Below are 144,179 nucleotides of genomic sequence, written 5' to 3' on the forward strand. Positions count from 1 at the left end.
TTGCAAGAGAGAATTCTCCTCTTAAGCAGCATTGGTTTGTATGTTTGCGAGCAAGAATTTTATTGCAAAGCGACATTGGTTCTATTGGTGATTTATTGACTTTGCTCTACAAAGAAGGCAGTTTACAAAAATTAAATAATTGATCGCTACGTGAACAAGCAACCTTTTAATCTGGATTGAGACGCGATACCTTTGCACCCTGAGGTCTCGGATGAGTAGTATATTTGGAGGGGAGTTGTAGTTAAAATTTCTTTGACTGGCAGATTCGGAATGGAGGCCCTATTATCTGGGGAAATGTACCATCTGTCGATATCCCCTCGTCAGAACGTGCCTCCACCCGGCAGGTTAGGTGTATTGCAATGTGTAAAGTTCGAGCCCGGATAGCTCAGTCGGTAGAGCATCAGACTTTTAATCTGAGGGTCCAGGGTTCAAGTCCCTGTTTGGGCGTTTCTTTGGCATTTACATTCCTTTAAGAGCCATTCCATATATATCCAGGCATTTTCGGTGACTTTGCAGGGCATGTTCACCAGTGGAGATCACACTACCATAAACAAGGATGCTCACTCGGCAGAATATCAGACTTTTCATCTGAGGGTTCAAGTCCCTTTTTGGCCGTTGCTTTGACATTTTCCTTCCTTCAAGAGGCAGTCTTTTTGGCTAGGCTTTTTCTGTGACTTTCATGGACATTTTCACCAGTGTACAATGCACAGCCAGAGCCCAGATAGCTAATTCGGCAGAGCATCAGACTTTTAAGATGAGGCTCCAGGCTTAACCACCCTGTTTGGATGACCAATTTTAAACTGGCATGAACACAGCATCCTCTGACTAAGAAATGTTGCTGTATGCGATGCTTTTGCAAGAGAGAATTCTCCTCTTAAGCAGCATTGGTTTGTATGTTTGCGAGCAAGAATTGTACTGCAAAGCGACATTGGTTCTATTGGTGATTTATTGACTTTGCTGTACAAAGAAGGCAGTTTGCACAAATTAAATAATTGATCGCTACGTGAACAAGCAACCTTTTAATCTGGATTGAGACGCGATACCTTTGCACCCTGAGGTCTCGGATGAGTAGTATATTTGGAGGGGAGTTGTAGTTAAAATTTATTTGACTGGCAGATTCAGAATGGAGGCCCTATTATCTGGGGAAATGTACCATCTCTCGATATCCCCTCGTCAGAACGTGCCTCTACCCGGCAGGTTAGGTGTATTGCAATGTGTAAAGTTAGAGCCCGGATAGCTCAGTCGGTAGAGCATCAGACTTTTTGTCTGAGGGTCCAGGGTTCAAGTCCCTGTTTGGGCGTTTCTTTGGCATTTACATTTCTTTAAGAACCATTCCATATATATCCAGGCATTTTCGGTGAATTTGCAGGGCATGTTTACCAGTGGAGATCACACTACCATAAACAAGGATGCTCACTTGGCAGAATATCAGACTTTTCATCTGAGGGTTCAAGTCCCTTTTTGGCCGTTGCTTTGACATTTTCCTTCCTTCAAGAGGCAGTCTTTTTGGCCAGGCTTTTTCTGTGACTTTCATGGACATTTTCACCAGTGTACAATGCACAACCAGAGCTCAGATAGCTAATTCGGCAGAGCATCAGACTTTTAAGATGAGGCTCCAGGCTTAACCACCCTGTTTGGATGACCAATTTTAAACTGGCATGAACACAGCATCCTCTGACTAAGAAATGTTGCTGTATGCGATGCTTTTGCAAGAGAGAATTCTCCTCTTAAGCAGCATTGGTTTGTATGTTTGCGAGCAAGAATTGTACTGTAAAGCGACATTGGTTCTATTGGTGATTTATTGACTTTGCTGTACAAAGAAGGCAGTTTGCACAAATTAAATAATTGATCGCTACGTGAACACGCAACCTTTTAATCTGGATTGAGACGCGATACCTTTGCACCCTGAGGTCTCGGATGAGTAGTATATTTGGAGGGGAGGCCCTATTATCTGGGGAAATGTACCATCTGTCGATATCCCCTCGTCAGAACGTGCCTCTACCCGGCAGGTTAGGTGTATTGCAATGTGTAAAGTTAGAGCCCGGATAGCTCAGTCGGTAGAGCATCAGACTTTTAATCTGAGGGTCCAGGGTTCAAGTCCCTGTTTGGGCGTTTCTTTGGCATTTACATTTCTTTAAGAACCATTCCATATATATCAAGGCATTTTCGGTGAATTTGCAGGGCATGTTTACCAGTGGAGATCACACTACCATAAACAAGGATGCTCACTTGGCAGAATATCAGACTTTTCATCTGAGGGTTCAAGTCCCTTTTTGGCCGTTGCTTTGACATTTTCCTTCCTTCAAGAGGCAATCTTTTTGGCCAGGCTTTTTCTGTGACTTTCATGGACATTTTCACCAGTGTACAATGCACAGCCAGAGCCCAGATAACTAATTCGGCAGAGCATCAGACTTTTAAGATGAGGCTCCAGGCTTAACCACCCTGTTTGGATGACCAATTTTAAACTGGCATGAACACAGCATCCTCTGACTAAGAAATGTTGCTGTATGCGATGCTTTTGCAAGAGAGAATTCTCCTCTTAAGCAGCATTGGTTTGTATGTATGCGAGCAAGAATTGTACTGCAAAGCGACATTGGTTCTATTGGTGATTTATTGACTTTGCTGTACAAAGAAGGCAGTTTGCACAAATTAAATAATTGATCGCTACGTGAACAAGCAACCTTTTAATCTGGATTGAGACGCGATACCTTTGCACCCTGAGGTCTCGGATGAGTAGTATATTTGGAGGGGAGTTGTAGTTAAAATTTCTTTGACTGGCAGATTCGGAATGGAGGCCCTATTATCTGGGGAAATGTACCATCTGTCGATATCCCCTCGTCAGAACGTGCCTCCACCCGGCAGGTTAGGTGTATTGCAATGTGTAAAGTTCGAGCCCGGATAGCTCAGTCGGTAGAGCATCAGACTTTTAATCTGAGGGTCCAGGGTTCAAGTCCCTGTTTGGGCGTTTCTTTGGCATTTACATTCCTTTAAGAGCCATTCCATATATATCCAGGCATTTTCGGTGACTTTGCAGGGCATGTTCACCAGTGGAGATCACACTACCATAAACAAGGATGCTCACTCGGCAGAATATCAGACTTTTCATCTGAGGGTTCAAGTCCCTTTTTGGCCGTTGCTTTGACATTTTCCTTCCTTCAAGAGGCAGTCTTTTTGGCTAGGCTTTTTCTGTGACTTTCATGGACATTTTCACCAGTGTACAATGCACAGCCAGAGCCCAGATAGCTAATTCGGCAGAGCATCAGACTTTTAAGATGAGGCTCCAGGCTTAACCACCCTGTTTGGATGACCAATTTTAAACTGGCATGAACACAGCATCCTCTGACTAAGAAATGTTGCTGTATGCGATGCTTTTGCAAGAGAGAATTCTCCTCTTAAGCAGCATTGGTTTGTATGTTTGCGAGCAAGAATTGTACTGCAAAGCGACATTGGTTCTATTGGTGATTTATTGACTTTGCTGTACAAAGAAGGCAGTTTGCACAAATTAAATAATTGATCGCTACGTGAACAAGCAACCTTTTAATCTGGATTGAGACGCGATACCTTTGCACCCTGAGGTCTCGGATGAGTAGTATATTTGGAGGGGAGTTGTAGTTAAAATTTATTTGACTGGCAGATTCAGAATGGAGGCCCTATTATCTGGGGAAATGTACCATCTCTCGATATCCCCTCGTCAGAACGTGCCTCTACCCGGCAGGTTAGGTGTATTGCAATGTGTAAAGTTAGAGCCCGGATAGCTCAGTCGGTAGAGCATCAGACTTTTTGTCTGAGGGTCCAGGGTTCAAGTCCCTGTTTGGGCGTTTCTTTGGCATTTACATTTCTTTAAGAACCATTCCATATATATCCAGGCATTTTCGGTGAATTTGCAGGGCATGTTTACAAGTGGAGATCACACTACCATAAACAAGGATGCTCACTTGGCAGAATATCAGACTTTTCATCTGAGGGTTCAAGTCCCTTTTTGGCCGTTGCTTTGACATTTTCCTTCCTTCAAGAGGCAGTCTTTTTGGCCAGGCTTTTTCTGTGACTTTCATGGACATTTTCACCAGTGTACAATGCACAACCAGAGCCCAGATAGCTAATTCGGCAGAGCATCAGACTTTTAAGATGAGGCTCCAGGCTTAACCACCCTGTTTGGATGACCAATTTTAAACTGGCATGAACACAGCATCCTCTGACTAAGAAATGTTGCTGTATGCGATGCTTTTGCAAGAGAGAATTCTCCTCTTAAGCAGCATTGGTTTGTATGTTTGCGAGCAAGAATTGTACTGTAAAGCGACATTGGTTCTATTGGTGATTTATTGACTTTGCTGTACAAAGAAGGCAGTTTGCACAAATTAAATAATTGATCGCTACGTGAACACGCAACCTTTTAATCTGGATTGAGACGCGATATCTTTGCACCCTGAGGTCTCGGATGAGTAGTATATTTGGAGGGGAGGCCCTATTATCTGGGGAAATGTACCATCTGTCGATATCCCCTCGTCAGAACGTGCCTCTACCCGGCAGGTTAGGTGTATTGCAATGTGTAAAGTTAGAGCCCGGATAGCTCAGTCGGTAGAGCATCAGACTTTTAATCTGAGGGTCCAGGGTTCAAGTCCCTGTTTGGGCGTTTCTTTGGCATTTACATTTCTTTAAGAACCATTCCATATATATCAAGGCATTTTCGGTGAATTTGCAGGGCATGTTTACCAGTGGAGATCACACTACCATAAACAAGGATGCTCACTTGGCAGAATATCAGACTTTTCATCTGAGGGTTCAAGTCCCTTTTTGGCCGTTGCTTTGACATTTTCCTTCCTTCAAGAGGCAATCTTTTTGGCCAGGCTTTTTCTGTGACTTTCATGGACATTTTCACCAGTGTACAATGCACAGCCAGAGCCCAGATAACTAATTCGGCAGAGCATCAGACTTTTAAGATGAGGCTCCAGGCTTAACCACCCTGTTTGGATGACCAATTTTAAACTGGCATGAACACAGCATCCTCTGACTAAGAAATGTTGCTGTATGCGATGCTTTTGCAAGAGAGAATTCTCCTCTTAAGCAGCATTGGTTTGTATGTATGCGAGCAAGAATTGTACTGCAAAGCGACATTGGTTCTATTGGTGATTTATTGACTTTGCTGTACAAAGAAGGCAGTTTGCACAAATTAAATAATTGATCGCTACGTGAACAAGCAACCTTTTAATCTGGATTGAGACGCGATACCTTTGCACCCTGAGGTCTCGGATGAGTAGTATATTTGGAGGGGAGTTGTAGTTAAAATTTCGTTGACTGGCGGATTTGGAATGGAGGCCCTATTATCTGGGGAAATGTACCATCTGTCGATATCCCCTCGTCAGAACGTGCCTCTACCCGGCAGGTTAGGTGTATTGCAATGTGTAAAGTTAGAGCCCGGATAGCTCAGTCGGTAGAGCATCAGACTTTTAATCTGAGGGTCCAGGGTTCAAGTCCCTGTTTGGGCGTTTCTTTGGCATTTATATTTCTTTAAGAACCATTCCATATATATCAAGGCATTTTCGGTGAATTTGCAGGGCATGTTTACCAGTGGAGATCACACTACCATAAACAAGGATGCTCACTTGGCAGAATATCAGACTTTTCATCTGAGGGTTCAAGTCCCTTTTTGGCCGTTGCTTTGACATTTTCCTTCCTTCAAGAGGCAATCTTTTTGGCCAGGCTTTTTCTGTGACTTTCATGGACATTTTCACCAGTGTACAATGCACAGCCAGAGCCCAGATAACTAATTCGGCAGAGCATCAGACTTTTAAGATGAGGCTCCAGGCTTAACCACCCTGTTTGGATGACCAATTTTAAACTGGCATGAACACAGCATCCTCTGACTAAGAAATGTTGCTGTATGCGATGCTTTTGCAAGAGAGAATTCTCCTCTTAAGCAGCATTGGTTTTTATGTTTGCGAGCAAGAATTTTATTGCAAAGCGACATTGGTTCTATTGGTGATTTATTGACTTTGCTCTACAAAGAAGGCAGTTTACACAAATTAAATAATTGATCGCTACGTGAACAAGCAACCTTTTAATCTGGATTGAGACGCGATACCTTTGCACCCTGAGGTCTCGGATGAGTAGTATATTTGGAGGGGAGTTGTAGTTAAAATTTATTTGACTGGCAGATTCGGAATGGAGGCCCTATTATCTGGGGAAATGTACCATCTGTCGATATCCCCTCGTCAGAACGTGCCTCCACCCGGCAGGTTAGGTGTATTGCAATGTGTAAAGTTAGAGCCCGGATAGCTCAGTCGGTAGAGCATCAGACTTTTAATCTGAGGGTCCAGGGTTCAAGTCCCTGTTCGGGCGTTTCTTTGGCATTTATATTCCTTTCAGAGCCATTCCATATATATCCAGGCATTTTCGGTGACTTTGCAGGGCATGTTCACCAGTGGAGATCACACTACCATAAACAAGGATGCTCACTCGGCAGAATATCAGACTTTTCATCTGAGGGTTCAAGTCCCTTTTTGGCCGTTGCTTTGACATTTTCCTTCCTTTAAGAGGCAGTCTTTTTGGCCAGGCTTTTTCTGTGACTTTCATGGACATTTTCACCAGTGTACAATGCACAGCCAGAGCCCAGATAGCTAATTCGGCAGAGCATCAGACTTTTAAGATGAGGCTCCAGGCTTAACCTCCCTGTTTGGATGACCAATTTTAAACTGGCATGAACACAGCATCCTCTGACTAGGAAATGTTGCTGTATGCGATGCTTTTGCAAGAGAGAATTCTCCTCTTAAGCAGCATTGGTTTGTATGTTTGCGAGCAAGAATTGTACTGCAAAGCGACATTGGTTCTATTGGTGATTTATTGACTTTGCTGTACAAAGAAGGCAGTTTGCACAAATTAAATAATTGATCGCTACGTGAACACGCAACCTTTTAATCTGGATTGAGATGCGATACCTGTGCACCCTGAGGTCTCGGATGAGTAGTATATTTGGAGGGGAGTTGTAGTTAAAATTTCGTTGACTGGCGGATTTGGAATGGAGGCCCTATTATCTGGGGAAATGTACCATCTGTCGATATCCCCTCGTCAGAACGTGCCTCTACCCGGCAGGTTAGGTGTATTGCAATGTGTAAAGTTAGAGCCCGGATAGCTCAGTCGGTAGAGCATCAGACTTTTAATCTTAGGGTCCAGGGTTCAAGTCCCTGTTTGGGCGTTTCTTTGGCATTTACATTTCTTTAAGAACCATTCCATATATATCCAGGCATTTTCGGTGAATTTGCAGGGCATGTTTACCAGTGGAGATCACACTACCATAAACAAGGATGCTCACTTGGCAGAATATCAGACTTTTCATCTGAGGGTTCAAGTCCCTTTTTGGCCGTTGCTTTGACATTTTCCTTCCTTCAAGAGGCAGTCTTTTTGGCCAGGCTTTTTCTGTGACTTTCATGGACATTTTCACCAGTGTACAATGCACAGCCAGAGCCCAGATAACTAATTCGGCAGAGCATCAGACTTTTAAGATGAGGCTCCAGGCTTAACCACCCTGTTTGGATGACCAATTTTAAACTGGCATGAACACAGCATCCTCTGACTAAGAAATGTTGCTGTATGCGATGCTTTTGCAAGAGAGAATTCTCCTCTTAAGCAGCATTGGTTTGTATGTTTGCGAGCAAGAATTTTATTGCAAAGCGACATTGGTTCTATTGGTGATTTATTGACTTTGCTCTACAAAGAAGGCAGTTTACAAAAATTAAATAATTGATCGCTACGTGAACAAGCAACCTTTTAATCTGGATTGAGACGCGATACCTTTGCACCCTGAGGTCTCGGATGAGTAGTATATTTGGAGGGGAGTTGTAGTTAAAATTTCTTTGACTGGCAGATTCGGAATGGAGGCCCTATTATCTGGGGAAATGTACCATCTGTCGATATCCCCTCGTCAGAACGTGCCTCCACCCGGCAGGTTAGGTGTATTGCAATGTGTAAAGTTCGAGCCCGGATAGCTCAGTCGGTAGAGCATCAGACTTTTAATCTGAGGGTCCAGGGTTCAAGTCCCTGTTTGGGCGTTTCTTTGGCGTTTACATTCCTTTAAGAGCCATTCCATATATATCCAGGCATTTTCGGTGACTTTGCAGGGCATGTTCACCAGTGGAGATCACACTACCATAAACAAGGATGCTCACTCGGCAGAATATCAGACTTTTCATCTGAGGGTTCAAGTCCCTTTTTGGCCGTTGCTTTGACATTTTCCTTCCTTCAAGAGGCAGTCTTTTTGGCTAGGCTTTTTCTGTGACTTTCATGGACATTTTCACCAGTGTACAATGCACAGACAGAGCCCAGATAGCTAATTCGGCAGAGCATCAGACTTTTAAGATGAGGCTCCAGGCTTAACCACCCTGTTTGGATGACCAATTTTAAACTGGCATGAACACAGCATCCTCTGACTAAGAAATGTTGCTGTATGCGATGCTTTTGCAAGAGAGAATTCTCCTCTTAAGCAGCATTGGTTTGTATGTTTGCGAGCAAGAATTGTACTGCAAAGCGACATTGGTTCTATTGGTGATTTATTGACTTTGCTGTACAAAGAAGGCAGTTTGCACAAATTAAATAATTGATCGCTACGTGAACAAGCAACCTTTTAATCTGGATTGAGACGCGATACCTTTGCACCCTGAGGTCTCGGATGAGTAGTATATTTGGAGGGGAGTTGTAGTTAAAATTTATTTGACTGGCAGATTCAGAATGGAGGCCCTATTATCTGGGGAAATGTACCATCTCTCGATATCCCCTCGTCAGAACGTGCCTCTACCCGGCAGGTTAGGTGTATTGCAATGTGTAAAGTTAGAGCCCGGATAGCTCAGTCGGTAGAGCATCAGACTTTTAATCTGAGGGTCCAGGGTTCAAGTCCCTGTTTGGGCGTTTCTTTGGCATTTACATTTCTTTAAGAACCATTCCATATATATCAAGGCATTTTCGGTGAATTTGCAGGGCATGTTTACCAGTGGAGATCACACTACCATAAACAAGGATGCTCACTTGGCAGAATATCAGACTTTTCATCTGAGGGTTCAAGTCCCTTTTTGGCCGTTGCTTTGACATTTTCCTTCCTTCAAGAGGCAATCTTTTTGGCCAGGCTTTTTCTGTGACTTTCATGGACATTTTCACCAGTGTACAATGCACAGCCAGAGCCCAGATAACTAATTCGGCAGAGCATCAGACTTTTAAGATGAGGCTCCAGGCTTAACCACCCTGTTTGGATGACCAATTTTAAACTGGCATGAACACAGCATCCTCTGACTAAGAAATGTTGCTGTATGCGATGCTTTTGCAAGAGAGAATTCTCCTCTTAAGCAGCATTGGTTTGTATGTTTGCGAGCAAGAATTGTACTGCAAAGCGACATTGGTTCTATTGGTGATTTATTGACTTTGCTGTACAAAGAAGGCAGTTTGCACAAATTAAATAATTGATCGCTACGTGAACAAGCAACCTTTTAATCTGGATTGAGACGCGATACCTTTGCACCCTGAGGTCTCGGATGAGTAGTATATTTGGAGGGGAGTTGTAGTTAAAATTTATTTGACTGGCAAATTCAGAATGGAGGCCCTATTATCTGGGGAAATGTACCATCTCTCGATATCCCCTCGTCAGAACGTGCCTCTACCCGGCAGGTTAGGTGTATTGCAATGTGTAAAGTTAGAGCCCGGATAGCTCAGTCGGTAGAGCATCAGACTTTTAGTCTGAGGGTCCAGGGTTCAAGTCCCTGTTTGGGCGTTTCTTTGGCATTTACATTTCTTTAAGAACCATTCCATATATATCCAGGCATTTTCGGTGAATTTGCAGGGCATGTTTACCAGTGGAGATCACACTACCATAAACAAGGATGCTCACTTGGCAGAATATCAGACTTTTCATCTGAGGGTTCAAGTCCCTTTTTGGCCGTTGCTTTGACATTTTCCTTCCTTCAAGAGGCAGTCTTTTTGGCCAGGCTTTTTCTGTGACTTTCATGGACATTTTCACCAGTGTACAATGCACAACCAGAGCCCAGATAGCTAATTCGGCAGAGCATCAGACTTTTAAGATGAGGCTCCAGGCTTAACCACCCTGTTTGGATGACCAATTTTAAACTGGCATGAACACAGCATCCTCTGACTAAGAAATGTTGCTGTATGCGATGCTTTTGCAAGAGAGAATTCTCCTCTTAAGCAGCATTGGTTTGTATGTTTGCGAGCAAGAATTGTACTGTAAAGCGACATTGGTTCTATTGGTGATTTATTGACTTTGCTGTACAAAGAAGGCAGTTTGCACAAATTAAATAATTGATCGCTACGTGAACACGCAACCTTTTAATCTGGATTGAGACGCGATACCTTTGCACCCTGAGGTCTCGGATGAGTAGTATATTTGGAGGGGAGGCCCTATTATCTGGGGAAATGTACCATCTGTCGATATCCCCTCGTCAGAACGTGCCTCTACCCGGCAGGTTAGGTGTATTGCAATGTGTAAAGTTAGAGCCCGGATAGCTCAGTCGGTAGAGCATCAGACTTTTAATCTGAGGGTCCAGGGTTCAAGTCCCTGTTTGGGCGTTTCTTTGGCATTTACATTTCTTTAAGAACCATTCCATATATATCAAGGCATTTTCGGTGAATTTGCAGGGCATGTTTACCAGTGGAGATCACACTACCATAAACAAGGATGCTCACTTGGCAGAATATCAGACTTTTCATCTGAGGGTTCAAGTCCCTTTTTGGCCGTTGCTTTGACATTTTCCTTCCTTCAAGAGGCAATCTTTTTGGCCAGGCTTTTTCTGTGACTTTCATGGACATTTTCACCAGTGTACAATGCACAGCCAGAGCCCAGATAACTAATTCGGCAGAGCATCAGACTTTTAAGATGAGGCTCCAGGCTTAACCACCCTGTTTGGATGACCAATTTTAAACTGGCATGAACACAGCATCCTCTGACTAAGAAATGTTGCTGTATGCGATGCTTTTGCAAGAGAGAATTCTCCTCTTAAGCAGCATTGGTTTGTATGTTTGCGAGCAAGAATTGTACTGCAAAGCGACATTGGTTCTATTGGTGATTTATTGACTTTGCTGTACAAAGAAGGCAGTTTGCACAAATTAAATAATTGATCGCTACGTGAACAAGCAACCTTTTAATCTGGATTGAGACGCGATACCTTTGCACCCTGAGGTCTCGGATGAGTAGTATATTTGGAGGGGAGTTGTAGTTAAAATTTATTTGACTGGCAGATTCAGAATGGAGGCCCTATTATCTGGGGAAATGTACCATCTCTCGATATCCCCTCGTCAGAACGTGCCTCTACCCGGCAGGTTAGGTGTATTGCAATGTGTAAAGTTAGAGCCCGGATAGCTCAGTCGGTAGAGCATCAGACTTTTAGTCTGAGGGTCCAGGGTTCAAGTCCCTGTTTGGGCGTTTCTTTGGCATTTACATTTCTTTAAGAACCATTCCATATATATCCAGGCATTTTCGGTGAATTTGCAGGGCATGTTTACCAGTGGAGATCACACTACCATAAACAAGGATGCTCACTTGGCAGAATATCAGACTTTTCATCTGAGGGTTCAAGTCCCTTTTTGGCCGTTGCTTTGACATTTTCCTTCCTTCAAGAGGCAGTCTTTTTGGCCAGGCTTTTTCTGTGACTTTCATGGACATTTTCACCAGTGTACAATGCACAACCAGAGCCCAGATAGCTAATTCGGCAGAGCATCAGACTTTTAAGATGAGGCTCCAGGCTTAACCACCCTGTTTGGATGACCAATTTTAAACTGGCATGAACACAGCATCCTCTGACTAAGAAATGTTGCTGTATGCGATGCTTTTGCAAGAGAGAATTCTCCTCTTAAGCAGCATTGGTTTGTATGTTTGCGAGCAAGAATTGTACTGTAAAGCGACATTGGTTCTATTGGTGATTTATTGACTTTGCTGTACAAAGAAGGCAGTTTGCACAAATTAAATAATTGATCGCTACGTGAACACGCAACCTTTTAATCTGGATTGAGACGCGATACCTTTGCACCCTGAGGTCTCGGATGAGTAGTATATTTGGAGGGGAGGCCCTATTATCTGGGGAAATGTACCATCTGTCGATATCCCCTCGTCAGAACGTGCCTCCACCCGGCAGGTTAGGTGTATTGCAATGTGTAAAGTTAGAGCCCGGATAGCTCAGTCGGTAGAGCATCAGACTTTTAATCTGAGGGTCCAGGGTTCAAGTCCCTGTTCGGGCGTTTCTTTGGCATTTATATTCCTTTCAGAGCCATTCCATATATATCCAGGCATTTTCGGTGACTTTGCAGGGCATGTTCACCAGTGGAGATCACACTACCATAAACAAGGATGCTCACTCGGCAGAATATCAGACTTTTCATCTGAGGGTTCAAGTCCCTTTTTGGCCGTTGCTTTGACATTTTCCTTCCTTTAAGAGGCAGTCTTTTTGGCCAGGCTTTTTCTGTGACTTTCATGGACATTTTCACCAGTGTACAATGCACAGCCAGAGCCCAGATAGCTAATTCGGCAGAGCATCAGACTTTTAAGATGAGGCTCCAGGCTTAACCTCCCTGTTTGGATGACCAATTTTAAACTGGCATGAACACAGCATCCTCTGACTAGGAAATGTTGCTGTATGCGATGCTTTTGCAAGAGAGAATTCTCCTCTTAAGCAGCATTGGTTTGTATGTTTGCGAGCAAGAATTGTACTGCAAAGCGACATTGGTTCTATTGGTGATTTATTGACTTTGCTGTACAAAGAAGGCAGTTTGCACAAATTAAATAATTGATCGCTACGTGAACACGCAACCTTTTAATCTGGATTGAGATGCGATACCTGTGCACCCTGAGGTCTCGGATGAGTAGTATATTTGGAGGGGAGTTGTAGTTAACATTTCTTTGACTGGCAGATTCGGAATGGAGGCCCTATTATCTGGGGAAATGTACCATCTGTCGATATCCCCTCGTCAGAACGTGCCTCCACCCGGCAGGTTAGGTGTATTGCAATGTGTAAAGTTCGAGCCCGGATAGCTCAGTCGGTAGAGCATCAGACTTTTAGTCTGAGGGTCCAGGGTTCAAGTCCATGTTTGGGCGTTTCTTTGGCATTTACATTTCTTTAAGAACCATTCCATATATATCAAGGCATTTTCGGTGAATTTGCAGGGCATGTTTACCAGTGGAGATCACACTACCATAAACAAGGATGCTCACTTGGCAGAATATCAGACTTTTCATCTGAGGGTTCAAGTCCCTTTTTGGCCGTTGCTTTGACATTTTCCTTCCTTCAAGAGGCAGTCTTTTTGGCCAGGCTTTTTCTGTGACTTTCATGGACATTTTCACCAGTGTACAATGCACAGCCAGAGCCCAGATAACTAATTCGGCAGAGCATCAGACTTTTAAGATGAGGCTCCAGGCTTAACCACCCTGTTTGGATGACCAATTTTAAACTGGCATGAACACAGCATCCTCTGACTAAGAAATGTTGCTGTATGCGATGCTTTTGCAAGAGAGAATTCTCCTCTTAAGCAGCATTGGTTTTTATGTTTGCGAGCAAGAATTTTATTGCAAAGCGACATTGGTTCTATTGGTGATTTATTGACTTTGCTCTACAAAGAAGGCAGTTTACACAAATTAAATAATTGATCGCTACGTGAACAAGCAACCTTTTAATCTGGATTGAGACGCGATACCTTTGCACCCTGAGGTCTCGGATGAGTAGTATATTTGGAGGGGAGTTGTAGTTAAAATTTATTTGACTGGCAGATTCGGAATGGAGGCCCTATTATCTGGGGAAATGTACCATCTGTCGATATCCCCTCGTCAGAACGTGCCTCCACCCGGCAGGTTAGGTGTATTGCAATGTGTAAAGTTAGAGCCCGGATAGCTCAGTCGGTAGAGCATCAGACTTTTAATCTGAGGGTCCAGGGTTCAAGTCCCTGTTCGGGCGTTTCTTTGGCATTTATATTCCTTTCAGAGCCATTCCATATATATCCAGGCATTTTCGGTGACTTTGCAGGGCATGTTCACCAGTGGAGATCACACTACCATAAACAAGGATGCTCACTCGGCAGAATATCAGACTTTTCATCTGAGGGTTCAAGTCCCTTTTTGGCCGTTGCTTTGACATTTTCCTTCCTTTAAGAGGCAGTCTTTTTGGCCAGGCTTTTTCTGTGACTTTCATGGACATTTTCACCAGTGTACAATGCACAGCCAGAGCCCAGATAGCTAATTCGGCAGAGCATCAGACTTTTAAGATGAGGCTCCAGGCTTAACCTCCCTGTTTGGATGACCAATTTTAAACTGGCATGAACACAGCATCCTCTGACTAAGAAATGTTGCTGTATGCGATGCTTTTGCAAGAGAGAATTCTCCTCTTAAGCAGCATTGGTTTGTATGTTTGCGAGCAAGAATTGTACTGTAAAGCGACATTGGTTCTATTGGTGATTTATTGACTTTGCTGTACAAAGAAGGCAGTTTGCACAAATTAAATAATTGATCGCTACGTGAACACGCAACCTTTTAATCTGGATTGAGACGCGATACCTTTGCACCCTGAGGTCTCGGATGAGTAGTATATTTGGAGGGGAGTTGTAGTTAAAATTTCGTTGACTGGCGGATTTGGAATGGAGGCCCTATTATCTGGGGAAATGTACCATCTGTCGATATCCCCTCGTCAGAACGTGCCTCTACCCGGCAGGTTAGGTGTATTGCAATGTGTAAAGTTAGAGCCCGGATAGCTCAGTCGGTAGAGCATCAGACTTTTAATCTGAGGGTCCAGGGTTCAAGTCCCTGTTTGGGCGTTTCTTTGGCATTTACATTTCTTTAAGAACCATTCCATATATATCCAGGCATTTTCGGTGAATTTGCAGGGCATGTTTACCAGTGGAGATCACACTACCATAAACAAGGATGCTCACTTGGCAGAATATCAGACTTTTCATCTGAGGGTTCAAGTCCCTTTTTGGCCGTTGCTTTGACATTTTCCTTCCTTCAAGAGGCAGTCTTTTTGGCCAGGCTTTTTCTGTGACTTTCATGGACATTTTCACCAGTGTACAATGCACAGCCAGAGCCCAGATAACTAATTCGGCAGAGCATCAGACTTTTAAGATGAGGCTCCAGGCTTAACCACCCTGTTTGGATGACCAATTTTAAACTGGCATGAACACAGCATCCTCTGACTAAGAAATGTTGCTGTATGCGATGCTTTTGCAAGAGAGAATTCTCCTCTTAAGCAGCATTGGTTTGTATGTTTGCGAGCAAGAATTTTATTGCAAAGCGACATTGGTTCTATTGGTGATTTATTGACTTTGCTCTACAAAGAAGGCAGTTTACAAAAATTAAATAATTGATCGCTACGTGAACAAGCAACCTTTTAATCTGGATTGAGACGCGATACCTTTGCACCCTGAGGTCTCGGATGAGTAGTATATTTGGAGGGGAGTTGTAGTTAAAATTTATTTGACTGGCAGATTCGGAATGGAGGCCCTATTATCTGGGGAAATGTACCATCTGTCGATATCCCCTCATCAGAACGTGCCTCCACCCGGCAGGTTAGGTGTATTGCAATGTGTAAAGTTAGAGCCCGGATAGCTCAGTCGGTAGAGCATCAGACTTTGAATGTGAGGGTCCAGGGTTCAAGTCCCTGTTCGGGTGTTTTTTTGGCATTTACATTACTTTAAGAGCCATTCCATATATATCCAGGCATTTTCGGTGACTTTGCAGGGCATGTTCACCAGTGGAGATCACACTACCATAAACAAGGATGCTCACTCGGCAGAATATCAGACTTTTCATCTGAGGGTTCAAGTCCCTTTTTGGCCGTTGCTTTGACATTTTCCTTCCTTCAAGAGGCAGTCTTTTTGGCTAGGCTTTTTCTGTGACTTTCATGGACATTTTCACCAGTGTACAATGCACAGCCAGAGCCCAGATAGCTAATTCGGCAGAGCATCAGACTTTTAAGATGAGGCTCCAGGCTTAACCACCCTGTTTGGATGACCAATTTTAAACTGGCATGAACACAGCATCCTCTGACTAAGAAATGTTGCTGTATGCGATGCTTTTGCAAGAGAGAATTCTCCTCTTAAGCAGCATTGGTTTGTATGTTTGCGAGCAAGAATTGTACTGCAAAGCGACATTGGTTCTATTGGTGATTTATTGACTTTGCTGTACAAAGAAGGCAGTTTGCACAAATTAAATAATTGATCGCTACGTGAACAAGCAACCTTTTAATCTGGATTGAGACGCGATACCTTTGCACCCTGAGGTCTCGGATGAGTAGTATATTTGGAGGGGAGTTGTAGTTAAAATTGATTTGACTGGCAGATTCGGAATGGAGGCCCTATTATCTGGGGAAATGTACCATCTCTCGATATCCCCTCGTCAGAACGTGCCTCCACCCGGCAGGTTAGGTGTATTGCAATGTGCAAAGTTTGAGCCTGGATAGCTCAGTCGGTAGAGCATCAGACTTTTAATCTGAGGTTCCAGGGTTCAAGTCCCTGTTCGGGTGTTTCTTTGGAATTTACATTTCTTTAAGAGCCATTCCATATATATCCAGGCATTTTCAGTGACTTTGCAGGGCATGTTCACCAGTGGAGATCACACTACCATAAACAAGGATGCTCACTCGGCAGAGCATCAGACATTTCATCTGAGGGTTCAAGTCCCTTTTTGGGCATTGCTGAGACATTTTCCTTCCTTCAAGAGGCAGTCTTTTTGGCCAGGCTTTTTCTGTGACTTTCATGGACATTTTCACCAGTGTACAATGCACAGCCAGAGCCCAGATAGCTAATTCGGCAGAGCATCAGACTTTTAAGATGAGGCTCCAGGCTTAACCACCCTGTTTGGATGACCAATTTTAAACTGGCATGAACACAGCATCCTCTGACTAAGAAATGTTGCTGTATGCAATGCTTTTGCAACAGAGAATTCTCCTATTAAGCAGCATTGGTTTGTATGTTTGCGAGCAAGAATTGTACTGCAAAGCGACATTGGTTCTATTGGTGATTTATTGACTTTGCTGTACAAAGAAGGCAGTTTGCACAAATTAAATAATTGATCGCTACGTGAACACGCAACCTTTTAATCTGGATTGAGACGCAATACCTTTGCACCTGAGGTCTCGGATTAGTAGTATATTTGGATGGGAGTTGTAGTTAAAATTTATTTGACTGGCAGATTCGGAATGGAGGCCCTATTATCTGGGGAAATGTACCATCTGTCGATATCCCCTCGTCAGAACGTGCCTCCACCCGGCAAGTTAGGTGTATTGCAATGTGCAAAGTTAGAGCCCGGATAGCTCAGTCGGTAGAGCATCAGACTTTTAATCTGAGGGTCCAGGGTTCAAGTCCCTGTTCGGGTGTTTCTTTGGCATTTATATTCCTTTAAGAGCCATTCCATATATATCCAGGCATTTTCGGTGACTTTGCAGGGCATGTTCACCAGTGGAGATCACACTACCATAAACAAGGATGCTCACTCGGCAGAATATCAGACTTTTCATCTAAGGGTTCAAGTCCCTTTTTGGCCGTTGCTTTGACATTTTCCTTCCTTTAAGAGGCAGTCTTTTTGGCCAGGCTTTTTCTGTGACTTTCATGGACATTTTCACCAGTGTACAATGCACAGCCAGAGCCCAGATAGATAATTCGGCAGAGCATCAGACTTTTAAGATGAGGCTCCAGGCTTAACCTCCCTGTTTGGATGACCAATTTTAAACTGGCATGAACACAGCATCCTCTGACTAAGAAATGTTGCTGTATGCGATGCTTTTGCAAGAGAGAATTCTCCTCTTAAGCAGCATTGGTTTGTATGTTTGCGAGCAAGAATTGTACTGCAAAGCGACATTGGTTCTATTGGTGATTTATTGACTTTGCTGTACAAAGAAGGCAGTTTGCACAAATTAAATAATTGATCGCTACGTGAACACGCAACCTTTTAATCTGGATTGAGATGTGATACCTGTGCACCCTGAGGTCTCGGATGAGTAGTATATTTGGAGGGGAGTTGTAGTTAAAATTTCTTTGACTGGCAGATTCGGAATGGAGGCCCTATTATCTGGGGAAATGTACCATCTGTCGATATCCCCTCGTCAGAACGTGCCTCCACCCGGCAGGTTAGGTGTATTGCAATGTGTAAAGTTTGAGCCCGGATAGCTCAGTCGGTAGAGCATCAGACTTTTAATCTGAGGGTCCAGGGTTCAAGTCCCTGTTTGGGCGTTCCTTTGGCATTTACATTCCTTTAAGAGCCATTCCATATATATCCAGTCATTTTCGGTGACTTTGCAGGGCATGTTCACCAGTGGAGATCACACTACCATAAACAAGGATGCTCACTCGGCAGAATATCACACTTTTCATCTGAGGGTTCAAGTCCCTTTTTGGCCGTTGCTTTGACATTTTCCTTCCTTCAAGAGGCAGTCTTTTTGGCTAGGCTTTTTCTGTGACTTTCATGGACATTTTCACCAGTGTACAATGCACAGCCAGAGCCCAGATAGCTGATTCGGCAGAGCATCAGACTTTTAAGATGAGGCTCCAGGCTTAACCACCCTGTTTGGATGACCAATTTTAAACTGGCATGAACACAGCATCCTCTGACTAAGAAATGTTGCTGTATGCGATGCTTTTGCAAGAGAGAATTCTCCTCTTAAGCAGCATTGGTTTGTATGTTTGCGAGCAAGAATTGTACTGCAAAGCGACATTGGTTCTATTGGTGATTTATTGACTTTGCTGTACAAAGAAGGCAGTTTGCACAAATTAAATAATTGATCGCTACGTGAACAAGCAACCTTTTAATCTGGATTGAGACGCGATACCTTTGCACCCTGAGGTCTCGGATGAGTAGTATATTTGGAGGGGAGTTGTAGTTAAAATTGATTTGACTGGCAGATTCGGAATGGAGGCCCTATTATCTGGGGAAATGTACCATCTCTCGATATCCCCTCGTCAGAACGTGCCTCCACCCGGCAGGTTAGGTGTATTGCAATGTGCAAAGTTTGAACCTGGATAGCTCAGTCGGTAGAGCATCAGACTTTTAATCTGAGGTTCCAGGGTTCAAGTCCCTGTTCGGGTGTTTCTTTGGAATTTACATTTCTTTAAGAGCCATTCCATATATATCCAGGCATTTTCAGTGACTTTGCAGGGCATGTTCACCAGTGGAGATCACACTACCATAAACAAGGATGCTCACTCGGCAGAGCATCAGACATTTCATCTGAGGGTTCAAGTCCCTTTTTGGGCATTGCTGAGACATTTTCCTTCCTTCAAGAGGCAGTCTTTTTGGCCAGGCTTTTTCTGTGACTTTCATGGACATTTTCACCAGTGTACAATGCACAGCCAGAGCCCAGATAGCTAATTCGGCAGAGCATCAGACTTTTAAGATGAGGCTCCAGGCTTAACCACCCTGTTTGGATGACCAATTTTAAACTGGCATGAACACAGCATCCTCTGACTAAGAAATGTTGCTGTATGCGATGCTTTTGCAAGAGAGAATTCTCCTCTTAAGCAGCATTGGTTTGTATGTTTGCGAGCAAGAATTTTATTGCAAAGCGACATTGGTTCTATTGGTGATTTATTGACTTTGCTCTACAAAGAAGGCAGTTTACAAAAATTAAATAATTGATCGCTACGTGAACAAGCAACCTTTTAATCTGGATTGAGACGCGATACCTTTGCACCCTGAGGTCTCGGATGAGTAGTATATTTGGAGGGGAGTTGTAGTTAAAATTTCTTTGACTGGCAGATTCGGAATGGAGGCCCTATTATCTGGGGAAATGTACCATCTGTCGATATCCCCTCGTCAGAACGTGCCTCCACCCGGCAGGTTAGGTGTATTGCAATGTGTAAAGTTCGAGCCCGGATAGCTCAGTCGGTAGAGCATCAGACTTTTAATCTGAGGGTCCAGGGTTCAAGTCCCTGTTTGGGCGTTTCTTTGGCGTTTACATTCCTTTAAGAGCCATTCCATATATATCCAGGCATTTTCGGTGACTTTGCAGGGCATGTTCACCAGTGGAGATCACACTACCATAAACAAGGATGCTCACTCGGCAGAATATCAGACTTTTCATCTGAGGGTTCAAGTCCCTTTTTGGCCGTTGCTTTGACATTTTCCTTCCTTCAAGAGGCAGTCTTTTTGGCTAGGCTTTTTCTGTGACTTTCATGGACATTTTCACCAGTGTACAATGCACAGCCAGAGCCCAGATAGCTAATTCGGCAGAGCATCAGACTTTTAAGATGAGGCTCCAGGCTTAACCACCCTGTTTGGATGACCAATTTTAAACTGGCATGAACACAGCATCCTCTGACTAAGAAATGTTGCTGTATGCGATGCTTTTGCAAGAGAGAATTCTCCTCTTAAGCAGCATTGGTTTGTATGTTTGCGAGCAAGAATTGTACTGCAAAGCGACATTGGTTCTATTGGTGATTTATTGACTTTGCTGTACAAAGAAGGCAGTTTGCACAAATTAAATAATTGATCGCTACGTGAACAAGCAACCTTTTAATCTGGATTGAGACGCGATACCTTTGCACCCTGAGGTCTCGGATGAGTAGTATATTTGGAGGGGAGTTGTAGTTAAAATTTATTTGACTGGCAGATTCAGAATGGAGGCCCTATTATCTGGGGAAATGTACCATCTCTCGATATCCCCTCGTCAGAACGTGCCTCTACCCGGCAGGTTAGGTGTATTGCAATGTGTAAAGTTAGAGCCCGGATAGCTCAGTCGGTAGAGCATCAGACTTTTAATCTGAGGGTCCAGGGTTCAAGTCCCTGTTTGGGCGTTTCTTTGGCATTTACATTTCTTTAAGAACCATTCCATATATATCAAGGCATTTTCGGTGAATTTGCAGGGCATGTTTACCAGTGGAGATCACACTACCATAAACAAGGATGCTCACTTGGCAGAATATCAGACTTTTCATCTGAGGGTTCAAGTCCCTTTTTGGCCGTTGCTTTGACATTTTCCTTCCTTCAAGAGGCAATCTTTTTGGCCAGGCTTTTTCTGTGACTTTCATGGACATTTTCACCAGTGTACAATGCACAGCCAGAGCCCAGATAACTAATTCGGCAGAGCATCAGACTTTTAAGATGAGGCTCCAGGCTTAACCACCCTGTTTGGATGACCAATTTTAAACTGGCATGAACACAGCATCCTCTGACTAAGAAATGTTGCTGTATGCGATGCTTTTGCAAGAGAGAATTCTGCTCTTAAGCAGCATTGGTTTGTATGTTTGCGAGCAAGAATTGTACTGCAAAGCGACATTGGTTCTATTGGTGATTTATTGACTTTGCTGTACAAAGAAGGCAGTTTGCACAAATTAAATAATTGATCGCTACGTGAACAAGCAACCTTTTAATCTGGATTGAGACGCGATACCTTTGCACCCTGAGGTCTCGGATGAGTAGTATATTTGGAGGGGAGTTGTAGTTAAAATTTATTTGACTGGCAAATTCAGAATGGAGGCCCTATTATCTGGGGAAATGTACCATCTCTCGATATCCCCTCGTCAGAACGTGCCTCTACCCGGCAGGTTAGGTGTATTGCAATGTGTAAAGTTAGAGCACGGATAGCTCAGTCGGTAGAGCATCAGACTTTTAGTCTGAGGGTCCAGGGTTCAAGTCCCTGTTTGGGCGTTTCTTTGGCATTTACATTTCTTTAAGAACCATTCCATATATATCCAGGCATTTTCGGTGAATTTGCAGGGCATGTTTACCAGTGGAGATCACACTACCATAAACAAGGATGCTCACTTGGCAGAATATCAGACTTTTCATCTGAGGGTTCAAGTCCCTTTTTGGCCGTTGCTTTGACATTTTCCTTCCTTCAAGAGGCAGTCTTTTTGGCCAGGCTTTTTCTGTGACTTTCATGGACATTTTCACCAGTGTACAATGCACAACCAGAGCCCAGATAGCTAATTCGGCAGAGCATCAGACTTTTAAGATGAGGCTCCAGGCTTAACCACCCTGTTTGGATGACCAATTTTAAACTGGCATGAACACAGCATCCTCTGACTAAGAAATGTTGCTGTATGCGATGCTTTTGCAAGAGAGAATTCTCCTCTTAAGCAGCATTGGTTTGTATGTTTGCGAGCAAGAATTGTACTGTAAAGCGACATTGGTTCTATTGGTGATTTATTGACTTTGCTGTACAAAGAAGGCAGTTTGCACAAATTAAATAATTGATCGCTACGTGAACACGCAACCTTTTAATCTGGATTGAGACGCGATACCTTTGCACCCTGAGGTCTCGGATGAGTAGTATATTTGGAGGGGAGGCCCTATTATCTGGGGAAATGTACCATCTGTCGATATCCCCTCGTCAGAACGTGCCTCTACCCGGCAGGTTAGGTGTATTGCAATGTGTAAAGTTAGAGCCCGGATAGCTCAGTCGGTAGAGCATCAGACTTTTAATCTGAGGGTCCAGGGTTCAAGTCCCTGTTTGGGCGTTTCTTTGGCATTTACATTTCTTTAAGAACCATTCCATATATATCAAGGCATTTTCGGTGAATTTGCAGGGCATGTTTACCAGTGGAGATCACACTACCATAAACAAGGATGCTCACTTGGCAGAATATCAGACTTTTCATCTGAGGGTTCAAGTCCCTTTTTGGCCGTTGCTTTGACATTTTCCTTCCTTCAAGAGGCAATCTTTTTGGCCAGGCTTTTTCTGTGACTTTCATGGACATTTTCACCAGTGTACAATGCACAGCCAGAGCCCAGATAACTAATTCGGCAGAGCATCAGACTTTTAAGATGAGGCTCCAGGCTTAACCACCCTGTTTGGATGACCAATTTTAAACTGGCATGAACACAGCATCCTCTGACTAAGAAATGTTGCTGTATGCGATGCTTTTGCAAGAGAGAATTCTCCTCTTAAGCAGCATTGGTTTGTATGTTTGCGAGCAAGAATTGTACTGCAAAGCGACATTGGTTCTATTGGTGATTTATTGACTTTGCTGTACAAAGAAGGCAGTTTGCACAAATTAAATAATTGATCGCTACGTGAACAAGCAACCTTTTAATCTGGATTGAGACGCGATACCTTTGCACCCTGAGGTCTCGGATGAGTAGTATATTTGGAGGGGAGTTGTAGTTAAAATTTATTTGACTGGCAGATTCAGAATGGAGGCCCTATTATCTGGGGAAATGTACCATCTCTCGATATCCCCTCGTCAGAACGTGCCTCTACCCGGCAGGTTAGGTGTATTGCAATGTGTAAAGTTAGAGCCCGGATAGCTCAGTCGGTAGAGCATCAGACTTTTAGTCTGAGGGTCCAGGGTTCAAGTCCCTGTTTGGGCGTTTCTTTGGCATTTACATTTCTTTAAGAACCATTCCATATATATCCAGGCATTTTCGGTGAATTTGCAGGGCATGTTTACCAGTGGAGATCACACTACCATAAACAAGGATGCTCACTTGGCAGAATATCAGACTTTTCATCTGAGGGTTCAAGTCCCTTTTTGGCCGTTGCTTTGACATTTTCCTTCCTTCAAGAGGCAGTCTTTTTGGCCAGGCTTTTTCTGTGACTTTCATGGACATTTTCACCAGTGTACAATGCACAACCAGAGCCCAGATAGCTAATTCGGCAGAGCATCAGACTTTTAAGATGAGGCTCCAGGCTTAACCACCCTGTTTGGATGACCAATTTTAAACTGGCATGAACACAGCATCCTCTGACTAAGAAATGTTGCTGTATGCGATGCTTTTGCAAGAGAGAATTCTCCTCTTAAGCAGCATTGGTTTGTATGTTTGCGAGCAAGAATTGTACTGTAAAGCGACATTGGTTCTATTGGTGATTTATTGACTTTGCTGTACAAAGAAGGCAGTTTGCACAAATTAAATAATTGATCGCTACGTGAACACGCAACCTTTTAATCTGGATTGAGACGCGATACCTTTGCACCCTGAGGTCTCGGATGAGTAGTATATTTGGAGGGGAGGCCCTATTATCTGGGGAAATGTACCATCTGTCGATATCCCCTCGTCAGAACGTGCCTCTACCCGGCAGGTTAGGTGTATTGCAATGTGTAAAGTTAGAGCCCGGATAGCTCAGTCGGTAGAGCATCAGACTTTTAATCTGAGGGTCCAGGGTTCAAGTCCCTGTTTGGGCGTTTCTTTGGCATTTACATTTCTTTAAGAACCATTCCATATATATCAAGGCATTTTCGGTGAATTTGCAGGGCATGTTTACCAGTGGAGATCACACTACCATAAACAAGGATGCTCACTTGGCAGAATATCAGACTTTTCATCTGAGGGTTCAAGTCCCTTTTTGGCCGTTGCTTTGACATTTTCCTTCCTTCAAGAGGCAATCTTTTTGGCCAGGCTTTTTCTGTGACTTTCATGGACATTTTCACCAGTGTACAATGCACAGCCAGAGCCCAGATAACTAATTCGGCAGAGCATCAGACTTTTAAGATGAGGCTCCAGGCTTAACCACCCTGTTTGGATGACCAATTTTAAACTGGCATGAACACAGCATCCTCTGACTAAGAAATGTTGCTGTATGCGATGCTTTTGCAAGAGAGAATTCTCCTCTTAAGCAGCATTGGTTTTTATGTTTGCGAGCAAGAATTTTATTGCAAAGCGACATTGGTTCTATTGGTGATTTATTGACTTTGCTCTACAAAGAAGGCAGTTTACACAAATTAAATAATTGATCGCTACGTGAACAAGCAACCTTTTAATCTGGATTGAGACGCGATACCTTTGCACCCTGAGGTCTCGGATGAGTAGTATATTTGGAGGGGAGTTGTAGTTAAAATTTATTTGACTGGCAGATTCGGAATGGAGGCCCTATTATCTGGGGAAATGTACCATCTGTCGATATCCCCTCGTCAGAACGTGCCTCCACCCGGCAGGTTAGGTCTATTGCAATGTGTAAAGTTAGAGCCTGGATAGCTCAGTCGGTAGAGCATCAGACTTTTAATCTGAGGGTCCAGGGTTCAAGTCCCTGTTCGGGCGTTTCTTTGGCATTTATATTCCTTTCAGAGCCATTCCATATATATCCAGGCATTTTCGGTGACTTTGCAGGGCATGTTCACCAGTGGAGATCACACTACCATAAACAAGGATGCTCACTCGGCAGAATATCAGACTTTTCATCTGAGGGTTCAAGTCCCTTTTTGGCCGTTGCTTTGACATTTTCCTTCCTTTAAGAGGCAGTCTTTTTGGCCAGGCTTTTTCTGTGACTTTCATGGACATTTTCACCAGTGTACAATGCACAGCCAGAGCCCAGATAGCTAATTCGGCAGAGCATCAGACTTTTAAGATGAGGCTCCAGGCTTAACCTCCCTGTTTGGATGACCAATTTTAAACTGGCATGAACACAGCATCCTCTGACTAGGAAATGTTGCTGTATGCGATGCTTTTGCAAGAGAGAATTCTCCTCTTAAGCAGCATTGGTTTGTATGTTTGCGAGCAAGAATTGTACTGCAAAGCGACATTGGTTCTATTGGTGATTTATTGACTTTGCTGTACAAAGAAGGCAGTTTGCACAAATTAAATAATTGATCGCTACGTGAACACGCAACCTTTTAATCTGGATTGAGATGCGATACCTGTGCACCCTGAGGTCTCGGATGAGTAGTATATTTGGAGGGGAGTTGTAGTTAACATTTCTTTGACTGGCAGATTCGGAATGGAGGCCCTATTATCTGGGGAAATGTACCATCTGTCGATATCCCCTCGTCAGAACGTGCCTCCACCCGGCAGGTTAGGTGTATTGCAATGTGTAAAGTTCGAGCCCGGATAGCTCAGTCGGTAGAGCATCAGACTTTTAGTCTGAGGGTCCAGGGTTCAAGTCCATGTTTGGGCGTTTCTTTGGCATTTACATTTCTTTAAGAACCATTCCATATATATCAAGGCATTTTCGGTGAATTTGCAGGGCATGTTTACCAGTGGAGATCACACTACCATAAACAAGGATGCTCACTTGGCAGAATATCAGACTTTTCATCTGAGGGTTCAAGTCCCTTTTTGGCCGTTGCTTTGACATTTTCCTTCCTTCAAGAGGCAGTCTTTTTGGCCAGGCTTTTTCTGTGACTTTCATGGACATTTTCACCAGTGTACAATGCACAGCCAGAGCCCAGATAACTAATTCGGCAGAGCATCAGACTTTTAAGATGAGGCTCCAGGCTTAACCACCCTGTTTGGATGACCAATTTTAAACTGGCATGAACACAGCATCCTCTGACTAAGAAATGTTGCTGTATGCGATGCTTTTGCAAGAGAGAATTCTCCTCTTAAGCAGCATTGGTTTTTATGTTTGCGAGCAAGAATTTTATTGCAAAGCGACATTGGTTCTATTGGTGATTTATTGACTTTGCTCTACAAAGAAGGCAGTTTACACAAATTAAATAATTGATCGCTACGTGAACAAGCAACCTTTTAATCTGGATTGAGACGCGATACCTTTGCACCCTGAGGTCTCGGATGAGTAGTATATTTGGAGGGGAGTTGTAGTTAAAATTTATTTGACTGGCAGATTCGGAATGGAGGCCCTATTATCTGGGGAAATGTACCATCTGTCGATATCCCCTCGTCAGAACGTGCCTCCACCCGGCAGGTTAGGTGTATTGCAATGTGTAAAGTTAGAGCCCGGATAGCTCAGTCGGTAGAGCATCAGACTTTTAATCTGAGGGTCCAGGGTTCAAGTCCCTGTTCGGGCGTTTCTTTGGCATTTATATTCCTTTCAGAGCCATTCCATATATATCCAGGCATTTTCGGTGACTTTGCAGGGCATGTTCACCAGTGGAGATCACACTACCATAAACAAGGATGCTCACTCGGCAGAATATCAGACTTTTCATCTGAGGGTTCAAGTCCCTTTTTGGCCGTTGCTTTGACATTTTCCTTCCTTTAAGAGGCAGTCTTTTTGGCCAGGCTTTTTCTGTGACTTTCATGGACATTTTCACCAGTGTACAATGCACAGCCAGAGCCCAGATAGCTAATTCGGCAGAGCATCAGACTTTTAAGATGAGGCTCCAGGCTTAACCTCCCTGTTTGGATGACCAATTTTAAACTGGCATGAACACAGCATCCTCTGACTAGGAAATGTTGCTGTATGCGATGCTTTTGCAAGAGAGAATTCTCCTCTTAAGCAGCATTGGTTTGTATGTTTGCGAGCAAGAATTGTACTGCAAAGCGACATTGGTTCTATTGGTGATTTATTGACTTTGCTGTACAAAGAAGGCAGTTTGCACAAATTAAATAATTGATCGCTACGTGAACACGCAACCTTTTAATCTGGATTGAGATGCGATACCTGTGCACCCTGAGGTCTCGGATGAGTAGTATATTTGGAGGGGAGTTGTAGTTAACATTTCTTTGACTGGCAGATTCGGAATGGAGGCCCTATTATCTGGGGAAATGTACCATCTGTCGATATCCCCTCGTCAGAACGTGCCTCCACCCGGCAGGTTAGGTGTATTGCAATGTGTAAAGTTCGAGCCCGGATAGCTCAGTCGGTAGAGCATCAGACTTTTAGTCTGAGGGTCCAGGGTTCAAGTCCATGTTTGGGCGTTTCTTTGGCATTTACATTTCTTTAAGAACCATTCCATATATATCAAGGCATTTTAGGTGAATTTGCAGGGCATGTTTACCAGTGGAGATCACACTACCATAAACAAGGATGCTCACTTGGCAGAATATCAGACTTTTCATCTGAGGGTTCAAGTCCCTTTTTGGCCGTTGCTTTGACATTTTCCTTCCTTCAAGAGGCAGTCTTTTTGGCCAGGCTTTTTCTGTGACTTTCATGGACATTTTCACCAGTGTACAATGCACAGCCAGAGCCCAGATAACTAATTCGGCAGAGCATCAGACTTTTAAGATGAGGCTCCAGGCTTAACCACCCTGTTTGGATGACCAATTTTAAACTGGCATGAACACAGCATCCTCTGACTAAGAAATGTTGCTGTATGCGATGCTTTTGCAAGAGAGAATTCTCCTCTTAAGCAGCATTGGTTTGTATGTTTGCGAGCAAGAATTGTACTGTAAAGCGACATTGGTTCTATTGGTGATTTATTGACTTTGCTGTACAAAGAAGGCAGTTTGCACAAATTAAATAATTGATCGCTACGTGAACACGCAACCTTTTAATCTGGATTGAGACGCGATACCTTTGCACCCTGAGGTCTCGGATGAGTAGTATATTTGGAGGGGAGTTGTAGTTAAAATTTCGTTGACTGGCGGATTTGGAATGGAGGCCCTATTATCTGGGGAAATGTACCATCTGTCGATATCCCCTCGTCAGAACGTGCCTCTACCCGGCAGGTTAGGTGTATTGCAATGTGTAAAGTTAGAGCCCGGATAGCTCAGTCGGTAGAGCATCAGACTTTTAATCTGAGGGTCCAGGGTTCAAGTCCCTGTTTGGGCGTTTCTTTGGCATTTACATTTCTTTAAGAACCATTCCATATATATCCAGGCATTTTCGGTGAATTTGCAGGGCATGTTTACCAGTGGAGATCACACTACCATAAACAAGGATGCTCACTTGGCAGAATATCAGACTTTTCATCTGAGGGTTCAAGTCCCTTTTTGGCCGTTGCTTTGACATTTTCCTTCCTTCAAGAGGCAGTCTTTTTGGCCAGGCTTTTTCTGTGACTTTCATGGACATTTTCACCAGTGTACAATGCACAGCCAGAGCCCAGATAACTAATTCGGCAGAGCATCAGACTTTTAAGATGAGGCTCCAGGCTTAACCACCCTGTTTGGATGACCAATTTTAAACTGGCATGAACACAGCATCCTCTGACTAAGAAATGTTGCTGTATGCGATGCTTTTGCAAGAGAGAATTCTCCTCTTAAGCAGCATTGGTTTGTATGTTTGCGAGCAAGAATTGTACTGTAAAGCGACATTGGTTCTATTGGTGATTTATTGACTTTGCTGTACAAAGAAGGCAGTTTGCACAAATTAAATAATTGATCGCTACGTGAACACGCAACCTTTTAATCTGGATTGAGACGCGATACCTTTGCACCCTGAGGTCTCGGATGAGTAGTATATTTGGAGGGGAGTTGTAGTTAAAATTTCGTTGACTGGCGGATTTGGAATGGAGGCCCTATTATCTGGGGAAATGTACCATCTGTCGATATCCCCTCGTCAGAACGTGCCTCTACCCGGCAGGTTAGGTGTATTGCAATGTGTAAAGTTAGAGCCCGGATAGCTCAGTCGGTAGAGCATCAGACTTTTAATCTGAGGGTCCAGGGTTCAAGTCCCTGTTTGGGCGTTTCTTTGGCATTTACATTTCTTTAAGAACCATTCCATATATATCCAGGCATTTTCGGTGAATTTGCAGGGCATGTTTACCAGTGGAGATCACACTACCATAAACAAGGATGCTCACTTGGCAGAATATCAGACTTTTCATCTGAGGGTTCAAGTCCCTTTTTGGCCGTTGCTTTGACATTTTCCTTCCTTCAAGAGGCAGTCTTTTTGGCCAGGCTTTTTCTGTGACTTTCATGGACATTTTCACCAGTGTACAATGCACAGCCAGAGCCCAGATAACTAATTCGGCAGAGCATCAGACTTTTAAGATGAGGCTCCAGGCTTAACCACCCTGTTTGGATGACCAATTTTAAACTGGCATGAACACAGCATCCTCTGACTAAGAAATGTTGCTGTATGCGATGCTTTTGCAAGAGAGAATTCTCCTCTTAAGCAGCATTGGTTTGTATGTTTGCGAGCAAGAATTTTATTGCAAAGCGACATTGGTTCTATTGGTGATTTATTGACTTTGCTCTACAAAGAAGGCAGTTTACAAAAATTAAATAATTGATCGCTACGTGAACAAGCAACCTTTTAATCTGGATTGAGACGCGATACCTTTGCACCCTGAGGTCTCGGATGAGTAGTATATTTGGAGGGGAGTTGTAGTTAAAATTTATTTGACTGGCAGATTCGGAATGGAGGCCCTATTATCTGGGGAAATGTACCATCTGTCGATATCCCCTCATCAGAACGTGCCTCCACCCGGCAGGTTAGGTGTATTGCAATGTGTAAAGTTAGAGCCCGGATAGCTCAGTCGGTAGAGCATCAGACTTTGAATGTGAGGGTCCAGGGTTCAAGTCCCTGTTCGGGTGTTTTTTTGGCATTTACATTACTTTAAGAGCCATTCCATATATATCCAGGCATTTTCGGTGACTTTGCAGGGCATGTTCACCAGTGGAGATCACACTACCATAAACAAGGATGCTCACTCGGCAGAATATCAGACTTTTCATCTGAGGGTTCAAGTCCCTTTTTGGCCGTTGCTTTGACATTTTCCTTCCTTCAAGAGGCAGTCTTTTTGGCTAGGCTTTTTCTGTGACTTTCATGGACATTTTCACCAGTGTACAATGCACAGCCAGAGCCCAGATAGCTAATTCGGCAGAGCATCAGACTTTTAAGATGAGGCTCCAGGCTTAACCACCCTGTTTGGATGACCAATTTTAAACTGGCATGAACACAGCATCCTCTGACTAAGAAATGTTGCTGTATGCGATGCTTTTGCAAGAGAGAATTCTCCTCTTAAGCAGCATTGGTTTGTATGTTTGCGAGCAAGAATTGTACTGCAAAGCGACATTGGTTCTATTGGTGATTTATTGACTTTGCTGTACAAAGAAGGCAGTTTGCACAAATTAAATAATTGATCGCTACGTGAACAAGCAACCTTTTAATCTGGATTGAGACGCGATACCTTTGCACCCTGAGGTCTCGGATGAGTAGTATATTTGGAGGGGAGTTGTAGTTAAAATTGATTTGACTGGCAGATTCGGAATGGAGGCCCTATTATCTGGGGAAATGTACCATCTCTCGATATCCCCTCGTCAGAACGTGCCTCCACCCGGCAGGTTAGGTGTATTGCAATGTGCAAAGTTTGAGCCTGGATAGCTCAGTCGGTAGAGCATCAGACTTTTAATCTGAGGTTCCAGGGTTCAAGTCCCTGTTCGGGTGTTTCTTTGGAATTTACATTTCTTTAAGAGCCATTCCATATATATCCAGGCATTTTCAGTGACTTTGCAGGGCATGTTCACCAGTGGAGATCACACTACCATAAACAAGGATGCTCACTCGGCAGAGCATCAGACATTTCATCTGAGGGTTCAAGTCCCTTTTTGGGCATTGCTGAGACATTTTCCTTCCTTCAAGAGGCAGTCTTTTTGGCCAGGCTTTTTCTGTGACTTTCATGGACATTTTCACCAGTGTACAATGCACAGCCAGAGCCCAGATAGCTAATTCGGCAGAGCATCAGACTTTTAAGATGAGGCTCCAGGCTTAACCACCCTGTTTGGATGACCAATTTTAAACTGGCATGAACACAGCATCCTCTGACTAAGAAATGTTGCTGTATGCAATGCTTTTGCAACAGAGAATTCTCCTATTAAGCAGCATTGGTTTGTATGTTTGCGAGCAAGAATTGTACTGCAAAGCGACATTGGTTCTATTGGTGATTTATTGACTTTGCTGTACAAAGAAGGCAGTTTGCACAAATTAAATAATTGATCGCTACGTGAACACGCAACCTTTTAATCTGGATTGAGACGCAATACCTTTGCACCTGAGGTCTCGGATTAGTAGTATATTTGGATGGGAGTTGTAGTTAAAATTTATTTGACTGGCAGATTCGGAATGGAGGCCCTATTATCTGGGGAAATGTACCATCTGTCGATATCCCCTCGTCAGAACGTGCCTCCACCCGGCAAGTTAGGTGTATTGCAATGTGCAAAGTTAGAGCCCGGATAGCTCAGTCGGTAGAGCATCAGACTTTTAATCTGAGGGTCCAGGGTTCAAGTCCCTGTTCGGGTGTTTCTTTGGCATTTATATTCCTTTAAGAGCCATTCCATATATATCCAGGCATTTTCGGTGACTTTGCAGGGCATGTTCACCAGTGGAGATCACACTACCATAAACAAGGATGCTCACTCGGCAGAATATCAGACTTTTCATCTAAGGGTTCAAGTCCCTTTTTGGCCGTTGCTTTGACATTTTCCTTCCTTTAAGAGGCAGTCTTTTTGGCCAGGCTTTTTCTGTGACTTTCATGGACATTTTCACCAGTGTACAATGCACAGCCAGAGCCCAGATAGATAATTCGGCAGAGCATCAGACTTTTAAGATGAGGCTCCAGGCTTAACCTCCCTGTTTGGATGACCAATTTTAAACTGGCATGAACACAGCATCCTCTGACTAAGAAATGTTGCTGTATGCGATGCTTTTGCAAGAGAGAATTCTCCTCTTAAGCAGCATTGGTTTGTATGTTTGCGAGCAAGAATTGTACTGCAAAGCGACATTGGTTCTATTGGTGATTTATTGACTTTGCTGTACAAAGAAGGCAGTTTGCACAAATTAAATAATTGATCGCTACGTGAACACGCAACCTTTTAATCTGGATTGAGATGTGATACCTGTGCACCCTGAGGTCTCGGATGAGTAGTATATTTGGAGGGGAGTTGTAGTTAAAATTTCTTTGACTGGCAGATTCGGAATGGAGGCCCTATTATCTGGGGAAATGTACCATCTGTCGATATCCCCTCGTCAGAACGTGCCTCCACCCGGCAGGTTAGGTGTATTGCAATGTGTAAAGTTTGAGCCCGGATAGCTCAGTCGGTAGAGCATCAGACTTTTAATCTGAGGGTCCAGGGTTCAAGTCCCTGTTTGGGCGTTCCTTTGGCATTTACATTCCTTTAAGAGCCATTCCATATATATCCAGTCATTTTCGGTGACTTTGCAGGGCATGTTCACCAGTGGAGATCACACTACCATAAACAAGGATGCTCACTCGGCAGAATATCACACTTTTCATCTGAGGGTTCAAGTCCCTTTTTGGCCGTTGCTTTGACATTTTCCTTCCTTCAAGAGGCAGTCTTTTTGGCTAGGCTTTTTCTGTGACTTTCATGGACATTTTCACCAGTGTACAATGCACAGCCAGAGCCCAGATAGCTGATTCGGCAGAGCATCAGACTTTTAAGATGAGGCTCCAGGCTTAACCACCCTGTTTGGATGACCAATTTTAAACTGGCATGAACACAGCATCCTCTGACTAAGAAATGTTGCTGTATGCGATGCTTTTGCAAGAGAGAATTCTCCTCTTAAGCAGCATTGGTTTGTATGTTTGCGAGCAAGAATTGTACTGCAAAGCGACATTGGTTCTATTGGTGATTTATTGACTTTGCTGTACAAAGAAGGCAGTTTGCACAAATTAAATAATTGATCGCTACGTGAACAAGCAACCTTTTAATCTGGATTGAGACGCGATACCTTTGCACCCTGAGGTCTCGGATGAGTAGTATATTTGGAGGGGAGTTGTAGTTAAAATTGATTTGACTGGCAGATTCGGAATGGAGGCCCTATTATCTGGGGAAATGTACCATCTCTCGATATCCCCTCGTCAGAACGTGCCTCCACCCGGCAAGTTAGGTGTATTGCAATGTGCAAAGTTAGAGCCCGGATAGCTCAGTCGGTAGAGCATCAGACTTTTAATCTGAGGGTCCAGGGTTCAAGTCCCTGTTCGGGTGTTTCTTTGGCATTTATATTCCTTTAAGAGCCATTCCATATATATCCAGGCATTTTCGGTGACTTTGCAGGGCATGTTCACCAGTGGAGATCACACTACCATAAACAAGGATGCTCACTCGGCAGAATATCAGACTTTTCATCTAAGGGTTCAAGTCCCTTTTTGGCCGTTGCTTTGACATTTTCCTTCCTTTAAGAGGCAGTCTTTTTGGCCAGGCTTTTTCTGTGACTTTCATGGACATTTTCACCAGTGTACAATGCACAGCCAGAGCCCAGATAGATAATTCGGCAGAGCATCAGACTTTTAAGATGAGGCTCCAGGCTTAACCTCCCTGTTTGGATGACCAATTTTAAACTGGCATGAACACAGCATCCTCTGACTAAGAAATGTTGCTGTATGCGATGCTTTTGCAAGAGAGAATTCTCCTCTTAAGCAGCATTGGTTTGTATGTTTGCGAGCAAGAATTGTACTGCAAAGCGACATTGGTTCTATTGGTGATTTATTGACTTTGCTGTACAAAGAAGGCAGTTTGCACAAATTAAATAATTGATCGCTACGTGAACACGCAACCTTTTAATCTGGATTGAGATGTGATACCTGTGCACCCTGAGGTCTCGGATGAGTAGTATATTTGGAGGGGAGTTGTAGTTAAAATTGATTTGACTGGCAGATTCGGAATGGAGGCCCTATTATCTGGGGAAATGTACCATCTGTCGATATCCCCTCGTCAGAACGTGCCTCCACCCGGCAGGTTAGGTGTATTGCAATGTGTAAAGTTTGAGCCTGGATAGCTCAGTCGGTAGAGCATCAGACTTTTAATCTGAGGGTCCAGGGTTCAAGTCCCTGTTCGGGTGTTTCTTTGGCATTTACATTCCTTTAAGAGCCATTCCATATATATCCAGTCATTTTCGGTGACTTTGCAGGGCATGTTCACCAGTGGAGATCGCACTACCATAAACAAGGATGCTCACTCGGCAGAATATCACACTTTTCATCTGAGGGTTCAAGTCCCTTTTTGGCCGTTGCTTTGACATTTTCCTTCCTTCAAGAGGCAGTCTTTTTGGCCAGGCTTTTTCTGTGACTTTCATGGACATTTTCACCAGTGTACAATGCACAGCCAGAGCCCAGATAGCTAATTTGGCAGAGCATCAGACTTTTAAGATGAGGCTCCAGGCTTAACCACCCTGTTTGGATGACCAATTTTAAACTGGCATGAACACAGCATCCTCTGACTAAAAAATGTTGCTGTATGCGATGCTTTTGCAAGAGATAATTCTCCTCTTAAGCAGCATTGGTTTGTATGTTTGCGAGCAAGAATTGTACTGCAAAGCGACATTGGTTCTATTGGTGATTTATTGACTTTGCTGTACAAAGAAGGCAGTTTGCACAAATTAAATAATTGATCGCTACGTGAACAAGCAACCTTTTAATCTGGATTGAGACGCGATACCTTTGCACCCTGAGGTCTCGGATGAGTAGTATATTTGGAGTGGAGTTGTAGTTAAAATTTATTTGACTGGCAGATTCGGAATGGAGGCCCTATTATCTGGGGAAATGTACCATCTCTCGATATCCCCTCGTCAGAACGTGCCTCCACCCGGTAGGTTAGGTGTATTGCAATAGGCAAAGTTAGAGCCTGGATAGCTCAGTCGGTAGAGCATCAAACTTTTTATCTGAGGGTCCAGGGTTCAAGTCCCTGTTCGGGCGTTTCTTTGGCATTTACATTTCTTTAAGAGCCATTCCATATATATCCAGGCATTTTCGGTGACTTTGCAGGGCATGTTCACCAGTGGAGATCACACTATCATAAACAAGGATGCTCACTTGGCAGAGCATCAGACATTTCATCTGAGGGTTCAAGTCCCTTTTTGGGCATTGCTTTGACATTTTCCTTCCTTCAAGAGGCAGTCTTTTTGGCCAGGCTTTTTCTGTGACTTTCATGGACATTTTCACCAGTGTACAATGCACAACCAGAGCCCAGATAGCTAATTCGGCAGAGCATCAGACTTTTAAGATGAGGCTCCAGGCTTAACCACCCTGTTTGGATGACCAATTTTAAACTGGCATGAACACAGCATCCTCTGACTAAGAAATGTTGCTGTATGCGATGCTTTTGCAAGAGAGAATTCTCCTCTTAAGCAGCATTGGTTTGTATGTTTGCGAGCAAGAATTGTACTGTAAAGCGACATTGGTTCTATTGGTGATTTATTGACTTTGCTGTACAAAGAAGGCAGTTTGCACAAATTAAATAATTGATCGCTACGTGAACACGCAACTTTTTAATCTGGATTGAGACGCGATACCTGTGCACCCTGAGGTCTCGGATGAGTAGTATATTTGGAGGGGAGTTGTAGTTAAAATTTATTTGACTGACAGATTCGGAATGGAGGCCCTATTATCTGGGGAAATGTACCATCTGTCGATATCCCCTCGTCAGAACGTGCCTCCACCCGGCAGGTTAGGTGTATTGCAATGTGTAAAGTTAGAGCCCGGATAGCTCAGTCGGTAGAGCATCAGACCTTTAATCTGAGGGTCCAGGGTTCAAGTCCCTGTTCGGGCGTTTCTTTGGCATTTACATTCCTTTAAGAGCCATTCCATATATATCCAGGCATTTTCGGTGACTTTGCAGGGCATGTTCACCAGTGGAGATCACACTATCATAAACAAGGATGCTCACTTGGCAGAGCATCAGACATTTCATCTGAGGGTTCAAGTCCCTTTTTGGGCATTGCTTTGACATTTTCCTTCCTTCAAGAGGCAGTCTTTTTGGCCAGGCTTTTTCTGTGACTTTCATGGACATTTTCACCAGTGGACAATGCACAACCAGAGCCCAGATAGCTAATTCGGCAGAGCATCAGACTTTTAAGATGAGGCTCCAGGCTTAACCACCCTGTTTGGATGACCAATTTTAAACTGGCATGAACACAGCATCCTCTGACTAAGAAATGTTGCTGTATGCGATGCTTTTGCAAGAGAGAATTCTCCTCTTAAGCAGCATTGGTTTGTATGTTTGCGAGCAAGAATTGTACTGTAAAGCGACATTGGTTCTATTGGTGATTTATTGACTTTGCTGTACAAAGAAGGCAGTTTGCACAAATTAAATAATTGATCGCTACGTGAACACGCAACTTTTTAATCTGGATTGAGACGCGATACCTGTGCACCCTGAGGTCTCGGATGAGTAGTATATTTGGAGGGGAGTTGTAGTTAAAATGTATTTGACTGACAGATTCGGAATGGAGGCCCTATTATCTGGGGAAATGTACCATCTGTCGATATCCCCTCGTCAGAACGTGCCTCCACCCGGCAGGTTAGGTGTATTGCAATGTGTAAAGGTAGAGCCCGGATAGCTCAGTCGGTAGAGCATCAGACTTTTAATCTGAGGGTCCAGGGTTCAAGTCCCTGTTTGGGTGTTTCTTTGGCATTTACATTCCTTTAAGAGCCATTCCATATATATCCAGGCATTTTCGGTGACTTTGCAGGGCATGTTCACCAGTGGAGATCACACTACCATAAACAAGGATGCTCACTCGGCAGAATATCAGACTTTTCATCTGAGGGTTCAAGTCCCTTTTTGGCCGTTGCTTTGACATTTTCCTTCCTTCAAGAGGCAGTCTTTTTGGCCAGGCTTTTTCTGTGACTTTCATGGACATTTTCACCAGTGTACAATGCACAGCCAGAGCCCAGATAGCTAATTCGGCAGAGCATCAGACTTTTAAGATGAGGCTCCAGGCTTAACCACCCTGTTTGGATGACCAATTTTAAACTGGCATGAACACAGCATCCTCTGACTAAGAAATGTTGCTGTATGCAATGCTTTTGCAACAGAGAATTCTCCTATTAAGCAGCATTGGTTTGTATGTTTGCGAGCAAGAATTGTACTGCAAAGCGACATTGGTTCTATTGGTGATTTATTGACTTTGCTGTACAAAGAAGGCAGTTTGCACAAATTAAATAATTGATCGCTACGTGAACAAGCAACCTTTTAATCTGGATTGAGATGCGATACCTTTGCACCCTGAGGTCTCGGATGAGTAGTATATTTGGAGGGGAGTTGTAGTTAAAATTTATTTGACTGGCAGATTCGGAATGGAGGCCCTATTATCTGGGGAAATGTACCATCTCTCGATATCCCTTCGTCAGAACGTGCCTCCACCCGGTAGGTTAGGTGTATTGCAATAGGCAAAGTTAGAGCCTGGATAGCTCAGTCGGTAGAGCATCAGACTTTTTATCTGAGGGTCCAGGGTTCAAGTCCCTGTTCGGGCGTTTCTTTGGCATTTACATTTCTTTAAGAGCCATTCCATATATATCCAGGCATTTTCGGTGACTTTGCAGGGCATGTTCACCAGTGGAGATCACACTATCATAAACAAGGATGCTCACTTGGCAGAGCATCAGACATTTCATCTGAGGGTTCAAGTCCCTTTTTGGGCATTGCTTTGACATTTTCCTTCCTTCAAGAGGCAGTCTTTTTGGCCAGGCTTTTTCTGTGACTTTCATGGACATTTTCACCAGTGTACAATGCACAACCAGAGCCCAGATAGCTAATTCGGCAGAGCATCAGACTTTTAAGATGAGGCTCCAGGATTAACCACCCTGTTTGGATGACCAATTTTAAACTGGCATGAACACAGCATCCTCTGACTAAGAAATGTTGCTGTATGCGATGCTTTTGCAAGAGAGAATTCTCCTCTTAAGCAGCATTGGTTTGTATGTTTGCGAGCAAGAATTGTACTGTAAAGCGACATTGGTTCTATTGGTGATTTATTGACTTTGCTGTACAAAGAAGGCAGTTTGCACAAATTAAATAATTGATCGCTACGTGAACACGCAACCTTTTAATCTGGATTGAGACGCGATACCTTTGCACCCTGAGGTCTCGGATGAGTAGTATATTTGGAGGGGAGTTGTAGTTAAAATTTCGTTGACTGGCGGATTTGGAATGGAGGCCCTATTTTCTGGGGAAATGTACGATCTGTCGATATCCCCTCGTCAGAACGTGCCTCCACCCGGCAGGTTAGGTGTATTGCAATGTGCAAAGTTTGAGCCTGGATAGCTCAGTCGGTAGAGCATCAGACTTTTAATCTGAGGGTCCAGGGTTCAAGTCCCTGTTTGGGTGTTTCTTTGGAATTTACATTTCTTTAAGAGCCATTCCATATATATCCAGGCATTTTCGGTGACTTTGCAGGGCATGTTTACCAGTGGAGATCACACAACCATAAACAAGGATGCTCACTCGGCAGAATATCAGACTTTTCATCTGAGGGTTCAAGTCCCTTTTTGGCCATTGCTTTGACATTTTCCTTCCTTCAAGAGGCAGTCTTTTTGGCCAGGCTTTTTCTGTGACTTTCATGGACATTTTCAACAGTGGACAATGCACACCCAGAGCCCAGATAGCTAATTCGGCAGATCATCAGACTTTTAAGCTGAGGCTCCAGGCTTAACCTCCCTGTTTGGATGACCAATTTTAAACTGGCATGAACACAGCATCCTCTGACAAAGAAATGTTGCTGTATGCAATGCTTTTGCAAGAGAGAATTCTCCTCTTAAGCAGCATTGGTTTGTATGTTTGCGAGCGAGAATTGTACTGTAAAGCGACATTGGTTATTTTGCTGATTTATTGACTTTGCTGTACAAAGAAGGCAGTTTGCACAAATTAAATAATTGATCGCTACGTGAACACGCAACTTTTTAATCTGGATTGAGACGCGATACCTGTGCACCCTGAGGTCTCGGATGAGTAGTATATTTGGAGGGGAGTTGTAGTTAAAATTTATTTGACTGACAGATTCGGAATGGAGGCCCTATTATCTGGGGAAATGTACCATCTGTCGATATCCCCTCGTCAGAACGTGCCTCCACCCGGCAGGTTAGGTGTATTGCAATGTGTAAAGTTAGAGCCCGGATAGCTCAGTCGGTAGAGCATCAGACTTTTAATCTGAGGGTCCAGGGTTCAAGTCCCTGTTTGGGCGTTTCTTTGGCATTTACATTCCTTTAAGAGCCATTCCATATATATCCAGGCATTTTCGGTGACTTTGCAGGGCATGTTCACCAGTGGAGATCACACTACCATAAACAAGGATGCTCACTCGGCAGAATATCAGACTTTTCATCTGAGGGTTCAAGTCCCTTTTTGGCCGTTGCTTTGACATTTTCCTTCCTTCAAGAGGCAGTCTTTTTGGCTAGGCTTTTTCTGTGACTTTCATGGACATTTTCACCAGTGTACAATGCACAGCCAGAGCCCAGATAGCTAATTCGGCAGAGCATCAGACTTTTAAGATGAGGCTCCAGGCTTAACCTCCCTGTTTGGATGACCAATTTTAAACTGGCATGAACACAGCATCCTCTGACTAAGAAATGTTGCTGTATGCAATGCTTTTGCAAGAGAGAATTCTCCTCTTAAGCAGCATTGGTTTGTATGTTTGCGAGCGAGAATTGTACTGTAAAGCGACATTGGTTATTTTGCTGATTTATTGACTTTGCTGTACAAAGAAGGCAGTTTGCACAAATTAAATAATTGATCGCTACGTGAACACGCAACTTTTTAATCTGGATTGAGACGCGATACCTGTGCACCCTGAGGTCTCGGATGAGTAGTATATTTGGAGGGGAGTTGTAGTTAAAATTTATTTGACTGACAGATTCGGAATGGAGGCCCTATTATCTGGGGAAATGTACCATCTGTCGATATCCCCTCGTCAGAACGTGCCTCCACCCGGCAGGTTAGGTGTATTGCAATGTGTAAAGTTAGAGCCCGGATAGCTCAGTCGGTAGAGCATCAGACTTTTAATCTGAGGGTCCAGGGTTCAAGTCCCTGTTCGGGCGTTTCTTTGGCATTTACATTCCTTTAAGGGCCATTCCATATATATCCAGGCATTTTCGGTGACTTTGCAGGGCATGTTCACCAGTGGAGATCACACTACCATAAACAAGGATGCTCACTCGGCAGAATATCAGACTTTTCATCTGAGGGTTCAAGTCCCTTTTTGGCCGTTGCTTTGACATTTTCCTTCCTTCAAGAGGCAGTCTTTTTGGCTAGGCTTTTTCTGTGACTTTCATGGACATTTTCACCAGTGTACAATGCACAGCCAGAGCCCAGATAGCTAATTCGGCAGAGCATCAGACTTTTAAGATGAGGCTCCAGGCTTAACCACCCTGTTTGGATGGCCAATTTTAAACTGGCATCAACACAGCATCCTCTGACTAAGAAATGTTGCTGTATGCGATGCTTTTGCAAGAGAGAATTCTCCTCTTAAGCAGCATTGGTTTGTATGTTTGCGAGCAAGAATTGTACTGCAAAGCGACATTGGTTCTATTGGTGATTTATTGACTTTGCTGTACAAAGAAGGCAGTTTGCACAAATTAAATAATTGATCGCTACGTGAACAAGCAACCTTTTAATCTGGATTGAGACGCGATACCTTTGCACCCTGAGGTCTCGGATGAGTAGTATATTTGGAGGGGAGTTGTAGTTAAAATTTATTTGACTGGCAGATTCGGAATGGAGGCCCTATTATCTGGGGAAATGTACCATCTCTCGATATCCCCTCGTCAGAACGTGCCTCCACCCGGCAGGTTAGGTGTATTGCAATGTGCAAAGTTTGAGCCTGGATAGCTCAGTCGGTAGAGCATCAGACTTTTAATCTGAGGGTCCAGGGTTCAAGTCCCTGTTTGGGTGTTTCTTTGGAATTTACATTTCTTTAAGAGCCATTCCATATATATCCAGGCATTTTCGGTGACTTTGCAGGGCATGTTCACCAGTGGAGATCACACAACCATAAACAAGGATGCTCACTCGGCAGAATATCAGACTTTTCATCTGAGGGTTCAAGTCCCTTTTTGGCCGTTGCTTTGACATTTTCCTTCCTTCAAGAGGCAGTCTTTTTGGCCAGGCTTTTTCTGTGACTTTCATGGACATTTTCAACAGTGGACAATGCACACCCAGAGCCCAGATAGCTAATTCGGCAGATCATCAGACTTTTAAGCTGAGGCTCCAGGCTTAACCTCCCTGTTTGGATGACCAATTTTAAACTGGCATGAACACAGCATCCTCTGACTAAGAAATGTTGCTGTATGCAATGCTTTTGCAAGAGAGAATTCTCCTCTTAAGCAGCATTGGTTTGTATGTTTGCGAGCGAGAATTGTACTGTAAAGCGACATTGGTTATTTTGCTGATTTATTGACTTTGCTGTACAAAGAAGGCAGTTTGCACAAATTAAATAATTGATCGCTACGTGAACACGCAACTTTTTAATCTGGATTGAGACGCGATACCTGTGCACCCTGAGGTCTCGGATGAGTAGTATATTTGGAGGGGAGTTGTAGTTAAAATTTATTTGACTGACAGATTCGGAATGGAGGCCCTATTATCTGGGGAAATGTACCATCTGTCGATATCCCCTCGTCAGAACGTGCCTCCACCCGGCAGGTTAGGTGTATTGCAATGTGTAAAGTTAGAGCCCGGATAGCTCAGTCGGTAGAGCATCAGACTTTTAATCTGAGGGTCCAGGGTTCAAGTCCCTGTTCGGGCATTTCTTTGGCATTTACATTCCTTTAAGAGCCATTCCATATATATCCAGGCATTTTCGGTGACTTTGCAGGGCATGTTCACCAGTGGAGATCACACTACCATAAACAAGGATGCTCACTCGGCAGAATATCAGACTTTTCATCTGAGGGTTCAAGTCCCTTTTTGGCCGTTGCTTTGACATTTTCCTTCCTTCAAGAGGCAGTCTTTTTGGCTAGGCTTTTTCTGTGACTTTCATGGACATTTTCACCAGTGTACAATGCACAGCCAGAGCCCAGATAGCTAATTCGGCAGAGCATCAGACTTTTAAGATGAGGCTCCAGGCTTAACCACCCTGTTTGGATGGCCAATTTTAAACTGGCATCAACACAGCATCCTCTGACTAAGAAATGTTGCTGTATGCGATGCTTTTGCAAGAGAGAATTCTCCTCTTAAGCAGCATTGGTTTGTATGTTTGCGAGCAAGAATTGTACTGCAAAGCGACATTGGTTCTATTGGTGATTTATTGACTTTGCTGTACAAAGAAGGCAGTTTGCACAAATTAAATAATTGATCGCTACGTGAACAAGCAACCTTTTAATCTGGATTGAGACGCGATACCTTTGCACCCTGAGGTCTCGGATGAGTAGTATATTTGGAGGGGAGTTGTAGTTAAAATTTATTTGACTGGCAGATTCGGAATGGAGGCCCTATTATCTGGGGAAATGTACCATCTCTCGATATCCCCTCGTCAGAACGTGCCTCCACCCGGCAGGTTAGGTGTATTGCAATGTGCAAAGTTTGAGCCTGGATAGCTCAGTCGGTAGAGCATCAGACTTTTAATCTGAGGGTCCAGGGTTCAAGTCCCTGTTTGGGTGTTTCTTTGGAATTTACATTTCTTTAAGAGCCATTCCATATATATCCAGGCATTTTCGGTGACTTTGCAGGGCATGTTCACCAGTGGAGATCACACAACCATAAACAAGGATGCTCACTCGGCAGAATATCAGACTTTTCATCTGAGGGTTCAAGTCCCTTTTTGGCCGTTGCTTTGACATTTTCCTTCCTTCAAGAGGCAGTCTTTTTGGCCAGGCTTTTTCTGTGACTTTCATGGACATTTTCAACAGTGGACAATGCACAGCCAGAGCCCAGATAGCTAATTCGGCAGAGCATCAGACTTTTAAGATGAGGCTCCAGGCTTAACCACCCTGTTTGGATGGCCAATTTTAAACTGGCATCAACACAGCATCCTCTGACTAAGAAATGTTGCTGTATGCGATGCTTTTGCAAGAGAGAATTCTCCTCTTAAGCAGCATTGGTTTGTATGTTTGCGAGCAAGAATTGTACTGCAAAGCGACATTGGTTCTATTGGTGATTTATTGACTTTGCTGTACAAAGAAGGCAGTTTGCACAAATTAAATAATTGATCGCTACGTGAACAAGCAACCTTTTAATCTGGATTGAGACGCGATACCTTTGCACCCTGAGGTCTCGGATGAGTAGTATATTTGGAGGGGAGTTGTAGTTAAAATTTATTTGACTGGCAGATTCGGAATGGAGGCCCTATTATCTGGGGAAATGTACCATCTCTCGATATCCCCTCGTCAGAACGTGCCTCCACCCGGCAGGTTAGGTGTATTGCAATGTGCAAAGTTTGAGCCTGGATAGCTCAATCGGTAGAGCATCAGACTTTTAATCTGAGGGTCCAGGGTTCAAGTCCCTGTTTGGGTGTTTCTTTGGAATTTACATTTCTTTAAGAGCCATTCCATATATATCCAGGCATTTTCGGTGACTTTGCAGGGCATGTTCACCAGTGGAGATCACACAACCATAAACAAGGATGCTCACTCGGCAGAATATCAGACTTTTCATCTGAGGGTTCAAGTCCCTTTTTGGCCGTTGCTTTGACATTTTCCTTCCTTCAAGAGGCAGTCTTTTTGGCCAGGCTTTTTCTGTGACTTTCATGGACATTTTCAACAGTGGACAATGCACACCCAGAGCCCAGATAGCTAATTCGGCAGATCATCAGACTTTTAAGCTGAGGCTCCAGGCTTAACCTCCCTGTTTGGATGACCAATTTTAAACTGGCATGAACACAGCATCCTCTGACTAAGAAATGTTGCTGTATGCAATGCTTTTGCAAGAGAGAATTCTCCTCTTAAGCAGCATTGGTTTGTATGTTTGCGAGCGAGAATTGTACTGTAAAGCGACATTGGTTATTTTGCTGATTTATTGACTTTGCTGTACAAAGAAGGCAGTTTGCAAAAATTAAATAATTGATCGCTACGTGAACACGCAACTTTTTAATCTGGATTGAGACGCGATACCTGTGCACCCTGAGGTCTCGGATGAGTAGTATATTTGGAGGGGAGTTGTAGTTAAAATTTATTTGACTGACAGATTCGGAATGGAGGCCCTATTATCTGGGGAAATGTACCATCTGTCGATATCCCCTCGTCAGAACGTGCCTCCACCCGGCAGGTTAGGTGTATTGCAATGTGTAAAGTCAGAGCCCGGATAGCTCAGTCGGTAGAGCATCAGACTTTTAATCTGAGGGTCCAGGGTTCAAGTCCCTGTTCGGGCATTTCTTTGGCATTTACATTCCTTTAAGAGCCATTCCATATATATCCAGGCATTTTCGGTGACTTTGCAGGGCATGTTCACCAGTGGAGATCACACTACCATAAACAAGGATGCTCACTCGGCAGAATATCAGACTTTTCATTGAGGGTTCAAGTCCCTTTTTGGCCGTTGCTTTGACATTTTCCTTCCTTCAAGAGGCAGTCTTTTTGGCTAGGCTTTTTCTGTGACTTTCATGGACATTTTCACCAGTGTACAATGCACAGCCAGAGCCCAGATAGCTAATTCGGCAGAGCATCAGACTTTTAAGATGAGGCTCCAGGCTTAACCACCCTGTTTGGATGGCCAATTTTAAACTTGCATCAACACAGCATCCTCTGACTAAGAAATGTTGCTGTATGCGATGCTTTTGCAAGAGAGAATTCTCCTCTTAAGCAGCATTGGTTTGTATGTTTGCGAGCAAGAATTGTACTGCAAAGCGACATTGGTTCTATTGGTGATTTATTGACTTTGCTGTACAAAGAAGGCAGTTTGCACAAATTAAATAATTGATCGCTACGTGAACACGCAACCTTTTAATCTGGATTGAGATGCGATACCTTTGCACCCTGAGGTCTCGGATGAGTAGTATATTTGGAGGGGAGTTGTAGTTAAAATTTATTTGACTGGCAGATTCGGAATGGAGGCCCTATTATATGGGGAAATGTACCATCTCTTGATATCCCCTCGTCAGAACGTGCTTCCACCCGGTAGGTTAGGTGTATTGCAATGGGCAAAGTTAGAGCCCGGATAGCTCAGTCGGTAGAGCATCAGACTTTTAATCTGAGGGTCCAGGGTTCAAGTCCTTGTTTGGGCGTTTCTTTGGCATTTACATTACTTTAAGAGCCATTCCATATATATCCAGGCATTTTCGGTGACTTTGCAGGGCATGTTCACCAGTGGAGATCACACTACCATAAACAAGGATGCTCACTCGGCAGAATATCAGACTTTTCATATGAGGGTTCAAGTCCCTTTTTGGCCGTTGCTTTGACATTTTCCTTCCTTCAAGAGGCAGACTTTTTGGCCAGGCTTTTTCTGTGACTTTCATGGACATTTTCAACAGTGGACAATGCACACCCAGAGCCCAGATAGCTAATTCGGCAGATCATCAGACTTTTAAGCTGAGGCTCCAGGCTTAACCTCCCTGTTTGGATGACCAATTTTAAACTGGCATGAACACAGCATCCTCTGACTAAGAAATGTTGCTGTATGCAATGCTTTTGCAAGAGAGAATTCTCCTCTTAAGCAGCATTGGTTTGTATGTTTGCGAGCAAGAATTGTACTGTAAAGCGACATTGGTTATTTTGCTGATTTATTGACTTTGCTGTACAAAGAAGGCAGTTTGCACAAATTAAATAATTGATCGCTACGTGAACACGCAACCTTTTAATCTGGATTGAGACGCGATACCTTTGCACCCTGAGGTCTCGGATGAGTAGTATATTTGGAGGGGAGTTGTAGTTAAAATTTCGTTGACTGGCGGATTTGGAATGGAGGCCCTATTATCTGGGGAAATGTACCATCTGTCGATATACCCTCGTCAGAACGTGCCTCTACCCGGCAGGTTAGGTGTATTGCAATGTGTCAAGTTAGAGCCCGGATAGCTCAGTCGGTAGAGCATCAGACTTTTAATCTGAGGGTCCAGGGTTCAAGTCCCTGTTTGGGCGTTTCTTTGGCATTTACATTACTTTAAGAGCCATTCCATATATATCCAGGCATTTTCGGTGACTTTGCAGGGCATGTTCACCAGTGGAGATCACACTACCATAAACAAGGATGCTTACTCGGCAGAATATCAGACTTTTCATCTGAGGGTTCAAGTCCCTTTTTGGCGGTTGCTTTGACATTTTCCTTCCTTCAAGAGGCAGTCTTTTTGGCCAGGCTTTTTCTGTGACTTTCATGGACATTTTCAACAGTGGACAATGCACACCCAGAGCCCAGATAGCTAATTCGGCAGATCATCAGACTTTTAAGCTGAGGCTCCAGGCTTAACCTCCCTGTTTGGATGACCAATTTTAAACTGGCATGAACACAGCATCCTCTGACTAAGAAATGTTGCTGTATGCAATGCTTTTGCAAGAGAGAATTCTCCTCTTAAGCAGCATTGGTTTGTATGTTTGCGAGCGAGAATTGTACTGTAAAGCGACATTGGTTATTTTGCTGATTTATTGACTTTGCTGTACAAAGAAGGCAGTTTGCACAAATTAAATAATTGATCGCTACGTGAACACGCAACTTTTTAATCTGGATTGAGACGCGATACCTGTGCACCCTGAGGACTCGGATGAGTAGTATATTTGGAGGGGAGTTGTAGTTAAAATGTATTTGACTGGCAGATTCCGAATGGAGGCCCTATTATCTGGGGAAATGTACCATCTCTCGATATCCCCTCGTCAGAACGTGCCTCCACCCGGCAGGTTAGGTGTATTGCAATGTGCAAAGTTTGAGCCTGGATAGCTCAGTCGGTAGAGCATCAGACTTTTAATCTGAGGTTCCAGGGTTCAAGTCCCTGTTCGGGTGTTTCTTTGGAATTTACATTTCTTTAAGAGCCATTCCATATATATCCAGGCATTTTCAGTGACTTTGCAGGGCATGTTCACCAGTGGAGATCACACTACCATAAACAAGGATGCTCACTCAGCAGAGCATCAGACATTTCATCTGAGGGTTCAAGTCCCTTTTTGGGCATTGCTGAGACATTTTCCTTCCTTCAAGAGGCAGTCTTTTTGGCCAGGCTTTTTCTGTGACTTTCATGGACATTTTCACCAGTGTACAATGCACAGCCAGAGCCCAGATAGCTAATTCGGCAGAGCATCAGACTTTTAAGATGAGGCTCCAGGCTTAACCACGCTGTTTGGATGACCAATTTTAAACTGGCATGAACACAGCATCCTCTGACTAAGAAATGTTGCTGTATGCAATGCTTTTGCAACAGAGAATTCTCCTATTAAGCAGCATTGGTTTGTATGTTTGCGAGCAAGAATTGTACTGCAAAGCGACATTGGTTCTATTGGTGATTTATTGACTTTGCTGTACAAAGAAGGCAGTTTGCACAAATTAAATAATTGATCGCTACGTGAACACGCAACCTTTTAATCTGGATTGAGACGCGATACCTTTGCACCTGAGGTCTCGGATTAGTAGTATATTTGGATGGGAGTTGTAGTTAAAATTTATTTGACTGGCAGATTCGGAATGGAGGCCCTATTATCTGGGGAAATGTACCATCTGTCGATATCCCCTCGTCAGAACGTGCCTCCACCCGGCAAGTTAAGTGTATTGCAATGTGCAAAGTTAGAGCCTGGATAGCTCAGTCGGTAGAGCATCAGACTTTTAATCTGAGGGTCCAGGGTTCAAGTCCCTTTTCGGGCGTTTCTTTGGCATTTACATTCCTTTAAGAGCCATTCCATATATATCCAGGCATTTTCGGTGACTTTGCAGGGCGTGTTCACCAGTGGAGATCACACTACCATAAACAAGGATGCTCACTCGGCAGAATATCAGACTTTTCATCTGAGGGTTCAAGTCCCTTTTTGGCCGTTGCTTTGACATTTTCCTTCCTTTAAGAGGCAGTCTTTTTGGCCAGGCTTTTTCTGTGACTTTCATGGACATTTTCACCAGTGTACAATGCACAGCCAGAGCCCAGATAGATAATTCGGCAGAGCATCAGACTTTTAAGATGAGGCTCCAGGCTTAACCTCCCTGTTTGGATGACCAATTTTAAACTGGCATGAACACAGCATCCTCTGACTAAGAAATGTTGCTGTATGCGATGCTTTTGCAAGAGAGAATTCTCCTCTTAAGCAGCATTGGTTTGTATGTTTGCGAGCAAGAATTGTACTGCAAAGCGACATTGGTTCTATTGGTGATTTATTGACTTTGCTGTACAAAGAAGGCAGTTTGCACAAATTAAATAATTGATCGCTACGTGAACACGCAACCTTTTAATCTGGATTGAGATGCGATACCTGTGCACCCTGAGGTCTCGGATGAGTAGTATATTTGTAGGGGAGTTGTACTTAAAATTTCTTTGACTGGCAGATTCCGAATGGAGGCCCTATTATCTGGGGAAATGTACCATCTCTCGATATCCCCTCGTCAGAACGTGCCTCCACCCGGCAGGTTAGGTGTATTGCAAGGTGCAAAGTTTGAGCCTGGATAGCTCAGTTGGTAGAGCATCAGACTTTTAATCTGAGGGTCCAGGGTTCAAGTCCCTGTTTGGGTGTTTCTTTGGCATTTACATTTCTTTAAGAGCCATTCCATATATATCCAGGCATTTTCGGTGACTTTGCAGGGCATGTTCACCAGTGAAGATCACACTATCATAAACAAGGATGCTCACTTGGCAGAGCATCAGACATTTCATCTGAGGGTTCAAGTCCCTTTTTGGGCATTGCTTTGACATTTTCCTTCCTTCAAGAGGCAGTCTTTTTGGCCAGGCTTTTTCTGTGACTTTCATGGACATTTTCACCAGTGTACAATGCACAACCAGAGCCCAGATAGCTAATTCGGCAGAGCATCAGACTTTTAAGATGAGGCTCCAGGCTTAACCACCCTGTTTGGATGACCAATTTTAAACTGGCATGAACACAGCATCCTCTGACTAAGAAATGTTGCTGTATGCGATGCTTTTGCAAGAGAGAATTCTCCTCTTAAGCAGCATTGGTTTGTATGTTTGCGAGCAAGAATTGTACTGTAAAGCGACATTGGTTCTATTGGTGATTTATTGACTTTGCTGTACAAAGAAGGCAGTTTGCACAAATAAAATAATTGATCGCTACGTGAACACGCAACCTTTTAATCTGGATTGAGACGCGATACCTTTGCACCCTGAGGTCTCGGATGAGTAGTATATTTGGAGGGGAGTTGTAGTTAAAATTTCGTTGACTGGCGGATTTGGAATGGAGGCCCTATTATCTGGGGAAATGTACCATCTGTCGATATACCCTCGTCAGAACGTGCCTCTACCTGGCAGGTTAGGTGTATTGCAATGTGTCAAGTTAGAGCCCGGATAGCTCAGTCGGTAGAGCATCAGACTTTTAATCTGAGGGTCCAGGGTTCAAGTCCCTGTTTGGGCGTTTCTTTGGCATTTACATTACTTTAAGAGCCATTCCATATATATCCAGGCATTTTCGGTGACTTTGCAGGGCATGTTCACCAGTGGAGATCACACTACCATAAACAAGGATGCTCACTCGGCAGAATATCAGACTTTTCATCTGAGGGTTCAAGTCCCTTTTTGGGCATTGCTTTGACATTTTCCTTCCTTCAAGAGGCAGTCTTTTTGGCCAGGCTTTTTCTGTGACTTTCATGGACATTTTCACCAGTGTACAATGCACAACCAGAGCCCAGATAGCTAATTCGGCAGAGCATCAGACTTTTAAGATGAGGCTCCAGGCTTAACCACCCTGTTTGGATGACCAATTTTAAACTGGCATGAACACAGCATCCTCTGACTAAGAAATGTTGCTGTATGCGATGCTTTTGCAAGAGAGAATTCTCCTCTTAAGCAGCATTGGTTTGTATGTTTGCGAGCAAGAATTGTACTGTAAAGCGACATTGGTTCTATTGGTGATTTATTGACTTTGCTGTACAAAGAAGGCAGTTTGCACAAATTAAATAATTGATCGCTACGTGAACACGCAACCTTTTAATCTGGATTGAGACGCGATACCTTTGCACCCTGATTTCTCGGATGAGTAGTATATTTGGAGGGGAGTTGTAGTTAAAATTTCGTTGACTGGCGGATTTGGAATGGAGGCCCTATTATCTGGGGAAATGTACCATCTGTCGATATACCCTCGTCAGAACGTGCCTCTACCCGGCAGGTTAGGTGTATTGCAATGTGTCAAGATAGAGCCCGGATAGCTCAGTCGGTAGAGCATCAGACTTTTAATCTGAGGGTCCAGGGATCAAGTCCCTGTTTGGGCGTTTCTTTGGCATTTACATTACTTTAAGAGCCATTCCATATATATCCAGGCATTTTCGGTGACTTTGCAGGGCATGTTCACCAGTGGAGATCACACTACCATAAACAAGGATGCTCACTCGGCAGAATATCAGACTTTTCATCTGAGGGTTCAAGTCCCTTTTTGGCCGTTGCTTTGACATTTTCCTTCCTTCAAGAGGCAGTCTTTTTGGCCAGGCTTTTTCTGTGACTTTCATGGACATTTTCAACAGTGGACAATGCACACCCAGAGCCCAGATAGCTAATTCGGCAGATCATCAGACTTTTAAGCTGAGGCTCCAGGCTTAACCTCCCTGTTTGGATGACCAATTTTAAACTGGCATGAACACAGCATCCTCTGACTAAGAAATGTTGCTGTATGCAATGCTTTTGCAAGAGAGAATTCTCCTCTTAAGCAGCATTGGTTTGTATGTTTGCGAGCGAGAATTGTACTGTAAAGCGACATTGGTTATTTTGCTGATTTATTGACTTTGCTGTACAAAGAAGGCAGTTTGCACAAATTAAATAATTGATCGCTACGTGAACACGCAACTTTTTAATCTGGATTGAGACGCGATACCTGTGCACCCTGAGGTCTCGGATGAGTAGTATATTTGGAGGGGAGTTGTAGTTAAAATTTCTTTGACTGACAGATTCGGAATGGAGGCCCTATTATCTGGGGAAATGTACCATCTGTCGATATCCCCTCGTCAGAACGTGCCTCCACCCGGCAGGTTAGGTGTATTGCAATGTGTAAAGTTAGAGCCAGGATAGCTCAGTTGGTAGAGCATCAGACTTTTAATCTGAGGGTCCAGGGTTCAAGTCCCTGTTCGGGCGTTTCTTTGGCATTTACATTCCTTTAAGAGCCATTCCATATATATCCAGGCATTTTCGGTGACTTTGCAGGGCATGTTCACCAGTGGAGATCACACTACCATAAACAAGGATGCTCACTCGGCAGAATATCAGACTTTTCATCTGAGGGTTCAAGTCCCTTTTTGGCCGTTGCTTTGACATTTTCCTTCCTTCAAGAGGCAGTCTTTTTGGCTAGGCTTTTTCTGTGACTTTCATGGACATTTTCACCAGTGTACAATGCACAGCCAGAGCCCAGATAGCTAATTCGGCAGATCATCAGACTTTTAAGCTGAGGCTCCAGGCTTAACCTCCCTGTTTGGATGACCAATTTTAAACTGGCATGAACACAGCATCCTCTGACTAAGAAATGTTGCTGTATGCAATGCTTTTGCAAAAGAGAATTCTCCTCTTAAGCAGCATTGGTTTGTATGTTTGCGAGCGAGAATTGTACTGTAAAGCGACATTGGTTATTTTGCTGATTTATTGACTTTGCTGTACAAAGAAGGCACTTTGCACAAATTAAATAATTGATCGCTACGTGAACACGCAACCTTTTAATCTGGATTGAGACGCGATACCTGTGCACCCTGAGGTCTCGGATGAGTAGTATATTTGGAGGGGAGTTGTAGTTAAAATTTCTTTGACTGGCAGATTCGGAATGGAGGCCCTATTATCTGGGGAAATGTACCATCTGTCGATATCCCCTCGTCAGAACGTGCCTCCACCCGGCAGGTTAGGTGTATTGCAATGTGTAAATTTAGATCCCGGATAGCTCAGTCGGTAGAGCATCAGACTTTTAATCTGTGGGTCCAGGGTTCAAGTCCCTGTTTGGGCGTTTCATTGGCATTTACATTGCTTTAAGAGCCTATCCATATATATCCAGGCATTTTCGGTGACTTTGCAGGGCATGTTCACCAGTGGAGATCACACTACCATAAACAAGGATGCTCACTCGGCAGAGCATCAGACATTTCATCTGAGGGTTCAAGTCCCTTTTTGGGCATTGCTGAGACATTTTCCTTCCTTCAAGAGGCAGTCTTTTTGGCCAGGCTTTTTCTGTGACTTTCATGGACATTTTCAACAGTGGACAATGCACACCCAGAGCCCAGATAGCTAATTCGGCAGAGCATCAGACTTTTAAGATGAGGCTCCAGGCTTAACCACCCTGTTTGGATGACCAATTTTAAACTGGCATGAACACAGCATCCTCTGACTAAGAAATGTTGCTGTATGCGATGCTTTTGCAAGAGAGAATTCTCCTCTTAAGCAGCATTGGTTTGTATGTTTGCGAGCAAGAATTGTACTGCAAAGCGACATTGGTTCTATTGGTGATTGATTGACTTTGCTGTACAAAGAAGGCAGTTTGCACAAATTAAATAATTGATCGCTACGTGAACAAGCAACCTTTTAATCTGGATTGAGACGCGATACCTTTGCACCCTGAGGTCTCGGATGAGTAGTATATTTGGAGGGGAGTTGTAGTTAAAATTTATTTGACTGGCAGATTCGGAATGGAGGCCCTATTATCTGGGGAAATGTACCATCTCTCGATATCCCCTTGTCAGAACGTGCCTCCACCCGGCAGGTTAGGTGTATTGCAATGTGCAAAGTTAGAGCCTGGATAGCTCAGTCGGTAGAGCATCAGACTTTTAATCTGAGGGTCCAGGGTTCAAGTCCCTGTTTGGGTGTTTATTTGGCATTTACATTTCTTTAAGAGCCATTCCATATATATCCAGGCATTTTCAGTGACTTTGCAGGGCATGTTCACCAGTGGAGATCACACTATCATAAACAAGGATGCTCACTTGGCAGAGCATCAGACATTTCATCTGAGGGTTCAAGTCCCTTTTTGGGCATTGCTTTGACATTTTCCTTCCTTCAAGAGGCAGTCTTTTTGGCCAGGCTTTTTCTGTGACTTTCATGGACATTTTCACCAGTGTACAATGCACAACCTAGAGCCCAGATAGCTAATTCGGCAGAGCATCAGACTTTTAAGATGAGGCTCCAGGCTTAACCACCCTGTTTGGATGACCAATTTTAAACTGGCATGAACACAGCATCCTCTGACTAAGAAATGTTGCTGTATGCGATGCTTTTGCAAGAGAGAATTCTCCTCTTAAGCAGCATTGGTTTGTATGTTTGCGAGCAAGAATTGTACTGTAAAGCGACATTGGTTCTATTGGTGATTTATTGACTTTGCTGTACAAAGAAGGCAGTTTGCACAAATTAAATAATTGATCGCTACGTGAACACGCAACCTTTTAATCTGGATTGAGACGCGATACCTTTGCACCCTGAGGTCTCGGATGAGTAGTATATTTGGAGGGTAGTTGTATTTAAAATTTCGTTGACTGGCGGATTTGGAATGGAGGCCCTATTATCTGGGGAAATGTACCATCTGTCGATATACCCTCGTCATAACGTGCCTCTACCCGGCAGGTTAGGTGTATTGCAATGTGTAAAGTTAGAGCCCGGATAGCTCAGTCGGTAGAGCATCAGACTTTTAATCTGAGGGTCCAGGGTTCAAGTCCCTGTTCATGCGTTTCTTTGGCATTTACATTCCTTTAAGAGCCATTCCATATATATCCAGGCATTTTCGGTGACTTTGCAGGGCATGTTCACCAGTGGAGATCACACTACCATAAACAAGGATGCTCACTCGGCAGAATATCAGACTTTTCATCTGAGGGTTCAAGTCCCTTTTTGGCCGTTGCTTTGACATTTTCCTTCCTTCAAGAGGCAGTCTTTTTGGCCAGGCTTTTTCTGTGACTTTCATGGACATTTTCAACAGTGGACAATGCACACCCAGAGCCCAGATAGCTAATTCGGCAGATCATCAGACTTTTAAGCTGAGGCTCCAGGCTTAACCTCCCTGTTTGGATGACCAATTTTAAACTGGCATGAACACAGCATCCTCTGACTAAGAAATGTTGCTGTATGCAATGCTTTTGCAAGAGAGAATTCTCCTCTTAAGCAGCATTGGTTTGTATGTTTGCGAGCGAGAATTGTACTGTAAAGCGACATTGGTTATTTTGCTGATTTATTGACTTTGCTGTACAAAGAAGGCAGTTTGCACAAATTAAATAATTGATCGCTACGTGAACACGCAACTTTTTAATCTGGATTGAGACGCGATACCTGTGCACCCTGAGGTCTCGGATGAGTAGTATATTTGGAGGGGAGTTGTAGTTAAAATTTCTTTGACTGACAGATTCGGAATGGAGGCCCTATTATCTGGGGAAATGTACCATCTGTCGATATCCCCTCGTCAGAACGTGCCTCCACCCGGCAGGTTAGGTGTATTGCAATGTGTAAAGTTAGAGCCAGGATAGCTCAGTCGGTAGAGCATCAGACTTTTAATCTGAGGGTCCAGGGTTCAAGTCCCTGTTCGGGCGTTTCTTTGGCATTTACATTCCTTTAAGAGCCATTCCATATATATCCAGGCATTTTCGGTGACTTTGCAGGGCATGTTCACCAGTGGAGATCACACTACCATAAACAAGGATGCTCACTCGGCAGAGCATCAGACATTTCATCTGAGGGTTCAAGTCCCTTTTTGGGCATTGCTGAGACATTTTCCTTCCTTCAAGAGGCAGTCTTTTTGGCCAGGCTTTTTCTGTGACTTTCATGGACATTTTCAACAGTGGACAATGCACACCCAGAGCCCAGATAGCTAATTCGGCAGAGCATCAGACTTTTAAGATGAGGCTCCAGGCTTAACCACCCTGTTTGGATGACCAATTTTAAACTGGCATGAACACAGCATCCTCTGACTAAGAAATGTTGCTGTATGCGATGCTTTTGCAAGAGAGAATTCTCCTCTTAAGCAGCATTGGTTTGTATGTTTGCGAGCAAGAATTGTACTGCAAAGCGACATTGGTTCTATTGGTGATTGATTGACTTTGCTGTACAAAGAAGGCAGTTTGCACAAATTAAATAATTGATCGCTACGTGAACAAGCAACCTTTTAATCTGGATTGAGACGCGATACCTTTGCACCCTGAGGTCTCGGATGAGTAGTATATTTGGAGGGGAGTTGTAGTTAAAATTTATTTGACTGGCAGATTCGGAATGGAGGCCCTATTATCTGGGGAAATGTACCATCTCTCGATATCCCCTTGTCAGAACGTGCCTCCACCCGGCAGGTTAGGTGTATTGCAATGTGCAAAGTTAGAGCCTGGATAGCTCAGTCGGTAGAGCATCAGACTTTTAATCTGAGGGTCCAGGGTTCAAGTCCCTGTTTGGGTGTTTATTTGGCATTTACATTTCTTTAAGAGCCATTCCATATATATCCAGGCATTTTCAGTGACTTTGCAGGGCATGTTCACCAGTGGAGATCACACTATCATAAACAAGGATGCTCACTTAGCAGAGCATCAGACATTTCATCTGAGGGTTCAAGTCCCTTTTTGGGCATTGCTTTGACATTTTCCTTCCTTCAAGAGGCAGTCTTTTTGGCCAGGCTTTTTCTGTGACTTTCATGGACATTTTCACCAGTGTACAATGCACAACCAGAGCCCAGATAGCTAATTCGGCAGAGCATCAGACTTTTAAGAAGAGGCTCCAGGCTTAACCACCCTGTTTGGATGACCAATTTTAAACTGGCATGAACACAGCATCCTCTGACTAAGAAATGTTGCTGTATGCGATGCTTTTGCAAGAGAGAATTCTCCTCTTAAGCAGCATTGGTTTGTATGTTTGCGAGCAAGAATTGTACTGTAAAGCGACATTGGTTCTATTGGTGATTTATTGACTTTGCTGTACAAAGAAGGCAGTTTGCACAAATTAAATAATTGATCGCTACGTGAACACGCAACCTTTTAATCTGGATTGAGACGCGATACCTTTGCACCCTGAGGTCTCGGATGAGTAGTATATTTGGAGGGGAGTTGTAGTTAAAATTTCGTTGACTGGCGGATTTGGAATGGAGGCCCTATTATCTGGGGAAATGTACCATCTGTCGATATACCCTCGTCAGAACGTGCCTATACCCGGCAGGTTAGGTGTATTGCAATGGGCAAAGTTAGAGCCTGGATAGCTCAGTCGGTAGAGCATCAGACTTTTAATCTGAGGGTCCAGGGTTCAAGTCCCTGTTTGGGTGTTTCTTTGGCATTTACATTTCTTTAAGAGCCATTCCATATATATCCAGGCATTTTCGGTGACTTTGCAGGGCATGTTCACCAGTGGAGATCACACTATCATAAACAAGGATGCTCACTTGGCAGAGCATCAGACATTTCATCTGAGGGTTCAAGTCCCTTTTTGGGCATTGCTTTGACATTTTCCTTCCTTCAAGAGGCAGTCTTTTTGGCCAGGCTTTTTCTGTGACTTTCATGGACATTTTCACCAGTGTACAATGCACAACCTAGAGCCCAGATAGCTAATTCGGCAGAGCATCAGACTTTTAAGATGAGGCTCCAGGCTTAACCACCCTGTTTGGATGACCAATTTTAAACTGGCATGAACACAGCATCCTCTGACTAAGAAATGTTGCTGTATGCGATGCTTTTGCAAGAGAGAATTCTCCTCTTAAGCAGCATTGGTTTGTATGTTTGCGAGCAAGAATTGTACTGTAAAGCGACATTGGTTCTATTGGTGATTTATTGACTTTGCTGTACAAAGAAGGCAGTTTGCACAAATTAAATAATTGATCGCTACGTGAACACGCAACCTTTTAATCTGGATTGAGACGCGATACCTTTGCACCCTGAGGTCTCGGATGAGTAGTATATTTGGAGGGGAGTTGTAGTTAAAATTTCGTTGACTGGCGGATTTGGAATGGAGGCCCTATTATCTGGGGAAATGTACCATCTGTCGATATACCCTCGTCATAACGTGCCTCTACCCGGCAGGTTAGGTGTATTGCAATGTGTCAAGTTAGAGCCCGGATAGCTCAGTCGGTAGAGCATCAGACTTTTAATCTGAGGGTCCAGGGTTCAAGTCCCTGTTTGGGTGTTTCTTTGGCATTTACATTACTTTAAGAGCCATTCCATATATATCCAGGCATTTTCGGTGACTTTGCAGGGCATGTTCAACAGTGGAGATCACACTACCATAAACAAGGATGCTCACTCGGCAGAATATCAGACTTTTCATCTGAGGGTTCAAGTCCCTTTTTGGCCGTTGCTTTGACATTTTCCTTCCTTCAAGAGGCAGTCTTTTTGGCCAGGCTTTTTCTGTGACTTTCATGGACATTTTCAACAGTGGACAATGCACACCCAGAGCCCAGATAGCTAATTCGGCAGATCATCAGACTTTTAAGCAGAGGCTCCAGGCTTAACCTCCCTGTTTGGATGACCAATTTTAAACTGGCATGAACACAGCATCCTCTGACTAAGAAATGTTGCTGTATGCAATGCTTTTGCAAGAGAGAATTCTCCTCTTAAGCAGCATTGGTTTGTATGTTTGCGAGCGAGAATTGTACTGTAAAGCGACATTGGTTATTTTGCTGATTTATTGACTTTGCTGTACAAAGAAGGCAGTTTGCACAAATTAAATAATTGATCGCTACGTGAACACGCAACTTTTTAATCTGGATTGAGACGCGATACCTGTGCACCCTGAGGTCTCGGATGAGTAGTATATTTGGAGGGGAGTTGTAGTTAAAATTTATTTGACTGACAGATTCGGAATGGAGGCCCTATTATCTGGGGAAATGTACCATCTGTCGATATCACCTCGTCAGAACGTGCCTCCACCCGGCAGGTTAGGTGTATTGCAATGTGTAAAGTTAGAGCCCGTATAGCTCAGTCGGTAGAGCATCAGACTTTTAATCTGAGGGTCCAGGGTTCAAGTCCCTGTTCGGGCGTTTCTTTGGCATTTACATTCCTTTAAGAGCCATTCCATATATATCCAGGCATTTTCGGTGACTTTGCAGGGCATGTTCACCAGTGGAGATCACACTACCATAAACAAGGATGCTCACTCGGCAGAATATCAGACTTTTCATCTGAGGGTTCAAGTCCCTTTTTGGGCATTGCTTTGACATTTTCCTTCCTTCAAGAGGCAGTCTTTTTGGCCAGGCTTTTTCTGTGACTTTCATGGACATTTTCACCAGTGTACAATGCACAACCAGAGCCCAGATAGCTAATTCGGCAGAGCATCAGACTTTTAAGATGAGGCTCCAGGCTTAACCACCCTGTTTGGATGACCAATTTTAAACTGGCATGAACACAGCATCCTCTGACTAAGAAATGTTGCTGTATGCGATGCTTTTGCAAGAGAGAATTCTCCTCTTAAGCAGCATTGGTTTGTATGTTTGCGAGCAAGAATTGTACTGTAAAGCGACATTGGTTCTATTGGTGATTTATTGACTTTGCTGTACAAAGAAGGCAGTTTGCACAAATTAAATAATTGATCGCTACGTGAACACGCAACCTTTTAATCTGGATTGAGACGCGATACCTTTGCACCCTGAGGTCTCGGATGAGTAGTATATTTGGAGGGGAGTTGTAGTTAAAATTTCGTTGACTGGCGGATTTGGAATGGAGGCCCTATTATCTGGGGAAATGTACCATCTGTCGATATACCCTCGTCAGAACGTGCCTCTACCCGGCAGGTTAGGTGTATTGCAATGTGTCAAGTTAGAGCCCGGATAGCTCAGTCGGTAGAGCATCAGACTTTTAATCTGAGGGTCCAGGGATCAAGTCCCTGTTTGCGCGTTTCTTTGGCATTTACATTACTTTAAGAGCCATTCCATATATATCCAGGCATTTTCGGTGACTTTGCAGGGCATGTTCACCAGTGGAGATCACACTACCATAAACAAGGATGCTCACTCGGCAGAATATCAGACTTTTCATCTGAGGGTTCAAGTCCCTTTTTGGCCGTTGCTTTGACATTTTCCTTCCTTCAAGAGGCAGTCTTTTTGGCCAGGCTTTTTCTGTGACTTTCATGGACATTTTCAACAGTGGACAATGCACACCCAGAGCCCAGATAGCTAATTCGGCAGATCATCAGACTTTTAAGCTGAGGCTCCAGGCTTAACCTCCCTGTTTGGATGACCAATTTTAAACTGGCATGAACACAGCATCCTCTGACTAAGAAATGTTGCTGTATGCAATGCTTTTGCAAGAGAGAATTCTCCTCTTAAGCAGCATTGGTTTGTATGTTTGCGAGCGAGAATTGTACTGTAAAGCGACATTGGTTATTTTGCTGATTTATTGACTTTGCTGTACAAAGAAGGCAGTTTGCACAAATTAAATAATTGATCGCTACGTGAACACGCAACTTTTTAATCTGGATTGAGACGCGATACCTGTGCACCCTGAGGTCTCGGATGAGTAGTATATTTGGAGGGGAGTTGTAGTTAAAATTTATTTGACTGACAGATTCGGAATGGAGGCCCTATTATCTGGGGAAATGTACCATCTGTCGATATACCCTCGTCAGAACGTGCCTCCACCCGGCAGGTTAGGTGTATTGCAATGTGTAAAGTTAGAGCCCGGATAGCTCAGTCGGTAGAGCATCAGACTTTTAATCTGAGGGTCCAGGGTTCAAGTCCCTGTTCGGGCGTTTCTTTGGCATTTACATTCCTTTAAGAGCCATTCCATATATATCCAGGCATTTTCGGTGACTTTGCAGGGCATGTTCACCAGTGGAGATCACACTACCATAAACAAGGATGCTCACTCGGCAGAATATCAGACTTTTCATCTGAGGGTTCAAGTCCCTTTTTGGCCGTTGCTTTGACATTTTCCTTCCTTCAAGAGGCAGTCTTTTTGGCTAGGCTTTTTCTGTGACTTTCATGGACATTTTCACCAGTGTACAATGCACAGCCAGAGCCCAGATAGCTAATTCGGCAGATCATCAGACTTTTAAGCTGAGGCTCCAGGCTTAACCTCCCTGTTTGGATGACCAATTTTAAACTGGCATGAACACAGCATCCTCTGACTAAGAAATGTTGCTGTATGCAATGCTTTTGCAAAAGAGAATTCTCCTCTTAAGCAGCATTGGTTTGTATGTTTGCGAGCGAGAATTGTACTGTAAAGCGACATTGGTTATTTTGCTGATTTATTGACTTTGCTGTACAAAGAAGGCACTTTGCACAAATTAAATAATTGATCGCTACGTGAACACGCAACCTTTTAATCTGGATTGAGACGCGATACCTGTGCACCCTGAGGTCTCGGATGAGTAGTATATTTGGAGGGGAGTTGTAGTTAAAATTTCTTTGACTGGCAGATTCGGAATGGAGGCCCTATTATCTGGGGAAATGTACCATCTGTCGATATCCCCTCGTCAGAACGTGCCTCCACCCGGCAGGTTAGGTGTATTGCAATGTGTAAATTTAGAGCCCGGATAGCTCAGTCGGTAGAGCATCATACTTTTAATCTGAGGGTCCATTGTTCAAGTCCCTGTTTCGGCGTTTCTTTGGCATTTACATTCCTTTAAGAGCCATTCCATATATATCCAGCCATTTTCGGTGACTTTGCAGGGCATGTTCACCAGTGGAGATCACACTACCATAAACAAGGATGCTCACTCGGCAGAGCATCAGACATTTCATCTGAGGGTTCAAGTCCCTTTTTGGGCATTGCTGAGACATTTTCCTTCCTTCAAGAGGCAGTCTTTTTGGCCAGGCTTTTTCTGTGACTTTCATGGACATTTTCAACAGTGGACAATGCACACCCAGAGCCCAGATAGCTAATTCGGCAGAGCATCAGACTTTTAAGATGAGGCTCCAGGCTTAACCACCCTGTTTGGATGACCAATTTTAAACTGGCATGAACACAGCATCCTCTGACTAAGAAATGTTGCTGTATGCGATGCTTTTGCAAGAGAGAATTCTCCTCTTAAGCAGCATTGGTTTGTATGTTTGCGAGCAAGAATTGTACTGCAAAGCGACATTGGTTCTATTGGTGATTGATTGACTTTGCTGTACAAAGAAGGCAGTTTGCACAAATTAAATAATTGATCGCTACGTGAACAAGCAAACTTTTAATCTGGATTGAGACGCGATACCTTTGCACCCTGAGGTCTCGGATGAGTAGTATATTTGGAGGGGAGTTGTAGTTAAAATTTATTTGACTGGCAGATTCGGAATGGAGGCCCTATTATCTGGGGAAATGTACCATCTCTCGATATCCCCTTGTCAGAACGTGCCTCCACCCGGCAGGTTAGGTGTATTGCAATGTGCAAAATTAGAGCCTGGATAGCTCAGTCGGTAGAGCATCAGACTTTTAATCTGAGGGTCCAGGGTTCAAGTCCCTGTTTGGGTGTTTATTTGGCATTTACATTTCTTTAAGAGCCATTCCATATATATCCAAGCATTTTCAGTGACTTTGCAGGGCATGTTCACCAGTGGAGATCACACTATCATAAACAAGGATGCTCACTTAGCAGAGCATCAGACATTTCATCTGAGGGTTCAAGTCCCTTTTTGGGCATTGCTTTGACATTTTCCTTCCTTCAAGAGGCAGTCTTTTTGGCCAGGCTTTTTCTGTGACTTTCATGGACATTTTCACCAGTGTACAATGCACAACCAGAGCCCAGATAGCTAATTCGGCAGAGCATCAGACTTTTAAGATGAGGCTCCAGGCTTAACCACCCTGTTTGGATGACCAATTTTAAACTGGCATGAACACAGCATCCTCTGACTAAGAAATGTTGCTGTATGCGATGCTTTTGCAAGAGAGAATTCTCCTCTTAAGCAGCATTGGTTTGTATGTTTGCGAGCAAGAATTGTACTGTAAAGTGACATTGGTTCTATTGGTGATTTATTGACTTTGCTGTACAAAGAAGGCAGTTTGCACAAATTAAATAATTGATCGCTACGTGAACACGCAACCTTTTAATCTGGATTGAGACGCGATACCTTTGCACCCTGAGGTCTCGGATGAGTAGTATATTTGGAGGGGAGTTGTAGTTAAAATTTCGTTGACTGGCGGATTTGGAATGGAGGCCCTATTATCTGGGGAAATGTACCATCTGTCGATATACCCTCGTCAGAACGTGCCTCTACCCGGCAGGTTAGGTGTATTGCAATGTGTAAAGTTAGAGCCCGGATAGCTCAGTCGGTAGAGCATCAGACTTTTAATCTGAGGGTCCAGGGTTCAAGTCCCTGTTTGGGCGTTTCTTTGGCATTTACATTACTTTAAGAGCCATTCCATATATATCCAGGCATTTTCGGTGACTTTGCAGGGCATGTTCACCAGTGGAGATCACACTACCATAAACAAGGATGCTCACTCGGCAGAATATCAGACTTTTCATCTGAGGGTTCAAGTCCCTTTTTGGCCGTTGCTTTGACATTTTCCTTCCTTCAAGAGGCAGTCTTTTTGGCCAGGCTTTTTCTGTGACTTTCATGGACATTTTCAACAGTGGACAATGCACACCCAGAGCCCAGATAGCTAATTCGGCAGATCATCAGACTTTTAAGCTGAGGCTCCAGGCTTAACCTCCCTGTTTGGATGACCAATTTTAAACTGGCATGAACACAGCATCCTCTGACTAAGAAATGTTGCTGTATGCAATGCTTTTGCAAGAGAGAATTCTCCTCTTAAGCAGCATTGGTTTGTATGTTTGCGAGCGAGAATTGTACTGTAAAGCGACATTGGTTATTTTGCTGATTTATTGACTTTGCTGTACAAAGAAGGCAGTTTGCACAAATTAAATAATTGATCGCTACGTGAACACGCAACTTTTTAATCTGGATTGAGACGCGATACCTGTGCACCCTGAGGTCTCGGATGAGTAGTATATTTGGAGGGGAGTTGTAGTTAAAATTTATTTGACTGACAGATTCGGAATGGAGGCCCTATTATCTGGGGAAATGTACCATCTGTCGATATCCCCTCGTCAGAACGTGCCTCCACCCGGCAGGTTAGGTGTATTGCAATGTGTAAATTTAGAGCCCGGATAGCTCAGTCGGTAGAGCATCAGACTTTTAATCTGAGGGTCCAGGGTTCAAGTCCCTGTTCGGGCGTTTCTTTGGCATTTACATTCCTTTAAGAGCCATTCCATATATATCCAGGCATTTTCGGTGACTTTGCAGGGCATGTTCACCAGTGGAGATCACACTACCATAAACAAGGATGCTCACTCGGCAGAGCATCAGACATTTCATCTGAGGGTTCAAGTCCCTTTTTGGGCATTGCTGAGACATTTTCCTTCCTTCAAGAGGCAGTCTTTTTGGCCAGGCTTTTTCTGTGACTTTCATGGACATTTTCACCAGTGTACAATGCACAGCCAGAGCCCAGATAGCTAATTCGGCAGAGCATCAGACTTTTAAGATGAGGCTCCAGGCTTAACCACCCTGTTTGGATGACCAATTTTAAACTGGCATGAACACAGCATCCTCTGACTAAGAAATGTTGCTGTATGCAATGCTTTTGCAACAGAGAATTCTCCTATTAAGCAGCATTGGTTTGTATGTTTGCGAGCAAGAATTGTACTGCAAAGCGACATTGGTTCTATTGGTGATTTATTGACTTTGCTGTACAAAGAAGGCAGTTTGCACAAATTAAATAATTGATCGGTACGTGAACACGCAACCTTTTAATCTGGATTGAGACGCGATACCTTTGCACCTGAGGTCTCAGATTAGTAGTATATTTGGATGGGAGTTGTAGTTAAAATTTATTTGACTGGCAGATTCGGAATGGAGGCCCTATTATCTGGGGAAATGTACCATCTGTCGATATCCCCTCGTCAGAACGTGCCTCCACCCGGCAAGTTAGGTGTATTGCAATGTGCAAAGTTAGAGCCCGGATAGCTCAGTCGGTAGAACATCAGACTTTTAATCTGAGGGTCCAGGGTTCAAGTCCCTGTTCGGGTGTTTCTTTGGCATTTACATTCCTTTAAGAGCCATTCCATATATATCCAGGCATTTTCGGTGACTTTGCAGGGCATGTTCACCAGTGGAGATCACACTACCATAAACAAGGATGCTCACTCGGCAGAATATCAGACTTTTCATCTGAGGGTTCAAGTCCATTTTTGGCCGTTGCTTTGACATTTTCCTTCCTTTAAGAGGCAGTCTTTTTGGCCAGGCTTTTTCTGTGACTTTCATGGACATTTTCACCAGTGTACAATGCACAGCCAGAGCCCAGATAGATAATTTGGCAGAGCATCAGACTTTTAAGATGAGGCTCCAGGCTTAACCTCCCTGTTTGGATGACCAATTTTAAACTGGCATGAACACAGCATCCTCTGACTAAGAAATGTTGCTGTATGCGATGCTTTTGCAAGAGAGAATTCTCCTCTTTAAGCAGCATTGGTTTGTATGTTTGCGAGCAAGAATTGTACTGCAAAGCGACATTGGTTCTATTGGTGATTTATTGACTTTGCTGTACAAAGAAGGCAGTTTGCACAAATTAAATAATTGATCGCTACGTGAACACGCAACCTTTTAATCTGGATTGAGATGCGATACCTGTGCACCCTGAGGTCTCGGATGAGTAGTATATTTGGAGGGGAGTTGTAGTTAAAATTTCTTTGACTGGCAGATTCGGAATGGAGGCCCTATTATCTGGGGAAATGTACCATCTGTCGATATCCCCTCGTCAGAACGTGCCTCCACCCGGCAGGTTAGGTGTATTGCAATGTGTAAAGTTTGAGCCCGGATAGCTCAGTCGGTAGAGCATCAGACTTTTAATCTGAGGGTCCAGGGTTCAAGTCCCTGTTTGGGTGTTTCTTTGGCATTTACATTCCTTTAAGAGCCATTCCATATATATCCAGTCATTTTCGGTGACTTTGCAGGGCATGTTCACCAGTGGAGATCACACTACCATAAACAAGGATGCTCACTCGGCAGAATATCAGACTTTTCATCTGAGGGTTCAAGTCCCTTTTTGGCCGTTGCTTTGACATTTTCCTTCCTTCAAGAGGCAGTCTTTTTGGCCAGGCTTTTTCTGTGACTTTCATGGACATTTTCACCAGTGTACAATGCACAGCCAGAGCCCAGATAGCTAATTTGGCAGAGCATCAGACTTTTAAGATGAGGCTCCAGGCTTAACCACCCTGTTTGGATGACCAATTTTAAACTGGCATGAACACAGCATCCTCTGACTAAGAAATGTTGCTGTATGCGATGCTTTTGCAAGAGAGAATTCTCCTCTTAAGCAGCATTGGTTTGTATGTTTGCGAGCAAGAATTGTACTGCAAAGCGACATTGGTTCTATTGGTGATTTATTGACTTTGCTGTACAAAGAAGGCAGTTTGCACAAATTAAATAATTGATCGCTACGTGAACAAGCAACCTTTTAATCTGGATTGAGACGCGATACCTTTGCACCCTGAGGTCTCGGATGAGTAGTATATTTGGAGGGGAGTTGTAGTTAAAATTTATTTGACTGGCAGATTCGGAATGGAGGCCCTATTATCTGGGGAAATGTACCATCTCTCGATATCCCCTCGTCAGAACGTGCCTCCACCCGGTAGGTTAGGTGTATTGCAATGGGCAAAGTTAGAGCCTGGATAGCTCAGTCGGTAGAGCATCAGACTTTTAATCTGAGGGTCCAGGGTTCAAGTCCCTGTTCGGGCGTTTCTTTGGCATTTACATTTCTTTAAGAGCCATTCCATATATATCCAGGCATTTTTGGTGACTTTGCAGGGCATGTTCACCAGTGGAGATCACACTATCATAAACAAGGATGCTCACTTGGCAGAGCATCAGACATTTCATCTGAGGGTTCAAGTCACTTTTTGGGCATTGCTTTGACATTTTCCTTCCTTCAAGAGGCAGTCTTTTTGGCCAGGCTTTTTCTGTGACTTTCATGGACATTTTCACCAGTGTACAATGCACAACCAGAGCCCAGATAGCTAATTCGGCAGAGCATCAGACTTTTAAGATGAGGCTCCAGGCTTAACCACCCTGTTTGGATGACCAATTTTAAACTGGCATGAACACAGCATCCTCTGACTAAGAAATGTTGCTGTATGCGATGCTTTTGCAAGAGAGAATTCTCCTCTTAAGCAGCATTGGTTTGTATGTTTGCGAGCAAGAATTGTACTGTAAAGCGACATTGGTTCTATTGGTGATTTATTGACTTTGCTGTACAAAGAAGGCAGTTTGCACAAATTAACAATTGATCGCTACGTGAACACGCAACCTTTTAATCTGGATTGAGACGCGATACCTTTGCACCCTGAGGTCTCGGATGAGTAGTATATTTGGAGGGGAGTTGTAGTTAAAATTTCGTTGACTGGCGGATTTGGAATGGAGGCCCTATTATCTGGGGAAATGTACCATCTGTCGATATACCCTCGTCAGAACGTGCCTCTACCCGGCAGGTTAGGTGTATTGCAATGTGTCAAGTTAGAGCCCGGATAGCTCAGTCGGTAGAGCATCAGACTTTTAATCTGAGGGTCCAGGGTTCAAGTCCCTGTTTGGGTGTTTCTTTGGCATTTACATTACTTTGAGAGCCATTCCATATATATCCATGCATTTTCGGTGACTTTGCAGGGCATGTTCACCAGTGGAGATCACACTACCATAAACAAGGATGCTCACTCGGCAGAATATCAGACTTTTCATCTGAGGGTTCAAGTCCCTTTTTGGCCGTTGCTTTGACATTTTCCTTCCTTCAAGAGGCAGTCTTTTTGGCCAGGCTTTTTCTGTGACTTTCATGGACATTTTCAACAGTGGACAATGCACACCCAGAGCCCAGATAGCTAATTCGGCAGATCATCAGACTTTTAAGCTGAGGCTCCAGGCTTAACCTCCCTGTTTGGATGACCAATTTTAAACTGGCATGAACACAGCATCCTCTGACTAAGAAATGTTGCTGTATGCAATGCTTTTTGCAAGAGAGAATTCTCCTCTTAAGCAGCATTGGTTTGTATGTTTGCGAGCAAGAATTGTACTGCAAAGCGACATTGGTTCTATTGGTGATTTATTGACTTTGCTGTACAAAGAAGGCAGTTTGCACAAATTAAATAATTGATCGCTACGTGAACACGCAACCTTTTAATCTGGATTGAGATGCGATACCTGTGCACCCTGAGGTCTCGGATGAGTAGTATATTTGGAGGGGAGTTGTAGTTAAAATGTCTTTGACTGGCAGATTCGGAATGGAGGCCCTATTATCTGGGGAAATGTACCATCTGTCGATATCCCCTCGTCAGAACGTGCCTCCACGCGGCAGGTTAGGTGTATTGCAATGTGTAAAGTTAGAGCCCGGATAGCTCAGTTGGTAGATCATCAGACTTTTAATCTGAGGGTCCAGGGTTCAAGTCCCTGTTTGGGTGTTTCTTTGGCATTTACATTTCTTTAAGAGCCATTCCATATATATCCAGGCATTTTCGGTGACTTTGCAGGGCATGTTCACCAGTGGAGATCACACTACCATAAACAAGGATGCTCACTCGGCAGAGCATCAGACATTTCATCTGAGGGTTCAAGTCCCTTTTTGGGCATTGCTGAGACATTTTCCTTCCTTCAATAGGCAGTCTTTTTGGCCAGGCTTTTTCTGTGACTTTCATGGACAATTTCAACAGTGGACAATGCACACCCAGAGCCCAGATAGCTAATTCGGCAGAGCATCAGACTTTTAAGATGAGGCTCCAGGCTTAACCTCCCTGTTTGGATGACCAATTTTAAACTGGCATGAACACAGCATCCTCTGACTAAGAAATGTTGCTGTATGCAATGCTTTTTGCAAGAGAGAATTCTCCTCTTAAGCAGCATTGGTTTGTATGTTTGCGAGCAAGAATTGTACTGCAAAGCGACATTGGTTCTATTGGTGATTTATTGACTTTGCTGTACAAAGAAGGCAGTTTGCACAAATTAAATAATTGATCGCTACGTGAACACGCAACCTTTTAATCTGGATTGAGATGCGATACCTGTGCACCCTGAGGTCTCGGATGAGTAGTATATTTGGAGGGGAGTTGTAGTTAAAATTTATTTGACTGACAGATTCGGAATGGAGGCCCTATTATCTGGGGAAATGTACCATCTGTCGATATCCCCTCGTCAGAACGTGCCTCCACCCGGCAGGTTAGGTGTATTGCAATGTGTAAAGTTAGAGCCCGGATAGCTCAGTCGGTAGAGCATCAGACTTTTAATCTGAGGGTCCAGGGTTCAAGTCCCTGTTCGGGCGTTTCTTTGGCATTTACATTCCTTTAAGAGCCATTCCATATATATCCAGGCATTTTCGGTGACTTTGCAGGGCATGTTCACCAGTGGAGATCACACTACCATAAACAAGGATGCTCACTCGGCAGAATAACAGACTTTTCATCTGAGGGTTCAAGTCCCTTTTTGGCCGTTGCTTTGACATTTTCCTTCCTTCAAGAGGCAGTCTTTTTGGCTAGGCTTTTTCTGTGACTTTCATGGACATTTTCACCAGTGTACAATGCACAGCCAGAGCCCAGATAGCTAATTCGGCAGATCATCAGACTTTTAAACTGAGGCTCCAGGCTTAACCTCCCTGTTTGGATGACCAATTTTAAACTGGCATGAACACAGCATCCTCTGACTAAGAAATGTTGCTGTATGCAATGCTTTTGCAAAAGAGAATTCTCCTCTTAAGCAGCATTGGTTTGTATGTTTGCGAGCGAGAATTGTACTGTAAAGCGACATTGGTTATTTTGCTGATTTATTGACTTTGCTGTACAAAGAAGGCACTTTGCACAAATTAAATAATTGATCGCTACGTGAACACGCAACCTTTTAATCTGGATTGAGACGCGATACCTGTGCACCCTGAGGTCTCGGATGAGTAGTATATTTGGAGGGGAGTTGTAGTTAAAATTTCTTTGACTGGCAGATTCGGAATGGAGGCCCTATTATCTGGGGAAATGTACCATCTGTCGATATCCCCTCGTCAGAACGTGCCTCCACCCGGCAGGTTAGGTGTATTGCAATGTGTAAATTTAGAGCCCGGATAGCTCAGTCGGTAGAGCATCAGACTTTTAATCTGAGGGTCCAGGGTTCAAGTCCCTGTTCGGGCGTTTCTTTGGCATTTACATTCCTTTAAGAGCCATTCCATATATATCCAGGCATTTTCGGTGACTTTGCAGGGCATGTTCACCAGTGGAGATCACACTACCATAAACAAGGATGCTCACTCGGCAGAGCATCAGACATTTCATCTGAGGGTTCAAGTCCCTTTTTGGGCATTGCTGAGACATTTTCCTTCCTTCAAGAGGCAGTCTTTTTGGCCAGGCTTTTTCTGTGACTTTCATGGACATTTTCACCAGTGTACAATGCACAGCCAGAGCCCAGATAGCTAATTCGGCAGAGCATCAGACTTTTAAGATGAGGCTCCAGGCTTAACCACCCTGTTTGGATGACCAATTTTAAACTGGCATGAACACAGCATCCTCTGACTAAGAAATGTTGCTGTATGCAATGCTTTTGCAACAGAGAATTCTCCTATTAAGCAGCATTGGTTTGTATGTTTGCGAGCAAGAATTGTACTGCAAAGCGACATTGGTTCTATTGGTGATTTATTGACTTTGCTGTACAAAGAAGGCAGTTTGCACAAATTAAATAATTGATCGGTACGTGAACACGCAACCTTTTAATCTGGATTGAGACGCGATACCTTTGCACCTGAGGTCTCAGATTAGTAGTATATTTGGATGGGAGTTGTAGTTAAAATTTATTTGACTGGCAGATTCGGAATGGAGGCCCTATTATCTGGGGAAATGTACCATCTGTCGATATCCCCTCGTCAGAACGTGCCTCCACCCGGCAAGTTAGGTGTATTGCAATGTGCAAAGTTAGAGCCCGGATAGCTCAGTCGGTAGAGCATCAGACTTTTAATCTGAGGGTCCAGGGTTCAAGTCCCTGTTCGGGTGTTTCTTTGGCATTTACATTCCTTTAAGAGCCATTCCATATATATCCAGGCATTTTCGGTGACTTTGCAGGGCATGTTCACCAGTGGAGATCACACTACCATAAACAAGGATGCTCACTCGGCAGAATATCAGACTTTTCATCTGAGGGTTCAAGTCCATTTTTGGCCGTTGCTTTGACATTTTCCTTCCTTTAAGAGGCAGTCTTTTTGGCCAGGCTTTTTCTGTGACTTTCATGGACATTTTCACCAGTGTACAATGCACAGCCAGAGCCCAGATAGATAATTTGGCAGAGCATCAGACTTTTAAGATGAGGCTCCAGGCTTAACCTCCTGTTTGGATGACCAATTTTAAACTGGCATGAACACAGCATCCTCTGACTAAGAAATGTTGCTGTATGCGATGCTTTTGCAAGAGAGAATTCTCCTCTTTAAGCAGCATTGGTTTGTATGTTTGCGAGCAAGAATTGTACTGCAAAGCGACATTGGTTCTATTGGTGATTTATTGACTTTACTGTACAAAGAAGGCAGTTTGCACAAATTAAATAATTGATCGCTACGTGAACACGCAACCTTTTAATCTGGATTGAGATGCGATACCTGTGCACCCTGAGGTCTCGGATGAGTAGTATATTTGGAGGGGAGTTGTAGTTAAAATGTCTTTGACTGGCAGATTCGGAATGGAGGCCCTATTATCTGGGGAAATGTACCATCTGTCGATATCCCCTCGTCAGAACGTGCCTCCACCCGGCAGGTTAGGTGTATTGCAATGTGTAAAGTTAGAGCCCGGATAGCTCAGTTGGTAGATCATCAGACTTTTAATCTGAGGGTCCAGGGTTCAAGTCCCTGTTTGGGTGTTTCTTTGGCATTTACATTTCTTTAAGAGCCATTCCATATATATCCAGGCATTTTCGGTGACTTTGCAGGGCATGTTCACCAGTGGAGATCACACTACCATAAACAAGGATGCTCACTCGGCAGAGCATCAGACATTTCATCTGAGGGTTCAAGTCCCTTTTTGGGCATTGCTGAGACATTTTCCTTCCTTCAATAGGCAGTCTTTTTGGCCAGGCTTTTTCTGTGACTTTCATGGACAATTTCAACAGTGGACAATGCACACCCAGAGCCCAGATAGCTAATTCGGCAGAGCATCAGACTTTTAAGATGAGGCTCCAGGCTTAACCACCCTGTTTGGATGACCAATTTTAAACTGGCATGAACACAGCATCCTCTGACTAAGAAATGTTGCTGTATGCAATGCTTTTGCAAGAGAGAATTCTCCTCTTAAGCAGCATTGGTTTGTATGTTTGCGAGCGAGAATTGTACTGTAAAGCGACATTGGTTATTTTGCTGATTTATTGACTTTGCTGACAAAGAAGGCAGTTTGCACAAATTAAATAATTGATCGCTACGTGAACAAGCAACCTTTTAATCTGGATTGAGACGCGATACCTTTGCACCCTGAGGTCTCGGATGAGTAGTATATTTGGAGGGGAGTTGTAGTTAAAATGTATTTGACTGGCAGATTCGGAATGGAGGCCCTATTATCTGGGGAAATGTACCATCTCTCGATATCCCCTCGTCAGAACGTGCCTCCACCCGGCAGGTTAGGTGTATTGCAATGCGCAAAGTTAGAGCCTGGATAGCTCAGTCGGTAGAGCATCAGACTTTTAATCTGAGGGTCCAGGGTTCAAGTCCCTGTTCGGGCGTTTCTTTGGCATTTACATTTCTTTAAGAGCCATTCCATATATATCCAGGCATTTTCGGTGACTTTGCAGGGCATGTTCACCAGTGGAGATCACACTACCATAAACAAGGATGCTCACTCGGCAGAGCATCAGACATTTCATCTGAGGGTTCAAGTCCCTTTTTGGGCATTGCTGAGACATTTTCCTTCCTTCAAGAGGCAGTCTTTTTGGCCAGGCTTTTTCTGTGACTTTCATGGACATTTTCAACAGTGGACAATGCACACCCAGAGGCCAGATAGCTAATTCGGCAGATCATCAGACTTTTAAGCTGAGGCTCCAGGCTTAACCTCCCTGTTTGGATGACCAATTTTAAACTGGCATGAACACAGCATCCTCTGACTAAGAAATATTGCTGTATGCAATGCTTTTGCAAGAGAGAATTCTCCTCTTAAGCAGCATTGGTTTGTATGTTTGCGAGCGAGAACTGTACTGTAAAGCGACATTGGTTATTTTGCTGATTTATTGACTTTGCTGACAAAGAAGGCAGTTTGCACAAATTAAATAATTGATCGCTACGTGAACAAGCAACCTTTTAATCTGGATTGAGACGCGATACCTTTGCACCCTGAGGTCTCGGATGAGTAGTATATTTGGAGGGGAGTTGTAGTTAAAATGTATTTGACTGGCAGATTCGGAATGGAGGCCCTATTATCTGGGGAAATGTACCATCTCTCGATATCCCCTCGTCAGAACGTGCCTCCACCCGGCAGGTTAGGTGTATTGCAATGCGCAATGTTAGAGCCTGGATAGCTCAGTCGGTAGAGCATCAGACTTTTAATCTGAGGGTCCAGGGTTCAAGTCCCTGTTCGGGCGTTTCATTGGCATTTACATTTCTTTAAGAGCCATTCCATATATATCCAGGCATTTTCGGTGACTTTGCAGGGCATGTTCACCAGTGGAGATCACACTACCATAAACAAGGATGCTCACTCGGCAGAGCATCAGACATTTCATCTGAGGGTTCAAGTCCCTTTTTGGGCATTGCTGAGACATTTTCCTTCCTTCAAGAGGCAGTCTTTTTGGCCAGGCTTTTTCTGTGACTTTCATGGACATTTTCAACAGTGGACAATGCACACCCAGAGCCCAGATAGCTAATTCGGCAGATCATCAGACTTTTAAGCTGAGGCTCCAGGCTTAACCTCCCTGTTTGGATGACCAATTTTAAACTGGCATGAACACAGCATCCTCTGACTAAGAAATATTGCTGTATGCAATGCTTTTGCAAGAGAGAATTCTCCTCTTAAGCAGCATTGGTTTGTATGTTTGCGAGCGAGAACTGTACTGTAAAGCGACATTGGTTATTTTGCTGATTTATTGACTTTGCTGACAAAGAAGGCAGTTTGCACAAATTAAATAATTGATCGCTACGTGAACAAGCAACCTTTTAATCTGGATTGAGACGCGATACCTTTGCACCCTGAGGTCTCGGATGAGTAGTATATTTGGAGGGGAGTTGTAGTTAAAATTTATTTGACTGGCAGATTCGGAATGGAGGCCCTATTATCTGGGGAAATGTACCATCTGTCGATATCCCCTCGTCAGAACGTGCCTCCACGCGGCAGGTTAGGTGTATTGCAATGGGCAAAGTTAGAGCCTGGATAGCTCAGTCGGTAGAGCATCAGACTTTTAATCTGAGGGTCCAGGGTGCAAGTCCCTGTTCGTGCGTTTCTTTGGCATTTACATTTCTTTAAGAGCCATTCCATATATATCCAGGCATTTTCGGTGACTTTGCAGGGCATGTTCACCAGTGGAGATCACACTATCATAAACAAGGATGCTCACTTGGCAGAGCATCAGACATTTCATCTGAGGGTTCAAGTCACTTTTTGGGCATTGCTTTGACATTTTCCTTCCTTCAAGAGGCAGTCTTTTTGGCCAGGCTTTTTCTGTGACTTTCATGGACATTTTCACCAGTGTACAATGCACAACCAGAGCCCAGATAGCTAATTCGGCAGAGCATCAGACTTTTAAGATGAGGCTCCAGGCTTAACCACCCTGTTTGGATGACCAATTTTAAACTGGCATGAACACAGCATCCTCTGACTAAGAAATGTTGCTGTATGCGATGCTTTTGCAAGAGAGAATTCTCCTCTTAAGCAGCATTGGTTTGTATGTTTGCGAGCAAGAATTGTACTGTAAAGCGACATTGGTTCTATTGGTGATTTATTGACTTTGCTGTACAAAGAAGGCAGTTTGCACAAATTAAATAATTGATCGCTACGTGAACACGCAACCTTTTAATCTGGATTGAGACGCGATACCTTTGCACCCTGAGGTCTCGGATGAGTAGTATATTTGGAGGGGAGTTGTAGTTAAAATTTCGTTGACTGGCGGATTTGGAATGGAGGCCCTATTATCTGGGGAAATGTACCATCTGTCGATATACCCTCGTCAGAACGTGCCTCTACCCGGCAGGTCAGGTGTATTGCAATGTGTCAAGTTAGAGCCCGGATAGCTCAGTCGGTAGAGCATCAGACTTTTAATCTGAGGGTCCAGGGTTCAAGTCCCTGTTTGGGTGTTTCTTTGGCATTTACATTACTTTAAGAGCCATTCCATATATATCCATGCATTTTCGGTGACTTTGCAGGGCATGTTCACCAGTGGAGATCACACTACCATAAACAAGGATGCTCACTCGGCAGAATATCAGACTTTTCATCTGAGGGTTCAAGTCCCTTTTTGGCCGTTGCTTTGACATTTTCCTTCCTTCAAGAGGCAGTCTTTTTGGCCAGGCTTTTTCTGTGACTTTCATGGACATTTTCAACAGTGGACAATGCACACCCAGAGCCCAGATAGCTAATTCGGCAGATCATCAGACTTTTAAGCTGAGGCTCCAGGCTTAACCTCCCTGTTTGGATGACCAATTTTAAACTGGCATGAACACAGCATCCTCTGACTAAGAAATGTTGCTGTATGCAATGCTTTTTGCAAGAGAGAATTCTCCTCTTAAGCAGCATTGGTTTGTATGTTTGCGAGCAAGAATTGTACTGCAAAGCGACATTGGTTCTATTGGTGATTTATTGACTTTGCTGTACAAAGAAGGCAGTTTGCACAAATTAAATAATTGATCGCTACGTGAACACGCAACCTTTTAATCTGGATTGAGATGCGATACCTGTGCACCCTGAGGTCTCGGATGAGTAGTATATTTGGAGGGGAGTTGTAGTTAAAATTTATTTGACTGGCAGATTCGGAATGGAGGCCCTATTATCTGGGGAAATGTACCATCTGTCGATATCCCCTCGTCAGAACGTGCCTCCACCCGGCAGGTTAGGTGTATTGCAATGTGTAAAGTTTGAGCCCGGATAGCTCAGTCGGTAGAGCATCAGACTTTTAATCTGAGGGTCCAGGGTTCAAGTCCCTGTTTGGGCGTTTCTTTGGCATTTACATTCCTTTAAGAGCCATTCCATATATATCCAGTCATTTTCGGTGACTTTGCAGGGCATGTTCACCAGTGGAGATCACACTACCATAAACAAGGATGCTCACTCGGCAGAATATCAGACTTTTCATCTGAGGGTTCAAGTCCCTTTTTGGCCGTTGCTTTGACATTTTCCTTCCTTCAAGAGGCAGTCTTTTTGGCCAGGCTTTTTCTGTGACTTTCATGGACATTTTCACCAGTGTACAATGCACAGCCAGAGCCCAGATAGCTAATTTGGCAGAGCATCAGACTTTTAAGATGAGGCTCCAGGCTTAACCACCCTGTTTGGATGACCAATTTTAAACTGGCATGAACACAGCATCCTCTGACTAAGAAATGTTGCTGTATGCGATGCTTTTGCAAGAGAGAATTCTCCTCTTAAGCAGCATTGGTTTGTATGTTTGCGAGCAAGAATTGTACTGCAAAGCGACATTGGTTCTATTGGTGATTTATTGACTTTGCTGTACAAAGAAGGCAGTTTGCACAAATTAAATAATTGATCGCTACGTGAACAAGCAACCTTTTAATCTGGATTGAGACGCGATACCTTTGCACCCTGAGGTCTCGGATGAGTAGTATATTTGGAGGGGAGTTGTAGTTAAAATTTATTTGACTGGCAGATTCGGAATGGAGGCCCTATTATCTGGGGAAATGTACCATCTCTCGATATCCCCTCGTCAGAACGTGCCTCCACCCGGTAGGTTAGGTGTATTGCAATGGGCAAAGTTAGAGCCTGGATAGCTCAGTCGGTAGAGCATCAGACTTTTAATCTGAGGGTCCAGGGTTCAAGTCCCTGTTCGGGAGTTTCTTTGGCATTTACATTTCTTTAAGAGCCATTCCATATATATCCAGGCATTTTTGGTGACTTTGCAGGGCATGTTCACCAGTGGAGATCACACTATCATAAACAAGGATGCTCACTTGGCAGAGCATCAGACATTTCATCTGAGGGTTCAAGTCACTTTTTGGGCATTACTTTGACATTTTCCTTCCTTCAAGAGGCAGTCTTTTTGGCCAGGCTTTTTCTGTGACTTTCATGGACATTTTCACCAGTGTACAATGCACAACCAGAGCCCAGATAGCTAATTCGGCAGAGCATCAGACTTTTAAGATGAGGCTCCAGGCTTAACCTCCCTGTTTGGATGACCAATTTTAAACTGGCATGAACACAGCATCCTCTGACTAAGAAATATTGCTGTATGCAATGCTTTTCCAAGAGAGAATTCTCCTCTTAAGCAGCATTGGTTTGTATGTTTGCGAGCGAGAACTGTACTGTAAAGCGACATTGGTTATTTTGCTGATTTATTGACTTTGCTGACAAAGAAGGCAGTTTGCACAAATTAAATAATTGATCGCTACGTGAACAAGCAACCTTTTAATCTGGATTGAGACGCGATACCTTTGCACCCTGAGGTCTCGGATGAGTAGTATATTTGGAGGGGAGTTGTAGTTAAAATTTATTTGACTGGCAGATTCGGAATGGAGGCCCTATTATCTGGGGAAATGTACCATCTGTCGATATCCCCTCGTCAGAACGTGCCTCCACGCGGCAGGTTAGGTGTATTGCAATGTGTAAAGTTAGAGCCCGGATGGCTCAGTTGGTAGAGCATCAGACTTTTTATCTGAGGGTCCAGGGTTCAAGTCCCTGTTCGGGCGTTTCTTTGGCATTTACATTTCTTTAAGAGCCATTCCATATATATCCAGGCATTTTCGGTGACTTTGCAGGGCATGTTCACCAGTGGAGATCACACTACCATAAACAAGGATGCTCACTCGGCAGAGCATCAGACATTTCATCTGAGGGTTCAAGTCCCTTTTTGGGCATTGCTGAGACATTTTCCTTCCTTCAATAGGCAGTCTTTTTGGCCAGGCTTTTTCTGTGACTTTCATGGACAATTTCAACAGTGGACAATGCACAGCCAGAGCCCAGATAGCTAATTTGGCAGAGCATCAGACTTTTAAGATGAGGCTCCAGGCTTAACCACCCTGTTTGGATGACCAATTTTAAACTGGCATGAACACAGCATCCTCTGACTAAGAAATGTTGCTGTATGCAATGCTTTTGCAAGAGAGAATTCTCCTCTTAAGCAGCATTGGTTTGTATGTTTGCGAGCGAGAATTGTACTGTAAAGCGACATTGGTTATTTTGCTGATTTATTGACTTTGCTGACAAAGAAGGCAGTTTGCACAAATTAAATAATTGATCGCTACGTGAACAAGCAACCTTTTAATCTGGATTGAGACGCGATACCTTTGCACCCTGAGGTCTCGGATGAGTAGTATATTTGGAGGGGAGTTGTAGTTAAAATGTATTTGACTGGCAGATTCGGAATGGAGGCCCTATTATCTGGGGAAATGTACCATCTCTCGATATCCCCTCGTCAGAACGTGCCTCCACCCGGCAGGTTAGGTGTATTGCAATGCGCAAAGTTAGAGCCTGGATAGCTCAGTCGGTAGAGCATCAGACTTTTAATCTGAGGGTCCAGGGTTCAAGTCCCTGTTCGGGCGTTTCTTTGGCATTTACATTTCTTTAAGATCCATTCCATATATATCCAGGCATTTTCGGTGACTTTGCAGGGCATGTTCACCAGTGGAGATCACACTACCATAAACAAGGATGCTCACTCGGCAGAGCATCAGACATTTCATCTGAGGGTTCAAGTCCCTTTTTGGGCATTGCTGAGACATTTTCCTTCCTTCAAGAGGCAGTCTTTTTGGCCAGGCTTTTTCTGTGACTTTCATGGACATTTTCAACAGTGGACAATGCACACCCAGAGCCCAGATAGCTAATTCGGCAGATCATCAGACTTTTAAGCTGAGGCTCCAGGCTTAACCTCCCTGTTTGGATGACCAATTTTAAACTGGCATGAACACAGCATCCTCTGACTAAGAAATATTGCTGTATGCAATGCTTTTGCAAGAGAGAATTCTCCTCTTAAGCAGCATTGGTTTGTATGTTTGCGAGCGAGAACTGTACTGTAAAGCGACATTGGTTATTTTGCTGATTTATTGACTTTGCTGACAAAGAAGGCAGTTTGCACAAATTAAATAATTGATCGCTACGTGAACAAGCAACCTTTTAATCTGGATTGAGACGCGATACCTTTGCACCCTGAGGTCTCGGATGAGTAGTATATTTGGAGGGGAGTTGTAGTTAAAATGTATTTGACTGGCAGATTCGGAATGGAGGCCCTATTATCTGGGGAAATGTACCATCTCTCGATATCCCCTCGTCAGAACGTGCCTCCACCCGGCAGGTTAGGTGTATTGCAATGCGCAAAGTTAGAGCCTGGATAGCTCAGTCGGTAGAGCATCAGACTTTTAATCTGAGGGTCCAGGGTTCAAGTCCCTGTTCGGGCGTTTCATTGGCATTTACATTTCTTTAAGAGCCATTCCATATATATCCAGGCATTTTCGGTGACTTTGCAGGGCATGTTCACCAGTGGAGATCACACTACCATAAACAAGGATGCTCACTCGGCAGAGCATCAGACATTTCATCTGAGGGTTCAAGTCCCTTTTTGGGCATTGCTGAGACATTTTCCTTCCTTCAATAGGCAGTCTTTTTGGCCAGGCTTTTTCTGTGACTTTCATGGACAATTTCAACAGTGGACAATGCACAGCCAGAGCCCAGATAGCTAATTTGGCAGAGCATCAGACTTTTAAGATGAGGCTCCAGGCTTATCCACCCTGTTTGGATGACCAATTTTAAACTGGCATGAACACAGCATCCTCTGACTAAGAAATGTTGCTGTATGCGATGCTTTTGCAAGAGAGAATTCTCCTCTTAAGCAGCATTGGTTTGTATGTTTGCGAGCAAGAATTGTACTGCAAAGCGACATTGGTTCTATTGGTGATTTATTGACTTTGCTGTACAAAGAAGGCAGTTTGCACAAATTAAATAATTGATCGCTACGTGAACAAGCAACCTTTTAATCTGGATTGAGACGCGATACCTTTGCACCCTGAGGTCTCGGATGAGTAGTATATTTGGAGGGGAGTTGTAGTTAAAATTGATTTGACTGGCAGATTCGGAATGGAGGCCCTATTATCTGGGGAAATGTACCATCTCTCGATATCCCCTCGTCAGAACGTGCCTCCACCCGGTAGGTTAGGTGTATTGCAATGGGCAAAGTTAGAGCCTGGATAGCTCAGTCGGTAGAGCATCAGACTTTTAATCTGAGGGTCCAGGGTTCAAGTCCCTGTTTGTGCGTTTCTTTGGCATTTACATTTCTTTAAGAGCCATTCCATATATATCCAGGCATTTTCGGTGACTTTGCAGGGCATGTTCACCAGTGGAGATCACACTATCATAAACAAGGATGCTCACTTGGCAGAGCATCAGACATTTCATCTGAGGGTTCAAGTCACTTTTTGGGCATTGCTTTGACATTTTCCTTCCTTCAAGAGGCAGTCTTTTTGGCCAGGCTTTTTCTGTGACTTTCATGGACATTTTCACCAGTGTACAATGCACAACCAGAGCCCAGATAGCTAATTCGGCAGAGCATCAGACTTTTAAGATGAGGCTCCAGGCTTAACCACCCTGTTTGGATGACCAATTTTAAACTGGCATGAACACAGCATCCTCTGACTAAGAAATGTTGCTGTATGCGATGCTTTTGCAAGAGAGAATTCTCCTCTTAAGCAGCATTGGTTTGTATGTTTGCGAGCAAGAATTGTACTGTAAAGCGACATTGGTTCTATTGGTGATTTATTGACTTTGCTGTACAAAGAAGGCAGTTTGCACAAATTAAATAATTGATCGCTACGTGAACACGCAACCTTTTAATCTGGATTGAGACGCGATACCTTTGCACCCTGAGGTCTCGGATGAGTAGTATATTTGGAGGGGAGTTGTAGTTAAAATTTCGTTGACTGGCGGATTTGGAATGGAGGCCCTATTATCTGGGGAAATGTACCATCTGTCGATATACCCTCGTCAGAACGTGCCTCTACCCGGCAGGTCAGGTGTATTGCAATGTGTCAAGTTAGAGCCCGGATAGCTCAGTCGGTAGAGCATCAGACTTTTAATCTGAGGGTCCAGGGTTCAAGTCCCTGTTTGGGTGTTTCTTTGGCATTTACATTACTTTAAGAGCCATTCCATATATATCCATGCATTTTCGGTGACTTTGCAGGGCATGTTCACCAGTGGAGATCACACTACCATAAACAAGGATGCTCACTCGGCAGAATATCAGACTTTTCATCTGAGGGTTCAAGTCCCTTTTTGGCCGTTGCTTTGACATTTTCCTTCCTTCAAGAGGCAGTCTTTTTGGCCAGGCTTTTTCTGTGACTTTCATGGACATTTTCAACAGTGGACAATGCACACCCAGAGCCCAGATAGCTAATTCGGCAGATCATCAGACTTTTAAGCTGAGGCTCCAGGCTTAACCTCCCTGTTTGGATGACCAATTTTAAACTGGCATGAACACAGCATCCTCTGACTAAGAAATGTTGCTGTATGCAATGCTTTTTGCAAGAGAGAATTCTCCTCTTAAGCAGCATTGGTTTGTATGTTTGCGAGCAAGAATTGTACTGCAAAGCGACATTGGTTCTATTGGTGATTTATTGACTTTGCTGTACAAAGAAGGCAGTTTGCACAAATTAAATAATTGATCGCTACGTGAACACGCAACCTTTTAATCTGGATTGAGATGCGATACCTGTGCACCCTGAGGTCTCGGATGAGTAGTATATTTGGAGGGGAGTTGTAGTTAAAATTTATTTGACTGGCAGATTCGGAATGGAGGCCCTATTATCTGGGGAAATGTACCATCTGTCTATATCCCCTCGTCAGAACGTGCCTCCACCCGGCAGGTTAGGTGTATTGCAATGTGTAAAGTTTGAGCCCGGATAGCTCAGTCGGTAGAGCATCAGACTTTTAATCTGAGGGTCCAGGGTTCAAGTCCCTGTTTGGGCGTTTCTTTGGCATTTACATTCCTTTAAGAGCCATTCCATATATATCCAGTCATTTTCGGTGACTTTGCAGGGCATGTTCACCAGTGGAGATCACACTACCATAAACAAGGATGCTCACTCGGCAGAATATCAGACTTTTCATCTGAGGGTTCAAGTCCCTTTTTGGCCGTTGCTTTGACATTTTCCTTCCTTCAAGAGGCAGTCTTTTTGGCCAGGCTTTTTCTGTGACTTTCATGGACATTTTCACCAGTGTACAATGCACAGCCAGAGCCCAGATAGCTAATTTGGCAGAGCATCAGACTTTTAAGATGAGGCTCCAGGCTTAACCACCCTGTTTGGATGACCAATTTTAAACTGGCATGAACACAGCATCCTCTGACTAAGAAATGTTGCTGTATGCGATGCTTTTGCAAGAGAGAATTCTCCTCTTAAGCAGCATTGGTTTGTATGTTTGCGAGCAAGAATTGTACTGCAAAGCGACATTGGTTCTATTGGTGATTTATTGACTTTGCTGTACAAAGAAGGCAGTTTGCACAAATTAAATAATTGATCGCTACGTGAACAAGCAACCTTTTAATCTGGATTGAGACGCGATACCTTTGCACCCTGAGGTCTCGGATGAGTAGTATATTTGGAGGGGAGTTGTAGTTAAAATTTATTTGACTGGCAGATTCGGAATGGAGGCCCTATTATCTGGGGAAATGTACCATCTCTCGATATCCCCTCGTCAGAACGTGCCTCCACCCGGTAGGTTAGGTGTATTGCAATGGGCAAAGTTAGAGCCTGGATAGCTCAGTCGGTAGAGCATCAGACTTTTAATCTGAGGGTCCAGGGTTCAAGTCCCTGTTCGGGCGTTTCTTTGGCATTTACATTTCTTTAAGAGCCATTCCATATATATCCAGGCATTTTTGGTGACTTTGCAGGGCATGTTCACCAGTGGAGATCACACTATCATAAACAAGGATGCTCACTTGGCAGAGCATCAGACATTTCATCTGAGGGTTCAAGTCACTTTTTGGGCATTGCTTTGACATTTTCCTTCCTTCAAGAGGCAGTCTTTTTGGCCAGGCTTTTTCTGTGACTTTCATGGACATTTTCACCAGTGTACAATGCACAACCAGAGCCCAGATAGCTAATTCGGCAGAGCATCAGACTTTTAAGATGAGGCTCCAGGCTTAACCACCCTGTTTGGATGACCAATTTTAAACTGGCATGAACACAGCATCCTCTGACTAAGAAATGTTGCTGTATGCGATGCTTTTGCAAGAGAGAATTCTCCTCTTAAGCAGCATTGGTTTGTATGTTTGCGAGCAAGAATTGTACTGTAAAGCGACATTGGTTCTATTGGTGATTTATTGACTTTGCTGTACAAAGAAGGCAGTTTGCACAAATTAAACAATTGATCGCTACGTGAACACGCAACCTTTTAATCTGGATTGAGACGCGATACCTTTGCACCCTGAGGTCTCGGATGAGTAGTATATTTGGAGGGGAGTTGTAGTTAAAATTTAGTTGACTGGCGGATTTGGAATGGAGGCCCTATTATCTGGGGAAATGTACCATCTGTCGATATACCCTCGTCAGAACGTGCCTCTACCCGGCAGGTTAGGTGTATTGCAATGTGTCAAGTTAGAGCCCGGATAGCTCAGTCGGTAGAGCATCAGACTTTTAATCTGAGGGTCCAGGGTTCAAGTCCCTGTTTGGGTGTTTCTTTGGCATTTACATTACTTTGAGAGCCATTCCATATATATCCATGCATTTTCGGTGACTTTGCAGGGCATGTTCACCAGTGGAGATCACACTACCATAAACAAGGATGCTCACTCGGCAGAATATCAGACTTTTCATCTGAGGGTTCAAGTCCCTTTTTGGCCGTTGCTTTGACATTTTCCTTCCTTCAAGAGGCAGTCTTTTTGGCCAGGCTTTTTCTGTGACTTTCATGGACATTTTCAACAGTGGACAATGCACACCCAGAGCCCAGATAGCTAATTCGGCAGATCATCAGACTTTTAAGCTGAGGCTCCAGGCTTAACCTCCCTGTTTGGATGACCAATTTTAAACTGGCATGAACACAGCATCCTCTGACTAAGAAATGTTGCTGTATGCAATGCTTTTTGCAAGAGAGAATTCTCCTCTTAAGCAGCATTGGTTTGTATGTTTGCGAGCAAGAATTGTACTGCAAAGCGACATTGGTTCTATTGGTGATTTATTGACTTTGCTGTACAAAGAAGGCAGTTTGCACAAATTAAATAATTGATCGCTACGTGAACACGCAACCTTTTAATCTGGATTGAGATGCGATACCTGTGCACCCTGAGGTCTCGGATGAGTAGTATATTTGGAGGGGAGTTGTAGTTAAAATTTCTTTGACTGGCAGATTCGGAATGGAGGCCCTATTATCTGGGGAAATGTACCATCTGTCGATATCCCCTCGTCAGAACGTGCCTCCACGCGGCAGGTTAGGTGTATTGCAATGTGTAAAGTTAGAGCCCGGATAGCTCAGTTGGTAGATCATCAGACTTTTAATCTGGGGGTCCAGGGTTCAAGTCCCTGTTTGAGTGTTTCTTTGGCATTTACATTTCTTTAAGAGCCATTCCATATATATCCAGGCATTTTCGGTGACTTTGCAGGGCATGTTCACCAGTGGAGATCACACTACCATAAACAAGGATGCTCACTCGGCAGAGCAGCAGACATTTCATCTGAGGGTTCAAGTCCCTTTTTGGGCATTGCTGAGACATTTTCCTTCCTTCAATAGGCAGTCTTTTTGGCCAGGCTTTTTCTGTGACTTTCATGGACAATTTCAACAGTGGACAATGCACACCCAGAGCCCAGATAGCTAATTCGGCAGAGCATCAGACTTTTAAGATGAGGCTCCAGGCTTAACCACCCTGTTTGGATGACCAATTTTAAACTGGCATGAACACAGCATCCTCTGACTAAGAAATGTTGCTGTATGCAATGCTTTTGCAAGAGAGAATTCTCCTCTTAAGCAGCATTGGTTTGTATGTTTGCGAGCGAGAATTGTACTGTAAAGCGACATTGGTTATTTTGCTGATTTATTGACTTTGCTGACAAAGAAGGCAGTTTGCACAAATTAAATAATTGATCGCTACGTGAACAAGCAACCTTTTAATCTGGATTGAGACGCGATACCTTTGCACCCTGAGGTCTCGGATGAGTAGTATATTTGGAGGGGAGTTGTAGTTAAAATGTATTTGACTGGCAGATTCGGAATGGAGGCCCTATTATCTGGGGAAATGTACCATCTCTCGATATCCCCTCGTCAGAACGTGCCTCCACCCGGCAGGTTAGGTGTATTGCAATGCGCAAAGTTAGAGCCTGGATAGCTCAGTCGGTAGAGCATCAGACTTTTAATCTGAGGGTCCAGGGTTCAAGTCCCTGTTCGGGCGTTTCTTTGGCATTTACATTTCTTTAAGAGCCATTCCATATATATCCAGGCATTTTCGGTGACTTTGCAGGGCATGTTCACCAGTGGAGATCACACTACCATAAACAAGGATGCTCACTCGGCAGAGCATCAGACATTTCATCTGAGGGTTCAAGTCCCTTTTTGGGCATTGCTGAGACATTTTCCTTCCTTCAAGAGGCAGTCTTTTTGGCCAGGCTTTTTCTGTGACTTTCATGGACATTTTCAACAGTGGACAATGCACACCCAGAGCCCAGATAGCTAATTCGGCAGATCATCAGACTTTTAAGCTGAGGCTCCAGGCTTAACCTCCCTGTTTGGATGACCAATTTTAAACTGGCATGAACACAGCATCCTCTGACTAAGAAATATTGCTGTATGCAATGCTTTTGCAAGAGAGAATTCTCCTCTTAAGCAGCATTGGTTTGTATGTTTGCGAGCGAGAACTGTACTGTAAAGCGACATTGGTTATTTTGCTGATTTATTGACTTTGCTGACAAAGAAGGCAGTTTGCACAAATTAAATAATTGATCGCTACGTGAACAAGCAACCTTTTAATCTGGATTGAGACGCGATACCTTTGCACCCTGAGGTCTCGGATGAGTAGTATATTTGGAGGGGAGTTGTAGTTAAAATGTATTTGACTGGCAGATTCGGAATGGAGGCCCTATTATCTGGGGAAATGTACCATCTCTCGATATCCCCTCGTCAGAACGTGCCTCCACCCGGCAGGTTAGGTGTATTGCAATGCGCAAAGTTAGAGCCTGGATAGCTCAGTCGGTAGAGCATCAGACTTTTAATCTGAGGGTCCAGGGTTCAAGTCCCTGTTCGGGTGTTTCTTTGGCATTTACATTTCTTTAAGAGCCATTCCATATATATCCAGGCATTTTCGGTGACTTTGCAGGGCATGTTCACCAGTGGAGATCACACTACCATAAACAAGGATGCTCACTCGGCAGAGCATCAGACATTTCATCTGAGGGTTCAAGTCCCTTTTTGGGCATTGCTGAGACATTTTCCTTCCTTCAAGAGGCAGTCTTTTTGGCCAGGCTTTTTCTGTGACTTTCATGGACATTTTCAACAGTGGACAATGCACACCCAGAGCCCAGATAGCTAATTCGGCAGATCATCAGACTTTTAAGCTGAGGCTCCAGGCTTAACCTCCCTGTTTGGATGACCAATTTTAAACTGGCATGAACACAGCATCCTCTGACTAAGAAATATTGCTGTATGCAATGCTTTTCCAAGAGAGAATTCTCCTCTTAAGCAGCATTGGTTTGTATGTTTGCGAGCGAGAACTGTACTGTAAAGCGACATTGGTTATTTTGCTGATTTATTGACTTTGCTGACAAAGAAGGCAGTTTGCACAAATTAAATAATTGATCGCTACGTGAACAAGCAACCTTTTAATCTGGATTGAGACGCGATACCTTTGCACCCTGAGGTCTCGGATGAGTAGTATATTTGGAGGGGAGTTGTAGTTAAAATTTATTTGACTGGCAGATTCGGAATGGAGGCCCTATTATCTGGGGAAATGTACCATCTGTCGATATCCCCTCGTCAGAACGTGCCTCCACGCGGCAGGTTAGGTGTATTGCAATGTGTAAAGTTAGAGCCCGGATGGCTCAGTTGGTAGAGCATCAGACTTTTAATCTGAGGGTCCAGGGTTCAAGTCCCTGTTCGGGCGTTTCTTTGGCATTTACATTTCTTTAAGAGCCATTCCATATATATCCAGGCATTTTCGGTGACTTTGCAGGGCATGTTCACCAGTGGAGATCACACTACCATAAACAAGGATGCTCACTCGGCAGAGCATCAGACATTTCATCTGAGGGTTCAAGTCCCTTTTTGGGCATTGCTGAGACATTTTCCTTCCTTCAATAGGCAGTCTTTTTGGCCAGGCTTTTTCTGTGACTTTCATGGACAATTTCAACAGTGGACAATGCACAGCCAGAGCCCAGATAGCTAATTTGGCAGAGCATCAGACTTTTAAGATGAGGCTCCAGGCTTAACCACCCTGTTTGGATGACCAATTTTAAACTGGCATGAACACAGCATCCTCTGACTAAGAAATGTTGCTGTATGCAATGCTTTTGCAAGAGAGAATTCTCCTCTTAAGCAGCATTGGTTTGTATGTTTGCGAGCGAGAATTGTACTGTAAAGCGACATTGGTTATTTTGCTGATTTATTGACTTTGCTGACAAAGAAGGCAGTTTGCACAAATTAAATAATTGATCGCTACGTGAACAAGCAACCTTTTAATCTGGATTGAGACGCGATACCTTTGCACCCTGAGGTCTCGGATGAGTAGTATATTTGGAGGGGAGTTGTAGTTAAAATGTATTTGACTGGCAGATTCGGAATGGAGGCCCTATTATCTGGGGAAATGTACCATCTATCGATATCCCCTCGTCAGAACGTGCCTCCACCCGGCAGGTTAGGTGTATTGCAATGCGCAAAGTTAGAGCCTGGATAGCTCAGTCGGTAGAGCATCAGACTTTTAATCTGAGGGTCCAGGGTTCAAGTCCCTGTTCGGGCGTTTCATTGGCATTTACATTTCTTTAAGAGCCATTCCATATATATCCAGGCATTTTCGGTGACTTTGCAGGGCATGTTCACCAGTGGAGATCACACTACCATAAACAAGGATGCTCACTCGGCAGAGCATCAGACATTTCATCTGAGGGTTCAAGTCCCTTTTTGGGCATTGCTGAGACATTTTCCTTCCTTCAAGAGGCAGTCTTTTTGGCCAGGCTTTTTCTGTGACTTTCATGGACATTTTCAACAGTGGACAATGCACACCCAGAGCCCAGATAGCTAATTCGGCAGATCATCAGACTTTTAAGCTGAGGCTCCAGGCTTAACCTCCCTGTTTGGATGACCAATTTTAAACTGGCATGAACACAGCATCCTCTGACTAAGAAATATTGCTGTATGCAATGCTTTTGCAAGAGAGAATTCTCCTCTTAAGCAGCATTGGTTTGTATGTTTGCGAGCGAGAACTGTACTGTAAAGCGACATTGGTTATTTTGCTGATTTATTGACTTTGCTGACAAAGAAGGCAGTTTGCACAAATTAAATAATTGATCGCTACGTGAACAAGCAACCTTTTAATCTGGATTGAGACGCGATACCTTTGCACCCTGAGGTCTCGGATGAGTAGTATATTTGGAGGGGAGTTGTAGTTAAAATGTATTTGACTGGCAGATTCGGAATGGAGGCCCTATTATCTGGGGAAATGTACCATCTCTCGATATCCCCTCGTCAGAACGTGCCTCCACCCGGCAGGTTAGGTGTATTGCAATGCGCAAAGTTAGAGCCTGGATAGCTCAGTCGGTAGAGCATCAGACTTTTAATCTGAGGGTCCAGGGTTCAAGTCCCTGTTCGGGCGTTTCATTGGCATTTACATTTCTTTAAGAGCCATTCCATATATATCCAGGCATTTTCGGTGACTTTGCAGGGCATGTTCACCAGTGGAGATCACACTACCATAAACAAGGATGCTCACTCGGCAGAGCATCAGACATTTCATCTGAGGGTTCAAGTCCCTTTTTGGGCATTGCTGAGACATTTTCCTTCCTTCAAGAGGCAGTCTTTTTGGCCAGGCTTTTTCTGTGACTTTCATGGACATTTTCAACAGTGGACAATGCACACCCAGAGCCCAGATAGCTAATTCGGCAGATCATCAGACTTTTAAGCTGAGGCTCCAGGCTTAACCTCCCTGTTTGGATGACCAATTTTAAACTGGCATGAACACAGCATCCTCTGACTAAGAAATATTGCTGTATGCAATGCTTTTGCAAGAGAGAATTCTCCTCTTAAGCAGCATTGGTTTGTATGTTTGCGAGCGAGAACTGTACTGTAAAGCGACATTGGTTATTTTGCTGATTTATTGACTTTGCTGACAAAGAAGGCAGTTTGCACAAATTAAATAATTGATCGCTACGTGAACAAGCAACCTTTTAATCTGGATTGAGACGCGATACCTTTGCACCCTGAGGTCTCGGATGAGTAGTATATTTGGAGGGGAGTTGTAGTTAAAATGTATTTGACTGGCAGATTCGGAATGGAGGCCCTATTATCTGGGGAAATGTACCATCTCTCGATATCCCCTCGTCAGAACGTGCCTCCACCCGGCAGGTTAGGTGTATTGCAATGCGCAAAGTTAGAGCCTGGATAGCTCAGTCGGTAGAGCATCAGACTTTTAATCTGAGGGTCCAGGGTTCAAGTCCCTGTTCGGGCGTTTCATTGGCATTTACATTTCTTTAAGAGCCATTCCATATATATCCAGGCATTTTCGGTGACTTTGCAGGGCATGTTCACCAGTGGAGATCACACTACCATAAACAAGGATGCTCACTCGGCAGAGCATCAGACATTTCATCTGAGGGTTCAAGTCCCTTTTTGGGCATTGCTGAGACATTTTCCTTCCTTCAAGAGGCAGTCTTTTTGGCCAGGCTTTTTCTGTGACTTTCATGGACATTTTCAACAGTGGACAATGCACACCCAGAGCCCAGATAGCTAATTCGGCAGATCATCAGACTTTTAAGCTGAGGCTCCAGGCTTAACCTCCCTGTTTGGATGACCAATTTTAAACTGGCATGAACACAGCATCCTCTGACTAAGAAATATTGCTGTATGCAATGCTTTTGCAAGAGAGAATTCTCCTCTTAAGCAGCATTGGTTTGTATGTTTGCGAGCGAGAACTGTACTGTAAAGCGACATTGGTTATTTTGCTGATTTATTGACTTTGCTGACAAAGAAGGCAGTTTGCACAAATTAAATAATTGATCGCTACGTGAACAAGCAACCTTTTAATCTGGATTGAGACGCGATACCTTTGCACCCTGAGGTCTCGGATGAGTAGTATATTTGGAGGGGAGTTGTAGTTAAAATTTATTTGACTGGCAAATTCGGAATGGAGGCCCTATTATCTGGGGAAATGTACCATCTGTCGATATCCCCTCGTCAGAACGTGCCTCCACGCGGCAGGTTAGGTGTATTGCAATGTGTAAAGTTAGAGCCCGGATAGCTCAGTTGGTAGAGCATCAGACTTTTAATCTGAGGGTCCAGGGTTCAAGTCCCTGTTTGGGCGTTTCTTTGGCATTTACATTTCTTTAAGAGCCATTCCATATATATCCAGGCATTTTCGGTGACTTTGCAGGGCATGTTCACCAGTGGAGATCACACTACCATAAACAAGGATGCTCACTCGGCAGAGCATCAGACATTTCATCTGAGGGTTCAAGTCCCTTTTTGGGCATTGCTGAGACATTTTCCTTCCTTCAATAGGCAGTCTTTTTGGCCAGGCTTTTTCTGTGACTTTCATGGACAATTTCAACAGTGGACAATGCACAGCCAGAGCCCAGATAGCTAATTTGGCAGAGCATCAGACTTTTAAGATGAGGCTCCAGGCTTATCCACCCTGTTTGGATGACCAATTTTAAACTGGCATGAACACAGCATCCTCTGACTAAGAAATGTTGCTGTATGCGATGCTTTTGCAAGAGAGAATTCTCCTCTTAAGCAGCATTGGTTTGTATGTTTGCGAGCAAGAATTGTACTGCAAAGCGACATTGGTTCTATTGGTGATTTATTGACTTTGCTGTACAAAGAAGGCAGTTTGCACAAATTAAATAATTGATCGCTACGTGAACAAGCAACCTTTTAATCTGGATTGAGACGCGATACCTTTGCACCCTGAGGTCTCGGATGAGTAGTATATTTGGAGGGGAGTTGTAGTTAAAATTGATTTGACTGGCAGATTCGGAATGGAGGCCCTATTATCTGGGGAAATGTACCATCTCTCGATATCCCCTCGTCAGAACGTGCCTCCACCCGGTAGGTTAGGTGTATTGCAATGGGCAAAGTTAGAGCCTGGATAGCTCAGTCGGTAGAGCATCAGACTTTTAATCTGAGGGTCCAGGGTTCAAGTCCCTGTTCGTGCGTTTCTTTGGCATTTACATTTCTTTAAGAGCCATTCCATATATATCCAGGCATTTTCGGTGACTTTGCAGGGCATGTTCACCAGTGGAGATCACACTATCATAAACAAGGATGCTCACTTGGCAGAGCATCAGACATTTCATCTGAGGGTTCAAGTCACTTTTTGGGCATTGCTTTGACATTTTCCTTCCTTCAAGAGGCAGTCTTTTTGGCCAGGCTTTTTCTGTGACTTTCATGGACATTTTCACCAGTGTACAATGCACAACCAGAGCCCAGATAGCTAATTCGGCAGAGCATCAGACTTTTAAGATGAGGCTCCAGGCTTAACCACCCTGTTTGGATGACCAATTTTAAACTGGCATGAACACAGCATCCTCTGACTAAGAAATGTTGCTGTATGCGATGCTTTTGCAAGAGAGAATTCTCCTCTTAAGCAGCATTGGTTTGTATGTTTGCGAGCAAGAATTGTACTGTAAAGCGACATTGGTTCTATTGGTGATTTATTGACTTTGCTGTACAAAGAAGGCAGTTTGCACAAATTAAATAATTGATCGCTACGTGAACACGCAACCTTTTAATCTGGATTGAGATGCGATACCTGTGCACCCTGAGGTCTCGGATGAGTAGTATATTTGGAGGGGAGTTGTAGTTAAAATTTATTTGACTGACAGATTCGGAATGGAGGCCCTATTATCTGGGGAAATGTACCATCTGTCGATATCCCCTCGTCAGAACGTGCCTCCACCCGGCAGGTTAGGTGTATTGCAATGTGTAAAGTTAGAGCCCGGATAGCTCAGTCGGTAGAGCATCAGACTTTTAATCTGAGGGTCCAGGGTTCAAGTCCCTGTTCGGGCGTTTCTTTGGCATTTACATTCCTTTAAGAGCCATTCCATATATATCCAGGCATTTTCGGTGACTTTGCAGGGCATGTTCACCAGTGGAGATCACACTACCATAAACAAGGATGCTCACTCGGCAGAATATCAGACTTTTCATCTGAGGGTTCAAGTCCCTTTTTGGCCGTTGCTTTGACATTTTCCTTCCTTCAAGAGGCAGTCTTTTTGGCTAGGCTTTTTCTGTGACTTTCATGGACATTTTCACCAGTGTACAATGCACAGCCAGAGCCCAGATAGCTAATTCGGCAGATCATCAGACTTTTAAACTGAGGCTCCAGGCTTAACCTCCCTGTTTGGATGACCAATTTTAAACTGGCATGAACACAGCATCCTCTGACTAAGAAATGTTGCTGTATGCAATGCTTTTGCAAAAGAGAATTCTCCTCTTAAGCAGCATTGGTTTGTATGTTTGCGAGCGAGAATTGTACTGTAAAGCGACATTGGTTATTTTGCTGATTTATTGACTTTGCTGTACAAAGAAGGCACTTTGCACAAATTAAATAATTGATCGCTACGTGAACACGCAACCTTTTAATCTGGATTGAGACGCGATACCTGTGCACCCTGAGGTCTCGGATGAGTAGTATATTTGGAGGGGAGTTGTAGTTAAAATTTCTTTGACTGGCAGATTCGGAATGGAGGCCCTATTATCTGGGGAAATGTACCATCTGTCGATATCCCCTCGTCAGAACGTGCCTCCACCCGGCAGGTTAGGTGTATTGCAATGTGTAAATTTAGAGCCCGGATAGCTCAGTCGGTAGAGCATCAGACTTTTAATCTGAGGGTCCAGGGTTCAAGTCCCTGTTCGGGCGTTTCTTTGGCATTTACATTCCTTTAAGAGCCATTCCATATATATCCAGGCATTTTCGGTGACTTTGCAGGGCATGTTCACCAGTGGAGATCACACTACCATAAACAAGGATGCTCACTCGGCAGAGCATCAGACATTTCATCTGAGGGTTCAAGTCCCTTTTTGGGCATTGCTGAGACATTTTCCTTCCTTCAAGAGGCAGTCTTTTTGGCCAGGCTTTTTCTGTGACTTTCATGGACATTTTCACCAGTGTACAATGCACAGCCAGAGCCCAGATAGCTAATTCGGCAGAGCATCAGACTTTTAAGATGAGGCTCCAGGCTTAACCACCCTGTTTGGATGACCAATTTTAAACTGGCATGAACACAGCATCCTCTGACTAAGAAATGTTGCTGTATGCAATGCTTTTGCAACAGAGAATTCTCCTATTAAGCAGCATTGGTTTGTATGTTTGCGAGCAAGAATTGTACTGCAAAGCGACATTGGTTCTATTGGTGATTTATTGACTTTGCTGTACAAAGAAGGCAGTTTGCACAAATTAAATAATTGATCGGTACGTGAACACGCAACCTTTTAATCTGGATTGAGACGCGATACCTTTGCACCTGAGGTCTCAGATTAGTAGTATATTTGGATGGGAGTTGTAGTTAAAATTTATTTGACTGGCAGATTCGGAATGGAGGCCCTATTATCTGGGGAAATGTACCATCTGTCGATATCCCCTCGTCAGAACGTGCCTCCACCCGGCAAGTTAGGTGTATTGCAATGTGCAAAGTTAGAGCCCGGATAGCTCAGTCGGTAGAGCATCAGACTTTTAATCTGAGGGTCCAGGGTTCAAGTCCCTGTTCGGGTGTTTCTTTGGCATTTACATTCCTTTAAGAGCCATTCCATATATATCCAGGCATTTTCGGTGACTTTGCAGGGCATGTTCACCAGTGGAGATCACACTACCATAAACAAGGATGCTCACTCGGCAGAATATCAGACTTTTCATCTGAGGGTTCAAGTCCATTTTTGGCCGTTGCTTTGACATTTTCCTTCCTTTAAGAGGCAGTCTTTTTGGCCAGGCTTTTTCTGTGACTTTCATGGACATTTTCACCAGTGTACAATGCACAGCCAGAGCCCAGATAGATAATTTGGCAGAGCATCAGACTTTTAAGATGAGGCTCCAGGCTTAACCTCCTGTTTGGATGACCAATTTTAAACTGGCATGAACACAGCATCCTCTGACTAAGAAATGTTGCTGTATGCGATGCTTTTGCAAGAGAGAATTCTCCTCTTTAAGCAGCATTGGTTTGTATGTTTGCGAGCAAGAATTGTACTGCAAAGCGACATTGGTTCTATTGGTGATTTATTGACTTTACTGTACAAAGAAGGCAGTTTGCACAAATTAAATAATTGATCGCTACGTGAACACGCAACCTTTTAATCTGGATTGAGATGCGATACCTGTGCACCCTGAGGTCTCGGATGAGTAGTATATTTGGAGGGGAGTTGTAGTTAAAATGTCTTTGACTGGCAGATTCGGAATGGAGGCCCTATTATCTGGGGAAATGTACCATCTGTCGATATCCCCTCGTCAGAACGTGCCTCCACCCGGCAGGTTAGGTGTATTGCAATGTGTAAAGTTAGAGCCCGGATAGCTCAGTTGGTAGATCATCAGACTTTTAATCTGAGGGTCCAGGGTTCAAGTCCCTGTTTGGGTGTTTCTTTGGCATTTACATTTCTTTAAGAACCATTCCATATATATCCAGGCATTTTCGGTGACTTTGCAGGGCATGTTCACCAGTGGAGATCACACTACCATAAACAAGGATGCTCACTCGGCAGAGCATCAGACATTTCATCTGAGGGTTCAAGTCCCTTTTTGGGCATTGCTGAGACATTTTCCTTCCTTCAATAGGCAGTCTTTTTGGCCAGGCTTTTTCTGTGACTTTCATGGACAATTTCAACAGTGGACAATGCACACCCAGAGCCCAGATAGCTAATTCGGCAGAGCATCAGACTTTTAAGATGAGGCTCCAGGCTTAACCACCCTGTTTGGATGACCAATTTTAAACTGGCATGAACACAGCATCCTCTGACTAAGAAATGTTGCTGTATGCAATGCTTTTGCAAGAGAGAATTCTCCTCTTAAGCAGCATTGGTTTGTATGTTTGCGAGCGAGAATTGTACTGTAAAGCGACATTGGTTATTTTGCTGATTTATTGACTTTGCTGACAAAGAAGGCAGTTTGCACAAATTAAATAATTGATCGCTACGTGAACAAGCAACCTTTTAATCTGGATTGAGACGCGATACCTTTGCACCCTGAGGTCTCGGATGAGTAGTATATTTGGAGGGGAGTTGTAGTTAAAATGTATTTGACTGGCAGATTCGGAATGGAGGCCCTATTATCTGGGGAAATGTACCATCTCTCGATATCCCCTCGTCAGAACGTGCCTCCACCCGGCAGGTTAGGTGTATTGCAATGCGCAAAGTTAGAGCCTGGATAGCTCAGTCGGTAGAGCATCAGACTTTTAATCTGAGGGTCCAGGGTTCAAGTCCCTGTTCGGGCGTTTCTTTGGCATTTACATTTCTTTAAGAGCCATTCCATATATATCCAGGCATTTTCGGTGACTTTGCAGGGCATGTTCACCAGTGGAGATCACACTACCATAAACAAGGATGCTCACTCGGCAGAGCATCAGACATTTCATCTGAGGGTTCAAGTCCCTTTTTGGGCATTGCTGAGACATTTTCCTTCCTTCAAGAGGCAGTCTTTTTGGCCAGGCTTTTTCTGTGACTTTCATGGACATTTTCAACAGTGGACAATGCACACCCAGAGGCCAGATAGCTAATTCGGCAGATCATCAGACTTTTAAGCTGAGGCTCCAGGCTTAACCTCCCTGTTTGGATGACCAATTTTAAACTGGCATGAACACAGCATCCTCTGACTAAGAAATATTGCTGTATGCAATGCTTTTGCAAGAGAGAATTCTCCTCTTAAGCAGCATTGGTTTGTATGTTTGCGAGCGAGAACTGTACTGTAAAGCGACATTGGTTATTTTGCTGATTTATTGACTTTGCTGACAAAGAAGGCAGTTTGCACAAATTAAATAATTGATCGCTACGTGAACAAGCAACCTTTTAATCTGGATTGAGACGCGATACCTTTGCACCCTGAGGTCTCGGATGAGTAGTATATTTGGAGGGGAGTTGTAGTTAAAATGTATTTGACTGGCAGATTCGGAATGGAGGCCCTATTATCTGGGGAAATGTACCATCTCTCGATATCCCCTCGTCAGAACGTGCCTCCACCCGGCAGGTTAGGTGTATTGCAATGCGCAATGTTAGAGCCTGGATAGCTCAGTCGGTAGAGCATCAGACTTTTAATCTGAGGGTCCAGGGTTCAAGTCCCTGTTCGGGCGTTTCATTGGCATTTACATTTCTTTAAGAGCCATTCCATATATATCCAGGCATTTTCGGTGACTTTGCAGGGCATGTTCACCAGTGGAGATCACACTACCATAAACAAGGATGCTCACTCGGCAGAGCATCAGACATTTCATCTGAGGGTTCAAGTCCCTTTTTGGGCATTGCTGAGACATTTTCCTTCCTTCAAGAGGCAGTCTTTTTGGCCAGGCTTTTTCTGTGACTTTCATGGACATTTTCAACAGTGGACAATGCACACCCAGAGCCCAGATAGCTAATTCGGCAGATCATCAGACTTTTAAGCTGAGGCTCCAGGCTTAACCTCCCTGTTTGGATGACCAATTTTAAACTGGCATGAACACAGCATCCTCTGACTAAGAAATATTGCTGTATGCAATGCTTTTGCAAGAGAGAATTCTCCTCTTAAGCAGCATTGGTTTGTATGTTTGCGAGCGAGAACTGTACTGTAAAGCGACATTGGTTATTTTGCTGATTTATTGACTTTGCTGACAAAGAAGGCAGTTTGCACAAATTAAATAATTGATCGCTACGTGAACAAGCAACCTTTTAATCTGGATTGAGACGCGATACCTTTGCACCCTGAGGTCTCGGATGAGTAGTATATTTGGAGGGGAGTTGTAGTTAAAATTTATTTGACTGGCAGATTCGGAATGGAGGCCCTATTATCTGGGGAAATGTACCATCTGTCGATATCCCCTCGTCAGAACGTGCCTCCACGCGGCAGGTTAGGTGTATTGCAATGTGTAAAGTTAGAGCCCGGATAGCTCAGTTGGTAGAGCATCAGACTTTTAATCTGAGGGTCCAGGGTTCAAGTCCCTGTTTGGGCGTTTCTTTGGCATTTACATTTCTTTAAGAGCCATTCCATATATATCCAGGCATTTTCGGTGACTTTGCAGGGCATGTTCACCAGTGGAGATCACACTACCATAAACAAGGATGCTCACTCGGCAGAGCATCAGACATTTCATCTGAGGGTTCAAGTCCCTTTTTGGGCATTGCTGAGACATTTTCCTTCCTTCAATAGGCAGTCTTTTTGGCCAGGCTTTTTCTGTGACTTTCATGGACAATTTCAACAGTGGACAATGCACAGCCAGAGCCCAGATAGCTAATTTGGCAGAGCATCAGACTTTTAAGATGAGGCTCCAGGCTTATCCACCCTGTTTGGATGACCAATTTTAAACTGGCATGAACACAGCATCCTCTGACTAAGAAATGTTGCTGTATGCGATGCTTTTGCAAGAGAGAATTCTCCTCTTAAGCAGCATTGGTTTGTATGTTTGCGAGCAAGAATTGTACTGCAAAGCGACATTGGTTCTATTGGTGATTTATTGACTTTGCTGTACAAAGAAGGCAGTTTGCACAAATTAAATAATTGATCGCTACGTGAACAAGCAACCTTTTAATCTGGATTGAGACGCGATACCTTTGCACCCTGAGGTCTCGGATGAGTAGTATATTTGGAGGGGAGTTGTAGTTAAAATTGATTTGACTGGCAGATTCGGAATGGAGGCCCTATTATCTGGGGAAATGTACCATCTCTCGATATCCCCTCGTCAGAACGTGCCTCCACCCGGTAGGTTAGGTGTATTGCAATGGGCAAAGTTAGAGCCTGGATAGCTCAGTCGGTAGAGCATCAGACTTTTAATCTGAGGGTCCAGGGTGCAAGTCCCTGTTCGTGCGTTTCTTTGGCATTTACATTTCTTTAAGAGCCATTCCATATATATCCAGGCATTTTCGGTGACTTTGCAGGGCATGTTCACCAGTGGAGATCACACTATCATAAACAAGGATGCTCACTTGGCAGAGCATCAGACATTTCATCTGAGGGTTCAAGTCACTTTTTGGGCATTGCTTTGACATTTTCCTTCCTTCAAGAGGCAGTCTTTTTGGCCAGGCTTTTTCTGTGACTTTCATGGACATTTTCACCAGTGTACAATGCACAACCAGAGCCCAGATAGCTAATTCGGCAGAGCATCAGACTTTTAAGATGAGGCTCCAGGCTTAACCACCCTGTTTGGATGACCAATTTTAAACTGGCATGAACACAGCATCCTCTGACTAAGAAATGTTGCTGTATGCGATGCTTTTGCAAGAGAGAATTCTCCTCTTAAGCAGCATTGGTTTGTATGTTTGCGAGCAAGAATTGTACTGTAAAGCGACATTGGTTCTATTGGTGATTTATTGACTTTGCTGTACAAAGAAGGCAGTTTGCACAAATTAAATAATTGATCGCTACGTGAACACGCAACCTTTTAATCTGGATTGAGACGCGATACCTTTGCACCCTGAGGTCTCGGATGAGTAGTATATTTGGAGGGGAGTTGTAGTTAAAATTTCGTTGACTGGCGGATTTGGAATGGAGGCCCTATTATCTGGGGAAATGTACCATCTGTCGATATACCCTCGTCAGAACGTGCCTCTACCCGGCAGGTCAGGTGTATTGCAATGTGTCAAGTTAGAGCCCGGATAGCTCAGTCGGTAGAGCATCAGACTTTTAATCTGAGGGTCCAGGGTTCAAGTCCCTGTTTGGGTGTTTCTTTGGCATTTACATTACTTTAAGAGCCATTCCATATATATCCATGCATTTTCGGTGACTTTGCAGGGCATGTTCACCAGTGGAGATCACACTACCATAAACAAGGATGCTCACTCGGCAGAATATCAGACTTTTCATCTGAGGGTTCAAGTCCCTTTTTGGCCGTTGCTTTGACATTTTCCTTCCTTCAAGAGGCAGTCTTTTTGGCCAGGCTTTTTCTGTGACTTTCATGGACATTTTCAACAGTGGACAATGCACACCCAGAGCCCAGATAGCTAATTCGGCAGATCATCAGACTTTTAAGCTGAGGCTCCAGGCTTAACCTCCCTGTTTGGATGACCAATTTTAAACTGGCATGAACACAGCATCCTCTGACTAAGAAATGTTGCTGTATGCAATGCTTTTTGCAAGAGAGAATTCTCCTCTTAAGCAGCATTGGTTTGTATGTTTGCGAGCAAGAATTGTACTGCAAAGCGACATTGGTTCTATTGGTGATTTATTGACTTTGCTGTACAAAGAAGGCAGTTTGCACAAATTAAATAATTGATCGCTACGTGAACACGCAACCTTTTAATCTGGATTGAGATGCGATACCTGTGCACCCTGAGGTCTCGGATGAGTAGTATATTTGGAGGGGAGTTGTAGTTAAAATTTATTTGACTGGCAGATTCGGAATGGAGGCCCTATTATCTGGGGAAATGTACCATCTGTCGATATCCCCTCGTCAGAACGTGCCTCCACCCGGCAGGTTAGGTGTATTGCAATGTGTAAAGTTTGAGCCCGGATAGCTCAGTCGGTAGAGCATCAGACTTTTAATCTGAGGGTCCAGGGTTCAAGTCCCTGTTTGGGCGTTTCTTTGGCATTTACATTCCTTTAAGAGCCATTCCATATATATCCAGTCATTTTCGGTGACTTTGCAGGGCATGTTCACCAGTGGAGATCACACTACCATAAACAAGGATGCTCACTCGGCAGAATATCAGACTTTTCATCTGAGGGTTCAAGTCCCTTTTTGGCCGTTGCTTTGACATTTTCCTTCCTTCAAGAGGCAGTCTTTTTGGCCAGGCTTTTTCTGTGACTTTCATGGACATTTTCACCAGTGTACAATGCACAGCCAGAGCCCAGATAGCTAATTTGGCAGAGCATCAGACTTTTAAGATGAGGCTCCAGGCTTAACCACCCTGTTTGGATGACCAATTTTAAACTGGCATGAACACAGCATCCTCTGACTAAGAAATGTTGCTGTATGCGATGCTTTTGCAAGAGAGAATTCTCCTCTTAAGCAGCATTGGTTTGTATGTTTGCGAGCAAGAATTGTACTGCAAAGCGACATTGGTTCTATTGGTGATTTATTGACTTTGCTGTACAAAGAAGGCAGTTTGCACAAATTAAATAATTGATCGCTACGTGAACAAGCAACCTTTTAATCTGGATTGAGACGCGATACCTTTGCACCCTGAGGTCTCGGATGAGTAGTATATTTGGAGGGGAGTTGTAGTTAAAATTTATTTGACTGGCAGATTCGGAATGGAGGCCCTATTATCTGGGGAAATGTACCATCTCTCGATATCCCCTCGTCAGAACGTGCCTCCACCCGGTAGGTTAGGTGTATTGCAATGGGCAAAGTTAGAGCCTGGATAGCTCAGTCGGTAGAGCATCAGACTTTTAATCTGAGGGTCCAGGGTTCAAGTCCCTGTTCGGGAGTTTCTTTGGCATTTACATTTCTTTAAGAGCCATTCCATATATATCCAGGCATTTTTGGTGACTTTGCAGGGCATGTTCACCAGTGGAGATCACACTATCATAAACAAGGATGCTCACTTGGCAGAGCATCAGACATTTCATCTGAGGGTTCAAGTCACTTTTTGGGCATTACTTTGACATTTTCCTTCCTTCAAGAGGCAGTCTTTTTGGCCAGGCTTTTTCTGTGACTTTCATGGACATTTTCACCAGTGTACAATGCACAACCAGAGCCCAGATAGCTAATTCGGCAGAGCATCAGACTTTTAAGATGAGGCTCCAGGCTTAACCTCCCTGTTTGGATGACCAATTTTAAACTGGCATGAACACAGCATCCTCTGACTAAGAAATATTGCTGTATGCAATGCTTTTCCAAGAGAGAATTCTCCTCTTAAGCAGCATTGGTTTGTATGTTTGCGAGCGAGAACTGTACTGTAAAGCGACATTGGTTATTTTGCTGATTTATTGACTTTGCTGACAAAGAAGGCAGTTTGCACAAATTAAATAATTGATCGCTACGTGAACAAGCAACCTTTTAATCTGGATTGAGACGCGATACCTTTGCACCCTGAGGTCTCGGATGAGTAGTATATTTGGAGGGGAGTTGTAGTTAAAATTTATTTGACTGGCAGATTCGGAATGGAGGCCCTATTATCTGGGGAAATGTACCATCTGTCGATATCCCCTCGTCAGAACGTGCCTCCACGCGGCAGGTTAGGTGTATTGCAATGTGTAAAGTTAGAGCCCGGATGGCTCAGTTGGTAGAGCATCAGACTTTTTATCTGAGGGTCCAGGGTTCAAGTCCCTGTTCGGGCGTTTCTTTGGCATTTACATTTCTTTAAGAGCCATTCCATATATATCCAGGCATTTTCGGTGACTTTGCAGGGCATGTTCACCAGTGGAGATCACACTACCATAAACAAGGATGCTCACTCGGCAGAGCATCAGACATTTCATCTGAGGGTTCAAGTCCCTTTTTGGGCATTGCTGAGACATTTTCCTTCCTTCAATAGGCAGTCTTTTTGGCCAGGCTTTTTCTGTGACTTTCATGGACAATTTCAACAGTGGACAATGCACAGCCAGAGCCCAGATAGCTAATTTGGCAGAGCATCAGACTTTTAAGATGAGGCTCCAGGCTTAACCACCCTGTCTGGATGACCAATTTTAAACTGGCATGAACACAGCATCCTCTGACTAAGAAATGTTGCTGTATGCAATGCTTTTGCAAGAGAGAATTCTCCTCTTAAGCAGCATTGGTTTGTATGTTTGCGAGCGAGAATTGTACTGTAAAGCGACATTGGTTATTTTGCTGATTTATTGACTTTGCTGACAAAGAAGGCAGTTTGCACAAATTAAATAATTGATCGCTACGTGAACAAGCAACCTTTTAATCTGGATTGAGACGCGATACCTTTGCACCCTGAGGTCTCGGATGAGTAGTATATTTGGAGGGGAGTTGTAGTTAAAATGTATTTGACTGGCAGATTCGGAATGGAGGCCCTATTATCTGGGGAAATGTACCATCTCTCGATATCCCCTCGTCAGAACGTGCCTCCACCCGGCAGGTTAGGTGTATTGCAATGCGCAAAGTTAGAGCCTGGATAGCTCAGTCGGTAGAGCATCAGACTTTTAATCTGAGGGTCCAGGGTTCAAGTCCCTGTTCGGGCGTTTCTTTGGCATTTACATTTCTTTAAGATCCATTCCATATATATCCAGGCATTTTCGGTGACTTTGCAGGGCATGTTCACCAGTGGAGATCACACTACCATAAACAAGGATGCTCACTCGGCAGAGCATCAGACATTTCATCTGAGGGTTCAAGTCCCTTTTTGGGCATTGCTGAGACATTTTCCTTCCTTCAAGAGGCAGTCTTTTTGGCCAGGCTTTTTCTGTGACTTTCATGGACATTTTCAACAGTGGACAATGCACACCCAGAGCCCAGATAGCTAATTCGGCAGATCATCAGACTTTTAAGCTGAGGCTCCAGGCTTAACCTCCCTGTTTGGATGACCAATTTTAAACTGGCATGAACACAGCATCCTCTGACTAAGAAATATTGCTGTATGCAATGCTTTTGCAAGAGAGAATTCTCCTCTTAAGCAGCATTGGTTTGTATGTTTGCGAGCGAGAACTGTACTGTAAAGCGACATTGGTTATTTTGCTGATTTATTGACTTTGCTGACAAAGAAGGCAGTTTGCACAAATTAAATAATTGATCGCTACGTGAACAAGCAACCTTTTAATCTGGATTGAGACGCGATACCTTTGCACCCTGAGGTCTCGGATGAGTAGTATATTTGGAGGGGAGTTGTAGTTAAAATGTATTTGACTGGCAGATTCGGAATGGAGGCCCTATTATCTGGGGAAATGTACCATCTCTCGATATCCCCTCGTCAGAACGTGCCTCCACCCGGCAGGTTAGGTGTATTGCAATGCGCAAAGTTAGAGCCTGGATAGCTCAGTCGGTAGAGCATCAGACTTTTAATCTGAGGGTCCAGGGTTCAAGTCCCTGTTCGGGCGTTTCATTGGCATTTACATTTCTTTAAGAGCCATTCCATATATATCCAGGCATTTTCGGTGACTTTGCAGGGCATGTTCACCAGTGGAGATCACACTACCATAAACAAGGATGCTCACTCGGCAGAGCATCAGACATTTCATCTGAGGGTTCAAGTCCCTTTTTGGGCATTGCTGAGACATTTTCCTTCCTTCAATAGGCAGTCTTTTTGGCCAGGCTTTTTCTGTGACTTTCATGGACAATTTCAACAGTGGACAATGCACAGCCAGAGCCCAGATAGCTAATTTGGCAGAGCATCAGACTTTTAAGATGAGGCTCCAGGCTTATCCACCCTGTTTGGATGACCAATTTTAAACTGGCATGAACACAGCATCCTCTGACTAAGAAATGTTGCTGTATGCGATGCTTTTGCAAGAGAGAATTCTCCTCTTAAGCAGCATTGGTTTGTATGTTTGCGAGCAAGAATTGTACTGCAAAGCGACATTGGTTCTATTGGTGATTTATTGACTTTGCTGTACAAAGAAGGCAGTTTGCACAAATTAAATAATTGATCGCTACGTGAACAAGCAACCTTTTAATCTGGATTGAGACGCGATACCTTTGCACCCTGAGGTCTCGGATGAGTAGTATATTTGGAGGGGAGTTGTAGTTAAAATTGATTTGACTGGCAGATTCGGAATGGAGGCCCTATTATCTGGGGAAATGTACCATCTCTCGATATCCCCTCGTCAGAACGTGCCTCCACCCGGTAGGTTAGGTGTATTGCAATGGGCAAAGTTAGAGCCTGGATAGCTCAGTCGGTAGAGCATCAGACTTTTAATCTGAGGGTCCAGGGTTCAAGTCCCTGTTTGTGCGTTTCTTTGGCATTTACATTTCTTTAAGAGCCATTCCATATATATCCAGGCATTTTCGGTGACTTTGCAGGGCATGTTCACCAGTGGAGATCACACTATCATAAACAAGGATGCTCACTTGGCAGAGCATCAGACATTTCATCTGAGGGTTCAAGTCACTTTTTGGGCATTGCTTTGACATTTTCCTTCCTTCAAGAGGCAGTCTTTTTGGCCAGGCTTTTTCTGTGACTTTCATGGACATTTTCACCAGTGTACAATGCACAACCAGAGCCCAGATAGCTAATTCGGCAGAGCATCAGACTTTTAAGATGAGGCTCCAGGCTTAACCACCCTGTTTGGATGACCAATTTTAAACTGGCATGAACACAGCATCCTCTGACTAAGAAATGTTGCTGTATGCGATGCTTTTGCAAGAGAGAATTCTCCTCTTAAGCAGCATTGGTTTGTATGTTTGCGAGCAAGAATTGTACTGTAAAGCGACATTGGTTCTATTGGTGATTTATTGACTTTGCTGTACAAAGAAGGCAGTTTGCACAAATTAAATAATTGATCGCTACGTGAACACGCAACCTTTTAATCTGGATTGAGACGCGATACCTTTGCACCCTGAGGTCTCGGATGAGTAGTATATTTGGAGGGGAGTTGTAGTTAAAATTTCGTTGACTGGCGGATTTGGAATGGAGGCCCTATTATCTGGGGAAATGTACCATCTGTCGATATACCCTCGTCAGAACGTGCCTCTACCCGGCAGGTCAGGTGTATTGCAATGTGTCAAGTTAGAGCCCGGATAGCTCAGTCGGTAGAGCATCAGACTTTTAATCTGAGGGTCCAGGGTTCAAGTCCCTGTTTGGGTGTTTCTTTGGCATTTACATTACTTTAAGAGCCATTCCATATATATCCATGCATTTTCGGTGACTTTGCAGGGCATGTTCACCAGTGGAGATCACACTACCATAAACAAGGATGCTCACTCGGCAGAATATCAGACTTTTCATCTGAGGGTTCAAGTCCCTTTTTGGCCGTTGCTTTGACATTTTCCTTCCTTCAAGAGGCAGTCTTTTTGGCCAGGCTTTTTCTGTGACTTTCATGGACATTTTCAACAGTGGACAATGCACACCCAGAGCCCAGATAGCTAATTCGGCAGATCATCAGACTTTTAAGCTGAGGCTCCAGGCTTAACCTCCCTGTTTGGATGACCAATTTTAAACTGGCATGAACACAGCATCCTCTGACTAAGAAATGTTGCTGTATGCAATGCTTTTTGCAAGAGAGAATTCTCCTCTTAAGCAGCATTGGTTTGTATGTTTGCGAGCAAGAATTGTACTGCAAAGCGACATTGGTTCTATTGGTGATTTATTGACTTTGCTGTACAAAGAAGGCAGTTTGCACAAATTAAATAATTGATCGCTACGTGAACACGCAACCTTTTAATCTGGATTGAGATGCGATACCTGTGCACCCTGAGGTCTCGGATGAGTAGTATATTTGGAGGGGAGTTGTAGTTAAAATTTATTTGACTGGCAGATTCGGAATGGAGGCCCTATTATCTGGGGAAATGTACCATCTGTCTATATCCCCTCGTCAGAACGTGCCTCCACCCGGCAGGTTAGGTGTATTGCAATGTGTAAAGTTTGAGCCCGGATAGCTCAGTCGGTAGAGCATCAGACTTTTAATCTGAGGGTCCAGGGTTCAAGTCCCTGTTTGGGCGTTTCTTTGGCATTTACATTCCTTTAAGAGCCATTCCATATATATCCAGTCATTTTCGGTGACTTTGCAGGGCATGTTCACCAGTGGAGATCACACTACCATAAACAAGGATGCTCACTCGGCAGAATATCAGACTTTTCATCTGAGGGTTCAAGTCCCTTTTTGGCCGTTGCTTTGACATTTTCCTTCCTTCAAGAGGCAGTCTTTTTGGCCAGGCTTTTTCTGTGACTTTCATGGACATTTTCACCAGTGTACAATGCACAGCCAGAGCCCAGATAGCTAATTTGGCAGAGCATCAGACTTTTAAGATGAGGCTCCAGGCTTAACCACCCTGTTTGGATGACCAATTTTAAACTGGCATGAACACAGCATCCTCTGACTAAGAAATGTTGCTGTATGCGATGCTTTTGCAAGAGAGAATTCTCCTCTTAAGCAGCATTGGTTTGTATGTTTGCGAGCAAGAATTGTACTGCAAAGCGACATTGGTTCTATTGGTGATTTATTGACTTTGCTGTACAAAGAAGGCAGTTTGCACAAATTAAATAATTGATCGCTACGTGAACAAGCAACCTTTTAATCTGGATTGAGACGCGATACCTTTGCACCCTGAGGTCTCGGATGAGTAGTATATTTGGAGGGGAGTTGTAGTTAAAATTTATTTGACTGGCAGATTCGGAATGGAGGCCCTATTATCTGGGGAAATGTACCATCTCTCGATATCCCCTCGTCAGAACGTGCCTCCACCCGGTAGGTTAGGTGTATTGCAATGGGCAAAGTTAGAGCCTGGATAGCTCAGTCGGTAGAGCATCAGACTTTTAATCTGAGGGTCCAGGGTTCAAGTCCCTGTTCGGGCGTTTCTTTGGCATTTACATTTCTTTAAGAGCCATTCCATATATATCCAGGCATTTTTGGTGACTTTGCAGGGCATGTTCACCAGTGGAGATCACACTATCATAAACAAGGATGCTCACTTGGCAGAGCATCAGACATTTCATCTGAGGGTTCAAGTCACTTTTTGGGCATTGCTTTGACATTTTCCTTCCTTCAAGAGGCAGTCTTTTTGGCCAGGCTTTTTCTGTGACTTTCATGGACATTTTCACCAGTGTACAATGCACAACCAGAGCCCAGATAGCTAATTCGGCAGAGCATCAGACTTTTAAGATGAGGCTCCAGGCTTAACCACCCTGTTTGGATGACCAATTTTAAACTGGCATGAACACAGCATCCTCTGACTAAGAAATGTTGCTGTATGCGATGCTTTTGCAAGAGAGAATTCTCCTCTTAAGCAGCATTGGTTTGTATGTTTGCGAGCAAGAATTGTACTGTAAAGCGACATTGGTTCTATTGGTGATTTATTGACTTTGCTGTACAAAGAAGGCAGTTTGCACAAATTAAACAATTGATCGCTACGTGAACACGCAACCTTTTAATCTGGATTGAGACGCGATACCTTTGCACCCTGAGGTCTCGGATGAGTAGTATATTTGGAGGGGAGTTGTAGTTAAAATTTAGTTGACTGGCGGATTTGGAATGGAGGCCCTATTATCTGGGGAAATGTACCATCTGTCGATATACCCTCGTCAGAACGTGCCTCTACCCGGCAGGTTAGGTGTATTGCAATGTGTCAAGTTAGAGCCCGGATAGCTCAGTCGGTAGAGCATCAGACTTTTAATCTGAGGGTCCAGGGTTCAAGTCCCTGTTTGGGTGTTTCTTTGGCATTTACATTACTTTGAGAGCCATTCCATATATATCCATGCATTTTCGGTGACTTTGCAGGGCATGTTCACCAGTGGAGATCACACTACCATAAACAAGGATGCTCACTCGGCAGAATATCAGACTTTTCATCTGAGGGTTCAAGTCCCTTTTTGGCCGTTGCTTTGACATTTTCCTTCCTTCAAGAGGCAGTCTTTTTGGCCAGGCTTTTTCTGTGACTTTCATGGACATTTTCAACAGTGGACAATGCACACCCAGAGCCCAGATAGCTAATTCGGCAGATCATCAGACTTTTAAGCTGAGGCTCCAGGCTTAACCTCCCTGTTTGGATGACCAATTTTAAACTGGCATGAACACAGCATCCTCTGACTAAGAAATGTTGCTGTATGCAATGCTTTTTGCAAGAGAGAATTCTCCTCTTAAGCAGCATTGGTTTGTATGTTTGCGAGCAAGAATTGTACTGCAAAGCGACATTGGTTCTATTGGTGATTTATTGACTTTGCTGTACAAAGAAGGCAGTTTGCACAAATTAAATAATTGATCGCTACGTGAACACGCAACCTTTTAATCTGGATTGAGATGCGATACCTGTGCACCCTGAGGTCTCGGATGAGTAGTATATTTGGAGGGGAGTTGTAGTTAAAATTTCTTTGACTGGCAGATTCGGAATGGAGGCCCTATTATCTGGGGAAATGTACCATCTGTCGATATCCCCTCGTCAGAACGTGCCTCCACGCGGCAGGTTAGGTGTATTGCAATGTGTAAAGTTAGAGCCCGGATAGCTCAGTTGGTAGATCATCAGACTTTTAATCTGGGGGTCCAGGGTTCAAGTCCCTGTTTGAGTGTTTCTTTGGCATTTACATTTCTTTAAGAGCCATTCCATATATATCCAGGCATTTTCGGTGACTTTGCAGGGCATGTTCACCAGTGGAGATCACACTACCATAAACAAGGATGCTCACTCGGCAGAGCAGCAGACATTTCATCTGAGGGTTCAAGTCCCTTTTTGGGCATTGCTGAGACATTTTCCTTCCTTCAATAGGCAGTCTTTTTGGCCAGGCTTTTTCTGTGACTTTCATGGACAATTTCAACAGTGGACAATGCACACCCAGAGCCCAGATAGCTAATTCGGCAGAGCATCAGACTTTTAAGATGAGGCTCCAGGCTTAACCACCCTGTTTGGATGACCAATTTTAAACTGGCATGAACACAGCATCCTCTGACTAAGAAATGTTGCTGTATGCAATGCTTTTGCAAGAGAGAATTCTCCTCTTAAGCAGCATTGGTTTGTATGTTTGCGAGCGAGAATTGTACTGTAAAGCGACATTGGTTATTTTGCTGATTTATTGACTTTGCTGACAAAGAAGGCAGTTTGCACAAATTAAATAATTGATCGCTACGTGAACAAGCAACCTTTTAATCTGGATTGAGACGCGATACCTTTGCACCCTGAGGTCTCGGATGAGTAGTATATTTGGAGGGGAGTTGTAGTTAAAATGTATTTGACTGGCAGATTCGGAATGGAGGCCCTATTATCTGGGGAAATGTACCATCTCTCGATATCCCCTCGTCAGAACGTGCCTCCACCCGGCAGGTTAGGTGTATTGCAATGCGCAAAGTTAGAGCCTGGATAGCTCAGTCGGTAGAGCATCAGACTTTTAATCTGAGGGTCCAGGGTTCAAGTCCCTGTTCGGGCGTTTCTTTGGCATTTACATTTCTTTAAGAGCCATTCCATATATATCCAGGCATTTTCGGTGACTTTGCAGGGCATGTTCACCAGTGGAGATCACACTACCATAAACAAGGATGCTCACTCGGCAGAGCATCAGACATTTCATCTGAGGGTTCAAGTCCCTTTTTGGGCATTGCTGAGACATTTTCCTTCCTTCAAGAGGCAGTCTTTTTGGCCAGGCTTTTTCTGTGACTTTCATGGACATTTTCAACAGTGGACAATGCACACCCAGAGCCCAGATAGCTAATTCGGCAGATCATCAGACTTTTAAGCTGAGGCTCCAGGCTTAACCTCCCTGTTTGGATGACCAATTTTAAACTGGCATGAACACAGCATCCTCTGACTAAGAAATATTGCTGTATGCAATGCTTTTGCAAGAGAGAATTCTCCTCTTAAGCAGCATTGGTTTGTATGTTTGCGAGCGAGAACTGTACTGTAAAGCGACATTGGTTATTTTGCTGATTTATTGACTTTGCTGACAAAGAAGGCAGTTTGCACAAATTAAATAATTGATCGCTACGTGAACAAGCAACCTTTTAATCTGGATTGAGACGCGATACCTTTGCACCCTGAGGTCTCGGATGAGTAGTATATTTGGAGGGGAGTTGTAGTTAAAATGTATTTGACTGGCAGATTCGGAATGGAGGCCCTATTATCTGGGGAAATGTACCATCTCTCGATATCCCCTCGTCAGAACGTGCCTCCACCCGGCAGGTTAGGTGTATTGCAATGCGCAAAGTTAGAGCCTGGATAGCTCAGTCGGTAGAGCATCAGACTTTTAATCTGAGGGTCCAGGGTTCAAGTCCCTGTTCGGGTGTTTCTTTGGCATTTACATTTCTTTAAGAGCCATTCCATATATATCCAGGCATTTTCGGTGACTTTGCAGGGCATGTTCACCAGTGGAGATCACACTACCATAAACAAGGATGCTCACTCGGCAGAGCATCAGACATTTCATCTGAGGGTTCAAGTCCCTTTTTGGGCATTGCTGAGACATTTTCCTTCCTTCAAGAGGCAGTCTTTTTGGCCAGGCTTTTTCTGTGACTTTCATGGACATTTTCAACAGTGGACAATGCACACCCAGAGCCCAGATAGCTAATTCGGCAGATCATCAGACTTTTAAGCTGAGGCTCCAGGCTTAACCTCCCTGTTTGGATGACCAATTTTAAACTGGCATGAACACAGCATCCTCTGACTAAGAAATATTGCTGTATGCAATGCTTTTCCAAGAGAGAATTCTCCTCTTAAGCAGCATTGGTTTGTATGTTTGCGAGCGAGAACTGTACTGTAAAGCGACATTGGTTATTTTGCTGATTTATTGACTTTGCTGACAAAGAAGGCAGTTTGCACAAATTAAATAATTGATCGCTACGTGAACAAGCAACCTTTTAATCTGGATTGAGACGCGATACCTTTGCACCCTGAGGTCTCGGATGAGTAGTATATTTGGAGGGGAGTTGTAGTTAAAATTTATTTGACTGGCAGATTCGGAATGGAGGCCCTATTATCTGGGGAAATGTACCATCTGTCGATATCCCCTCGTCAGAACGTGCCTCCACGCGGCAGGTTAGGTGTATTGCAATGTGTAAAGTTAGAGCCCGGATGGCTCAGTTGGTAGAGCATCAGACTTTTAATCTGAGGGTCCAGGGTTCAAGTCCCTGTTCGGGCGTTTCTTTGGCATTTACATTTCTTTAAGAGCCATTCCATATATATCCAGGCATTTTCGGTGACTTTGCAGGGCATGTTCACCAGTGGAGATCACACTACCATAAACAAGGATGCTCACTCGGCAGAGCATCAGACATTTCATCTGAGGGTTCAAGTCCCTTTTTGGGCATTGCTGAGACATTTTCCTTCCTTCAATAGGCAGTCTTTTTGGCCAGGCTTTTTCTGTGACTTTCATGGACAATTTCAACAGTGGACAATGCACAGCCAGAGCCCAGATAGCTAATTTGGCAGAGCATCAGACTTTTAAGATGAGGCTCCAGGCTTAACCACCCTGTTTGGATGACCAATTTTAAACTGGCATGAACACAGCATCCTCTGACTAAGAAATGTTGCTGTATGCAATGCTTTTGCAAGAGAGAATTCTCCTCTTAAGCAGCATTGGTTTGTATGTTTGCGAGCGAGAATTGTACTGTAAAGCGACATTGGTTATTTTGCTGATTTATTGACTTTGCTGACAAAGAAGGCAGTTTGCACAAATTAAATAATTGATCGCTACGTGAACAAGCAACCTTTTAATCTGGATTGAGACGCGATACCTTTGCACCCTGAGGTCTCGGATGAGTAGTATATTTGGAGGGGAGTTGTAGTTAAAATGTATTTGACTGGCAGATTCGGAATGGAGGCCCTATTATCTGGGGAAATGTACCATCTATCGATATCCCCTCGTCAGAACGTGCCTCCACCCGGCAGGTTAGGTGTATTGCAATGCGCAAAGTTAGAGCCTGGATAGCTCAGTCGGTAGAGCATCAGACTTTTAATCTGAGGGTCCAGGGTTCAAGTCCCTGTTCGGGCGTTTCATTGGCATTTACATTTCTTTAAGAGCCATTCCATATATATCCAGGCATTTTCGGTGACTTTGCAGGGCATGTTCACCAGTGGAGATCACACTACCATAAACAAGGATGCTCACTCGGCAGAGCATCAGACATTTCATCTGAGGGTTCAAGTCCCTTTTTGGGCATTGCTGAGACATTTTCCTTCCTTCAAGAGGCAGTCTTTTTGGCCAGGCTTTTTCTGTGACTTTCATGGACATTTTCAACAGTGGACAATGCACACCCAGAGCCCAGATAGCTAATTCGGCAGATCATCAGACTTTTAAGCTGAGGCTCCAGGCTTAACCTCCCTGTTTGGATGACCAATTTTAAACTGGCATGAACACAGCATCCTCTGACTAAGAAATATTGCTGTATGCAATGCTTTTGCAAGAGAGAATTCTCCTCTTAAGCAGCATTGGTTTGTATGTTTGCGAGCGAGAACTGTACTGTAAAGCGACATTGGTTATTTTGCTGATTTATTGACTTTGCTGACAAAGAAGGCAGTTTGCACAAATTAAATAATTGATCGCTACGTGAACAAGCAACCTTTTAATCTGGATTGAGACGCGATACCTTTGCACCCTGAGGTCTCGGATGAGTAGTATATTTGGAGGGGAGTTGTAGTTAAAATGTATTTGACTGGCAGATTCGGAATGGAGGCCCTATTATCTGGGGAAATGTACCATCTCTCGATATCCCCTCGTCAGAACGTGCCTCCACCCGGCAGGTTAGGTGTATTGCAATGCGCAAAGTTAGAGCCTGGATAGCTCAGTCGGTAGAGCATCAGACTTTTAATCTGAGGGTCCAGGGTTCAAGTCCCTGTTCGGGCGTTTCATTGGCATTTACATTTCTTTAAGAGCCATTCCATATATATCCAGGCATTTTCGGTGACTTTGCAGGGCATGTTCACCAGTGGAGATCACACTACCATAAACAAGGATGCTCACTCGGCAGAGCATCAGACATTTCATCTGAGGGTTCAAGTCCCTTTTTGGGCATTGCTGAGACATTTTCCTTCCTTCAAGAGGCAGTCTTTTTGGCCAGGCTTTTTCTGTGACTTTCATGGACATTTTCAACAGTGGACAATGCACACCCAGAGCCCAGATAGCTAATTCGGCAGATCATCAGACTTTTAAGCTGAGGCTCCAGGCTTAACCTCCCTGTTTGGATGACCAATTTTAAACTGGCATGAACACAGCATCCTCTGACTAAGAAATATTGCTGTATGCAATGCTTTTGCAAGAGAGAATTCTCCTCTTAAGCAGCATTGGTTTGTATGTTTGCGAGCGAGAACTGTACTGTAAAGCGACATTGGTTATTTTGCTGATTTATTGACTTTGCTGACAAAGAAGGCAGTTTGCACAAATTAAATAATTGATCGCTACGTGAACAAGCAACCTTTTAATCTGGATTGAGACGCGATACCTTTGCACCCTGAGGTCTCGGATGAGTAGTATATTTGGAGGGGAGTTGTAGTTAAAATGTATTTGACTGGCAGATTCGGAATGGAGGCCCTATTATCTGGGGAAATGTACCATCTCTCGATATCCCCTCGTCAGAACGTGCCTCCACCCGGCAGGTTAGGTGTATTGCAATGCGCAAAGTTAGAGCCTGGATAGCTCAGTCGGTAGAGCATCAGACTTTTAATCTGAGGGTCCAGGGTTCAAGTCCCTGTTCGGGCGTTTCATTGGCATTTACATTTCTTTAAGAGCCATTCCATATATATCCAGGCATTTTCGGTGACTTTGCAGGGCATGTTCACCAGTGGAGATCACACTACCATAAACAAGGATGCTCACTCGGCAGAGCATCAGACATTTCATCTGAGGGTTCAAGTCCCTTTTTGGGCATTGCTGAGACATTTTCCTTCCTTCAAGAGGCAGTCTTTTTGGCCAGGCTTTTTCTGTGACTTTCATGGACATTTTCAACAGTGGACAATGCACACCCAGAGCCCAGATAGCTAATTCGGCAGATCATCAGACTTTTAAGCTGAGGCTCCAGGCTTAACCTCCCTGTTTGGATGACCAATTTTAAACTGGCATGAACACAGCATCCTCTGACTAAGAAATATTGCTGTATGCAATGCTTTTGCAAGAGAGAATTCTCCTCTTAAGCAGCATTGGTTTGTATGTTTGCGAGCGAGAACTGTACTGTAAAGCGACATTGGTTATTTTGCTGATTTATTGACTTTGCTGACAAAGAAGGCAGTTTGCACAAATTAAATAATTGATCGCTACGTGAACAAGCAACCTTTTAATCTGGATTGAGACGCGATACCTTTGCACCCTGAGGTCTCGGATGAGTAGTATATTTGGAGGGGAGTTGTAGTTAAAATTTATTTGACTGGCAAATTCGGAATGGAGGCCCTATTATCTGGGGAAATGTACCATCTGTCGATATCCCCTCGTCAGAACGTGCCTCCACGCGGCAGGTTAGGTGTATTGCAATGTGTAAAGTTAGAGCCCGGATAGCTCAGTTGGTAGAGCATCAGACTTTTAATCTGAGGGTCCAGGGTTCAAGTCCCTGTTTGGGCGTTTCTTTGGCATTTACATTTCTTTAAGAGCCATTCCATATATATCCAGGCATTTTCGGTGACTTTGCAGGGCATGTTCACCAGTGGAGATCACACTACCATAAACAAGGATGCTCACTCGGCAGAGCATCAGACATTTCATCTGAGGGTTCAAGTCCCTTTTTGGGCATTGCTGAGACATTTTCCTTCCTTCAATAGGCAGTCTTTTTGGCCAGGCTTTTTCTGTGACTTTCATGGACAATTTCAACAGTGGACAATGCACAGCCAGAGCCCAGATAGCTAATTTGGCAGAGCATCAGACTTTTAAGATGAGGCTCCAGGCTTATCCACCCTGTTTGGATGACCAATTTTAAACTGGCATGAACACAGCATCCTCTGACTAAGAAATGTTGCTGTATGCGATGCTTTTGCAAGAGAGAATTCTCCTCTTAAGCAGCATTGGTTTGTATGTTTGCGAGCAAGAATTGTACTGCAAAGCGACATTGGTTCTATTGGTGATTTATTGACTTTGCTGTACAAAGAAGGCAGTTTGCACAAATTAAATAATTGATCGCTACGTGAACAAGCAACCTTTTAATCTGGATTGAGACGCGATACCTTTGCACCCTGAGGTCTCGGATGAGTAGTATATTTGGAGGGGAGTTGTAGTTAAAATTGATTTGACTGGCAGATTCGGAATGGAGGCCCTATTATCTGGGGAAATGTACCATCTCTCGATATCCCCTCGTCAGAACGTGCCTCCACCCGGTAGGTTAGGTGTATTGCAATGGGCAAAGTTAGAGCCTGGATAGCTCAGTCGGTAGAGCATCAGACTTTTAATCTGAGGGTCCAGGGTTCAAGTCCCTGTTCGTGCGTTTCTTTGGCATTTACATTTCTTTAAGAGCCATTCCATATATATCCAGGCATTTTCGGTGACTTTGCAGGGCATGTTCACCAGTGGAGATCACACTATCATAAACAAGGATGCTCACTTGGCAGAGCATCAGACATTTCATCTGAGGGTTCAAGTCACTTTTTGGGCATTGCTTTGACATTTTCCTTCCTTCAAGAGGCAGTCTTTTTGGCCAGGCTTTTTCTGTGACTTTCATGGACATTTTCACCAGTGTACAATGCACAACCAGAGCCCAGATAGCTAATTCGGCAGAGCATCAGACTTTTAAGATGAGGCTCCAGGCTTAACCACCCTGTTTGGATGACCAATTTTAAACTGGCATGAACACAGCATCCTCTGACTAAGAAATGTTGCTGTATGCGATGCTTTTGCAAGAGAGAATTCTCCTCTTAAGCAGCATTGGTTTGTATGTTTGCGAGCAAGAATTGTACTGTAAAGCGACATTGGTTCTATTGGTGATTTATTGACTTTGCTGTACAAAGAAGGCAGTTTGCACAAATTAAATAATTGATCGCTACGTGAACACGCAACCTTTTAATCTGGATTGAGACGCGATACCTTTGCACCCTGAGGTCTCGGATGAGTAGTATATTTGGAGGGGAGTTGTAGTTAAAATTTCGTTGACTGGCGGATTTGGAATGGAGGCCCTATTATCTGGGGAAATGTACCATCTGTCGATATACCCTCGTCAGAACGTGCCTCTACCCGGCAGGTCAGGTGTATTGCAATGTGTCAAGTTAGAGCCCGGATAGCTCAGTCGGTAGAGCATCAGACTTTTAATCTGAGGGTCCAGGGTTCAAGTCCCTGTTTGGGTGTTTCTTTGGCATTTACATTACTTTAAGAGCCATTCCATATATATCCATGCATTTTCGGTGACTTTGCAGGGCATGTTCACCAGTGGAGATCACACTACCATAAACAAGGATGCTCACTCGGCAGAATATCAGACTTTTCATCTGAGGGTTCAAGTCCCTTTTTGGCCGTTGCTTTGACATTTTCCTTCCTTCAAGAGGCAGTCTTTTTGGCCAGGCTTTTTCTGTGACTTTCATGGACATTTTCAACAGTGGACAATGCACACCCAGAGCCCAGATAGCTAATTCGGCAGATCATCAGACTTTTAAGCTGAGGCTCCAGGCTTAACCTCCCTGTTTGGATGACCAATTTTAAACTGGCATGAACACAGCATCCTCTGACTAAGAAATGTTGCTGTATGCAATGCTTTTTGCAAGAGAGAATTCTCCTCTTAAGCAGCATTGGTTTGTATGTTTGCGAGCAAGAATTGTACTGCAAAGCGACATTGGTTCTATTGGTGATTTATTGACTTTGCTGTACAAAGAAGGCAGTTTGCACAAATTAAATAATTGATCGCTACGTGAACACGCAACCTTTTAATCTGGATTGAGATGCGATACCTGTGCACCCTGAGGTCTCGGATGAGTAGTATATTTGGAGGGGATTTGTAGTTAAAATTTATTTGACTGGCAGATTCGGAATGGAGGCCCTATTATCTGGGGAAATGTACCATCTGTCGATATCCCCTCGTCAGAACGTGCCTCCACGCGGCAGGTTAGGTGTATTGCAATGTGTAAAGTTAGAGCCCGGATAGCTCAGTTGGTAGAGCATCAGACTTTTAATCTGAGGGTCCAGGGTTCAAGTCCCTGTTCGGGCGTTTCTTTGGCATTTACATTTCTTTAAGAGCCATTCCATATATATCCAGGCATTTTCGGTGACTTTGCAGGGCATGTTCACCAGTGGAGATCACACTACCATAAACAAGGATGCTCACTCGGCAGAGCATCAGACATTTCATCTGAGGGTTCAAGTCCCTTTTTGGGCATTGCTGAGACATTTTCCTTCCTTCAAGAGGCAGTCTTTTTGGCCAGGCTTTTTCTGTGACTTTCATGGACATTTTCAACAGTGGACAATGCACACCCAGAGCCCAGATAGCTAATTCGGCAGATCATCAGACTTTTAAGCTGAGGCTCCAGGCTTAACCTCCCTGTTTGGATGACCAATTTTAAACTGGCATGAACACAGCATCCTCTGACTAAGAAATGTTGCTGTATGCGATGCTTTTGCAAGAGAGAATTCTCCTCTTAAGCAGCATTGGTTTGTATGTTTGCGAGCGAGAATTGTACTGTAAAGCGACATTGCTTATTTTGCTGATTTATTGACTTTGCTGACAAAGAAGGCAGTTTGCACAAATTAAATAATTGATCGCTACGTGAACAAGCAACCTTTTAATCTGGATTGAGACGCGATACCTTTGCACCCTGAGGTCTCGGATGAGTAGTATATTTGGAGGGGAGTTGTAGTTAAAATTTATTTGACTGGCAGATTCGGAATGGAGGCCCTATTATCTGGGGAAATGTACCATCTGTCGATATCCCCTCGTCAGAACGTGCCTCCACCCGGCAGGTTAGGTGTATTGGAATGTGTAAAGTTAGAGCCCGGATAGCTCAGTCGGTAGAGCATCAGACTTTTAATCTGAGGGTCCAGGGTTCAAGTCCCTGTTCGGGCGTTTCTTTGGCATTTACATTCCTTTCAGAGCCATTCCATATATATCCAGGCATTTTCGGTGACTTTGCAGGGCATGTTCACCAGTGGAGATCACACTACCATAAACAAAGATGCTCACTCGGCAGAATATCAGACTTTTCATCTGAGGGTTCAAGTCCCTTTTTGGCCGTTGCTTTGACATTTTCCTTCCTTTAAGAGGCAGTCTTTTTGGCCAGGCTTTTTCTGTGACTTTCATGGACATTTTCACCAGTGTACAATGCACAGCCAGAGCCCAGATAGCTAATTCGGCAGAGCATCAGACTTTTAAGATGAGGCTCCAGGCTTAACCTCCCTGTTTGGATGACCAATTTTAAACTGGCATGAACACAGCATCCTCTGACTAAGAAATGTTGCTGTATGCGATGCTTTTGCAAGAGAGAATTCTCCTCTTAAGCAGCATTGGTTTGTATGTTTGCGAGCAAGAATTGTACTGCAAAGCGACATTGGTTCTATTGGTGATTTATTGACTTTGCTGTACAAAGAAGGCAGTTTGCACAAATTAAATAATTGATCGCTACGTGAACACGCAACCTTTTAATCTGGATTGAGATGCGATACCTGTGCACCCTGAGGTCTCGGATGAGTAGTATATTTGGAGGGGAGTTGTAGTTAAAATTTCTTTGACTGGCAGATTCGGAATGGAGGCCCTATTATCTGGGGAAATGTACCATCTGTCGATATCCCCTCGTCAGAACGTGCCTCCACCCGGCAGGTTAGGTGTATTGCAATGTGTAAAGTTCGAGCCCGGATAGCTCAGTCGGTAGAGCATCAGACTTTTAATCTGAGGGTCCAGGGTTAAAGTCCCTGTTCGGGCGTTTCTTTGGCATTTACATTCCTTTAAGAGCCATTCCATATATATCCAGGCATTTTCGGTGACTTTGCAGGGCATGTTCACCAGTGGAGATCACACTACCATAAACAAGGATGCTCACTCGGCAGAATATCATACTTTTCATCTGAGGGTTCAAGTCCCTTTTTGGCCGTTGCTTTGACATTTTCCTTCCTTCAAGAGGCAGTCTTTTTGGCCAGGCTTTTTCTGTGACTTTCATGGACATTTTCAACAGTGGACAATGCACACCCAGAGCCCAGATAGCTAATTCGGCAGATCATCAGACTTTTAAGCTGAGGCTCCAGGCTTAACCTCCCTGTTTGGATGACCAATTTTAAACTGGCATGAACACAGCATCCTCTGACTAAGAAATGTTGCTGTATGCAATGCTTTTGCAAGAGAGAATTCTCCTCTTAAGCAGCATTGGTTTGTATGTTTGCGAGCGAGAATTGTACTATAAAGCGACATTGGTTATTTTGCTGATTTATTGACTTTGCTGTACAAAGAAGGCAGTTTGCACAAATTAAATAATTGATCGCTACGTGAACACGCAACTTTTTAATCTGGATTGAGACGCGATACCTGTGCACCCTGAGGTCTCGGATGAGTAGTATATTTGGAGGGGAGTTGTAGTTAAAATTTCTTTGACTGACAGATTCGGAATGGAGGCCCTATTATCTGGGGAAATGTACCATCTGTCGATATCCCCTCGTCAGAACGTGCCTCCACCCGGCAGGTTAGGTGTATTGCAATGTGTAAAGTTAGAGCCCGGATAGCTCAGTCGGTAGAGCATCAGACTTTTAATCTGAGGGTCCAGGGTTCAAGTTCCTGTTCGGGTGTTTCTTTGGCATTTACATTCCTTTAAGAGCCATTCCATATATATCCAGGCATTTTCGGTGACTTTGCAGGGCATGTTCACCAGTGGAGATCACACTACCATAAACAAGGATGCTCACTCGGCAGAATATCAGACTTTTCATCTGAGGGTTCAAGTCCCTTTTTGGCCGTTGCTTTGACATTTTCCTTCCTTTAAGAGGCAGTCTTTTTGGCCAGGCTTTTTCTGTGACTTTCATGGACATTTTCACCAGTGTACAATGCACAGCCAGAGCCCAGATAGCTAATTCGGCAGAGCATCAGACTTTTAAGATGAGGCTCCAGGCTTAACCTCCCTGTTTGGATGACCAATTTTAAACTGGCATGAACACAGCATCCTCTGACTAAGAAATGTTGCTGTATGCGATGCTTTTGCAAGAGAGAATTCTCCTCTTAAGCAGCATTGGTTTGTATGTTTGCGAGCAAGAATTGTACTGCAAAGCGACATTGGTTCTATTGGTGATTTATTGACTTTGCTGTACAAAGAAGGCAGTTTGCACAAATTAAATAATTGATCGCTACGTGAACACGCAACCTTTTAATCTGGATTGAGATGCGATACCTGTGCACCCTGAGGTCTCGGATGAGTAGTATATTTGGAGGGGAGTTGTAGTTAAAATTTATTTGACTGGCAGATTCGGAATGGAGGCCCTATTATCTGGGGAAATGTACCATCTGTCGATATCCCCTCGTCAGAACGTGCCTCCACGCGGCATGTTAGGTGTATTGCAATGTGTAAAGTTAGAGCCCGGATAGCTCAGTCGGTAGAGCATCAGACTTTTAATCTGAGGGTCCAGGGTTCAAGTCCCTGTTCGGGCGTTTCTTTGGCATTTACATTTCTTTAAGAGCCATTCCATATATATCCAGGCATTTTCGATGACTTTGCAGGGCATGTTCACCAGTGGAGATCACACTACCATAAACAAGGATGCTCACTCGGCAGAGCATCAGACATTTCATCTGAGGGTTCAAGTCCCTTTTTGGGCATTGCTGAGACATTTTCCTTCCTTCAAGAGGCAGTCTTTTTGGCCAGGCTTTTTCTGTGACTTTCATGGACATTTTCAACAGTGGACAATGCACACCCAGAGCCCAGATAGCTAATTCGGCAGAGCATCAGACTTTTAAGATGAGGCTCCAGGCTTAACCACCCTGTTTGGATGACCAATTTTAAACTGGCATGAACACAGCATCCTCTGACTAAGAAATGTTGCTGTATGCAATTCTTTTGCAAGAGAGAATTCTCCTCTTAAGCAGCATTGGTTTGTATGTTTGCGAGCGAGAATTGTACTGTAAAGCGACATTGGTTATTTTGCTGATTTATTGACTTTGCTGACAAAGAAGGCAGTTTGCACAAATTAAATAATTGATCGCTACGTGAACAAGCAACCTTTTAATCTGGATTGAGACGCGATACCTTTGCACCCTGAGGTCTCGGATGAGTAGTATATTTGGAGGGGAGTTGTAGTTAAAATGTATTTGACTGGCAGATTCGGAATGGAGGCCCTATTATCTGGGGAAATGTACCATCTCTCGATATCCCCTCGTCAGAACGTGCCTCCACCCGGCAGGTTAGGTGTATTGCAATGTGCAAAGTTAGAGCCTGGATAGCTCAGTCGGTAGAGCATCAGACTTTTAATCTGAGAGTCCAGGGTTCAAGTCCCTGTTTGGGCGTTTCTTTACATTTACATTACATTTTAGTCATTTAGCAGACGCTCTTATCCAGAGCGACTTACAGGAGCAATTAGGGTTAAGTGCCTTGCTCAAGGGCACATTAACGTCATTTAGCAGACGCTCTTAGCCAGAGCGACTCACAAATTGGTGCGTTCACCCTATAGCCAGTGGGATAACCACTTTACAATTTGGGGGGGGGGGGGGTTAGAAGGAATACTTTATCCTATCCCAGGTATTCCTTAAAGAGGTGGGGTTTCAAATGTCTCCGGAAGGTGGTGAGTGACTCCGCTGTCCTGGCGTCGTGAGGGAGCTTGTTCCACCATTGGGGTGCCAGAGCAGCGAACAGTTTTGACTGGGCTGAGCGGGAGCTATGCTTCCGCAGAGGAAGGGGAGCCAGCAGGCCAGAGGTGGATGAACGCAATGCCCTCGTTTGGGTGTAGGGACTGATCAGAGCCTGAAGGTACAGAGGTGCCGTTCCCCTCACTGCTCCATAGGCAAGCACCATGGTCTTGTAGCGGATGCGAGCTTCAACTGGAAGCCAGTGGAGTGTGCGGAGGAGGGGGGTGACGTGAGAGAACTTGGGAAGGTTGAACACCAGACGGGCTGCGGCATTCTGGATGAGTTGTAGGGGTTTAATGGCACAGGCAGGGAGGCCAGCCAACAGCGAGTTGCAGTAGTCCAGACGGGAGATGACAAGTGCCTGGACCAGGACCTGCGCCGCTTCCTGTGTAAGGCAGGGTCGCACTCTCCGAATGTTGTAGAGCATGAACCTGCAGGAGCGGGTCACCGCCTTGATGTTGGCGGAGAACGACAGGGTGTTGTCCAGGGTCACGCCTAGGCTCTTCGCACTCTGGGAGGAGGACACAGCGGAGTTGTCAACCGTGATGGCGAGATCATGGAACGGGCAGTCCTTCCCCGGGAGGAAGAGCAGCTCCGTCTTGCCAGGGTTCAGCTTGAGGTGGTGATCCGTCATCCATACTGATATGTCTGCCAGACATGCAGAGATGCGATTCGCCACCTGGTTATCAGAAGGGGGCATTTACATTTCTTTAAGAGCCATTCCATATATATCCAGGCATTTTCGGTGACTTTGCAGGGCATGTTCACCAGTGGAGATCACACTACCATAAACAAGGATGCTCACTCGGCAGAGCATCAGACATTTCATCTGAGGGTTCAAGTCCCTTTTTGGGCATTGCTGAGACATTTTCCTTCCTTCAAGAGGCAGTCTTTTTGGCCAGGCTTTTTCTGTGACTTTCATGGACATTTTCAACAGTGGACAATGCACACCCAGAGCCCAGATAGCTAATTCGGCAGATCATCAGACTTTTAAGCTGAGGCTCCAGGCTTAACCTCCCTGTTTGGATGACCAATTTTAAACTGGCATGAACACAGCATCCTCTGACTAAGAAATATTGCTGTATGCAATGCTTTTGCAAGAGAGAATTCTCCTCTTAAGCAGCATTGGTTTGTATGTTTGCAAGCGAGAACTGTACTGTAAAGCGACATTGGTTATTTTGCTGATTTATTGACTTTGCTGACAAAGAAGGCAGTTTGCACAAATTAAATAATTGATCGCTACGTGAACAAGCAACCTTTTAATCTGGATTGAGACGCGATACCTTTGCACCCTGAGGTCTCGGATGAGTAGTATATTTGGAGGGGAGTTGTAGTTAAAATTTATTTGACTGGCAGATTCGGAATGGAGGCCCTATTATCTGGGGAAATGTACCATCTGTCGATATCCCCTCGTCAGAACGTGCCTCCACCCGGCAGGTTAGGTGTATTGCAATGTGCAAAGTTAGAGCCCGGATAGCTCAGTCGGTAGAGCATCAGACTTTTAATCTGAGAGTCCAGGGTTCAAGTCCCTGTTTGGGTGTTTCTTTGGCATTTACATTTCTTTAAGAGCCATTCCATATATATCCAGGCATTTTCGGTGACTTTGCAGGGCATGTTCACCAGTGGAGATCACACTACCATAAACAAGGATGCTCACTTGGCAGAATATCAAACTTTTCATCTGAGGGTTCAAGTCCCTTTTTTGCCGTTGCTTTGACATTTTCCTTCCTTCAAGAGGGAGTCTTTTTGGCCAGGCTTTTTCTGTGACTTTCATGGACATTTTCTCCAGTGTACAATGCACAGCCAGAGCCCAGATAGCTAATTCGGCAGAGCATCAGACTTTTAAGATGAGGCTCCAGGCTTAACCACCCTGTTTGGATGACCAATTTTAAACTGGCATGAACACAGCATCCTCTGACTAAGAAATGTTGCTGTATGCGATGCTTTTGCAAGAGAGAATTCTCCTCTTAAGCAGCATTGGTTTGTATGTTTGCGAGCGAGAATTGTACTGTAAAGCGACATTGGTTATTTTGCTGATTTATTGACTTTGCTGACAAAGAAGGCAGTTTGCACAAATTAAATAATTGATCGCTACGTGAACAAGCAACCTTTTAATCTGGATTGAGACGCGATACCTTTGCACCCTGAGGTCTCGGATGAGTAGTATATTTGGAGGGGAGTTGTAGTTAAAATTTATTTGACTGGCAGATTCGGAATGGAGGCCCTATTATCTGGGGAAATGTACCATCTGTCGATATCCCCTCGTCAGAACGTGCCTCCACCCGGCAGGTTAGGTGTATTGCAATGTGTAAAGTTAGAGCCCGGATAGCTCAGTCGGTAGAGCATCAGACTTTTAATCTGAGGGTCCAGGGTTCAAGTCCCTGTTCGGGCGTTTCTTTGGCATTTACATTCCTTTCAGAGCCATTCCATATATATCCAGGCATTTTCGGTGACTTTGCAGGGCATGTTCACCAGTGGAGATCACACTACCATAAACAAAGATGCTCACTCGGCAGAATATCAGACTTTTCATGTGAGGGTTCAAGTCCCTTTTTGGCCGTTGCTTTGACATTTTCCTTCCTTTAAGAGGCAGTCTTTTTGGCCAGGCTTTTTCTGTGACTTTCATGGACATTTTCACCAGTGTACAATGCACAGCCAGAGCCCAGATAGCTAATTCGGCAGAGCATCAGACTTTTAAGATGAGGCTCCAGGCTTAACCTCCCTGTTTGGATGACCAATTTTAAACTGGCATGAACACAGCATCCTCTGACTAAGAAATGTTGCTGTATGCGATGCTTTTGCAAGAGAGAATTCTCCTCTTAAGCAGCATTGGTTTGTATGTTTGCGAGCAAGAATTGTACTGCAAAGCGACATTGGTTCTATTGGTGATTTATTGACTTTGCTGTACAAAGAAGGCAGTTTGCACAAATTAAATAATTGATCGCTACGTGAACACGCAACCTTTTAATCTGGATTGAGATGCGATACCTGTGCACCCTGAGGTCTCGGATGAGTAGTATATTTGGAGGGGAGTTGTAGTTAAAATTTATTTGACTGGCAGATTCGGAATGGAGGCCCTATTATCTGGGGAAATGTACCATCTGTCGATATCCCCTCGTCAGAACGTGCCTCCACCCGGCAGGTTAGGTGTATTGCAATGTGTAAAGTTCGAGCCCGGATAGCTCAGTCGGTAGAGCATCAGACTTTTAATCTGAGGGTCCAGGGTTAAAGTCCCTGTTCGGGCGTTTCTTTGGCATTTACATTCCTTTAAGAGCCATTCCATATATATCCAGGCATTTTCGGTGACTTTGCAGGGCATGTTCACCAGTGGAGATCACACTACCATAAACAAGGATGCTCACTCGGCAGAATATCATACTTTTCATCTGAGGGTTCAAGTCCCTTTTTGGCCGTTGCTTTGACATTTTCCTTCCTTCAAGAGGCAGTCTTTTTGGCCAGGCTTTTTCTGTGACTTTCATGGACATTTTCAACAGTGGACAATGCACACCCAGAGCCCAGATAGCTAATTCGGCAGATCATCAGACTTTTAAGCTGAGGCTCCAGGCTTAACCTCCCTGTTTGGATGACCAATTTTAAACTGGCATGAACACAGCATCCTCTGACTAAGAAATGTTGCTGTATGCAATGCTTTTGCAAGAGAGAATTCTCCTCTTAAGCAGCTTTGGTTTGTATGTTTGCGAGCGAGAATTGTACTGTAAAGCGACATTGGTTATTTTGCTGATTTATTGACTTTGCTGTACAAAGAAGGCAGTTTGCACAAATTAAATAATTGATCGCTACGTGAACACGCAACTTTTTAATCTGGATTGAGACGCGATACCTGTGCACCCTGAGGTCTCGGATGAGTAGTATATTTGGAGGGGAGTTGTAGTTAAAATTTATTTGACTGACAGATTCGGAATGGAGGCCCTATTATCTGGGGAAATGTACCATCTGTCGATATCCCCTCGTCAGAACGTGCCTCCACCCGGCAGGTTAGGTGTATTGCAATGTGTAAAGTTAGAGCCCGGATAGCTCAGTCGGTAGAGCATCAGACTTTTATTCTGAGGGTCCAGGGTTCAAGTTCCTGTTCGGGTGTTTCTTTGGCATTTACATTCCTTTAAGAGCCATTCCATATATATCCAGGCATTTTCGGTGACTTTGCAGGCCATGTTCACCAGTGGAGATCACACTACCATAAACAAGGATGCTCACTCGGCAGAATATCATACTTTTCATCTGAGGGTTCAAGTCCCTTTTTGGCCGTTGCTTTGACATTTTCCTTCCTTTAAGAGGCAGTCTTTTTGGCCAGGCTTTTTCTGTGACTTTCATGGACATTTTCACCAGTGTACAATGCACAGCCAGAGCCCAGATAGCTAATTCGGCAGAGCATGAGACTTTTAAGATGAGGCTCCAGGCTTAACCTCCCTGTTTGGATGACCAATTTTAAACTGGCATGAACACAGCATCCTCTGACTAAGAAATGTTGCTGTATGCGATGCTTTTGCAAGAGAGAATTCTCCTCTTAAGCAGCATTGGTTTGTATGTTTGCGAGCAAGAATTGTACTGCAAAGTGACATTGGTTCTATTGGTGATTTATTGACTTTGCTGTACAAAGAAGGCAGTTTGCACAAATTAAATAATTGATCGCTACGTGAACACGCAACCTTTTAATCTGGATTGAGATGCGATACCTGTGCACCCTGAGGTCTCGGATGAGTAGTATATTTGGAGGGGAGTTGTAGTTAAAATTTATTTGACTGGCAGATTCGGAATGGAGGCCCTATTATCTGGGGAAATGTACCATCTGTCGATATCCCCTCGTCAGAACGTGCCTCCACGCGGCATGTTAGGTGTATTGCAATGTGTAAAGTTAGAGCCCGGATAGCTCAGTCGGTAGAGCATCAGACTTTTAATCTGAGGGTCCAGGGTTCAAGTCCCTGTTCGGGCGTTTCTTTGGCATTTACATTTCTTTAAGAGCCATTCCATATATATCCAGGCATTTTCGGTGACTTTGCAGGGCATGTTCACCAGTGGAGATCACACTACCATAAACAAGGATGCTCACTCGGCAGAGCATCAGACATTTCATCTGAGGGTTCAAGTCCCTTTTTGGGCATTGCTGAGACATTTTCCTTCCTTCAAGAGGCAGTCTTTTTGGCCAGGCTTTTTCTGTGACTTTCATGGACATTTTCAACAGTGGACAATGCACACCCAGAGCCCAGATAGCTAATTCGGCAGAGCATCAGACTTTTAAGATGAGGCTCCAGGCTTAACCACCCTGTTTGGATGACCAATTTTAAACTGGCATGAACACAGCATCCTCTGACTAAGAAATGTTGCTGTATGCAATGCTTTTGCAAGAGAGAATTCTCCTCTTAAGCAGCATTGGTTTGTATGTTTGCGAGCGAGAATTGTACTGTAAAGCGACATTGGTTATTTTGCTGATTTATTGACTTTGCTGACAAAGAAGGCAGTTTGCACAAATTAAATAATTGATCGCTACGTGAACAAGCAACCTTTTAATCTGGATTGAGACGCGATACCTTTGCACCCTGAGGTCTCGGATGAGTAGTATATTTGGAGGGGAGTTGTAGTTAAAATGTATTTGACTGGCAGATTCGGAATGGAGGCCCTATTATCTGGGGAAATGTACCATCTCTCGATATCCCCTCGTCAGAACGTGCCTCCACCCGGCAGGTTAGGTGTATTGCAATGTGCAAAGTTAGAGCCTGGATAGCTCAGTCGGTAGAGCATCAGACTTTTAATCTGAGGGTCCAGGGTTCAAGTCCCTGTTTGGGCGTTTCTTTACATTTACATTACATTTTAGTCATTTAGCAGACGCTCTTATCCAGAGCGACTTACAGGAGCAATTAGGGTTAAGTGCCTTGCTCAAGGGCACATTAACGTCATTTAGCAGACGCTCTTAGCCAGAGCGACTCACAAATTGGTGCGTTCACCCTATAGCCAGTGGGATAACCACTTTACAATTTGGGGGGGGGGGGGTTAGAAGGAATACTTTATCCTATCCCAGGTATTCCTTAAAGAGGTGGGGTTTCAAATGTCTCCGGAAGGTGGTGAGTGACTCCGCTGTCCTGGCGTCGTGAGGGAGCTTGTTCCACCATTGGGGTGCCAGAGCAGCGAACAGTTTTGACTGGGCTGAGCGGGAGCTATGCTTCCGCAGAGGAAGGGGAGCCAGCAGGCCAGAGGTGGATGAACGCAATGCCCTCGTTTGGGTGTAGGGACTGATCAGAGCCTGAAGGTACAGAGGTGCCGTTCCCCTCACTGCTCCATAGGCAAGCACCATGGTCTTGTAGCGGATGCGAGCTTCAACTGGAAGCCAGTGGAGTGTGCGGAGGAGGGGGGTGACGTGAGAGAACTTGGGAAGGTTGAACACCAGACGGGCTGCGGCATTCTGGATGAGTTGTAGGGGTTTAATGGCACAGGCAGGGAGGCCAGCCAACAGCGAGTTGCAGTAGTCCAGACGGGAGATGACAAGTGCCTGGACCAGGACCTGCGCCGCTTCCTGTGTAAGGCAGGGTCGCACTCTCCGAATGTTGTAGAGCATGAACCTGCAGGAGCGGGTCACCGCCTTGATGTTGGCGGAGAACGACAGGGTGTTGTCCAGGGTCACGCCTAGGCTCTTCGCACTCTGGGAGGAGGACACAGCGGAGTTGTCAACCGTGATGGCGAGATCATGGAACGGGCAGTCCTTCCCCGGGAGGAAGAGCAGCTCCGTCTTGCCAGGGTTCAGCTTGAGGAGGTGATCCGTCATCCATACTGATATGTCTGCCAGACATGCAGAGATGCGATTCGCCACCTGGTTATCAGAAGGGGGCATTTACATTTCTTTAAGAGCCATTCCATATATATCCAGGCATTTTCGGTGACTTTGCAGGGCATGTTCACCAGTGGAGATCACACTACCATAAACAAGGATGCTCACTCGGCAGAGCATCAGACATTTCATCTGAGGGTTCAAGTCCCTTTTTGGGCATTATTGAGACATTTTCCTTCCTTCAAGAGGCAGTCTTTTTGGCCAGGCTTTTTCTGTGACTTTCATGGACATTTTCAACAGTGGACAATGCACACCCAGAGCCCAGATAGCTAATTCGGCAGATCATCAGACTTTTAAGCTGAGGCTCCAGGCTTAACCTCCCTGTTTGGATGACCAATTTTAAACTGGCATGAACACAGCATCCTCTGACTAAGAAATATTGCTGTATGCAATGCTTTTGCAAGAGAGAATTCTCCTCTTAAGCAGCATTGGTTTGTATGTTTGCGAGCGAGAACTGTACTGTAAAGCGACATTGGTTATTTTGCTGATTTATTGACTTTGATGACAAAGAAGGCAGTTTGCACAAATTAAATAATTGATCGCTACGTGAACAAGCAACCTTTTAATCTGGATTGAGACGCGATACCTTTGCACCCTGAGGTCTCGGATGAGTAGTATATTTGGAGGGGAGTTGTAGTTAAAATTTATTTGACTGGCAGATTCGGAATGGAGGCCCTATTATCTGGGGAAATGTACCATCTGTCGATATCCCCTCGTCAGAACGTGCCTCCACCCGGCAGGTTAGGTGTATTGCAATGTGCAAAGTTAGAGCCCGGATAGCTCAGTCGGTAGAGCATCAGACTTTTAATCTGAGAGTCCAGGGTTCAAGTCCCTGTTTGGGCGTTTCTTTGGCATTTACATTTCTTTAAGAGCCATTCCATATATATCCAGGCATTTTCGGTGACTTTGCAGGGCATGTTCACCAGTGGAGATCACACTACCATAAACAAGGATGCTCACTTGGCTGAATATCAAACTTTTCATCTGAGGGTTCAAGTCCCTTTTTTGCCGTTGCTTTGACATTTTCCTTCCTTCAAGAGGCAGTCTTTTTGGCCAGGCTTTTTCTGTGACTTTCATGGACATTTTCACCAGTGTACAATGCACAGCCAGAGCCCAGATAGCTAATTCGGCAGAGCATCAGACTTTTAAGATGAGGCTCCAGGCTTAACCACCCTGTTTGGATGACCAATTTTAAACTGGCATGAACACAGCATCCTCTGACTAAGAAATGTTGCTGTATGCGATGCTTTTGCAAGAGAGAATTCTCCTCTTAAGCAGCATTGGTTTGTATGTTTGCGAGCGAGAATTGTACTGTAAAGCGACATTGGTTATTTTGCTGATTTATTGACTTTGCTGACAAAGAAGGCAGTTTGCACAAATTAAATAATTGATCGCTACGTGAACAAGCAACCTTTTAATCTGGATTGAGACGCGATACCTTTGCACCCTGAGGTCTCGGATGAGTAGTATATTTGGAGGGGAGTTGTAGTTAAAAATTATTTGACTGGCAGATTCGGAATGGAGGCCCTATTATCTGGGGAAATGTACCATCTGTCGATATCCCCTCGTCAGAACGTGCCTCCACCCGGCAGGTTAGGTGTATTGCAATGTGCAAAGTTAGAGCCCGGATAGCTCAGTCGGTAGAGCATCAGACTTTTAATCTGAGGGTCCAGGGTTCAAGTCCCTGTTTGGGCGTTTCTTTGGCATTTACATTCCTTTAAGAGCCATTCCATATATATCCAGGCATTTTCGGTGACTTTGCAGGGCATGTTCACCAGTGGAGATCACACTACCATAAACAAGGATGCTCACTCGGCAGAATATCAGACTTTTCATCTGAGGGTTCAAGTCCCTTTTTGGCCGTTGCTTTGACATTTTCCTTCCTTCAATAGGCAGTCTTTTTGGCCAGGCTTTTTCTGTGACTTTCATGGACATTTTCACCAGTGTACAATGCACAGCCAGAGCCCAGATAGCTAATTCGGCAGAGCATCAGACTTTTAAGATGAGGCTCCAGGCTTAACCACCCTGTTTGGATGACCAATTTTAAACTGGCATGAACACAGCATCCTCTGACTAAGAAATGTTGCTGTATGCGATGCTTTTGCAAGAGAGAATTATCCTCTTAAGCAGCATTGGTTTGTATGTTTGCGAGTGACAATTGTACTGTAAAGCGACATTGGTTATTTTGCTGATTTCTTGACATTGCTGTACAAAGAAGGCAGTTTGCACAAATTAAATAATTGATCGCTACGTGAACACGCAACCTTTTAATCTGGATTGAGACGCGATACCTTTGCACCCTGAGGTCTCGGATGAGTAGTATATTTGGAAGGGAGTTGTAGTTAAAATTTATTTGACTGGCAGATTCGGAATGGAGGCCCTATTATCTGGGGAAATGTACCATCTCTCGATATCCCCTCGTCAGAACGTGCCTCCACCCGGCAGGTTAGGTGTATTGCAATGTGCAAAGTTAAAGCCTGGATAGCTCAGTCGGTAGAGCATCAGACTTTTAATCTGAGGGTCCAGGGTTCAAGTTCCTGTTTGAGCGTTTCTTTGGCATTTACATTTCTTTAAGAGCCATTCCATATATATCCAGGCATTTTCGGTGACTTTGCAGGGCATGTTCACCAGTGGAGATCACACTACCATAAACAAGGATGCTCACTCGGCAGAGCATCAGACATTTCATCTGAGGGTTCAAGTCCCTTTTTGGGCATTGCTGAGACATTTTCCTTCCTTCAAGAGGCAGTCTTTCTGGCCAGGCTTTTTCTGTGACTTTCATGGACATTTTCAACAGTGGACAATGCACACCCAGAGCCCAGATAGCTAATTTGGCAGATCATCAGACTTTTAAGCTGAGGCTCCAGGCTTAACCTCCCTGTTTGGATGACCAATTTTAAACTGGCATGAACACAGCATCCTCTGACTAAGAAATGTTGCTGTATGCAATGCTTTTGCAAGAGAGAATTCTACTCTTAAGCAGCATTGGTTTGTATGTTTGCGAGCGAGAATTGTACTGTAAAGCGACATTGGTTATTTTACTGATTTATTGACTTTGCTGTACAAAGAAGGCAGTTTGCACAAATAAAATAATTGATCGCTACGTGAACACGCAACCTTTTAATCTGGATTGAGACGCGATACCTTTGCACCCTGAGGTCTCGGATGAGTAGTATATTTGGAGGGGAGTTGTAGTTAAAATTTATTTGACTGGCAGATTCGGAATGGAGGCCCTATTATCTGGGGAAATGTACCATCTCTCGATATCCCCTCGTCAGAACGTGCCTCCACCCGGCAGGTTAGGTGTATTGCAATGTGCAAAGTTTGAGCCTGGATAGCTCAGTCGGTAGAGCATCAGACTTTTAATCTGAGGTTCCAGTGTTCAAGTCCCTGTTCGGGTGTTTCTTTGGAATTTACATTTCTTTAAGAGCCATTCCATATATATCCAGGCATTTTCAGTGACTTTGCAGGGCATGTTCACCAGTGGAGATCACACTACCATAAACAAGGATGCTCACTCGGCAGAGCATCAGACATTTCATCTGAGGGTTCAAGTCCCTTTTTGGGCATTGCTTTGACATTTTCCTTCCTTCAAGAGGCAGTCTTTTTGGCCAGGCTTTTTCTGTGACTTTCATGGACATTTTCACCAGTGTACAATGCACAGCCAGAGCCCAGATAGCTAATTCGGCAGAGCATCAGACTTTTAAGATGAGGCTCCAGGCTTAACCACCCTGTTTGGATGACCAATTTTAAACTGGCATGAACACAGCATCCTCTGACTAAGAAATGTTGCTGTATGCAATGCTTTTGCAACAGAGAATTCTCCTATTAAGCAGCATTGGTTTGTATGTTTGCGAGCAAGAATTGTACTGCAAAGCGACATTGGTTCTATTGGTGATTTATTGACTTTGCTGTACAAAGAAGGCAGTTTGCACAAATTAAATAATTGATCGCTACGTGAACACGCAACCTTTTAATCTGGATTGAGACGCGATACCTTTGCACCCTGAGGTCTCGGATTAGTAGTATATCTGGAGGGGAGTTGTAGTTAAAATTTATTTGACTGGCAGATTCGGAATGGAGGCCCTATTATCTGGGAAAATGTACCATCTGTCGATATCCCCTCGTCAGAACGTGCCTCCACCCGGCAGGTTAGGTGTATTGCAATGTGTAAAGTTAGAGCCCGGATAGCTCAGTCGGTAGAGCATCAGACTTTTAATCTGAGGGTCCATGGTTCAAGTCCCTGTTCGGGTGTTTCTTTGGCATTTACGTTTCTTTAAGAGCCATTCAATATACGTCCAGGCATTTTTGGTGAATTTGCAGGGCATGTTCACCAGTGTAGATCACACTACCATAAACAAGGATGCTCACTTGGCAGAATATCAGACTTTTCATCTGAGGGTTCAAGTCCCTTTTTGGGCATTGCTTTGACATTTTCCTTCCTTCAAGAGGCAGTCTTTTTGGCCAGGCTTTTTCTGTGACTTTCATGGACATTTTCACCAGTGTACAATGCACAGCCAGAGCCCAGATAGCTAATTCGGCAGAGCATCAGACTTTTAAGATGAGGCTCCAGGCTTAACCACCCTGTTTGGATGACCAATTTTAAACTGGCATGAACACAGCATCCTCTGACTAAGAAATGTTGCTGTATGCGATGCTTTTGCAAGAGAGAATTCTCCTCTTAAGCAGCATTGGTTTGTATGTTTGCGAGCAAGAATTGGACTGTAAAGCGACATTGGTTCTATTGGTGATTTATTGACTTTACTGTACAAAGAAGGCAGTTTGCACAAATTAAATAATTGATCGCTACGTGAACACGCAACCTTTTAATCTGGATTGAGACGCGATACCTTTGCACCCTGAGGTCTCGGATGAGTAGTATATTTGGAGGGGAGTTGTAGTTAAAATTTATTTGACTGGCAGATTCGGAATGGAGGCCCTATTATCTGGGGAAATGTACCATCTCTCGATATCCCCTCGTCAGAACGTGCCTCCACCCGGCAGGTTAGGTGTATTGCAATGTGCAAAGTTTGAGCCTGGATAGCTCAGTCGGTAGAGCATCAGACTTTTAATCTGAGGTTCCAGTGTTCAAGTCCCTGTTCGGGTGTTTCTTTGGAATTTACATTTCTTTAAGAGCCATTCCATATATATCCAGGCATTTTCAGTGACTTTGCAGGGCATGTTCACCAGTGGAGATCACACTACCATAAACAAGGATGCTCACTCGGCAAAGCATCAGACATTTCATCTGAGGGTTCAAGTCCCTTTTTGGGCATTGCTTTGACATTTTCCTTCCTTCAAGAGGCAGTCTTTTTGGCCAGGCTTTTTCTGTGACTTTCATGGACATTTTCACCAGTGTACAATGCACAGCCAGAGCCCAGATAGCTAATTCGGCAGAGCATCAGACTTTTAAGATGAGGCTCCAGGCTTAACCACCCTGTTTGGATGACCAATTTTAAACTGGCATGAACACAGCATCCTCTGACTAAGAAATGTTGCTGTATGCGATGCTTTTGCAAGAGAGAATTCTCCTCTTAAGCAGCATTGGTTTGTATGTTTGCGAGCAAGAATTGTACTGTAAAGCGACATTGGTTCTATTGGTGATTTATTGACTTTACTGTACAAAGAAGGCAGTTTGCACAAATTAAATAATTGATCGCTACGTGAACACGCAACCTTTTAATCTGGATTGAGACGCGATACCTTTGCACCTGAGGTCTCGGATTAGTAGTATATTTGGATAGGAGTTGTCGTTAAAATTTATTTGACTGGCAGATTCGGAATGGAGGCCCTATTATCTGGAGAAATGTACCATCTGTCGATATCCCCTCGTCAGAACGTGCCTCCACCCGGCAGGTTAGGTGTATTGCAATGTGTAAAGTTAGAGCCCGGATAGCTCAGTCGGAAGAGCATCAGACTTTTAATCTGAGTGTCCATGGTTCAAGTCCCTGTTCGGGCGTTTCTTTGGCATTTACATTTCTTTAAGAGCCATTCCATATATATCCAGGCATTTTCGGTGACTTTGCAGGGCATGTTCACCAGTGGAGATCACACTACCATAAACAAGGATGCTCACTCGGCAGAGCATCAGACATTTCATCTGAGGGTTCAAGTCCCTTTTTGGGCATTGCTTTGACATTTTCCTTCCTTCAAGAGGCAGTCTTTTTGGCCAGGCTTTTTCTGTGACTTTCATGGACATTTTCACCAGTGTACAATGCACAGCCAGAGCCCAGATAGCTAATTCGGCAGAGCATCAGACTTTTAAGATGAGGCTCCAGGCTTAACCACCCTGTTTGGATGACCAATTTTAAACTGGCATGAACACAGCATCCTCTGACTAAGAAATGTTGCTGTATGCAATGCTTTTGCAACAGAGAATTCTCCTATTAAGCAGCATTGGTTTGTATGTTTGCGAGCAAGAATTGTACTGCAAAGAGACATTGGTTCTATTGGTGATTTATTGACTTTGCTGTACAAAGAAGGCAGTTTGCACAAATTAAATAATTGATCGCTACGTGAACACGCAACCTTTTAATCTGGATTGAGACGCGATACCTTTGCACCTGAGGTCTCGGATTAGTAGTATATTTGGATGGGAGTTGTACTTAAAATTTATTTGACTGGCAGATTCGGAATGGAAGCCCTATTATCTGGGGAAATGTACCATCTGTCGATATCCCCTCGTCAGAACGTGCCTCCACCCGGCAGGTTAGGTGTATTGCAATGTGCAAAGTTAGAGCCCGGATAGCTCAGTCGGTAGAGCATCAGACTTTTAATCTGAGGGTCCAGGGTTCAAGTCCCTGTTCAGGCGTTCCTTTGGCATTTACATTTCTTTAAGAGCCATTCCATATATATCCAGGCATTTTCGGTGACTTTGCAGGGCATGTTCACCAGTGGAGATCACACTACCATAAACAATGATGCTCACTTGGCAGAATATCAGACTTTTCATCTGAGGGTTCAAGTCCCTTTTTGGCCGTTGCTTTGACATTTTCCTTCCTTCAAGAGGCAGTCTTTTTGGCCAGGCTTTTTCTGTGACTTTCATGGACATTTTCACCAGTGTACAATGCACAGTTAGAGCCCAGATAGCTAATTCGGCAGAGCATCAGACTTTTAAGATGAGGCTCCAGGCTTAACCACCCTGTTTGGATGACAAATTTTAAACTGGCATGAACACAGCATCCTCTGACTAAGAAATGTTGCTGTATGCGATGCTTTTGCAAGAGAGAATTCTCCTCTTAAACAGCATTGGTTTGTATGTTTGCGAGCAAGAATTGTACTGTAAAGCGACATTGGTTCTATTGGTGATTTATTGACTTTGCTGTACAAAGAAGGCAGTTTGCACAAATTAAATAATTGATCGCTACGTGAACACGCAACCTTTTAATCTGGATTGAGACGCGATACCTTTGCACCTGAGGTCTCGGATTAGTAGTATATTTGGAGGGGAGTTGTAGTTAAAATTTCTTTGACTGGCAGATTCGGAATGGAGGCCCTATAATCTGGGGAAATGTGCCAACTGTCGATATCCCCTTGTCAGAACGTGCCTCCACCCGGCAGGTTAGGTGTATTGCAATGTGTAAAGTTAGAGCCCGGATAGCTCAGTCGGAAGAGCATCAGACTTTTAATCTGAGTGTCCATGGTTCAAGTCCCTGTTCGGGCGTTTCTTTGGCATTTACATTTCTTTAAGAGCCATTCCATATATATCCAGGCATTTTCGGTGACTTTGCAGGGCATGTTCACCAGTGGAGATCACACTACCATAAACAAGGATGCTCACTCGGCAGAGCATCAGACATTTCATCTGAGGGTTCAAGTCCCTTTTTGGGCATTGCTTTGACATTTTCCTTCCTTCAAGAGGCAGTCTTTTTGGCCAGGCTTTTTCTGTGACTTTCATGGACATTTTCACCAGTGTACAATGCACAGCCAGAGCCCAGATAGCTAATTCGGCAGAGCATCAGACTTTTAAGATGAGGCTCCAGGCTTAACCACCCTGTTTGGATGACCAATTTTAAACTGGCATGAACACAGCATCCTCTGACTAAGAAATGTTGCTGTATGCAATGCTTTTGCAACAGAGAATTCTCCTATTAAGCAGCATTGGTTTGTATGTTTGCGAGCAAGAATTGTACTGCAAAGAGACATTGGTTCTATTGGTGATTTATTGACTTTGCTGTACAAAGAAGGCAGTTTGCACAAATTAAATAATTGATCGCTACGTGAACACGCAACCTTTTAATCTGGATTGAGACGCGATACCTTTGCACCTGAGGTCTCGGATTAGTAGTATATTTGGATGGGAGTTGTAGTTAAAATTTATTTGACTGGCAGATTCGGAATGGAAGCCCTATTATCTGGGGAAATGTACCATCTGTCGATATCCCCTCGTCAGAACGTGCCTCCACCCGGCAGGTTAGGTGTATTGCAATGTGCAAAGTTAGAGCCCGGATAGCTCAGTCGGTAGAGCATCAGACTTTTAATCTGAGGGTCCAGGGTTCAAGTCCCTGTTCAGGTGTTCCTTTGGCATTTACATTTCTTTAAGAGCCATTCCATATATATCCAGGCATTTTCGGTGACTTTGCAGGGCATGTTCACCAGTGGAGATCACACTACCATAAACAATGATGCTCACTTGGCAGAATATCAGACTTTTCATCTGAGGGTTCAAGTCCCTTTTTGGCCGTTGCTTTGACATTTTCCTTCCTTCAAGAGGCAGTCTTTTTGGCCAGGCTTTTTCTGTGACTTTCATGGACATTTTCACCAGTGTACAATGCACAGTTAGAGCCCAGATAGCTAATTCGGCAGAGCATCAGACTTTTAAGATGAGGCTCCAGGCTTAACCACCCTGTTTGGATGACAAATTTTAAACTGGCATGAACACAGCATCCTCTGACTAAGAAATGTTGCTGTATGCGATGCTTTTGCAAGAGAGAATTCTCCTCTTAAGCAGCATTGGTTTGTATGTTTGCGAGCAAGAATTGTACTGTAAAGCGACATTGGTTCTATTGGTGATTTATTGACTTTGCTGTACAAAGAAGGCAGTTTGCACAAATTAAATAATTGATCGCTACGTGAACACGCAACCTTTTAATCTGGATTGAGACGCGATACCTTTGCACCTGAGGTCTCGGATTAGTAGTATATTTGGATAGGAGTTGTCGTTAAAATTTATTTGACTGGCAGATTCGGAATGGAGGCCCTATTATCTGGGGAAATGTACCATCTGTCGATATCCCCTCGTCAGAACGTGCCTCCACCCGGCAGGTTGGGTGTGTTGCAATGTGCGAAGTTAGAGCCCGGATAGCTCAGTCGGTAGAGCATCAGACTTTTAATCTGAGGGTCCAGGGTTCAAGTCCCTGTTCGGGCGTTTCTTTGGCATTTACATTTCTTTAAGAGCCATTCCATATATATCCAGACATTTTCGGTGACTTTGCAGGGCATGTTCACCAGTGGAGATCACACTACCATAAACAAGGATGCTCACTTGGCAGGGCATCAGACATTTCATCTGAGGGTTCAAGTCCCTTTTTGGGCATTGCTTTGACATTTTCCTTCCTTCAAGAGGCAGTCTTTTTGGCCAGGCTTTTTCTGTGACTTTCATGGACATTTTCACCAGTGGACAATGCACACCCAGAGCCCAGATAGCTAATTCGTTAGATCATCAGACTTTTAAGATGAGGCTCCAGGCTTAACCTCCCTTTTTGGATGACCAATTTTAAACTGGCATGAACACAGCATCCTCTGACTAAGAAATGTTGCTATATGCAATGCTTTTGCAAGAGAGAATTCTACTCTGAAGCAGCATTGGTTTGTATGTTTGCGAGCAAGAATTGTACTGCAAAGCGACATTGGTTCTTTTGGTGATTTATTGACTTTGCTGTACAAAGAAGGCAGTTTGCACAAATTAAATAATTGATCGCTACGTGAACACGCAACCTTTTAATCTGGATTGAGACGCGATACCTTTGCACCTGAGGTCTCGGATTAGTAGTATATTTGGATAGGAGTTGTCGTTAAAATTTATTTGACTGGCAGATTCGGAATGGAGGCCCTATTATCTGGGGAAATGTACCATCTGTCGATATCCCCTCGTCAGAACGTGCCTCCACCGGGCAGGTTGGGTGTGTTGCAATGTGCAAAGTTAGAGCCCGGATAGCTCAGTCGGTAGAGCATCAGACTTTTAATCTGAGGGTCCAGGGTTCAAGTCCCTGTTCGGGTGTTTCTTTGGCATTTACATTTCTTTAAGAGCCATTCCATATATATCCAGGCATTTTCGGTGACTTTGCAGGGCATGTTCACCAGTGGAGATCACACTACCATAAACAATGATGCTCACTTGGCAGAATATCAGACTTTTCATCTGAGGGTTCAAGTCCCTTTTTGGCCGTTGCTTTGACATTTTCCTTCCTTCAAGAGGCAGTCTTTTTGGCCAGGCTTTTTCTGTGACTTTCATGGACATTTTCACCAGTGTACAATGCACAGTTAGAGCCCAGATAGCTAATTCGGCAGAGCATCAGACTTTTAAGATGAGGCTCCAGGCTTAACCACCCTGTTTGGATGACAAATTTTAAACTGGCATGAACACAGCATCCTCTGACTAAGAAATGTTGCTGTTTGCAATGCTTTTGCAAGAGAGAATTCTCCTCTTAAGCAGCATTGGTTTGTATGTTTGCGAGCAAGAATTGTACTGCAAAGCGACATTGGTTCTATTGGTGATTGATTGACTTTGCTGTACAAAGAAGGCAGTTTGCACAAATTAAATAATTGATCGCTACGTGAACACGCAACCTTTTAATCTGGATTGAGACGCGATACCTTTGCACCCTGAGGTCTCAGATGAGTAGTATATTTGGAGGGGAGTTGTAGTTAAAATTTCTTTGACTGGCAGATTCGGAATGGAGGCCCTATAATCTGGGGAAATGTGCCAACTGTCGATATCCCCTTGTCAGAACGTGCCTCCACCCGGCAGGTTAGGTGTATTGCAATGTGTAAAGTTAGAGCCCGGATAGCTCAGTCGGAAGAGCATCAGACTTTTAATCTGAGTGTCCATGGTTCAAGTCCCTGTTCGGGCGTTTCTTTGGCATTTACATTTCTTTAAGAGCCATTCCATATATATCCAGGCATTTTCGGTGACTTTGCAGGGCATGTTCACCAGTGGAGATCACACTACCATAAACAAGGATACTCACTCGGCAGAGCATCAGACATTTCATCTGAGGGTTCAAGTCCCTTTTTGGGCATTGCTTTGACATTTTCCTTCCTTCAAGAGGCAGTCTTTTTGGCCAGGCTTTTTCTGTGACTTTCATGGACATTTTCACCAGTGTACAATGCACAGCCAGAGCCCAGATAGCTAATTCGGCAGAGCATCAGACTTTTAAGATGAGGCTCCAGGCTTAACCACCCTGTTTGGATGACAAATTTTAAACTGGCATGAACACAGCATCCTCTGACTAAGAAATGTTGCTGTATGCAATGCTTTTGCAACAGAGAATTCTCCTATTAAGCAGCATTGGTTTGTATGTTTGCGAGCAAGAATTGTACTGCAAAGCGACATTGGTTCTATTGGTGATTTATTGACTTTGCTGTACAAAGAAGGCAGTTTGCACAAATTAAATAATTGATCGCTACGTGAACACGCAACCTTTTAATCTGGATTGAGACGCGATACCTTTGCACCTGAGGTCTCGGATTAGTAGTATATTTGGATGGGAGTTGTAGTTAAAATTTATTTGACTGGCAGATTCGGAATGGAAGCCCTATTATCTGGGGAAATGTACCATCTGTCGATATCCCCTCGTCAGAACGTGCCTCCACCCGGCAGGTTAGGTGTATTGCAATGTGCAAAGTTAGAGCCCGGATAGCTCAGTCGGTAGAGCATCAGACTTTTAATCTGAGGGTCCAGGGTTCAAGTCCCTGTTCAGGCGTTCCTTTGGCATTTACATTTCTTTAAGAGCCATTCCATATATATCCAGGCATTTTCGGTGACTTTGCAGGGCATGTTCACCAGTGGAGATCACACTACCATAAACAAGGATGCTCACTTGGCAGAGCATCAGACATTTCATCTGAGGGTTCAAGTCCCTTTTTGGGCATTGCTTTGACATTTTCCTTCCTTCAAGAGGCAGTCTTTTTGGCCAGGCTTTTTCTGTGACTTTCATGGACATTTTCACCAGTGGACAATGCACACCCAGAGCCCAGATAGCTAATTCGGCAGATCATCAGACTTTTAAGATGAGGCTCCAGGCTTAACCTCCCTTTTTGGATGACCAATTTTAAACTGGCATGAACACAGCATCCTCTGACTAAGAAATGTTGCTATATGCAATGCTTTTGCAAGAGAGAATTCTACTCTGAAGCAGCATTGGTTTGTATGTTTGCGAGCAAGAATTGTACTGCAAAGCGACATTGGTTCTTTTGGTGATTTATTGACTTTGCTGTACAAAGAAGGCAGTTTGCACAAATTAAATAATTGATCGCTACGTGAACACGCAACCTTTTAATCTGGATTGAGACGCGATACCTTTGCACCTGAGGTCTCGGATTAGTAGTATATTTGGATAGGAGTTGTCGTTAAAATTTATTTGACTGGCAGATTCGGAATGGAGGCCCTATTATCTGGGGAAATGTACCATCTGTCGATATCCCCTCGTCAGAACGTGCCTCCACCGGGCAGGTTGGGTGTGTTGCAATGTGCAAAGTTAGAGCCCGGATAGCTCAGTCGGTAGAGCATCAGACTTTTAATCTGAGGGTCCAGGGTTCAAGTCCCTGTTCGGGTGTTTCTTTGGCATTTACATTTCTTTAAGAGCCATTCCATATATATCCAGGCATTTTCGGTGACTTTGCAGGGCATGTTCACCAGTGGAGATCACACTACCATAAACAATGATGCTCACTTGGCAGAATATCAGACTTTTCATCTGAGGGTTCAAGTCCCTTTTTGGCCGTTGCTTTGACATTTTCCTTCCTTCAAGAGGCAGTCTTTTTGGCCAGGCTTTTTCTGTGACTTTCATGGACATTTTCACCAGTGTACAATGCACAGTTAGAGCCCAGATAGCTAATTCGGCAGAGCATCAGACTTTTAAGATGAGGCTCCAGGCTTAACCACCCTGTTTGGATGACAAATTTTAAACTGGCATGAACACAGCATCCTCTGACTAAGAAATGTTGCTGTATGCAATGCTTTTGCAAGAAAGAATTCTCCTCTTAAGCAGCATTGGTTTGTATGTTTGCGAGCAAGAATTGTACTGCAAAGCGACATTGGTTCTATTGGTGATTGATTGACTTTGCTGTACAAAGAAGGCAGTTTGCACAAATTAAATAATTGATCGCTACGTGAACACGCAACCTTTTAATCTGGATTGAGACGCGATACCTTTGCACCCTGAGGTCTCAGATGAGTAGTATATTTGGAGGGGAGTTGTAGTTAAAATTTCTTTGACTGGCAGATTCGGAATGGAGGCCCTATAATCTGGGGAAATGTGCCAACTGTCGATATCCCCTTGTCAGAACGTGCCTCCACCCGGCAGGTTAGGTGTATTGCAATGTGTAAAGTTAGAGCCCGGATAGCTCAGTCGGAAGAGCATCAGACTTTTAATCTGAGTGTCCATGGTTCAAGTCCCTGTTCGGGCGTTTCTTTGGCATTTACATTTCTTTAAGAGCCATTCCATATATATCCAGGCATTTTCGGTGACTTTGCAGGGCATGTTCACCAGTGGAGATCACACTACCATAAACAAGGATGCTCACTCGGCAGAGCATCAGACATTTCATCTGAGGGTTCAAGTCCCTTTTTGGGCATTGCTTTGACATTTTCCTTCCTTCAAGAGGCAGTCTTTTTGGCCAGGCTTTTTCTGTGACTTTCATGGACATTTTCACCAGTGTACAATGCACAGCCAGAGCCCAGATAGCTAATTCGGCAGAGCATCAGACTTTTAAGATGAGGCTCCAGGCTTAACCACCCTGTTTGGATGACCAATTTTAAACTGGCATGAACACAGCATCCTCTGACTAAGAAATGTTGCTGTATGCAATGCTTTTGCAACAGAGAATTCTCCTATTAAGCAGCATTGGTTTGTATGTTTGCGAGCAAGAATTGTACTGCAAAGCGACATTGGTTCTATTGGTGATTTATTGACTTTGCTGTACAAAGAAGGCAGTTTGTAACAAATTAAATAATTGATCGCTACGTGAACACGCAACCTTTTAATCTGGATTGAGACGCGATACCTTTGCACCTGAGGTCTCGGATTAGTAGTATATTTGGATGGGAGTTGTAGTTAAAATTTATTTGACTGGCAGATTCGGAATGGAAGCCCTATTATCTGGGGAAATGTACCATCTGTCGATATCCCCTCGTCAGAACGTGCCTCCACCAGGCAGGTTAGGTGTATTGCAATGTGCAAAGTTAGAGCCCGGATAGCTCAGTCGGTAGAGCATCAGACTTTTAATCTGAGGGTCCAGGGTTCAAGTCCCTGTTCAGGCGTTCCTTTGGCATTTACATTTCTTTAAGAGCCATTCCATATATATCCAGGCATTTTCGGTGACTTTGCAGGGCATGTTCACCAGTGGAGATCACACTACCATAAACAAGGATGCTCACTTGGCAGAGCATCAGACATTTCATCTGAGGGTTCAAGTCCCTTTTTGGCCGTTGCTTTGACATTTTCCTTCCTTCAAGAGGCAGTCTTTTTGGCCAGGCTTTTTCTGTGACTTTCATGGACATTTTCACCAGTGTACAATGCACAGTTAGAGCCCAGATAGCTAATTCGGCAGAGCATCAGACTTTTAAGATGAGGCTCCAGGCTTAACCACCCTGTTTGGATGACAAATTTTAAACTGGCATGAACACAGCATCCTCTGACTAAGAAATGTTGCTGTATGCAATGCTTTTGCAAGAGAGAATTCTCCTCTTAAGCAGCATTGGTTTGTATGTTTGCGAGCAAGAATTGTACTGCAAAGCGACATTGGTTCTATTGGTGATTGATTGACTTTGCTGTACAAAGAAGGCAGTTTGCACAAATTAAATAATTGATCGCTACGTGAACACGCAACCTTTTAATCTGGATTGAGACGCGATACCTTTGCACCCTGAGGTCTCAGATGAGTAGTATATTTGGAGGGGAGTTGTAGTTAAAATTTCTTTGACTGGCAGATTCGGAATGGAGGCCCTATAATCTGGGGAAATGTGCCAACTGTCGATATCCCCTTGTCAGAACGTGCCTCCACCCGGCAGGTTAGGTGTATTGCAATGTGTAAAGTTAGAGCCCGGATAGCTCAGTCGGAAGAGCATCAGACTTTTAATCTGAGTGTCCATGGTTCAGGTCCCTGTTCGGGCGTTTCTTTGGCATTTACATTTCTTTAAGAGCCATTCCATATATATCCAGGCATTTTCGGTGACTTTGCAGGGCATGTTCACCAGTGGAGATCACACTACCATAAACAAGGATGCTCACTCGGCAGAGCATCAGACATTTCATCTGAGGGTTCAAGTCCCTTTTTGGGCATTGCTTTGACATTTTCCTTCCTTCAAGAGGCAGTCTTTTTGGCCAGGCTTTTTCTGTGACTTTCATGGACATTTTCACCAGTGTACAATGCACAGCCAGAGCCCAGATAGCTAATTCGGCAGAGCATCAGACTTTTAAGATGAGGCTCCAGGCTTAACCACCCTGTTTGGATGACCAATTTTAAACTGGCATGAACACAGCATCCTCTGACTAAGAAATGTTGCTGTATGCAATGCTTTTGCAACAGAGAATTCTCCTATTAAGCAGCATTGGTTTGTATGTTTGCGAGCAAGAATTGTACTGCAAAGCGACATTGGTTCTATTGGTGATTTATTGACTTTGCTGTACAAAGAAGGCAGTTTGTAACAAATTAAATAATTGATCGCTACGTGAACACGCAACCTTTTAATCTGGATTGAGACGCGATACCTTTGCACCTGAGGTCTCGGATTAGTAGTATATTTGGATGGGAGTTGTAGTTAAAATTTATTTGACTGGCAGATTCGGAATGGAAGCCCTATTATCTGGGGAAATGTACCATCTGTCGATATCCCCTCGTCAGAACGTGCCTCCACCCGGCAGGTTAGGTGTATTGCAATGTGCAAAGTTAGAGCCCGGATAGCTCAGTCGGTAGAGCATCAGACTTTTAATCTGAGGGTCCAGGGTTCAAGTCCCTGTTCAGGCGTTCCTTTGGCATTTACATTTCTTTAAGAGCCATTCCATATATATCCAGGCATTTTCGGTGACTTTGCAGGGCATGTTCACCAGTGGAGATCACACTACCATAAACAAGGATGCTCACTTGGCAGAGCATCAGACATTTCATCTGAGGGTTCAAGTCCCTTTTTGGGCATTGCTTTGACATTTTCCTTCCTTCAAGAGGCAGTCTTTTTGGCCAGGCTTTTTCTGTGACTTTCATGGACATTTTCACCAGTGGACAATGCACACCCAGAGCCCAGATAGCTAATTCGGCAGATCATCAGACTTTTAAGATGAGGCTCCAGGCTTAACCTCCCTTTTTGGATGACCAATTTTAAACTGGCATGAAC

Source organism: Coregonus lavaretus, assembly GCF_964263955.1.
Source record: "Coregonus lavaretus genome assembly, chromosome: 12".
In the NCBI taxonomy this organism is placed as follows: Eukaryota; Metazoa; Chordata; class Actinopteri; order Salmoniformes; family Salmonidae; genus Coregonus; species Coregonus lavaretus.